The sequence below is a fragment of the Helianthus annuus genome, chromosome 4 (assembly GCF_002127325.2).
Source record: "Helianthus annuus cultivar XRQ/B chromosome 4, HanXRQr2.0-SUNRISE, whole genome shotgun sequence".
Classification (NCBI taxonomy): domain Eukaryota; kingdom Viridiplantae; phylum Streptophyta; class Magnoliopsida; order Asterales; family Asteraceae; genus Helianthus; species Helianthus annuus.
Window position 1 is genome coordinate 87,089,965 of NC_035436.2, and position 144,179 is coordinate 87,234,143.

At 38.0% G+C, this 144,179-nt stretch overlaps 8 protein-coding genes and 1 long non-coding RNA gene across 12 annotated transcripts; 1 reads left to right on the forward strand and 8 right to left on the reverse strand.

Moving 5' to 3' along the window:
- Nucleotides 1-13,516: 13,516 nt before the first annotated feature.
- On the reverse strand, nt 13,517-26,196 carry LOC110900198 (30S ribosomal protein S9, mitochondrial-like). Its single transcript, XM_022147104.1, has 2 exons — nt 25,659-26,196; nt 13,517-13,965 (listed from the first exon to the last, which is right to left on the reverse strand). The coding sequence occupies exons 1-2, from the start codon at nt 26,194-26,196 to the stop codon at nt 13,517-13,519; spliced, it is 987 nt and encodes a 328-aa protein (XP_022002796.1).
- A 2,438-nt stretch (nt 26,197-28,634) lies between these two features.
- Nucleotides 28,635-29,093, reverse strand: LOC110900189 (30S ribosomal protein S9, mitochondrial-like). Its single transcript, XM_022147098.2, has one exon. It carries the CDS (start codon nt 29,091-29,093, stop codon nt 28,635-28,637), a length of 459 nt encoding a protein of 152 aa, XP_022002790.2.
- A 1,745-nt stretch (nt 29,094-30,838) lies between these two features.
- Nucleotides 30,839-49,793, reverse strand: LOC118491340. The gene is made up of 2 exons (XR_004891317.1): nt 49,730-49,793; nt 30,839-30,923 (listed from the first exon to the last, which is right to left on the reverse strand). It is a non-coding gene; the product is annotated as an uncharacterized LOC118491340 (long non-coding RNA).
- A 1,568-nt stretch (nt 49,794-51,361) lies between these two features.
- Nucleotides 51,362-58,606, reverse strand: LOC110900179. Its single transcript, XM_022147092.1, has 2 exons — nt 57,760-58,606; nt 51,362-51,450 (listed from the first exon to the last, which is right to left on the reverse strand). Exons 1-2 carry the CDS (start codon nt 58,604-58,606, stop codon nt 51,362-51,364), a joined length of 936 nt encoding a protein of 311 aa, XP_022002784.1.
- A 1,412-nt stretch (nt 58,607-60,018) lies between these two features.
- Nucleotides 60,019-60,489, reverse strand: LOC118491525 (leucine-rich repeat extensin-like protein 2). Its single transcript, XM_035989370.1, has one exon. It carries the CDS (start codon nt 60,487-60,489, stop codon nt 60,019-60,021), a length of 471 nt encoding a protein of 156 aa, XP_035845263.1.
- A 10,376-nt stretch (nt 60,490-70,865) lies between these two features.
- LOC110927086 (30S ribosomal protein S9, mitochondrial) lies at nt 70,866-75,903 on the reverse strand. 4 transcript variants are annotated; one of them, XM_022170686.2, is made up of 5 exons: nt 75,602-75,903; nt 74,196-74,856; nt 72,386-72,826; nt 72,214-72,297; nt 70,866-71,161 (listed from the first exon to the last, which is right to left on the reverse strand). In XM_022170686.2, the coding sequence occupies exons 2-5, from the start codon at nt 74,707-74,709 to the stop codon at nt 71,070-71,072; spliced, it is 1,131 nt and encodes a 376-aa protein (XP_022026378.1). In that variant the 5' UTR covers nt 74,710-74,856; nt 75,602-75,903; the 3' UTR covers nt 70,866-71,069. The 4 variants fall into 4 exon arrangements, with proteins under 4 accessions (XP_022026378.1, XP_022026381.1, XP_022026380.1 ...); XM_022170689.2 differs by having other exon boundaries at nt 74,196-74,895; nt 75,602-75,872; XM_022170688.2 differs by having other exon boundaries at nt 74,196-74,898; nt 75,602-75,872.
- Nucleotides 75,904-86,199: 10,296 nt separating this feature from the next.
- LOC110907598 (UDP-glycosyltransferase 76H1) lies at nt 86,200-87,722 on the reverse strand. Its single transcript, XM_022152557.2, has 2 exons — nt 87,263-87,722; nt 86,200-87,168 (listed from the first exon to the last, which is right to left on the reverse strand). Exons 1-2 carry the CDS (start codon nt 87,720-87,722, stop codon nt 86,285-86,287), a joined length of 1,344 nt encoding a protein of 447 aa, XP_022008249.1. The 3' UTR covers nt 86,200-86,284.
- A 4,018-nt stretch (nt 87,723-91,740) lies between these two features.
- On the reverse strand, nt 91,741-96,960 carry LOC110900170. Its single transcript, XM_022147084.1, has 4 exons — nt 95,409-96,960; nt 95,142-95,302; nt 92,293-95,037; nt 91,741-92,076 (listed from the first exon to the last, which is right to left on the reverse strand). The coding sequence occupies exons 1-4, from the start codon at nt 96,958-96,960 to the stop codon at nt 91,741-91,743; spliced, it is 4,794 nt and encodes a 1,597-aa protein (XP_022002776.1).
- A 21,888-nt stretch (nt 96,961-118,848) lies between these two features.
- On the forward strand, nt 118,849-119,529 carry LOC110900166. The gene has a single exon (XM_022147073.1). The coding sequence runs from the start codon at nt 118,849-118,851 to the stop codon at nt 119,527-119,529; it is 681 nt and encodes a 226-aa protein (XP_022002765.1).
- The last annotated feature ends 24,650 nt before the right edge of the window (nt 119,530-144,179 follow it).

Genomic DNA, 144,179 nt, shown 5'->3' on the forward strand with positions numbered 1-144,179 from the left:
GAAATGGGAAAACATTACTATGGATCTCATTACTAAACTTCCGCGCACAAAGAAAGGTCACGATGCCATCTGGGTAGTTGTTGATCGTCTTACTAAGTCAGCGCATTTCTTGCCAATCCGTGAGGATTTTTCGGCTGACAAACTTGCTCAAATCTACGTGGATGAAATTGTAGCTCGACATGGTGTTCCTTTGAACATCATTTCTGACAGAGATGCTCATTTCGCTTCTCATTTTTGGAGAACCATGCAATCTGCTATGGGGTCCCAACTTAATCTGAGCACAGCTTATCATCCGCAAATGGATGGTCAATCTGAAAGAACAATCCAGACTCTGGAGGATATGCTTAGAGCTTGTGTGATCGATTTTGGTGGTAGTTGGGATTCACATCTTCCGTTGATTGAATTCTCCTACAACAACAGTTATCACTCCAGCATCAACATGGCTCCTTTCGAGGCTCTCTATGGTCGAAAATGTCGTTCACCAGTCTACTGGAATGAGATCGGCGAGGCTCAACTTACTGGACCTGCCCTCATTTTAGAGACAACAGATAAGGTTAACAAAGTTCGTGATAACCTTCAGACAGCTAGAAGCCGTCAAAAGAGTTACGCGGACCTAAAACGCAAGCCCTTGGATTTTCAAGTCGGTGATCGTGTATTACTTAAGGTCTCACCTTGGAAAGGTGTGATCCGATTCGGAAAGAAAGGAAAACTTGCACCTAGATACGTTGGACCATTCAAGATCGTCGAAAGAATCGGTAAGGTAGCCTACAGACTTGAGTTACCTCCTGAACTTGGAAATGTTCATCCAACCTTTCACGTGTCCAATCTCAAGAGGTGTTTAGCTGATGAGAACCTCCACATACCGCTTGATGAAATTCGTGTTGATAAAACACTGAAATTTGTTGAGAAACCAGTGGAAATCATGGAACGTGAAGTCAAGTGGCTTAAACGCAAGCGCATTCCCTTGGTCAAGGTTCGCTGGGAATCTAAACGTGGACCCAAGTTTACTTGGGAACGTGAAGATCAAATGAAGGCGAAGTATCCGCATCTTTTTCCGCGAGTTTCCTCTAAATAAATTTCGGGACGAAATTTCCACAAGTAGGGGAGACTGTAACATTTGTGCTTGAAATCATTATGAACAGTTCAATTATCAATAAAACAATGTTATTTGATCCTAATGTTTGTTTGGTTGTGTTTTACATTTTTCATGTTTTGACTTTTGTTCGATTTTAATCTCTACATCGCTTTCTGGAGAATTATACGCAAATTGGTGCGTAAACGTACTCAGTTTAATGCGACAAATACTTCGGAACATCAACATATACTCAACATACCTTAAATAACCTTTACATAACTTAGAAATAAGTTTTGAAGGCCTTGGTATGGCAAAAACAAGTTAATTCGCCTACAGGGACTAAATCCAACAAACTGCGAAAATATGACGATTCGCACTAAAACAAACATTCCGGAACATGACCATAAGTTAAACACACCTTAAATATCCTTTACATAGCTTAGAAATAGGCTTTGAGAGGTTCGGTGTGCTAAAATAAACTTTTGGGTCATTCAGGGACTAAAAGTGTCAAAAAGTGCACAAGTTTGCACTTTCGCGCATAACTTACGTTCTGAATACATCCAGACATCCAAAAATTCATGTCCACAATGTTTAGGCATCATTTTAGGGCCTTAAAGTTGGCTTTACGGGCCTTAGAAGTGTTGGAAATGGCTTAAATATGCAACAGGAACTAAAACTGTCATTTCTGAAAGTTTGTGCTGATCAGACAAGGCCAGGCGGCCCGCCTGAGTTTTGTGTGTATCCTGACGCGGGCCGCGTCAGCCCTGCAGATGCAGAAACTCGTTTTTTTGCTGTTTTTGGCCTTTCAATCACTCCAAAGGGCAATGCCCTTTCACAATCTCTGGAGTTAGGGTCATTATATGATACCACAACTTTCCAACAAGTGTACGCACGAGATTCGATCACGTTTTTCAAGAAACGATCCTAACGGTTTTGCTTTTCCTATAAATACCCCCCCCATTTGGTGTAAAACCCACAAAACTGATCAAAGAGCTCTAAGTTGATGCCCCTGCTTCATACCTGAGCTCCTGGATCAAGTTTAGCTTTCGGGGACCCTTCGTAAGTGTTCTTTCGTTCTTTTAATCGCTTTCTAGTGCTAAAGTCAAACTTTGTTTGACTTTCTGCGTTGACCAGCTTATGGTCAACACGAAGTTCGTTGGAACTTCATAACGTGAGCGTGATCACGATGGTTATAGTCCGTAGTGACTATACCTACTGATTACCACGTTATCTAGGCTCAGTGACGCGTCGTAGTTTCGGCCAAAATGCGCATTCTTGCGTATTTTGTAACCAAACTACTGGTGAGTATCAAAACCGTTTGTTTTGATACCAAACCTGTTTTCTAAACTTAGTTAAGCATGTTCTAACATGCTTAGCTCGTCACTTTTAGTTTAGTGCTTATATAGGGTCGTAAGGTAAGCGATCTAAACAATCGCTTACACTTTCGAACCCGACCCATTTGGTCGATCATTTGGATCCGACCAAACACATTAGGTGACCATAGTTGTAACCTTCTGAGGTTAAACCTTATGGTCACGATGTTAGGCGGTCCAAACGCGTTTTACGCGAACGACGCGTTAAAGTAGCATAAGCTACCTAAACGGGTCGTAATGCGTCGTAAGCACTTAGGTTAGGTTTCATTTTAGTATGTAGGCTTTGTTAAACCATATTACACGAGTCTCCGTACTCGTTTGGTTTACGAACCCGCATACTATCTGATCCTCCGATTTAGGTCCGGTATATTAACATAGTTACCTATATTAGGTGCCGTTTGATATCCGTGATCTCTAGCATTATTTGGTTGTTATACAAGAACTTCAAAGCAATCTCGGGTGAGTACATTGAACCCCATCTTTTACTGTTTTCTAAACTGTTTTGGGGTGAAACACATGTGCCTACTTGTTACTTTCATGCTTTTCATGCTTTCACATCATATACTTGCTATGTTCGTTAGTACACATATAGTACACGATTTCATTGTGTTTATGCTATGTATGCCTATTGTGTGCATATTTAGTACAATCGATTTACAATTCATTTTTCATGCTATGTATGCCCATTGTGTGCGTACTTAGTACAATTGTTTTACATTACATTTCATGCTATGTATGCCCATTGTGTGCGTACTTAGTACATTGTTTTACATTACATTTTATGCTATGTATGCCCATTGTGTGCGTACTTAGTACATTATTTTACATTACATTTTATGCTATGTATGCCCATTGTGTGCATACTTAGTACAATTATTCATCACATGCCTACATTTTGGTATGACATTTGGTTTGTTTAAATTATACAATGTACATTCATTAACACCGATCATGCCGCCCGTTAGTATGTAATGGTACCATAGGACTTGACAACTCCCATTCCTGAAATCTCGGGTTTGTTTGGATTGGAAGGAATGACCGAATACGATAAACATAACACATATAGTCCTTTAATTTGTTTAAAGGTCTATCACTACAGTCACAAAGGCTTGAATGTATGCATTTTCACAATACCACATAAATGTTTATATCAGTATAGCATGCATTTGTTCCACAAAACATAACTTTGACTTAAACTATGTTTAATTCAATACCTCGTTTTTTGTGCATTTTTACCTATGGCCTAGTTGATATATTTCACATGCCATACCTGATATTTTGGATACATATTATACGATTTACATTAAACATAAACAATTTGACATTTTTATTCACATTTGGTGGTTTACATTAGACATGAACATTTTGATATGGTTTACACAATAACACTCGACAATTGATTTATACACGAACAATTTACATGGTGGTTGGTTTGGGTAAATGGTTTGAGTAACGTGGCGTATGTAATATGATACAAACATGGTGGATACGCCGCTGGTACTTCCTATACATAAGTGTTTGTAAAATATTACCTATTGTAGCATTATTTATATCATTTCAGTATAGACATATTACATTTTATACAAATAACATATTCTTCACAAGACATTGTTTTACAAACAACTTATCTTATACAAACTCATTTTTCTAGGTTATTCATTTAACCTTACATTTATTTATACATATCATCTGATCTTATCGTTTTCCATATGATTTACAAAACAAAACAATTTACAAGGTTCATGACTGACTGTTATTAGAAGTTTTCTTTAAACTCAAGTCATGAATCCCATTTTCACAAAACCTATGTATCTCACAAGCATTTTTATGCTGACGTACCTACTTTCACATGTATTTTCAGGAGCTGTCGCTTAGGATGATGATTGTGATACTAGGGCGGACCTGTGCCTTAGAGACATAAAACGAAGATAGACTTAGTTTGAATATGTTCTGAACACTTTATTTCCTGTTTTGAAACGATGTAACACTCGTGTTTAATAAATAAAATATAACTTTGTATGCCATAGTTGTGAAACAATTAATTCTGTCCCAACACTCCCCGACGTTTCCGCCGCGGTTGCATGTTACACGCGGTCGGGGTGTCACACAAGGGAACTTGAAGGACCTCCATCATTAGCTTTTATCCACTTGATCTTCATCTAGTTTCTTCCCTAGCTTCAAGCTAGTAGTAAGATCATCTAAACCCTTCTTTACATCTATTTTGCTTGGTTAAAAGAAGTATTATGTTGAAAATCATAAGAACATCAAAAGACATGAACAAGAACCATGAAACATAAGCTTCCATATGATGAAACCTTGTGAAGTAATGTTGTTTAGTACATAAATGATATTGTTTAGTATGTGAATTATATTTTCTTGATGATGTCTTGAGTTGATGATGTTAATCACCACATGAATCTTGCTAGATGGTGATTTAACACATAATCTAGCAAGTAGGAAGATGGTTATATAACAACATCTTCACATATGGACATGAACTTGATAAACAAGATGATTTCTTGAAAAATAATCATTAAAGTGAGTTAATAAACTTGTTAACCCTAGATTTGTGAATGATTTTCTAAAAAGAACCAAGTTCAAAATATAATTTTTTTAGAAGATCATGATTTTGCATAAACCTATATTATTTTTGGTGGAAGAACAAGTATAAGAACACTAGAAAAACAAGAAGGTTTAACAAATAAACATTTTTGTAAATTATGTTTACAAGTTGTAAACACCAAATCTTTTCAAGAATGAGATTTTAAAAGAAGTAAACACACTTTGGAGGGTAACTAAACCCACTAAACACCTTACCAAGTTACTACGTGTTTTCGTGAAATATCAAGTTCATGTTATTAAGTAAAGTGTATAGTTTATACACTTGATAAGTGAAATATTGTTTAGAGGGTGATTATTAATTGTTTGAATGATTTTCGGAAAAGAAAATGATATGCTAAAAAGCATGGACACCTCCATTTACAAAGGAAACTATGGCGAAATTTTCTAAAAAAAAATTACAAACACTTAGAAAATATTTACTAAACAAGTGTTTACATGTATGCTTAAAACTTTGGTTTCCATAAAAACTTCGCCATAGGTTTTGTTACAGAAATACAAAGTATCGGAGGTTGGTTTTTGGTAAACAAGAACGGATAGATAAATATATATCTAGAATATATATATTTTTTTTATATTAAGACACATTGTGCGTGCCTATGTGTATACTTTGTGAAATAATTATGTTATTTTAGGGTAAAATAATATAACTTACAAATACCAAGAATTTACAACACCAAAATAATGCCAAAAATTACATGGAATGAAATAAATAAGTTACACACTTGATATTGAGAAACCAAACGCAATAACTTAACTTACGAAATATTCCGAGAAGTACCATTACAATATATTTTGCTAAATATTATTTTGGATACAAAAGAAACGAAAGTATGATTTTTTTTATTATTACAAAGTATGTCATATTTTCGTCAAAGAGGAAATATATTACTTTTGGAAGTAAAAGTATATTTTCTTAAGAATATTTAGAAGATATATGATTTTTGAAAAAAATATATATTTTCTTGACAATACATTATTTTTAGACAAAACAAGTCTACGTATATTTTCTAAGTGAAAATATATTATTTTGGAAACTACAAATACAAAAATACGAGAATACATGTATGAAATATTCCCATCCTTGGGAAGGAAACACGAAAACAAATACTCGAAAAGTATTATAACTCTGGATGATGTAAAGACATAAAGAAAACGTAACTCAAAACATGAATACTATGGCAAGGCACGACCCGCTCGTCTAATAGACCCTAGCACCTTGTAGGTAGTCGTATCTGCTGACGAGATTTGAGTTACGAGTACTGAAGACGCAAAACAGTGAGTTCATGCTCCCCCTTTTCTTTAACTGTTTTTGGTTTTATAACTCTCGGGGGTGAAATACATGTACAAATACTTAAACGGTATGAAATGCCTATGAAATACTAGATCATGTGAGCATAGACTAAATACTAAAAATGCCATAAAGTCTTGGTGAAAACTAGTACCAAGCCATCAAAAACATTCATTAATTAGGGACGAGGGTTAGATCTAACGGGTACGGCCGAACCCCACTCATGGTCAAAAATAGAACCTAGTAGTGCTTCAGAGTCCCAGTCGAGGTTAATCGACACAGTCGAGGGAAATCGACACATATAAGGAGTCATAACAAGTACTCCCCATACCTTAAAGGAGCCAATACTAATGCTCCCTATGTCCTCACATGCCTTAAAGTTCTTGTAAAGCATTCATGTTCATACACGTTTTTCATACCTGTTTACAAAAGAGTCTCTCAAAGATTTACAAGATTTACAGTACACAAACTAGACGCATGAACTCGCTCAACTTTTTGTTGATGTTTTCCAAAATTACATGTATTTCAGGTAACAGGATGGATCTTGGACGCAGGTGTCGTAACTAGAAGTTTAGATGTCATCCACTTTTATTGGTTTGTAACCTAGTCGAAGGTTGTGTTTTAAAAACCTGAATAAACAATGTTTGTAATACATAAATTTTATGAATGGATGAACATCGTTTTGATTATGTAGTTGTTTATTACGATTGAATGCAATGATATTAAACCAGCCACACATCACTCGCTTCCGCAAAAGACAGGGTGTGATAGTTTGGTATCAGAGCTTCGATTGTAGTGAACTAGGATTCTTTCTCGAGTCTAGACTACAATCACTAGAGTTCTCTCACGAAAATATTTTACAAAAAGGTTTTCATTGCATTCACGTAAGCGTCAAGATCCACGAGTCAAACACTTTTCAAAAAGAGACAAGGCAAGGACATTAGTAGGGAATACCTCAAGCTAGGGTGCCAACTAAGGCATAGTCTACACGAGTTAGACTTGCCACAGATAAAATACACTCTTGGTGAGAACGAGTACCACGTAGTGTTTCTGTCGTAAATAGACAACTAGAAAAATGACCCCCCAAAAAAAACGAGAGTTATACATGATATGATGCATCAAAATGCCTGTTTATGCTAAGTAACATATTTGTTTATCAATACATATATACGAATAAGTGTACGGAATAAATGTTGATGTGAATACATACAAATAAGTGTACGGAATAATTACTGACGTGAATAAGATATTTTCGACTCCGACCCCAGTACTGTACGAGACTCGCACGATGAAGCTATCGACCTCGCGTCCTTTGCAAAGCTCATGGCTGGAAGTGATTGCCAGACAAGATTCTGAGCTTGCTTCTGTAGGAGATGGTTGCTCTTCCCTCTCGATCGTGAAGGTGCCTAACTACGGTGATGATGACGAGGCAGAGGCGGCAACCTTGAACGAATTCTTAATCAATGGGACGAGATCCCTGCGGCTTATGTGAAGCAAGATTGACGACACACTGGACCAGGAAAGGAAGATGAAGCATTCATCTCGAAGGTGCCCCTCCAACTACTGGGAATCCCCTTTATTCCTACTTCATCTAATCATCGTGCCTATTCGCGCGTAACGACAACGAGTGTTAGCGCGTAGACCATCGCAATGGTCCTCTCCATGACAAGAGGTATAAGGACAGTAGTGTCCCCTCCTTGATTGATCATCTGCTTGGACGAGTGAAAACTGGGGTAACTGTGCAAGACAATTTATTATTACGGGGGCCCACATAATAACGACTTGTAGTGCATGGAAATCTCGGTGGACTCTGTGGGCCAAGCTAACGATCACAAAAATAAACTCTATGTGTTCACACCTTCATATGGTAGAGCAATACCTAGACAAGTGCCTTAGCACTTTATAAAGTAGGAAACCTGTCTTCCCTACTTCATGTATGAGACGTTTGAGAAAAGACATTTAAGCAAGTGGAGATGGATAACATTCGAAAAGATTTAGCGACGTTACACTCTCTATCACCTCTACACGAACAACCCCATCACTAGGAAAATATACACATCAATAAAGCTAATATAGCAGAAAATAACTGAAACCTAAATGACCGAGGCAATGTAATCTCGAGTTCATTTTATTACAAACAATAAGTCATGTAGGCAAGCCTATGTGAAGGCTTAGTAATTGTTTCCTCGCTCATACATCGATTATATATACATGTGATATCGGGTGATTATATGATGGCTTATGGTGCTATGTACCTCGTAGACAATTATGGAATGATTGTCTAACCTACTTCATAACCTTTGAACAGAAAAAGAATGCCGCCCAGACGAGACACAAACACCAGTACGTTACCAAGAACAGAAGCTGAACTTCAAGAACGCATCTCTCAGGCAATTGCACGACATGAAGCCCTCCGCTCTCAACACAGCGGTGGCACTACCGAAAATAACCCGTCAACTGGTTTCACCTATAAACAATTCCTGGACTGCAAGCCACTGAATTTTGATGGCACAGTAGGTGCCATAGCATTTGTCCGTTGGGCTGAAAAGACTGACTCTGTACTAAGAATGAGTAACTGTTCACCCCAGCAGAGGGTTACCTTTATCTCAGGGTTGTTTTTAGATGGCGCACTCTCCTGGTGGAACCTTCAGGTTCAGACCCTTGGTGCAGATGCTGCTTACGCACTGAGCTGGGACGAGCTTAAGGAAATGATGGAAAAGAAATACTGTTCTAGGGCTGAAATCCAGATGCTTGAGGTGGAGTTTTGGAATTTAAAAATGGACGGACCGAAGATCCCTAAATATGTCCAGCGATTTCACGACTTGTCTAGGGTCGTCCCCTACTTAGTCAAACCGGAATTCAAAAGGATTGAACGAATCATTTGGGGACTTGCACCTCAAATTAGGAGCTTGGTTACTACCTCAAGGCCTCCAACCATCGCAGAGGCTATCGATTTAAGCGTTACGCTTACTGAAGAAGCTCTACGTGCGGGAGAATTTTCGGAATCTGAGGATAACAAGAAAGAGACTCATGTGGAGTCATCAGGCAATAAGAAAAGGAAGTCTTCAAACCTAAAGATGGGCACCCAAGTCAGCTATGGAAGTTCTAAAGCAAACAAAAGAAAGAAAGTGAATCCGCCACATGGCAGGAAAACTGTTGGAGCCACTAATAAGGCCGGTGTTAAAGTTTACTCGGGGGCTAAGCCAAGGTGCGGAGAATGCAATTTTCATCATCAAGGTCGATGTCTGAGGCCTAAGTGTGGAAAGTGTGGAAAAGAAGGACACAGCAAGGATGTCTGTTGGGCGAAAGACCCAGATGGAAGAGATAAGAGAGTACCAGGTTGCTACAGATGTGGTGAAGCAGGACACTTTAGGAAAGATTGCCCTAGGAAGAAACAAGCAAGGAAGGGTTTTCATGATCGGAGCTCGTGAAGCACGCCAGGATCCAGATGCGGTTACGAGTATGTTCCCTATTAACCAACCCTATGCATCTATTTTTGACTAATACTGGCATCAACATTAACCTTGCATGCTTAGGACTTAAGAAACTGCTTGGCCTAGTTTCAAATAGAATAGACGACTCGTATTCTTTAGAAATGGGCATATAGAAGGCTAGTTTAAACAGACGAAGCAAGTAAGGATTATATTCTAGGAACTCAGAAGGCCGGAACCCTCTGTTACCACTAACTTGAGAAGTTATAATATGATAGTCAGCATGGATTGGATATCCAAGTATAAAGCCTGAGAACAACCCCGTTATGGAAGAAGTCCCAGAAGCCTTTTCTAAAAACTTGCCAGGAACGCCCCTCCGCAGCGACAAGAGGAGTTTAGGATGAACCTCGTGCCAGGAGCGGCACCAGTACCGAATGACGTCTTACCGACTAGCTTCGTCTGCGAAGCATGAACCTTCGATATAACTGCAAGAGCTGCTAGACAAAGGAGATTAAGGACATGACATCCTTAGTTAAGGACACAAGGAGGAAGTTCATAGACTCCACTCTGCATAAAATCCAGAGAATTGGTTATCAAGGATTGGTACCCTTTGCCAAGGATTGATAACATGGACAGACCGATCGTAAGGTTCTAGTTACCACCCAAAGATCGACTTGAGGACAGGATGTCCATAACTGTGGATACAAAAAGGAGGTATCCTAAAATGACCTTTAGGACTCGCTTCGAGCATTACGAGTTCCTTGTCGTACCATTTGGCCAAACACATGCATCAACAATATTCATGGACCTCATGAATCGAATGTGTAAGCCATACCTGGATAGATCATGATTATACTTACTGACTACATTCTTATATGGCCAACGACCAAGGAAGGTCATGAGCAAGAACTGCAATTTACCTTACAACTCTTAGAGAAAAGAACAATTATGTGCTCTGATGACGAAAAGATTTCGAACTCGCGAAATGAGAACTTTAAGATACATGGTGGATAAGAACGAAATTCATGCCAACCCTGCAACCAAGAGCTAAGGAGCTAGAGTTGCAATTATGTGACGCTTCTCGACAAAGTCTTGATTGTACGTCGATGCAACGAGACCACAACATTGCATTCGCGGCACGCTGATTAAGGAATCATGAGAAGAAACCTTGAGCTAGATACAGTAATTGCGCGCCGCAAAATTTGACGTCATTACCTGAAAGAAAACGTTGCACGATCTTTACTGACCACAAAGATTGCAGTACACTGTTGATCGCAAGAACTTAAATATTAACATAGATGGACTAAGCTACTGAACGATGCAGACTGTATCAACACGATGCATGCTTGTGTGATAAACTTTGATAAAAAGTTGGAACACTCACTTGCCCTTAGTAGAGTTTTCCTACAACAGTATTTATCACACCGCCGTTTAAACCGCTTCGTGTGGAGCTTTAGATAGAACATAATAAGACGATCCCCATCGTGTGAACGGAGACCAGGAATAAACAATCTACTGGCCCGAGTTGGTCCAGGAAAGACTAGAGGCAAGATCGTCCAGAGATGTGATCATATCAAGATAGCCCGCAGAATACAAAAGATTGCGCTGATGAGCGGCAGGAATCGTAACAATGTGAGACAAGAAGTATGACTTAAATGGGAGCCTTGCCTAGAGTAGGCATAGTGATCGCAACACATTCCATGTGTCTAGAGGAGTCTGACTCAAGAAACAGTCGTAGTTCCCACAAATAAGATTCACGTCAATGACAAACGACAAGAATTACTATAGAAACCTGTTAAGGTTACGGACCAAGAGTCCACAAGACACAGAAAAGACATAATTGATTTACTTGAGTACGATAGAATTCATAACATGACCCAGAGTACATGGGAACATGAAGACAAATATTGAACATAAGTGACCACATTTGATTCACAACTCCCCTACGACCGATGGCATCGCTTGAATTTCGGGACGAAATTCTTTTAACGGGGGGAGACTGTGACAACCGTCACTTTTCCGTACATTCCATACACTAATTGAATAGTAATATGTACTTAAATAATTGTGCATGATCTAGTTTACAAGACAAATGAATTTTGATTACTGTTATGTACATACAATGTCATTTCATATTCGTTGCTACATGCAACACGATATAGTGCTAATAATGCACAGAACAGAATTAGCACCATTATTAGACAAACAAAAAAAATACTGACGATGTTCAGTACATAGACAGACAATATTTTGAGGCCCAGTATGAGCCAGAGATGATGTATTTCACTAGTATGGTGTGTAGAGAAGTAAGGACCACAAAACTGCTTTTCTAGGTGATAGATAAAGTGCGGAAAGTGCCTAAAACACACTAAAAGTGCAGAATTCTGCAGAAAATAACCAAAATTCAGCTATTTTCAGCATTTAAACATCTAATTATAATGCAGAAAAATGGTTTAATGGTCCAGAATACTTTCCTAAGTGTCGAGAATCGAAACTATCATAAAATATAACCTAAAGCACACTAAACTGCGCTATTTAGCACTTTAACGAACCGGTAACCAAACGAACAACCGGACATTACCCGAAACATCAAATTTTTACTAGAAGCATTGTTTTTATGTTATGAAGCTAGTTATGAGCACTACTCATCATATTACTACTTAAAACACTAAAACACAATTAACCCCTAAATTTAACACTTAATAAGTAACTAGATTGTGTAACTAGAAATTGAAACCCAACTAGCACTACCCCTCCCCCCCAACCGGTTAGGGGACATGGGCCCCATTTGAAGACTTTATTTGATTATTGTAAGGCATTTGTAGAGCATATTCCAAGCATAATATCCATTGTGCTATATATTGTTGGATTCTTTATAAAAGACCATAAGTTAAACACTTCATTACACTCCATCATCTTCAAGCTCTCACCTTCCTCCTTCCCTTCAAAACTTACAGCCCAAACACCCCATACTACCATCATTTTTCTAGCTAATCCCTAAGTAATCCAAGGTGATTCTAAGGTGTCTCGAGCCTATTTAGGACGGTTGCAAGCAACGGAACTTGAAGGACCTCCATCATTAGCTTTTATCCACTTGATCTTCATCTAGTTTCTTCCCTAGCTTCAAGCTAGTAGTAAGATCATCTAAACCCTTCTTTACTTCTATTTTGCATGGTTAAAAGAAGTATTATGTTGAAAATCATAAGAACATCAAAAGACATGAACAAGAACCATGAAACATAAGCTTCCATATGATGAAACCTTGTGAAGTAATGTTGTTTAGTACATAAATGATATTGTTTAGTATGTGAATAATATTTTCTTGATGATGTCTTGAGTTGATGATGTTAATCACCACATGAATCTTGCTAGATGGTGATGTTCCAACTTTGGTTTTCCATGGAAAACCTATGGAAACATTCCTAGAGGTGTTCCAAGTGCTAAGAAGCAAGAAGAAGTGAAAAGGATGGAAGATAAATGAGTTTAAACTCACTTTTGCAACTTGAAATGATTCTGACTTTTGCTACTGATTTGCGACGGATTTGGAGTGTTTAGAGAGTGATAATGAAGTGTTTGTAAAGTGGGAGAAGTGTGGAAGTGAGTTGGGTTTTATAGAAAGTGATTAGGGTTAGTTAGGTGAACATTAAGTGCAAGAAATACACTTAACAAACACAAAATTGCCCAATGGATGAGCTGAATAAACTTTCTGGTGGATAGGGGGGGGGGGTTAATCACCTGAAATACCACCTCCTTTAACAGTACAATTAACATCAAGAAGACCCAATGTTTTAGTCTCTGATAGAGGGCGAAGAAGTGCAGCTCGTTGATCAAGCATTGGGAAATAGACATCAAACTGTTTGTCATTAATGACAAATTTACCCTCACCGGGTTCAATCCAAACACGTGCGATACTACATTTCCTTTTCCCAGTGCCATATGCCCTACCCTGACTATCAACTTGCCTAACCCGTGATTTGGCAATTTCCTCTTGTTTTTGTCTCTCAATGTCAGCCCTAGTTAACTTGTGTGTGTTCTTTTCATAACGCATCTCTTCAATCATGTTCAGTGGGGGCAATCCGGGAACTCCATCTAGGTCCTTTAGTGCCATCAAGCTATCCAGCATCTCATCTGTGATACCGGATGCACTAATTAAATCCCCAAATGCATGATCTCCACCTGTCGTCATAAAATATTTCACATGAGATACAAGTAAATATTAAATTACCCTTCACATAAGAATTGTGTTAGATTTCCAGTTACTTAAAAAATGGTAGATTAAGCCAATTGTTAATACTTCTTAGGAGTTCAAAGTACTATAAATTAATAAATATGATTGCAAAGTGATAGTTAACTGCACAAAATTTCTAGCTCCCAGCAAAAAGGGAGATGTTGTTTCAATAGATTTGTTATGTAGAACTAGCATACATTAATTCACTTTTCATTATCAAGAGTTGGGACAAAATGTGGTTTGTTTTTGACTTCCTAGAAACTCCATAAAAGACTGGCATTCTCTATTCAACATCTTACATATGTGAAGCAAGTTTAATCGGCACCATTGGTTTTAAAAAGCGTGAGGTGCACTGTGCACCACGGACACAACGTGAAAGATATTTATATAATACTTTTTTTTATTTATAATAGGTTTCTATCATCATGACATCACGTACCTAAATTGTGATACAAATAACCACTATGATGCAGGGGGTTAGCGTTTGAATGGAAGTTTATTTTTATTATTTAATATTTACATTTCTAAGTTTATATTTTTGTTTCCTAAATTGAATTATGTTTCCTATTCTATAAATTAAGGTCTAGGGTTTATTGTTTAGTTTTTGATTTGATTATTATAAAAAGAACTTTATTCTTGGCACCTTTGGTTCGATTTATCGTCTTTGATTATCAATAGTTTCTTGAGCAATTTTATCACACGCGAAACTGCATCACACTACATATGATTTAATATGTAAATAACCTTTGTGTGCAACCTCCACAAAAACTTCCACCTTGGTTTTAAATTGTGTGATGCACTCCGATGCGTTTGGTCCAAAAATCTGTTTGGCCCAAAAATCTGATGCGCGATGCGCTCTTATTAAAAATATACAAAAAAATATTTATACATAACTTATAAAAAATACTTAAACGAAAAAAATTGTCATAATAAGAGGATAAGAGTTGTGCTTTTTGGTTCAAATCAAGCATACTAAAATGTTTCTAGAACCACAAAAAGTGTTTAGGAACTATTACGGTTCAAATCAAGCATACTAAAATATTTATTAATTATTGAAAAACCCCAACCCATTTCATAAAATCTGGAAAGAAAACATAACAAACAATGTTGCGTGCATCAGAGCGCATTATGCGATGAGCACATTATGCGAAATCAGCGCAATATTCTCACATCACGTGAACGTCACGCATCAGCTGTGGCGATGCGCTCTCCTCAGCGTGTAACACCCTCAAAATTTCACCTGCGGAAACTCCGCGAGGCGTGTCACGCATCAGAGTTCGAGCCACCAATCACATTGAACCAATGATAAATATTAAAATAAGTCATGACACTATTTTACCAAAATAAGTTGCCAACATAATATTAATTCTCAAAAGTTGTGTAGCGGAAGCATGTAATAAGTTGTTTAGCAATTGTTTCGTAATAACGCTTAAAACCAATGTATTAAATGTATTTTAATCCAAGAGCCTCGATCCATGACCACTCCAGCACTCCCAGATAGCAAGCTTCCCAATTCCAAGATACCTAACGACCTGCGAGCATGTAACACGTGTATCAGACAAAGCTGGCGAGTTCACAGTTTTAGAAAATGTTTATTACCCGTTGTGTGTAAAACCGTTCAATAACCACTGCAAGTAATATTGTTAATATCTCAATTCCGAACAATGACGGCTCCTGAAATACACGACTGCCCTTCCCACGTACTCCTATCTAGTACTGGGCCAGACTGGGTCATTAGTTCACCTCCGTCCCCTACAAGCACGGGGTGAGGGTGCCAAACCTAAGTAGCGCTACTAACTAATACCCGATGAGGGACTTACAAAAGATGATAGGTGAGAATATTAACCAATATACCCGTTTTTACCCAAAGACTTATCCCCCCATGGGATACCCACTGACTGTCCCCAACCACTGGGACGCATGCTCGAATGTAGTGAACTCACCTTTGGTTTGCTCGGTAAGATCAAACGCACGTATTCCGAGTGGATCAATCAAATCCTAATGTGGTTATCATCAATCGTTAGAATCTCATCATTTTTAAACCACACATGTAACATAGAGCTTGTAGGATCGCACGTAACCACCAAATAAACATTACGTTACACATAGCATGCTCACGTTTCACTTACACACTTCACAACATTACACAAATCAACCAAACATGTTTCACGATCAAGGGGTTCACTCGCGGCCCAAAATTACACCAATCCACCCACCCCATTGGGTGATCTAAATTCATTACCGTGGGTCATCACTAAACATCTAACTCGACTCAACTCCCGGCCCACCACGTCGGCCCAGTTTAAAAAAACAATAATCCCGGCCGCAAGGGGTGCCCAATCAGACCGTGCGCATGGGCTTGCGGTATTCAGTTTGGGCTTGGTGTAATCACGTCAAAATGGGTGACCCAACTGAATTCCATTTAACAAATTCTCAGCCCATGTTTGTACAGGTCCCTTACAACCGTGGTGTAACTTGATCGGCCCAAGATTTAATCGAGATATAAGAAGATCGGCCCAAGTTAGGTTCTGTTATATATCTAGTGCAATTTCATCGGCCAATTATGCATGGTTTATATTCATATGTATAACTCATATTAATATTTTAATCTCAATTTTGGCAACATGTTAACTGTTACTCATTCTAAGCTTAATTCCTTGATTGTTGCAACAACCTCCACTAACAATATTTGTTCCTAATTAAATCGAACATTACGGCAGCTCCAATCAAAGTATCAATTCATTAACATGCTCCTATTAATAAAATTCGAATTCCATGTGCACAGCAATGACCGAAATGGTAATTAAATAATGTATTCAATGTTGACATATCAATTTATTCCACAACATAACACCAAGCATAACATGTATTCGATCACAGTTCTTTCTACGCAATTCATCCATGGAGGTTTTATTCAGTAATGTTAGAAGCAACGTTTTAAGGCAGTTTAGTCATGCGATTCAAGAACCGATCTAGTCATGTAATCATAAGTAACCTCGATATGGTTTTATATACGTGATTGAGGACCGCAACGACATTAGCAATCAAAACGGCCAACCCGTATATATATATATTCAACACAGTTTACTATCACAATTCATGCATGTCAACAAGCAGTCCTATCCCATTTATAATTCTATTTCATCATATTCTCAATATATAGCAAACACACAACATGAATGAATAGGTGAAGATTACTAACCGATAATCTAAACAACTAAGATGCAACCGAAACAGAAGGACCAAGATGTAATCGGGACAGGAGGGGGGGCCTTGTTACTGCCGTCACTTGGGTGAGAAGTAGGGTTTAGGGTTGTGGTGTTGCAACTGTGAGACAAAGGAATAAGTACGTGGAATAGTATTATAAGGCCAAGATCCTCCTAAGTGGGCTGGTGGTTTATTAAATCGATTGTGGTGTGGGCCGATTATTCCTACAAACTTAGAGAGGGTTTTGGGCCGATTGTGATTTCCAAATAAAACACTAATTTGGGCTGGTAACTCACAACAATACGCATCAGTATTTAAGTCAAGTCCAACCGTTTATTAATTGGCGTTACGCGTTATGTTTGGGTCGAATTCACTTAAGTAGATACATGTGACGTTTCGAAATCAAACCAATGAACACACAGTGCACAACTACCAAATATGATGGTACGTTTATTAGAGTCACGGTTCGAACAGATAAATTACAACAAGAATGGGGAAGTTACGAAACCGGAGATACTAACCTTGAAACGAGTTGTCACATCCTCCCCAACTTGTGAGAAATTTCGTCCCGAAATTTGACAAGCAACCTCAAGGGATGAGGCGAGAAATCAAGATTGTTGCGGAGTTTGCTCAGGTGTCACATCATCCCCAACTTGAAGAGGAATTTCGTCCCGAAATTCACCAGTGATAATCATGGTTGGTTCAACCTCTTGAACCATTGAAGATATTAAAGTTTCAACATATCCTTATATTCCTATGCAGACTCCAGTCCACGTATTGAGGTTTAACAAACCCACACAATTGTCATGCAACTTATGCTAGCGAACCTTGACTCCTTAGCTCGTGTTTTCGATAGGTTCCCTGATAAATACAACTGTTCTGATGACTTCAGATTCCGACAAGGGTATCATAAGGGTTTCATCAGACAACACGGTCTTACATCCATGGCGTACATACCATTACGACAGTTATCCCACTCCATCAATTAGTCCGAGTTTGTGAGCCATGTCACCGTTTCATCCCAGTAATTCGAATGTTCCCACGCGTCGAAAATTAAGATTACCATGTTTACTATAGCGTACCGCACCCTCCTAGGGTGATTCTTTCGATTATGACACGTTCGTCCACAACGAACTCCCAGAGTTTCTTAAGCTTATCAGTTTTCCTAGCAGTTACGCGTTGCCATCAAACAATTTCCGATCTAAACAATCTTCAAGAGTTTTGAGCTCAAATCCTGGACCTATGATTAGGTTATCACCCACCTTAATTCAACAAGGAGATTAGCGTTACTATCCAAGCGATGCCTCAAACAAGGCTATATGCATACTAATACGGTAACAGCTGCTGTAGAACTCACCCAAAGATAAGCGTCCTTCCAGTTCTACTACAGTTAACCATACACATGCTCACAGCATGTCCTCGTGTGCAAGGATGGTTCGTTTACTCTGATCGTTTGCCCCACGGTGATACGAAATGTCCATGCCTAGACGTAAGCCGAGGATATCGTGTATTGCCTGTCATAAATTAGGTATAGCTCCAATATCAGAAGTAACAGAAGTTGGCACCTCGTGCCTGAGACCGCCTCTCTCAGAAGAACATCCACAGCTTGTGAAGACCCGCTAGTTTTCTTGATTGCAAGAGAGTGTGCTGGTTTCGTGAGACAATTGACGATCACCAGGTGATATCGGTTCCGTTCTGAGTTTTAAGTAAACCAATGACAAATTCATGGTGTTTGTTCTCGATTCCAATGGGTGTTTCTGGTTACTGCCCAAACAAGTAGGTTTCCGGTGTTCCACCTTGACCTTCGCACATGTCCAACATCGTTCATATGTAGTGCTATGGGGCCTTCTTGCCCGGTTATCCATACGAGACTTAAAATCTTAATATCTCCTATCAAGTCCAAACTGCTGGAACATCGGAGTCGGTGTACTTCGCTCAGTATGAGTTCCATACGGTTGCTGTATAGTGGAGTCCACATTTGTTCCATGAGATAGCGAATAGCGTCCGCCTTGCCAATAGTTGCTCCTCCATGCCTTGCATGAACCCATCTTGTGAATTCTCTTCCAACAGGTCTTCACTTCGAACAAGGTGAGTCTGGTCAGGTGTATCAGAGTGGATAGCGAACTGCAAGGTCATGCACGTTCAGGTCTCACGGTCGCAATCATCCAAAAGTTCCATCCAACATTCTCATCAACTGACAAAGCTTCTTTCGTGGCCAGAGTACACGGGAGGCCCTTGTGATCGGTCTAAGTATACCGCCCAAGTAATGCCTCCAAGTGAATCCAAAGGTCACAATTTCTACCACCGGTTGTGTGTCGTGCTGTTCTTCTTCGTAACTCCATTACGTACGTCGTCACTTTCTTGTGTTGCGTCGGCGTGTAACTGGGACTCCGATTCAAACGTGATGATATACCACTGTATTACCCCCATGCTCGGGTAAAACGATGCTCAGCGCCTTGCAGAGTTATGATTCGAAAATTGGAAAGGCGTCCTCTTGTTCTGCCTTTCGCAATCACACCACTCGGTTGTACTAGAGAGGTCCAAGTTTTGTGACTTCCGGAATCCTTGCGATTAATCTGCGGTAATATCAAGCGGAACCAGGTAATCGCTGTAGCCTTGGGGAATTCTTCAGTGTCGATCAGTTTCCAACCGAAACGAGTCTTAGCGAGATCCATGTGCATCCCTGCTTCGTTGATTATATGACCCACCAAAGACACCTCTCGAATCCAGAAGTTACATTTATCGAGACTTCGTACGGTATGGCTCCTCCCTTAGGGCTCTTCTAATAAAATGCAAGAATGTTTGTGATATTCTTTTCTCTTGGGAAAGATTCGAAACGTCATCGAATAACATGGTTGGTTCACATGATACGTAAAGCTGCGGGTGTGATGACCACCCCAAAGATCATGGAATACAAAGTCGCATAGCTGAATTGCGTCGGATATGTCGCTTTAATAATCTTTTCCCCCTGGACTTTCATCTGATAAAGCTCGTTCCTTGCAACTAGTCGACGGGTCGTCAATACACGGTTATAGAAAACAGTTCCTTGACTGTCTCCTTGATGAGTTCCCGTTAATCAGTACACACACCAAAAAGGGCTCATCCTCCCGGATATATCTGGGGCTTTCCAAAGCGAAAGCTAGGTCTGACAACCTTCTTGCCGAACAGTTCTCATAGTGGCTTATACTACTCTTGCACCCCTTCTGATGCAAGACGGTAAGAGTACGAGTATTCGGAGCTTCCTCTGATCGTGAGATCAACGAGTTTCTGACTAATAGTTGTGGTGATATGCCTGAAAGTTCTTCGAGTTGCACATTGAGATTAGTCACAACAATTGGTAGATCCTCGTTCCTATCGTCCTTTATCTGATTATTAGAGTTAGTTGCTACTACAGTGAGATCATCCTTTCATAGACGCTTTCTGGGCTGTCATTACCGACATGATGCAAATCTTCTCACCACTCTGGTACTTCAATGTATAAGGTGACACTAAATTTCTTCTCACAGGGTGCGTCTGAGTGATTTGTCTAGTTAATGAACCATTACTGACTACTGTATCATAACCACCAAGGATAGTAGAAGTGAGACCGGTGTCGAATGCCTGCCTCCCGTAAGGTCAAGTTTGTGTCCCAACTAACATGTGTGGTCGCAGTTGACTTGCCATCAGCCGGTTCCATAACATGTTTGGTTTTGCGAATCATCAGGGTTAAACAAAATTAGGGCGAAGCGATTTGCTACCCATCCGAACCACCATGTTGTTATTGTCCTATCGTTGCCCACATCAATCCTAACTTCCTTTCCGTGAGCACCACTGCCGGTGCAATTGTTACAGTCACGCGGATTCCTCCCGTATTGTCATCGCTCTCGTGGTTGTGGTCGTTTTTGAATTATCAACGTCCAATACATGCCGAAAGCACCTTCATTTCCATACGGTAGGCTACTATTACAAGTACCTGGGTGTCACGAATACTGTTGCTCTAATGTTGGTGCTTGAAGCCGAACGCCACGTTCTTCCACCACAATGCCCCTCTCTTCACACTTCGTGTCGAGTTCCAAGATACTACTCGTTGTGTTGGAATTTACACATCCCACACTAAAATCGGTTGTCATTGCTAAAGTTCAGATTGGTTTGTAACAGTTGGCTCCCACGAGTCGCTGACCAGAGTTAAGTCTTAGATTGAAGTCAGTTCGCTGGTGTCCGTTGCTAGTAATCGGGGTCGTCCAAATACTGAAGTCGGTAGGATACTACACTCATCCTTTTGTCCATTCCAGCAAGTGATTCGAATTATTCCCAGTGTGTTTCAAGAGTGTTGCAAAAGTGTTCGCACTTCGAGGTTTAGGGTGTTAGTGTGTTGGGTCCAAACAAATGAAGATAAGTGAGGAAGGTAATAACCATTCATTCGACACTACCACATCCAACCCAGGGACGTTCGCACAAGCACCTAACATTCTACACGGTTTGCTAGGCGTTCTGATGAGTGTTCAGGCAATGTTTGTTAACATCGAGGTTCGTAAAGTTTGATGAGAAGTGAAAAGTTCGTGTTTCAAAAATTTGTGTTCATGTAAGAGTCACTCACTGCTATGCCTCCTATAGGCTGTTGTGTGTCACATTAATCAAGTAATAGAAGTGAAAAGCCGTGTACACATTATAAGTGAAAAGCCTCGCTGGGACTCGCATTATAGAAGTGAAAAGCCGTGTACACAATATGAGGGTAAGAATACTTGGTACATTCCGTACTATCTTGATAGGCTGCTAAAGTCTCAGCCACGCGGGTGTTGATTAGGTCGGTCAACTCAGCCTGAGTCATGGTGATGTTGCCACGTCCGTGTCCTCGTCCACTCATGTTTCTATAGTTGGGAAATAAACCGATTTAGAGGTCGAACGAGATGAGAGTCAAGTATCATACTGATATTTACGTACTACCAAGTTCACACATAGTAGGGCAGAACCCTCCTCACGCTCGATAAGTCTCACTGGGACTTGCATGCACCCCGCATTATTATTAAGTGTGCACCCATAATAATAAGGCAATTTGCATGCTTATCTCAGTGCTTCTTAGCTCGCGCTCAAAGTTTCCCCCGTTCAAACAACACAACAGATGATATCACAGGTCTATGGCTCGCATGAGTCGATGTGTGGGGTCACGCTATCAAGTCACTATGGTGCTAATTGTTTCAGTTCATATACGTTGTGAGTGTGTGACTGTTAAACAAGTAATGTATAAAGTGAGAGAGAAACGAACCTTGCAATCTGGAGCTGAGTGTCATGATCGATTTTCGAAGTTGTTCGGTTATAGTCTGGTTTTATAAAACGTTTTAAAACCTAGTTCACTATAACCAGTGGCTCTGATACCAACTGTAACACCCTCAAAATTTCACCTGCGGAAACTCCGCGAGGCGTGTCACGCATCAGAGTTCGAGCCACCAATCACATTGAACCAATGATAAATATTAAAATAAGTCATGACACTATTTTACCAAAATAAGTTGCCAACATAATATTAATTCTCAAAAGTTGTGTAGCGGAAGCATGTAATAAGTTGTTTAGCAATTGTTTCGTAATAACGCTTAAAACCAATGTATTAAATGTATTTTAATCCAAGAGCCTCGATCCATGACCACTCCAGCACTCCCAGATAGCAAGCTTCCCAATTCCAAGATACCTAACGACCTGCGAGCATGTAACACGTGTATCAGACAAAGCTGGCGAGTTCACAGTTTTAGAAAATGTTTATTACCCGTTGTGTGTAAAACCGTTCAATAACCACTGCAAGTAATATTGTTAATATCTCAATTCCGAACAATGACGGCTCCTGAAATACACGACTGCCCTTCCCACGTACTCCTATCTAGTACTGGGCCAGACTGGGTCATTAGTTCACCTCCGTCCCCTACAAGCACGGGGTGAGGGTGCCAAACCTAAGTAGCGCTACTAACTAATACCCGATGAGGGACTTACAAAAGATGATAGGTGAGAATATTAACCAATATACCCGTTTTTACCCAAAGACTTATCCCCCCATGGGATACCCACTGACTGTCCCCAACCACTGGGACGCATGCTCGAATGTAGTGAACTCACCTTTGGTTTGCTCGGTAAGATCAAACGCACGTATTCCGAGTGGATCAATCAAATCCTAATGTGGTTATCATCAATCGTTAGAATCTCATCATTTTTAAACCACACATGTAACATAGAGCTTGTAGGATCGCACGTAACCACCAAATAAACATTACGTTACACATAGCATGCTCACGTTTCACTTACACACTTCACAACATTACACAAATCAACCAAACATGTTTCACGATCCAGGGGTTCACTCGCGGCCCAAAATTACACCAATCCACCCACCCCATTGGGTGATCTAAATTCATTACCGTGGGTCATCACTAAACATCTAACTCGACTCAACTCCCGGCCCACCACGTCGGCCCAGTTTAAAAAAACAATAATCCCGGCCGCAAGGGGTGCCCAATCAGACCGTGCGCATGGGCTTGCGGTATTCAGTTTGGGCTTGGTGTAATCACGTCAAAATGGGTGACCCAACTGAATTCCATTTAACAAATTCTCAGCCCATGTTTGTACAGGTCCCTTACAACCGTGGTGTAACTTGATCGGCCCAAGATTTAATCGAGATATAAGAAGATCGGCCCAAGTTAGGTTCTGTTATATATCTAGTGCAATTTCATCGGCCAATTATGCATGGTTTATATTCATATGTATAACTCATATTAATATTTTAATCTCAATTTTGGCAACATGTTAACTGTTACTCATTCTAAGCTTAATTCCTTGATTGTTGCAACAACCTCCACTAACAATATTTGTTCCTAATTAAATCGAACATTACGGCAGCTCCAATCAAAGTATCAATTCATTAACATGCTCCTATTAATAAAATTCGAATTCCATGTGCACAGCAATGACCGAAATGGTAATTAAATAATGTATTCAATGTTGACATATCAATTTATTCCACAACATAACACCAAGCATAACATGTATTCGATCACAGTTCTTTCTACGCAATTCATCCATGGAGGTTTTATTCAGTAATGTTAGAAGCAACGTTTTAAGGCAGTTTAGTCATGCGATTCAAGAACCGATCTAGTCATGTAATCATAAGTAACCTCGATATGGTTTTATATACGTGATTGAGGACCGCAACGACATTAGCAATCAAAACGGCCAACCCGTATATATATATATTCAACACAGTTTACTATCACAATTCATGCATGTCAACAAGCAGTCCTATCCCATTTATAATTCTATTTCATCATATTCTCAATATATAGCAAACACACAACATGAATGAATAGGTGAAGATTACTAACCGATAATCTAAACAACTAAGATGCAACCGAAACAGAAGGACCAAGATGTAATCGGGACAGGAGGGGGGGCCTTGTTACTGCCGTCACTTGGGTGAGAAGTAGGGTTTAGGGTTGTGGTGTTGCAACTGTGAGACAAAGGAATAAGTACGTGGAATAGTATTATAAGGCCAAGATCCTCCTAAGTGGGCTGGTGGTTTATTAAATCGATTGTGGTGTGGGCCGATTATTCCTACAAACTTAGAGAGGGTTTTGGGCCGATTGTGATTTCCAAATAAAACACTAATTTGGGCTGGTAACTCACAACAATACGCATCAGTATTTAAGTCAAGTCCAACCGTTTATTAATTGGCGTTACGCGTTATGTTTGGGTCGAATTCACTTAAGTAGATACATGTGACGTTTCGAAATCAAACCAATGAACACACAGTGCACAACTACCAAATATGATGGTACGTTTATTAGAGTCACGGTTCGAACAGATAAATTACAACAAGAATGGGGAAGTTACGAAACCGGAGATACTAACCTTGAAACGAGTTGTCACATCCTCCCCAACTTGTGAGAAATTTCGTCCCGAAATTTGACAAGCAACCTCAAGGGATGAGGCGAGAAATCAAGATTGTTGCGGAGTTTGCTCAGGTGTCACACAGCGCCTCCCGCGCATCATGCATAATGCGCGCATTTTAAAACTAAGCCTGCCACACAAGAGACGCACCTCATGTGTGCACCTCAAGTACGCATGTCGCCTCACACGAGGCGATGCTTCTCTTGCCTGAGTACGCTCCATGCCTATGCGCACCTCATGTGCTTTTTTTTAAATGAAGTCTACACTGTGTTAAATTGTTGTGTCAATCAACAAACCATTTACACATGGTACATGAATTTTAATGTTTGTACAGTAAGTACCTAATGCCTAAATTGTCAATCTCATGATAAACTCAGCAGCACAAACATCAACTCTAGCAAAGTATATAATTTATATGCATTCGGATACTTTTTAATTTAGACAACTAAGTCTGAAACTAATCAATCTCAAATCATATTCTATGTTAAACAACAAGTAACAACAATCAATTAAAATGTGTAGCATATACCTTTAAGCACCTCTAACAGATCTTTCTCCTCAATCTCCAACTTTCTATCTTCTTCTTTCTTCAAAGTTTCTGCTTTTTCATCTAAAATGTGTAGGTTTCCATCAATCCCAGCTAATTCTGAAAGCCCTGCATCTCCACTATCAAAAATCTCATATCCATCTTTCTCATCTCCACCTACAATTTTCCACTCATTAAACCCTTCCACTCTGCCCTCACTCTCTGTCACTCCAAGAACATCATGTTCTTCATCGTTCTCCTTTGACTCGATACTGAAAAAAGACCTCTTGATGTCTTCTCCGTCGATGCTTTCCGACGAAATGTTCCAGGAATCGGAGGTTTTGGCACCGTTTTTGTGGTTGTTGTTGTTGTTGTTTCCATGATTGGTGGAGAAATAGCAGGTGTTGAGTGAGAATAAAGTGGAGAAGGAGGTAGGGTTTTGGATGAGTGGAGGATTGGGGTGTTTGTAGTGAGAATGAGAGGATGAAATTAGGGTTATGAAATGGAGAGTTGAGGGTTTAGAGAGTACACGAGAGAGCATTTTGTCGATGTGTGGTTGGTCTGAGTTAGGGTTTGATCGGAGGGTTGAAGATGAAGGGAGAAGAAGATGGAGGTCGAAGGGGAGAGGCGGATCAAGGGGGGAGGAGATGGAACTATGGAAGTCATGGTTTGAGGTGGGGTTTAGTAAAGGGCAATTACGTCATTTCATGTTCTTATGAAGAGTAGATTACGAGTTTCGTTTTTATGTATATAGCGAATTTTAGGCGACATACTGTATTAAAAATTGATGAATTTTATACTTTATTTTTTTGAAATGATACAAGTTATGTCTTTTAGTAGTAACCCAGATAGTTTTTTTTTTATTAAATTTAGTCACGTGACTTACACAAGAGGGCATTTTTGTCAATTCACAATTTCAGGGATTATAATGTAAATAACCTAAAAATCACACCATTTTATTAAAAAAAAAAAGTTATATATTATAAATTAAAAAAAAAAACCTTTTCTCTCTCTCATTCCACCACACCACACCACATGCTGCCACCATCACTACCCCTACTCTCTCTCTCTCCCCCTAACTTTTAAGTTAAAACCACATCTTTATGTGTCACACCCCAATCAATGACGGAATCATCGAAATGGGACGAAAAAGATTGCTCATCACACATAACGCTAATTATGATAATATTTAAATCAAATCGTTTTCATTGCATAACTCCAATTGTCAAATACATTACATGAAATTCAAATTACAACAACAAAAGACAATACAACGAGTTCGACATAACATAATAAATCAAATCTAGTAATTTCTTGAGTGTGTTTCTAGTCATCCCTACTAGATTCATACGATCAACATCATCAACCTGTAACATGTTTAAAATAAAGTGTCAATGCGAAAACATTGACGAGTACACAAGATTTGTATAAATATAGCATAAGTATAAAAGCATTTTCTTGAATCCACATGGAAATTTGTAAACAAGGTAACTAGCATGCATCACAATATGTCAAACCCAGGTGTCCACTAGTATTTAGCATCCTTCGCCACAAAAGTGACGAGACCGTTCAAGAATAAATAAAGACTTAACAAGACCCCGACGGGCGGCGTGCTACTCCTATAGCGCTATATATGTTAAGTTGAGGCTTAGCAAAGTTAATGACATAAAGCATGTATAATCTAGCATGAACCTAATTAAACAAGTAGCATGTATATAGGATTGAGAATATAAAGCATGTTTAAGTGTGTGATAGTGAAGTTTGTATATTAACATATTACAACCCAAAGTGTTTTAAAAGTAAAATGGGTTAAGTGTACTCACGGTTTTGCAAGCTTCCACTTGTTATTCCGTGACGAGTTGTTGGATGTTTGAGGATGGAATTTGGATGATAACGGAAGATTTAGATCTGGAATTTATAGTATAACAAAGTAAGTATACACGAAAATAATCATCTAGGCTTAGTACTCATTCTTGACACTATGAAAACCCATAGGGTTTAGAATGATTTCATGGGTGTAACACCCATTAGAATCGTAACGAGAAGACTAAGTTCTTGGATGATATAACCTAGTTCCATGACGAATAATCACTTGATTACCATCAAAGGTTCGGTTAGTATATTTTATATATGTTATATTTAGTATATAGTATGATTATAGTCCAACAAATATTACAAGTATTATCATAGAAGTCATGCATAGAGGTAGGAGGATAATCTTCCATTTTAAAACCTCTTTTGTATATTTACCAATGCACAAGTTGTCATAAGACAACAAGGATGGTCATGAATGAGTTAATACGGAAATGAACCATACATACTAACTAAGAAGAAAACACCAAGTGAGGTGTGGATTGTAAGTAAGATAGCCCAAACTTTCCAAATAATCACACATACACAAGTTCAAGTCTTGTTCAACACTTGTGGGTTAAAACCCTTTTAAAAACAGAAAGTTTAGAGGAGTAAAACCTCTGAATTTGTATATGACAACCTTATTTTTAAGCACACTTAATCATAGTCTTGATTAGTGGTATAAGGACATAGGAATGCATGGTTAAAACAGGAGTTTAAGTATGTTTAACAAAGTTTTTTGTTCAAAACAGAAAGTTCTTGCACTTCTAACCTCATTATAGTGATGTTCCAACTTTGGTTTTCAATGGAAAACCTATGGAACATTCCTAGAGGTGTTCCAAGTGCTAAGAAGCAAGAAGAACTGAAAAAGATGGAAGATAAATGAGTTTAAACTCACTTTTGCAACTTGAAATGATTCTGATTTTTGGTACTGATTTGCAACGGATTTGGAGTGTTTAGAGAGTGATAACGGAGTGTTTGTAAAGTGGGAGAAGTGTGAAAGTGAGTTGGGTTTTATAGAAAGTGATTAGGGTTAGTTAGGTGAACATTAAGTGCAAGAAATACACTTAACAAACACAAAATTGCCCAATGGATGAGCTGAATAAACTTTCTGGCGGATAGGGGGGGTTAATCACCTGAAATACCACCTCCTTTAACAGTACAATTAACATCAAGAAGACCCAATGTTTTAGTCTCTGATAAAGGGCGAAGAAGTGCAGCTCGTTGATCAAGCATTGGGAAATAGACATCAAACTGTTTGTCATTAATGACAAATTTACACTCACCGGGTTCAATCCAAACACGTGCGATACTACATTTCCTTTTCCCAGTGCCATACGCCCTACCCTGACTATCAACTTGCCTAACCCGTGATTTGGCTATTTCCTCTTGTTTTTGTCTCTCAATGTCAGCCCTAGTTAACTTGTGTGTGTTCTTTTCATAACGCATCTCTTCAATCATGTTCAGTGGGGGCAATCCTGGAACTCCATATAGGTCCTTTAGTGCCATCAAACTGTCCAGCATCTCATCTGTGATACCGGTTGCACTAATTAAATCCCCAAATGCATGATCTCCACCTGTCGTCATAAAATATTTCACATGAGATACAAGTAAAGATTAAATTACCCTTCACATAAGAATTTTGTTAGATTTCCAGTTACTTAAAAAATGGTAGATTAAGCCAATTGTCAATACTTCTTAGGAGTTCAAAGTACTATAAATTAATAAATATGATTGCAAAGTGATAGTTAACTGCACAAAATTTCTAGCTCCCAGCAAAAAGGGAGATGTTGTTTCAATAGATTTGTTATGTAGAACTAGCATACATTAATTCACTTTTCATTATCAAGAGTTGGGACAAAATGTGGTTTGTTTTTGACTTCCTAGAAACTCCGTAAAAGACTGGCATTCTCTATTCAACATCTTACATATGTGAAGCAAGTTTAATCGGCACCATTGGTTTTAAAAAGCGTGAGGTGCACTGTGCACCACGGACACAACGTGAAAGATATTTATATAATACTTTTTTTATTTATAATAGGTTTCTATCATCATGACATCACGTACCTAAATTGTGATACAAATAACCACTATGATGCAGGATGGTTATCGTTTGAATGGAAGTTTATTTTTATTATTTAATATTTACATTTCTAAGTTTATATTTTTGTTTCCTAAATTGAATTATGTTTCCTACTCTATAAATTAAGGTCTAGGGTTTATTGTTTAGTTTTTGATTTGATTATTATAAAAAGAACTTTATTCTTGAGCCATTTGATCGCACGCGAAACTGCATCACACTACATATGATTTAATATGTAAATAACCTTTGTGTGCAACCTCCACAAAAACTTCCACCTTGGTTTTAAATTGTGTGATGCACTCCGATGCGTTTGGTCCAAAAATCTGTTTGGTCCAAAAATCTGATGCGCGATGCGCTCTTATTAAAAATATACAAAGAAATATTTATACATAACTTATAAAAAATACTTAAACTAAAAAAATTGTCATAATAAGAGGATAAGAGTTGTGCTTTTTGTTCAAATCAAGCATACTAAAATGTTTCTAGAACCACAAAAAGTGTTTAGGAACTATAACGGTTCAAATCAAGCATACTAAAATATTAATTAATAATTGAAAAACCCCAACCCATTTCATAAAATCTGGAAAAAAAAACATAACAAACAATGTTGCGTGTATCAGAGCGCACCATGCGATGAGCATATTATGCGAAATCAGTGCACTATTCTCACATCACGTGAACGTCACGCATCAGCTGTGGCGATGCGCTCTCCTCAGCGCCTCCCGCGCATCACGCATAATGCGCGCATTTTAAAACCAAGCCTGCCACACAAGAGACGCACCTCATGTGTGCACCTCAAGTACGCATGTCGCCTCACTCGAGGCGATGCTTCTCTTGCCTGAGTGCGCTCCATGCCTATGCGCACCTCATGTGCTTTTTTTTATATGAAGTCTACACTGTGTTAAATTGTTGTGTCAATCAACAAACCATTTACACATGGTACATGAGTTTTAATGTTTGTACAGTAAGTACCTAATGCCTAAATTGTCAATCTCATGATAAACTCAGCAGCACAAACATCAACTCTAGCAAAGTATATAATTTATATGCATTCGGATACTTTTTAATTTAGACAACTAAGTCTGAAACTAATCAATCTCAAATCATATTCTATGTTAAACAACAAGTAACAACAATCAATTAAAATGTGTAGCATATACCTTTAAGCACCTCTAACAGATCTTTCTCCTCAATCTCCAACTTTCTATCTTCTTCTTTCTTCAAAGTTTCTGCTTTTTCATCTAAAATGTGTAGGTTTCCATCAATCCCAGCCAATTCTGAAAGCCCTGCATCTCCACTATCAAAAATCTCATATCCATCTTTCTCATCTCCACCTACAATTTTCCACTCATTAAACCCTTCCACTCTGCCCTCACTCTCTGTCACTCCAAGAACATCATGTTCTTCATCGTTCTCCTTTGACTCGACACTGAAAAAAGACCTCTCGATGTCTTGTCCGTCGATGCTTTCCGACGAAATGTTCCAGGAATCGGAGGTTTTGGCACCGTTTTTGTGGTTGTTGTTGTTGTTTCCATGATTGGTGGAGAAATAGCAGGTGTTGGGTGAGAATAAAGTGGAGAAGGAGGTAGGGTTTTGGATGAGTGGAGGATTGGGGTGTTTGTAGTGAGAATGAGAGGATGAAATTAGGGTTATGAAACGGAGAGTTGAGGGTTTAGAGAGTACACCAGAGAGCATTCTGTCGGTGTGTGGTTGGTCTGAGTTAGGGTTTGATCGGAGGGGTGAAGATGAACGGAGAAGAAGATGGAGGTCGAAGGGGAGAGGCAGATCAAGGGGGGAGGAGATGGAACTATGGAAGTCATGGTTTGAGTTGGGGTTTAGTAAAGGGCAGTTACGTCATTTCATGTTCTTATGAAGAGTAGATTACGAGTTTCGTTTTTATGTATATAGCGAATTTTAGGCGACATCAAGTATTTAAAATTGATGAATTTTATACTTTATTTTTTTAAATGATACAAGTTATGTCTTTTAGTAGTAACCCAGATATTTTTTTTTTATTAAATTTAGTCACGTGACTTACACAAGAGGGCATTTTTGTCAATTCACAATTTCAGGGATTATAATGTAAATAACCTAAAAATCACACCATTTTATTAAAAAAAAGTTATATATTATAAATTAAAAAAAAAACCTCTTCTCTCTCTCATTCCACCACACCACACCACAGGCTGCCACCATCACCACCCCTACTCCCTCTCTCTCTCTCCCCTAACTTTTAAGTTAAAACCACATCTTTATGTGTCACACCCCAATCAATGACGGAATCGTCGAAGTGGGACGAAAAAGATTGCTCATCACACATAACGCTAATTATGATAATATTTAAATCAAATCGTTTTCATTGCATAACTCCAATTGTCAAATACATTACATGAAATTCAAATTACAACAACAAAAGACAATACAACGAGTTCGACATAACATAATAAATCAAATCTAGTAATTTCTTGAGTGTGTTTCTAGTCATCCCTACTAGATTCATACGATCAACATCATGAACCTGTAACATGTTTAAAATAAAGTGTCAATGCGAAAACATTGACGAGTACACAAGATTTGTATAAATATAGCATAAGTATAAAAGCATTTTCTTGAATCCACATGGCAAATTGTAAACAAGGTAACTAGCATGCATCACAATATGTCAAACCCAGGTGTCCACTAGTATTTAGCATCCTTCGCCACAAAAGTGACGAGACCATTCAAGAATAAATAAAGACTTAACAAGACCCCGACGGGCGGCGTGCTACTCCTATAGCGCTATATATGTTAAGTTGGGGCTTAGCAAAGTTAATGACATAAAGCATGTATAATCTAGCATGAACCTAATTAAACAAGTAGCATGTATATAGGATTGAGAATATAAAGCATGTTTAAGTGTGTGATAGTGAAGTTTGTATATTAACATGTTACAACCCAAAGTGTTTTAAAAGTAAAATGGGTCAAGTGTACTCACGGTTTTGCAAGCTTCCACTTGTTATTCTGTGACGAGTTGTTGGATGCTTGAGGATGGAATTTGGATGATAACGGAAGATTTAGATCTAGAATTTAAAGTATAACAAAGTAAGTATACAAGAAAATAATCATCTAGGCTTAGTACTCATTCTTGACACTATGAAAACCCATAGGGTTTAGAATGATTTCATGGGTGTAACACCCATTAGAATCGTAACGAGAAGACTAAGTTATTGGATGATATAACCTAGTTCCATGACGAATAATCACTTGATTACCATCAAAGGTTCGGTTAGTATATTTTATATATGTTATATTTAGTATATAGTATGATTATAGTCCAACAAATATTACAAGTATTATCATAGAAGTCATGCATAGAGGTAGGAGGATAATCTTCCATTTTAAAACCTCTTTTGTATATTTACCAATGCACAAGTTGTCATAAGACAACAAGGATGGTCATGAATGAGTTAATACGGAAATGAAACATACATACTAACTAAGAAGAAAACATCAAGTGAGGTGTGGATTGTAAGTAAGATAGCCCAAACTTTCCAAATAATCACACATACACAAGTTCAAGTCTTGTGCAACACTTGTGGGTTAAAACCCTTTTAAAAAACGAAAGCTTAGAGGAGTAGAACCTCTGAATTTGTATATGACAACCTTATTTTTAAGCACACTTAATCATAGTCTTGATTAATGGTATAAGGACATAGGAATGCATGGTTAAAACATGAGTTTAAGTATGTTTAACAAAGTTTTTTGTTCAAAACAGAAAGTTCTTGCACTTCTAACCTCATTATGGTGATGTTCCAACTTTGGTTTTCCATGGAAAACCTATGGAAACATTCCTAGAGGTGTTCCAAGTGCTAAGAAGCAAGAAGAAGTGAAAAGGATGGAAGATAAATGAGTTTAAACTCACTTTTGCAACTTGAAATGATTCTGACTTTTGCTACTGATTTGCGACGGATTTGGAGTGTTTAGAGAGTGATAATGAAGTGTTTGTAAAGTGGGAGAAGTGTGGAAGTGAGTTGGGTTTTATAGAAAGTGATTAGGGTTAGTTAGGTGAACATTAAGTGCAAGAAATACACTTAACAAACACAAAATTGCCCAATGGATGAGCTGAATAAACTTTCTGGCGGATCAGGGAGGGTTAATCACCTGAGATACCACCTCCTTTAACAGTACAATTAACATCAAGAAGACCCAATGTTTTAGTCTCTGATAGAGGGTGAAGAAGTGCAGCTCGTTGATCAAGCATTGGGAAATAGACATCAAACTGTTTGTCATTAATGACAAATTTACCCTCACCGGGTTCAATCCAAACACGTGCGATACTACATTTCCTTTTCCCAGTGCCATACGCCCTACCCTGACTATCAACTTGCCTAACCCGTGATTTGGCAATTTCCTCTTGTTTTTGTCTCTCAATGTCAGCCCTAGTTAACTTGTGTGTGTTCTTTTCATAACGCATCTCTTCAATCATGTTCAGTGGGGGCAATCCTGGAACTCCATCTAGGTCCTTTAGTGCCATCAAACTGTCCAGCATCTCATCTGTGATACCGGATGCACTAATTAAATCCCCAAATGCATTATCTCCACTTGTCGTCATAAAATATTTCACATGAGATACAAGTAAAGATTAAATTACCCTTCACATAAGAATTTTGTTAGATTTCCAGTTACTTAAAAAATGGTAGATTAAACCAATTGTCAATACTTCTTAGGAGTTCAAAGTACTATAAATTAATAAATATGATTGCAAAGTGATAGTTAACTGCACAAAATTTCTAGCTCCCAGCAAAAAGGGAGATGTTGTTTCAATAGATTTGTTATGTAGAACTAGCATACATTAATTCACTTTTCATTATCAAGAGTTGGGACAAAATGTGGTTTGTTTTTGACTTCCTAGAAACTCCGTAAAAAGACTGGCATTCTCTATTCAACATCTTACATATGTGAAGCAAGTTTAATCGGCACCATTGGTTTTAAAAAGCGTGAGGTGCACTGTGCACCACGGACACAACGTGAAAGATATTTATATAATACTTTTTTATTTATAATAGGTTTCTATCATCATGACATCACGTACCTAAATTGTGATACAAATAACCACTATGATGCAGGGTGGTTATCGTTTGAATGGTAGTTTATTTATATTATTTAATATTTACATTTCTAAGTTTATATTTTTGTTTCCTAAATTGAATTATGTTTCCTACTCTATAAATTAAGGTCTAGGGTTTATTGTTTAGTTTTTGATTTGATTATTATAAAAAGAACTTTATTCTTGGAACCTTTGGTTCGATTTATCGTCTTTGATTATCAATAGTTTCTTGAGCCATTTGATCGCACGCAAAACTGCATCACACTACATATGATTTAATATGTAAATAACCTTTGTGTGCAACCTCCACAAAAACTTCCACCTTGGTTTTAAATTGTGTGATGCACTCCGATGCGTTTGGTCCAAAAATCTGTTTGGTCCAAAAATCTGTTTGGTCCAAAAATCTGATGCGGGATGCCTCTTATTAAAAATATACAAAAAAATATTTGTACATAACTTATAAAAAATACTTAAACTAAAAAAATTGTCATAATAAGAGGATAAGAGTTGTGCTTTTTGGTTCAAATCAAGCATACTAAAATGTTTCTAGAACCACAAAAAGTGTTTAGGAACTATAACGGTTCAAATCAAGCATACTAAAATATTAATTAATTATTGAAAAACCCCAACCCATTTCATAAAATCTGGAAAAAAAAACATAACAAACAATGTTGCGTGCATCAGAGCGCATTATGCGATGAGCACATTATGCGAAATCAGCGCAATATTCTCACATCACGTGAACGTCACGCATCAGCTGTGGCGATGCGCTCTCCTCAGCGCCTCTCGCGCATCACGCATAATGCGCGCATTTTAAAACCATGCCTGCCACACAAGAGACGCATCTCATGTGTGCACCTCAAGTATGCATGTCGCCTCACACGAGGCGATGCTTCTCTTGCCTGAGTGCGCTCCATGCCTATGCGCACCTCATGTGCTTTTTTTTTATATGAAGTCTACACTGTGTTAAATTGTTGTGTCAATCAACAAACCATTTACACATGGTACATGAATTTTAATGTTTGTACAGTAAGTACCTAATGCCTAAATTGTCAATCTCATGATAAACTCAGCAGCACAAACATCAACTCTAGCAAAGTATATAATTTATATGCATTCGGATACTTTTTAATTTAGACAACTAAGTCTTAAACTAATCAATCTCAAATCATATTCTATGTTAAACAACAAGTAACAACAATCAATTAAAATGTGTAGCATATACCTTTAAGCACCTCTAACAGATCTTTCTCCTCAATCTCCAACTTTCTATCTTCTTCTTTCTTCAAAGTTTCTGCTTTTTCATCTAAAATGTGTAGGTTTCCATCAATCCCAGCCAATTCTGAAAGCCCTGCATCTCCACTATCAAAAATCTCATATGTGACAACCCTCACTAAACCAGGTTTCCATACGACTTAATTAATAATAATTTACTGCTTGATTACTGTGCTTACCTGAAATTGTGGACAAACTGCTACTTGATTACTGATACTTGTACATACCTGCATCATACTCTGTTTACTGTCACTAGATTATTTACATGCTAAACCTTAGTGACAAACATGATGCACAAAAGCGCAGTAGCAATGAACGGATAACCTATGGAACGTGCTGTCATAACTAGCACCAGGCAGATACTGCCTCTAAGGCCTGTATGAGCCCGAGAAAGTTTACTACACTAATAGTGAGTGTGGAGATACAAGGGTTGTAGAACTGCGTCTCTAGGAATAAGTTACAATGACAGGATGTGCCTAAAACATACTCTAAGTACAAAATTCAGCACTTTAATTAACAACTCAGCTTTTAGCTAACTAATAAAGTGCCAAAACATGTGAAGAATATTACTAGACACTTTCCAAAGTGTCGGGAATAAGTTGTGTCACTAAAATTGATAATAACGACACTTTAAAGCTTTGTTAAACGCTTTAACGGATTACTATCCAACCGAACAACCAGACTTTACCCGGGACATGAAAATTTTGCCATTAACATTGTTTGTCTTTTTCTGAGCCAGTTAGGGTCCCTGAATACCCTAACACTCACTGTAAAGCATAACACACTAGTAAACAGGTTAATCCCTAAACTAACTAAACTTAACCTAACTATAAACTAACTAGATGGTTGGATATGAACCAAGACCCCCCCCCCCTCTAACCGAACCGTCCCCTTGGGGGACACCCTTGTACTTTTGTGATTAATTTAATCACCATTGCTTAATATCAAGGGAACATATGGATTCTTGGATAATGAACTTGTGAATTGTCTATAAGAACAAGAGTTTGCACAACATTTCTTCCATCACACAACTCTCACCAAAACTCTCTCCCTCCCCTTACATAGCTCTCGGCCGAACCCCCTTCAACATCCATCAATTTTTCGAGTTTTGTTCAAGTAATTCCAAGTTCATACAAGTGTTAAGGATCATATCCGAGGAGGCTTGGTGCATTCGTTACTCGAAGGACCTCATCTCGTTGCTTTTATCCACACATTTTGCGTCTAGAGTCTTCCCTAGCCTCGAGCTAGTAGTAAGTTGCTTGAATCACACCCTCGATCTATTTTAAGGTGGTTAAAATGATATGTAGCGGTTAAAACTTGTAATCTTACAAGATGATACATAAAAGTCTACTAAAAATGCTAGTAATGATGGTTAAAAGCTTGATTGTTGTGTAAATCTTGTAGTATTTGATTTGTGTAGTTATTTAGGCCCGATCTATGTTGTGGTAGCTCGGATCATCGTTTAACCCGGATTGGTCATGATCATGGATCATGACATAAAGCTTGTTTAAATGTAACAAGGGTTAAGTGATGAAACTCTACCACACGCGAAACTTGAACTTGTGTAAAAATGATTTTACTTACGAAATAGTGTTTAAAACTAGTAGATCTATGGATCTACAAGCGGTATTCTCAAAGAACCAAGTGTCAAAGAAATCATATTTTCTAAAGCCGGATCTTACATGAACAAGAATGATTTTTAAACACACAAGTGTGTAACCACTTGTGTAACACCAAGTTTCGACAAAGAACTAGTTTTGTCAAAATTTTACAATAAGTTGTAAAGATGGAATTTCTTTAAAAACGAGGTTTCTATGAAACCGGGTTGATTTATAAAGATCCACTAAAAGTAATGGGATTTACTTCATATTTTTGGTTAAACTACAAGTTCATGTAATCTTTTGCGATTTACATATTTATTGACTAGATTGTTGTTCTGAACATTGTTTGGTTGAATAAAGAAATTGTTGGGTTGATTTATAAAAGAAAATGACATGCTTGAAAGCGTGGCCACCTCCCGTTACAGAGGAAACTCTGGCGAAATTTTTCCAAAAACCTAACACTTAGAATTATTTTCACTACAAGTGTTAGAAATACTTTACGACTTGTTTTCAAATTATAGATTTCCCCACGACTTTATTTACAAAACATCGGAGGTGGGATTTCACAAAATAAAACTTGGTAAATATATATTTAGTATATATTTTTCATAACGTCACTTGTTATGGGTTTATGGTTATTTTGTGAAATATACAAATATTATTTTTAGGGTAAAAATAATATTATCGAATGTTAACGAATCCAAAATAATACGAACGCCTCTACGGTAAATATATAAGTTACACCGGTAATTATTATTACCACTCGATCGTTAAAACGTAACTTACGCATTTTAAGAAAATATTTATGAACGCGTATTTTTGTCAAGGTATTATTTTGGGAGAATTATGTGAAATAAAAATATAATATTTTTGAGAAAAATACTTATATTTTGGAGTTAGGAATAAAATATATTTTAAGTGAGACTTAGTAATATATTTCGAATTTCACAAACGCACATGTATTAAATCCCCCATCCTTGGGAAGGAAGATAATTACCAAGTATTTACTAAATGTAAACACGAAATAGTTGTCTAACTAATTCCCAAAAACTTAAACCATGAAGCTAAGGCACGGCCGTCCGTCTAATAGAGTTAGTACGTGTAGGTCGTCGCACAGCTGCTTGATCAGAAGATAAACTTGGTAGAGACGCACCACTGTGAGTTCATGTCCCCCTTTTCTCTTAACTGTTTTCAGTTTTCTAAACAGCGGGGGTGAAATACATGTTACTATGATTACAAGTACTTTATACATGGTATGGTTAGCGTAAGGAGGTTTACTACTTAGATCATGTGAGTGGGTAGGCGGAAACTTGAGGCCATTAATCCTCAGGGTAGGACCGAGGGACAGTAGCGGTAGATCTATCTGGGTGTAGCGAGCCCAACCCCTGAGCCCGCCTAATGGACCAGGTGGTGACTTTGTACCCATCGCAAAAATCTGCTAGGTTTGAGTCTTCCTACTTGCACTTCACACATATCGATGGCCTTGCAAACCATTGGTGATCTCTTTTTCCTTATTTGCTACATACCAGGAATTTTATACTCACAAAGGTTTTTACATACTCACTACGCATGAACTCGCTCAACTTTATGTTGACTTTTCAAACTACATATATTTCAGGAAACTAACGGATCTGGCACGGTATGCACATATTTCCAAGCTGCGTTTGAATAAAGAAGTCATCCAGGGTTTAGAAGGTGTAACCTCTTCCTGGACGGGTTACATATCCCTAAACCTAGTATTGTTTTAAAGTCTTTTGATAAGTTTTTATGAACTCATTTAAATCAAGTCAAGGTTTGTAACTTATTTTGTGAATGTTGAAAATGGGATTTTCTGAACCTTATTATTGGATGAATATCACATGTTTTTATCATATAGCATTGTTATGATTGTTGCTATGGTATTAAGAAGTCACACCAATTAACCCACGCTTCCGCAAAGCCAGGGTGTGACAGCTTGGTATCGGAGCCTCGATCATAGCGAACTAGGATTCTTTCTCGAGTCTAGACTATGATCATCAGGGCTCGCACGAAAACATTTTTACACTGCATACCACTTAAATCCAGATCTAAAACGTTTTTACAAACAAATGTTGAGCACATTTTATTTGTTAATTATAGGCTCAGTGTGGGAGGCTGAGGCTCGGTCTGAGAGGCCGAGGCTCGGTCTACGAGGTCGAGGTAGATGGCTAGTGAGACTAGGAAGAGCAGTCTGAGAGACTGGGAGAATTTGGCTAGTGAGACTAGGAAGAGCAGTCTGAGAGGCTGGGAGAATTTGGCTAGTGAGACTAGGAAGAGCAGTCTGAGAGGCTGGGAGAATTTGGCTAGTGATACTAGGAAGAGCAGTCTGAGAGGCTGGGAGAATTTGGCTAGTGGGACTAGGAATATCAGTCTAGGAGACTGGGAGGCTAGTGGGACTAGGAGAATTATTTGAATGCTTAATTGGTGATTAATGTGTTTATTTGACTATGTGATTGATTATTTGTGCATGTGTGTGTGTTTGTGTTACAAGACGGCATGGCCTCCTCTTCAGATAGTGAAGTGACGGACACCTTGGATCCTTTAGCAATCGTGTCAAACGATGAGATTATGACAGAAAGTGAGGTGCACACTTCGGATACCACCAGCACGGATGAGGATGATTTCCAGCTCTTCTCGCTACCCGATGCTGCCACCGAGCTCGCTGATGGCCCTTTGGCCGTGGACACACCACTCGTAGAAATCCCTGCCCCCATACCTTTGGCCGTTTATCCTGCTTACGATATACTTCTCGACGCCGACGCTGATGACGACGTCGATCTGTTTGATGACGAGCCCCTAAAGGATGATGTTCAGGGCGAGGCCCTTCTAGCTGCTGGTGATCTTTTGTTGCTCGCAGATGCTCCCGCTGAAGAGTCACCTGCTCACTCACCCGTCCCGGACTCTTTCGAGTCTGTGGCCTCTGTATCATCCCACACTCTGAGTGCGCAGCACTTTTCTCACGGTTCAGATCCTGATAGGGCATCCGCTGTAGCCCCTGTCCCTAGCTTTGCTTTCGATCACGATGTTGAGGAGATTCCGATCCTGTCTTTTCCCCAGGATTCGACCAGGAGATTGAGTTTATACCACTGGATCAGCTTACGGAGGACCCGGTTGGCCCAGACGGCCCAGTTAATCCCATTGACCATGCATTTGATTTAAAATGGCGTTCGATGACCCCGAGCCTGCCGTAGCCCCCGAGCCAGTAGTTGCTCCAGACCCCGTATTTGAGCATGACCCTATTCATGCTGACGTACCCGCTGCTGATCCTAGATTAATGATGTAACTATCGATGATCATCCTATTGTTGCTCCACTGTTGGAGGATGAGCATGCTGTTGATGCCCATGTTGATGCCCCTCACATTACTGATATGCCTACTGATCCTGTTATTGCCCCTTTTCCTGACCATGTGCCTGTACAGTTCAATCATGCGCCTCTTGCAACCCAAGTAGATCCTCGATACGCGCACACCCGAAGTGGGTGGATAGTCAATGACAATGGTTACCTTTCGAGTTTCCTGTGACTCCTGTTTCAGCCCCTGTTTCAGTTCCTATGGATGCACTTTTTGTTCCCACACTCACCACTGATGCTCGCCGCACCGTCACATAGCCCGGAGCCTGCACCCAAGCCAGCTACTACACCATTTGGGTCGTTGATGTTGCGCCCGCTGAACCTACACCTTTACGTGGTCACGATCCTATTTCTTTTTAGACTGCCAGACATTGCACCCCTTATAACTACCTGCATCAGGCAGCCCCCCCCCCTCATTTGTGAAGAGGTTCGTTTTCCCTTGTAAGGATCGACGCCCGTTGCGCCATCATGCCTAACACTTCCTGTCAGGATATACCCGCACCTCGTAGAGATGCTCCAGGCCGCACCGCTTGCTACATTCACCCTTACAACGCTTGATAAGCCAATTCGGTGTTCCCTATAAACGTACTATGCTAACTATAAACCCTTACCATTTCTCGCATTATGAAGAACACACACAGGATAAGTTGCTCCTGTAACATCAGCTATAGTTTAAGGATATGAGCCACAGAATATTGGAGCTTGAGCTGACACCACGATCGGCAACTTCAGATACAAAACATAACATAACCAAAAACAGGAGTTAAGCGTCTACATCACAAGACAGCATATTGTCTAAAAAGTTTCTGTGAAACACCACGTCCTCCACTCTGTCTTTCGCCAGCATGCATTGATCCGCCACATACCTCAAGATCCCCTTTTGCGCACTTGACCGTTACTAGTACATCGTTCCCAGGATGTTGATGCTCGTTTCCTTACTATCAAGCAACATATCAGCTAGTTACTTTAACGTATATCCTAGCTCGAGGAGGGATTCACGCATGTCGACAGTTTACTTTTCTTTCCTCCTCCACCTCAGTAACCAGTATAGTTGGTTTTTGGATTATGCAAATTGCATTACGCTTGAGTAAATACGCTAATGATAAGCCAGGATTTCGGAGGCTTTTGAGTACCACTTCTGACTACGTAATGTTGATGCAACAAAATACTTGTTGGACAAGGGTAGGGTGACCCTGTGTCCCTTCTGATGCGACGCGTTTTGTGAAACACCGTGATTGTGGCCGGAGGATAATGAAAGCCCAATCAGCTTTAAACACGCGACAATACTTACGACCACTGACTAACGGAAAACTCCGCCGCTATATCCCCACTAAGCACGCTGTTGATCTACGTATTTGTGCGATAACTATAATGCTACATGCTTACTTGCTACCTTCCTATTTACAAGAAGTGCAATACATGAGATAATATGTGACTGAATGTATAACGACTGCGTATATACGTATATGTAATACACCTAGGAGGTCTTATTCGTTGAATAGAGACTAATGTGCTCGCGTCCTTCACAAGACCTGACCTAACCGACCTTCTTCTAGGAAGATGTCGACTCAAGGGAACACCAATATCAACCACCCTCTACCTACAACAAAGGCGGAAATGTGAGAGCACCTCTTACAGGCCATCGCACGGTACGAGGCCCATCACTCCGATTGCAGCGGAGGTACCTCAAGAAATAACCCCCCCAACGGCTGCACCTACAAGCAGTTCTTGGACCACAAACCTCGAGAGTTCGACGGCACCGGGGGTGCCTTAGCCTTCGTACGCTGGGTTGAAAAGACAGATTCAGTTTTACGATTAAGCAAATGTGACCACGAACATCAAGTCAAGTACATAACTGGACTATTGTTGGATGAGGCTCTGTCATGGTGGAACCATCAAATTCGAACGATGGGCGAGACCGCTGCGTATGCTATGACGTGGGACGAACTGAAGAGTCTGATGCGTGAAAGATATTGCTCGAGGGCAGAAGTCCAGAGATTGGAGACAGAACTGTGGAACTTGAAAATGGAAGGACCAAAGATAGCGGAGTATGTGCAGAGATTTAACGAATTATCACAAGTTACCTTACTCCTGGGGACACCAGAGTTTAAGAGAATTGAACAGTACATAAGGGGATTGGCACCTCAGATTCTAAGCCGGGTAACAGCATCAAAACCGTCAACGATCACCGAGGCTATCAACATAAGCATAGCACTCACGGAAGAAGCAGTTAGACGAGGAGAGTTTTCCACTGCGGAGGAGAAAAAGGAGACTGCTATAAAGGCATCTAGGGATAACAAGAGGAAGCTCGCAAATTTCAAGATGGTTACTCGGGTAAGTAACAAGAAGAAGGCCAAAAAGGGAAAAGATTACAAGGGTATCCTACCTAAGTGCGACAATTGTTTACGTTATCATGTCGGGCAATGCAAATGTGGTAACTGTGGCAAGGTGGGACATGTCAAGGAAACTTGATGGCAAAATACTGAACATAGTAATGGGGGCCAAGACGGTAGTGAGGATCACGAAGAGGACAACGACAATAGCAATTGTCAAAGTAGAATGAGCGATAAACAGAAACGTACTCAAGGTTGTTTTAACTGTGGAAGCAAAAAGCATTTCAGAAAATATTGCCCTAAAAACAATCAGGCACACGGATGAAAGCTCCCCACTGAAGCTAGGGAGATACACCAGGGATTCAAGCATGGAAATCGGTACGTTCCATAGTACCCAACGATATGCGTCTCTACTACTTGATACTGTAACAAATTGTACGATCCACACCTCTAGAGTTCGAGAGTATAATTGGTTTACGTAGCGAGTGAGTAGTTATTCCAGTACCCATTAGAACTAGCTTAGGGGAAGCTAGTGGAAGCCAACGCAGTAACTAGAATCGGCACAATAGAACCCGGAGGGCGTAAGTTTACGCTAGATCTATTGCCAGTTGAGTTGGGAAGCTTCAACATGGTAATTGGATGTATTAGTTGGCAAGCGATCGAGTGGAGGTTGATATCCGCACCTCGATGACGGAAGAAGGAATGATTGTGACTCATGAAGCAGGATACACCACCACCGATCACGAATTACTTATGGCACGAAAGTTGTTGTGGGAAGGATGTGTTGCTTCCTGACTCATGTCGGGGAAAAAGGAGCCGAAGAACTAAAACTTAATGATACCCCCGTGATCGGGGTATACCCTGAAGTCTTCCTCGAAGACTTGCCAGAGTAATCTCCTCGACGACAAGTCGAATTTTTGCATCAATCTGATTCCAGGCCACGCGCCTGTAGCCAAAGCACCTCGAGCGACTTACACCTTCGGAGATGCAAGGATTGACAGTGCAACCTCAGTGGTTGATAGAGAAGGAAGATAACAGACCAAAACTTTTGTTTTGGATAACCTCAGTTCTGCTCGCCAAAAGAAAGGACGAATAACTTCCAAATGACCAGGAGCCGAACGGGCTAACATACAAGAGTCGGTGGCTTTTGCTGAGGACAAATGAACTTCTTACACAACTGACTATGATGATCCAACTACTACTACACGACTGATCAACGATCGAACATCGTCAGTGGAGGAATTCAGGGAATATACCAGGATGAAATTGTGGGACAATGATTGTGTTTAGACATAAACAAAATGCTGCTTCCTACACAATGTATAAGTCGGATCCACACGAGGTGCAGAATCCAGAGAAACTAGAGGCCTTACATCTAGGAACCATATCTGTCAACTCAATCAAACGTCATCAACTTGACAAACTTGTCATTTCAAAATTGAAAGTACTTAAATTTGCTTCCGTTAAAGTCTTCACCCTTACTTCTAACGAGTAGATATTGCATTTCTACTCCCCTCAAAGTAGTTGCATCACGTTGATTTCCTTCGCTGAGAGCGAACACATGTTTGTTTCGAATACTTGGTCGTTTCTTCAATATAGCAAACACACATTGCTCCATTTTCTTGGAAACTTATTTGCCACACATGCACCTTTTGCTACGCATGCGGTTCCATTTCGAATAGACGTTTCATTAAAGCTCCGATATTACGTTGCTAAATCTAAACACTGGTTTGTGATTCGAATGATCTACATTCTTGTCATTGTTGACTCTTTTGTTATCAAGTCAACACATGTTCTCGAAACCGTTTTCTTTCAAGTTACATGTTTACTACCCTGCCAAGATTCCCTTGTTGATACATACGTTTATTGTCGAGTTACGTTGAAACAAAGTTCAATTGCTTGAACTTATCCAGTTCACATATTTGATTTAAGGCGCCATATGATGTATTGAGAGCATCATATTCTAATACTCTGGCAAAGATTCTTTTGTTTCGAGTCGTAGTAGATTTGGTCGGTCTACGACTCCACTAAAACGTTTGATCTATTTCGATACCTTGCGATGATATTTTCGCAAAATTGAAGCTTGCCCTAATTTGGTTACTCACTTCGTATACGAATTCAATTCCCTATTTAGTTGTTAACAATCCATTTGCGATCTTCACAAACAACGCGGTCTCAACACAATTGTGTGTTAAGACAATGGTACATATATTCATTCCATAAGCACAATGTACCTCCTAACGATTCCTTCGTTGTCAATCAAATGCCTTGCGATGCTTATTACATTTCATCTTCGATTGGAAACAGTGGTTCTTTGATATTCCGTATTTAATTGGAAACTCTGTAACATGGCATAAGTCAAATCTTCATATTGTTTCCCCTTCATCTGATCTCAAACACGGTGAACTTGTTCAATCACCACTATTATGAAATTATGTCATTGCGACACCTGGTGGTGTCATTACAAACTTGTAGCTTGTGCTAATCATGGACAACCGTTCCACGCAAAATACATAAACTTTTGTTGACTTGTCATTTACATATTCCTGATGCAACTACAAATCAAAGCAAGAATACACCAGATTCGTTTGTATTCATTCGGTGTATTCTCGCCGATCAAAATATTCAACGCACTGAACCTTGCCACTCGTCTACTTGGGAGTTGACAGATCACTTTACCATTTCATTTGAGTTGAAAATTTCTGAATTTATACAGAGGGTGCTATGTTTCGTGAAAACTCGCTGGGATACTGCGACCGGACATTGAGGATCCTATTAGGCTATACGTAAAACACATTTTGTACTTCTAACATCAACTGCTATGAGCACCCACCTTCTTAACCCTAGGGCGCGGATTGTTAAATATTCTAGGAACCACCAAGTGTGAGTAAGCTTTGATGCAGTTTGATGACTATCTACCTCGATGTTATACTTGCATGACGTGACCAAGAGGAGTTAAGGTAGTACAAATTTCGAGGACGAAATTTCTTTAACGGGGGGAGAATGTGACAACCCTCACTAAACCAGGTTTCCGTACGACTTAATTAATAATAATTTACTGCTTGATTACTGTGCTTACCTGAAATTGTGGACAAACTGCTACTTGATTACTGATACTTGTACATACCTGCATCATACTCTGCTTACTATCACTACATTATTTACATGCTAAACCTTAGTGACAAACATGATGCACAAAAGCACAGTAGCAATGAACGGATAACCTATTGAACGTGCTGTCATAACTAGCACCAGGCAGATACTGCCTCTAAGGCCTGTATGAGCCCGAGAAAGTTTACTACACTAATAGTGAGTGTGGAGATACAAGGGTTGTAGAACTGCGTCTCTAGGAATAAGTTACAATGACAGGATATGCCTAAAACGTACTCTAAGTACAAAATTCAGCACTTTAATTAACAACTCAGCTTTTAGCTAACTAATAAAGTGCCAAAACATGTGAAGAATATTACTAGACACTTTCCAAAGTGTCGGGAATAAGTTGTGTCACTAAAATTGATAATAACGACACTTTAAAGCTTTGTTAAACGCTTTAACGGATTACTATCCAACCGAACAACCAGACTTTACCCGGGACATGAAAATTTTGCCATTAACATTGTTTGTCTTTTTCTGAGCCAGTTAGGGTCCCTGAATACCCTAACACCCACTGTAAAGCACAACACACTAGTAACCAGGTTAATCCCTAAACTAACTAAACTTAACCTAACTATAAACTAACTAGATGGTTGGATATGAACCAAGACCCCCCCCCCTCTAACCGAACCGTCCCCTTGGGGGACACCCTTGTACTTTTGTGATTAATTTAATCACCATTGCTTAATATCAAGGGAACATATGGACTCTTGGATAATGAACTTGTGAATTGTCTATAAGAACAAGAGTTTGCACAACATTTCTTCCATCACACAACTCTCACCAAAACTCTCTCCCTCCCCTTACATAGCTCTCGGCCGAACCCCCTTCAACATCCATCAATTTTTCGAGTTTTGTTCAAGTAATTCCAAGTTCATACAAGTGTTAAGGATCATATCCGAGGAGGCTTGGTGCATTCGTTACTCGAAGGACCTCATCTCGTTGCTTTTATCCACACATTTTGCGTCTAGAGTCTTCCCTAGCCTCGAGCTAGTAGTAAGTTGCTTGAATCACACCCTCGATCTATTTTAAGGTGGTTAAAATGATATGTAGCGGTTAAAACTTGTAATCTTACAAGATGATACATAAAAGTCTACTAAAAATGCTAGTAATGATGGTTAAAAGCTTGATTGTTGTGTAAATCTTGTAGTATTTGATTTGTGTAGTTATTTAGGCCCGATCTATGTTGTGGTAGCTCGGATCATCGCTTAACCCGGATTGGTCATGATCATGGATCATGACATAAAGCTTGTTTAAATGTAACAAGGGTTAAGTGATGAAACTCTACCACACGCGAAACTTGAACTTGTGTAAAAATGATTTTACTTACGAAATAGTGTTTAAAACTAGTAGATCTATGGATCTACAAGCGGTATTCTCAAAGAACCAAGTGTCAAAGAAATCATATTTTCTAAAGCCGGATCTTACATGAACAAGAATGATTTTTAAACACACAAGTGTGTAACCACTTGTGTAACACCAAGTTTCGACAAAGAACTAGTTTTGTCAAAATTTTACAATAAGTTGTAAAGATGGAATTTCTTTAAAAACGAGGTTTTTATGAAACTGGGTTGATTTATAAAGATCCACTAAAAGTAATGGGATTTACTTCATATTTTTGGTTAAACTACAAGTTCAGGTAATCTTTTGCGATTTACATATTTATTGACTAGATTGTTGTTCTGAACATTGTTTGGTTGAATAAATAAATTGTTGGGTTGATTTATAAAAGAAAATGATACGCTTGAAAGCGTGGCCACCTCCCGTTACAGAGGAAACTCTGGTGAAATTTTTCCAAAAACCTAACACTTAGAATTATTTTCACTAGAAGTGTTAGAAATACTTTACGACTTGTTTTCAAATTATAGATTTCGCCACGACTTTATTTACAAAACATCGGAGGTGGGATTTCACAAAATAAAACTTGGTAAATATATATATAGTATATATTTTTCTTAACGTCACTTGTTATGTGTTTATGATTATTTTGTGAAATATACAAATATTATTTTTAGGGTAAAAATAATATTATCGAATGTTAACGAATCCAAAATAATACGAACGCCTCTATGGTAAATATATAAGTTACACCGGTAATTATTATTACCACTCGATCGTTAAAACGTAACTTACGCATTTTAAGAAAATATTTATGAACGCGTATTTTTGTCAATATATTATTTTGGGAGAATTATGTGAAATAAAAATATAATATTTTTGAGAAAAATACTTATATTTTGGAGTTAGGAATAAAATATATTTTAAGTGAGACTTAGTAATATATTTCGAATTTCACAAACGCACATGTATTAGATCCCCCATCCTTGGGAAGGAAGATAATTACCAAGTATTTACTAAATGTAAACACGAAATAGTTGTCTAACTAATACCCAAAAACTTAAACCATGAATCTAAGGCACGGCCGTCCGTCTAATAGAGTTAGTACGTGTAGGTCGTTGCACAGCTGCTTGATCAGAAGATATACTTGGTAGAGACGCACCACTGTGAGTTCATGTCCCCCTTTTCTCTTAACTGTTTTCAGTTTTCTAAACTGCGGGGGTGAAATACATGTTACTATGATTACAAGTACTTTATACATGGTATGGTTAGCGTAAGGAGGTTTACTACTTAGATCATGTGAGTGGGTAGGCGGAAACTTGAGGCCATTAATCCTCAGGGTAGGACCGAGGGATAGTAGCGGTAGATCTATCTGGGTGTAACGAGCCCAACCCCTGAGCCCGCCTAATGGACCAGGTGGTGACTTTGTACCCATCGCAAAAATCTGCTAGGTTTGAGTCTTCCTACTTGCACTTCACACATATCGATGGCCTTGTAAACCATTGGTGATCTCTTTTTCCTTATTTGCTACATACCAGGAATTTTATACTCACAAAGGTTTTTACATACTCACTACACATGAACTCGCTCAACTTTATGTTGACTTTTCAAACTACATGTATTTCAGGAAACTAACGGATCTGGCACGGTATGCACATATTTCCAAGCTGCGTTTGAATAAAGAAGTCATCCAGCGTTTAGAAGGTGTAACCTCTTCCTGGACGGGTTACATATCCCTAAACCTAGTATTGTTTTAAAGTCTTTTGATAAGTTTTTATGAACTCATTTAAATCAAGTCAAGGTTTGTAACTTATTTTGTGAATGTTGAAAATGGGATTTTCTGAACCTTATTATTGGATGAATATCACATGTTTTTATCATATAGCATTGTTATGATTGTTGCTATGGTATTAAGAAGTCACACCAATTAACCCACGCTTCCGCAAAGCCAGGGTGTGACATCATATCCATCATTCTCATCTCCACCTACAATTTTCCACTCATTAAACCCTTCCACTCTGCCCTCACTCTCTGTCACTCCAAGAACATCACGTTCTTCATCGTTCTCCTTTGACTCGATACTGAAAAAAGACCTCTCGATGTCTTCTCCATCGATGCTTTCCGACGAAATGTTCCAGGATCGGAGCTTTTGGCACCGTTTTTGTGGTTGTTGTTGTTGTTTCCATGATTGGTGGAGAAATAGCAGGTGTTGAGTGAGAATAAAGTGGAGAAGGAGGTAGGGTTTTGGATAAGTGGAGGATTGGGGTGTTTGTAGTGAGAATGAGAGGATGAAATTAGGGTTATGAAACGGAGAGTTGAGGGTTTAGAGAGTACACGAGAGAGCATTCTGTCGGTGTGTGGTTGGTCTGAGTTAGGGTTTGATCGGAGGGGTGAAGATGAAGGGAGAAGAAGATGGAGGTCGAAGGGGAGAGGCGGATCAAGGGGGGAGGAGATGGAACTATGGAAGTCATGGTTTGAGGTGGGGTTTAGTAAAGGGCAATTACGTCATTTCATGTTCTTATAAAGAGTAGATTACGAGTTTCGTTTTTATGTACATAGCGAATTTTAGGCGACATCCTGTATTTAAAATTGATGAATTTTATACTTTATTTTTTTTGAAATGATACAAGTTATGTCTTTTAGTAGTAACCCAGATAGTTTTTTTTTATTAAATTTAGTCACGTGACTTACACAAGAGGGCATTTTTGTCAATTCACAATTTCAGGGATTATAATGTAAATAACCTAAAAATCACGCCATTTTATTAAAAAAAAGTTATATATTATAAATTAAAAAAAAACCTCTTCTCTCTCTCATTCCACCACACCACACCACATGCTGCCACCATCACCACCCCTACTCTCTCTCTCCCCCCTAACTTTTAAGTTAAAACCACATCTTTATGTGTCACACCCCAATCAATGACGGAATCATCGAAGTGGGACGAAAAAGATTGCTCATCACACATAACGCTAATTATGATAATATTTAAATCAAATCGTTTTCATTGCATAACTCCAATTGTCAAATACATTACATGAAATTCAAATTACAACAACAAAAGACAATACAACGAGTTCGACATAACATAATAAATCAAATCTAGTAATTTCTTGAGTGTGTTTCTAGTCATCCCTACTAGATTCATACGATCAACATCATCAACCTGTAACATGTTTAAAATAAAGTGTCAATGCGAAAACATTGACGAGTACACAAGATTTGTATAAATATAGCATAAGTATAAAAGCATTTTCTTGAATCCACATGGCAATTTGTAAACAAGGTAACTAGCATGCATCACAGTATGTTAAACCCAGGTGTCCACTAGTATTTAGCATCCTTCGCCACAAAAGTGACGAGACCGTTCAAGAATAAATAAAGACTTAACAAGACCCCGACGGGCGGCGTGCTACTCCTATAGCGCTATATATGTTAAGTTGGGGCTTAGCAAAGTTAATGACATAAAGCATGTATAATCTAGCACGAACCTAATTAAACAAGTAGCATGTATATAGGATTGAGAATATAAAGCATGTTTAAGTGTGTGATAGTGAAGTTTGTATATTAACATGTTACAACCCAAAGTGTTTTAAAAGTAAAATGGGTCAAGTGTACTCACAGTTTTGCAAGCTTCCACTTGTTATTCTGTGACGAGTTGTTGGATGCTTGAGGATGGAATTTGGATGATAACGGAAGATTTAGATCTGGAATTTAAAGTATAACAAAGTAAGTATACAAGAAAATAATCATCTAGGCTTAGTACTCATTCTTGACACTATGAAAACCCATAGGGTTTAGAATGATTTCATGGGTGTAACACCCATTAGAATCGTAACGAGAAGACTAAGTTCTTGGATGATATAACCTAGTTCCATGACGAATAATCACTTGATTACCATCAAAGGTTCAGTTAGTATATTTTATATATGTTATATTTAGTATATAGTATGATTATAGTCCAACAAATATTACAAGTATTATCATAGAAGTCATGCATAGAGGTAGGAGGATAATCTTCCATTTTAAAACCTCTTTTGTATATTTACCAATGCACAAGTTGTCATAAGACAACAAGGATGGTCATGAATGAGTTAATACGGAAATGAAACATACATACTAACTAAGAAGAAAACATCAAGTGAGGTGTGGATTGTAAGTAAGATAGCCCAAACTTTCCAAATAATCACACATACAGAAGTTCAAGTCTTGTTCAACACTTGTGGGTTAAAACCCTTTTAAAAACCAAAAGCTTAGAGGAGTAGAACCTCTGAATTTGTATATGACAACCTTATTTTTAAGCACACTTAATCATAGTCTTGATTAGTGGTATAAGGACATAGGAATGCATGGTTAAAACATGAGTTTAAGTATGTTTAACAAAGTTTTTTGTTCAAAACAGAAAGTTCTTGCACTTCTAACCTCATTATGGTGATGTTCCAACTTTGGTTTTCCATGGAAAACCTATGGAAACATTCCTAGAGGTGTTTCAAGTGCTAAGAAGCAAGAAGAAGTGAAAAAGATGGAAGATAAATGAGTTTAAACTCACTTTTGCAACTTGAAATGATTCTGACTTTTGCTACTGATTTGCAACGGATTTGGAGTGTTTAGAGTGTGATAATGAAGTGTTTGTAAAGTGGGAGAAGTGTGGAAGTGAGTTGGGTTTTATAGAAAGTGATTAGGGTTAGGTGAACATTAAGTGCAAGAAATACACTTAACAAACACAAAATTGCCCAATGGATGAGCTGAATAAACTTTCTGGCGGATCAGGGGTGTCGCGCTGCGCGACAACACACAACCCTCCCCGTCGCGCAATGCGACGGGCATATATTCCGGGTTTAATTTTTTATTTTGGCAACTTGAGTCCCTGAAGTTTATTTTAGATATGTTTTATTGTATTTTATGGTGTTGAATGAAATATAAGCATATTACAAGGGGTGTTTATGTATCAGTAACATAAAAACAAGTATGGGCATGTATGCTTAAGTATGTATGTCGTAAATAAGTATCGTATAAGTCCAATTTAAGCGTAGAAAGCGTATGATTCATATATGTCACGTATTTGCAAGTTTATCACACATTTTCAAGAATTACGAATAAAGTATCATTTGTTTTATGAATTCAAATGTATAGAGGTGTACGAATATGTAAAGCATTAATTGTAAGAAATACGAATTTTATTTACGATCCAAGTCTCAGATTTTACAACGATACAACAAAAAGACGAAATACAAGAATACAAGATTCCAAAAATAGAAATACAAGACGATCTTTCTAAATAAGGAAAGTACGAAAAAGCGGGGCGTTACAATCTCCCCTCCTATAGGAAATTTCGTCCTGAAATTTAGGAAGGTGTAACGAACAGTTGCGGATACTTAGTCTTCATATCACTTTAGAGTTCCCAAGTAAACTCAGCACCACGTTTTGCTTCCCATCGAACCTTGACGATAGGAATTTGACTGCGCCTCAATTGCTTGACTCCTCGGTCTATGATTTTGACAGTTTTCTCCACAAAGTGTAAGGTCTCTTTGATTTGAAGATCTTCGAGTGGAACTTGAAGTCCTTCTTCAGCTAGACACTTATTTAAGTTTGAGACGTGGAAGACAGGATGAACGTTGTTGAGTTCTTCAGGTAGGTCCAGTCGATACGCAACCTTGCCAATCCTTTCAAGGGGATACCTTGAGAAGTACAAAATCACCTATTTCGAATTCCAAGGGTTTACAATGCTTATCAGCGTAACTCTTTTGTCGGCTCCTGGCTTTCAGCAAATTGTCTCGAACCTGTAGAATCTTGTCCGTCGTCTCTTGTATAAGCTTGGGACCAGTGATTTGAGCTTCTCCGATCTCGTGCCAACAAATAGGCGAACGACACTTACGACCATACAATGCCTCGAAAGGTGCCATTTGAATACTCGCGTGATAATTGTTGTTGTACGAGAATTCGATCAAAGGCAAATGCATATCCCAGTTGCCACCAAAATCGATTACGCATGAACGAAGCATATCTTTTAAAGTTTGGATAGTACGCTCGGTTTGTCCGTCAGACTGAGGATGAAAAGCGGTGCTAAGGTTAAGAAGAGTACCCATAGCGGATTGAAAAGTTTGCCAAAGACGAGACGAAAGCGGCCATCACGGTCAGAAATGATGTCAATGGGGATATCATTGACATAAAATAAGAAAGCTTATTGCTTATAAGCCTTTAGTTTGTACCTAAGTCACAAATAAATAAGTTTTCAAAAGAAAACCGACATTTTGTTTGTTAGTTTAGCCAATTTATCATAAAAGGTAAAAGGGGGTAAAGGAACTATGTGTTGATTTTACGCCTTTAGCCACTTTTCAAATAAAACTACCCTACCTTTAACCAAAAACGTATCCTCTAAAGTCCTCCTGATATTTACAAGGATTATGTTAAAAAGGGGGATGTTTGATTACTTGTCAAGCATATGGTAGGAGTAAGTTCCATATTGGGATCGAGCGTTTTACTTAGACATCTTCGGCTGAGTGTTAAGTGATCACTTGTGAGGTGTGTGAGTTTGTATATAGCTAAATGAAATTTTAAAAGGCAGGTTATGCCCAGAAATATTTATTTTTCTTAAAAAAATTCTAAATAAATCATGTCGAATAGAATTGTAAATAAAATAAAAACAAGAATAAAAAAAAATTGGATTCCCAACACTCTACAAACAAGGCCCAAAAACTTCTTCTCTACCAATTCCATTTGGGTGTGTAAGCAATATAAAAGAGTTTTGCTTGAGTACAAGCAAAGATTCAAGTGTGGGGGTATTTGATATGCACCAAATGCAACATATAAATTGTATCAAATAAGGTATACAATCAACCCTTTTTAGTACTAATGTTGGAAAAAGTGCATGTCTTTGTATACTTTTGATTTTCAGGATTAAAAGAGCTTAAGTGTACAAAAGAAACAAATTAACGGCAAAAACTAACAGAAATACAAAAGAAGGAAAGATGATACACCATACCGACCCTCAGAGCTTCGCCCCTAGACCAAAAACAACAAATCAGAAGATAAGCATGGGCTGCGCCACCTTGGCATGGGTCATGCCCCATTCAAGATTCCAGTAAGATAAAGACAAACAGAAGCAGACAAGAGATCCGGGGCTGTGTCACATGGACACGGACCGTGGTCAACTCCCAGAAATGAAAATCTTGGAGGGTACAGCAAGTACAATGGCCACGGAGTCGTGCAAGCATCCGGATTGACAACTCTTTAAATGAAGACAGAGAATAAGGAAGATACGGGGCCGTGCCCACCAGGGACAGGGTCGTGTAAAGCTTCTGTTTCCACCTATAAATAGGGGTGCTTAGTTCAATTGCAATCCATCCCTTGGAAAACCACTTCTCTCACATCTACCACCACTCCACCACCGCAATACCACCATCATCCACCACATTCATCCATCATCCATCTCTAGAGCGTGTGTAGTAGTCTCGGGATCAAAGATTGATCGTAAGAGTTTTTGTCAAACAAAGGCCATGCTTAGCTAATCTCTTACATCACTTGGCGAAGACAAGTCATTTATGTATTACTTTTGATTTCCAAGCTTTGGTTAACTTTTTAATTGGGTATGTATTAATGACTTTAATAACTAGTTTTTTTATATTGAAAGTGAACTTTATTCTATCATCTCTTCATGTTTTGTTGATTCACTCATTCGTGTCTTTACGGTCTATATAAAACACATTAACTGCCTGGAAGGGGGTTAGAAGGGTAGTATGGGTAAAGTTCTTGCCTCGTTCAGTGTATAGATCCTGCGAGTACTTGATTCAAGTTTATTAGGACTTCCTTTGAGACAGATAGCATCAAATTGGGGGAACTAAGAACGGCCTTGCGGGACTGTATCCCTGCTAACTCAGACCAATATGGTTGAGGGCAGCGTTGACTCCAAAAGAGGGACATGCCACTATAACTAAGATAATCTTTTAAAAAACCCAAAGCGTGAAAATCATCAAAGGATACCTAAAAGATGAGTCTGAACCAAGTGATTTTATCTTGTCTATTTATTTCTTTTATTTATTCATTTAGTTTCTTTATTTTACTTACTAAAAACATTTTCTCAAAATTTGTTTAGATTAGACGTCAACGATATTCCGGTATTAAAAGCTCTTGTGTTCTTGGATGACCTCGGTATCTTACATCGCTATGTTACGCCAACGATGGGTGCACTTGCCATAGCGTGTTGTAGATAGTGTTATATCGTGTTTTATAAATATAAAGCTTGAATAACGAGTGAAAAGTACTTAAAAATTATAATAAAAATACACACACCCTCGCTCACGTCAATTATTATAGAATGGCATTCATTATGTATAAAGCAATCTTTTGTAGAATACCTTGTATTTTAGAGTACATTGCTTTATTAAGTTTTATTAGGTATTTAATATGTCCGCTGTGCAATGAATATACCAATTAGTTTACCTCGGGTTTTGGGGTTGTGACATAAGTACACGTAATCATATCACAAGGAAATGGTACTTGAAATCTTTCGTGTCTTTTGCTTAAGTGGATAAATAATATCAATAATCATCTTGGACTGTTTCTCAAAAAATAATTAAGAAAATTAATTATTAGTGTGAAACAGTTTACTAAGCTGATATGATCTTCTTACACATGATTCTCACAAAAAGATGCAATGTAAATATGTTTAAGTTTCTATAGTTCTCTTGAAAATATCAAAAATACCAAAATAATTTTTTGTTTAAAAAGGTCTCCCATATTGAACTATTAATCTGATGTTTTTGCATATACACTAGCATATTAAGATAAAATATTGGTTTATGTATAATGTGGAAAGGACTAATGGGTCTTTCGAGATGTTTTGTTTATAATTCTAGACAGATTGATGCCATTATCAAAATGAAGTGCAAAATCTAAGTGTAGTGGAGAATCTAAGTGAAGTGCGGAATTCAAAATATAGTGCTTGAATCTTCCTCCTACATTGCAGAGAATGATAAAAGATTACAGTCGTGCTGCTGAAGCAGAGATTGCTATTTTCTGTTGATCTTCAATGTATGAAAGATTTGGTAATTGGATGCATCAACTTAGGGAAAGTCGTATGTTGCTGACATGTAACACCTCGAAAATTCACGTCCTATAATGTGTAGACACGTTTCATATGTTTGAACGTGTGAAAGAATGTTATAAAAGGATTAAAGTTGACAATCATGGAAAGTATGTGAATATACGAGTTCTAAATGTCAACAGTGAATAAATATATTATATATTAACCCTACATGATGCTCATACCTTCAAACGAATAAATCATGGATCATACGAAGCTAAATATGAAGGAAAGTGAGAGATTACAAACCACAGGGGTTAAATGTGTCAACATGTTTAAGTTAGACCTCTGAGTGACCTTTTGACAAACCCGAAGCTTTGTAATGGTTAATTATGCTCACTAGAATGTACGATATAAATTTCGTAAAGTTTCGTTATCGTATGAGAAAGTTATGATCAAATTCGTGTGCGAGGGGTTAAAGCGTCAACGTTGAAAGTTAGGACTTTTCGGGTAACAATAAAGTTAATCGGGGACTTAACAAAGTGGGTAAATGTCTTAAAGCCCTTATATGTTAATTTAGAGGGCTCATTGTGCAAAACAAGACATGAAAGCGACCTTTAGAAGGACCAGGGACCAAAACTGCAATTAATGAAAATTTGGTTTGGCTAGATCACACATGCTCGCGAGTTCTACCTCATTATAATTTATTAAAGGCCTTGCGATAACCAATCCATGCCTAAAACTACATCAAACCCAGCCAATTTCATTGACAAAAGAGATAGCTGGATAAAATGATTCATAATGGATATAAAGCATCCATCAAGAAGAGTTCAAGCATTTTCTAAGGTACCATCTGCGAGTTCTACCTCATATTTAATGTCTAGAGTTTTAATAGGCAGATTTAGTAACTTACTAAACTTATGGTCTACAAAGGACTTATCGACACCTGAATCAAATAAAACTCTAGCATAAATATCATTAATGAGGAAGGTACCTGTTATAACCTTGTCATCATTCACCGCCTCCCTGGTGTTCATCTGAAAGACCCTAGCATTGGTTTTCTTTGCCTCATCAGGTTTCTTGGTATTCCTAGGGCAATTAGTCTTAATGTGCCCTTTTTCATTACAACCATAGCAGCTTGCATCCTTCAAGTTTCGGCACTCCAGAGTTTTGTGCCCTTTCTTTTTGTAAATTCCACAAGGCTTAGCTTGTGGATCCTGATTGCACTTCCCAAAGTGCCTCTTATCACAAACCTTGCACCTGGGTTTGTCACTAAACTGACTTTTCTTAAACCTAGAACTACCCTTCTTCTTTTTATTCGACGGATGGGATTGATCATCTTCTCGCTTTCTCTTCCCGTCCTCAGTGATCCTCCTTGACTTACTTCTTATTGCATCAAGGGTTAGAGACAGTGAAAGATCCACAACTGATCTATAAGAAGTAGGCTTAGAAGCCTTAACATTCCCCTTGATTTCAGGGGCTAAACCACCAATAAAACGCGCAATGCGTTTTGGCTCTGGAGTGACCAAATACGGGACGAGTCGAGACATCGAGTTAAAACTAGTAACATAAGATCTACAATCTAGATCTTTCATGACCAATGTGAGGAAATCAGTCTCTACCTTTTCCACTTCATGTTGTGGGCAGTAAGTGTCTTTTATAAGCTCAACAAATTCAGCCCAAGAAAGGTTATATAGGGGAATCTTCCCTGTGGATTGCACTAAGGCTTTCCACCATGCCAGGGCGTCGCCTTTGAAGGACTGTGACACAAACTTTACAATGTCCTCCTTGGCACACCCACTGATATCAACTACTGTCTCCATCTCATCCAACCATTTCATTTAATCAATAGCCCCATTTTCTCCCCTGAAATCTCTTGGTTTACAAGAGACAAAGTATTTCTAGGTACAAGTTGTACCTGGGGGTTTGATCAAGCACAATCTTTTGAGGTTCAGATCTTTGATTGGATGAATGTTGTGAATCATCCTTTCTTGTAGTTTGCTTCTTTGAAAGGGTCTTTAAATGAGTTTTAGATCGAACATTACTTGGTTCTTTAAACATCTCGTTCACAGCTTGAGCAACTGTTGTGTTTATCATGGCCTGAAGTTCGACGCCAGTAACATTTATTTTCGTATTATTATTGTCTCCTTCAACTGAGTGACTGTTAGCTTCATCGGAGCCAGCTATGATTTGAATACTAAAATCAAACAATAATGTTTTGTTTAGTTTGTATGATAAATCATCGAATTTGATGATTTGGTGATCGTGGTATTTGTAAACCATATAGACCATTTAGTTAGTAAATCAAAATTTATTTGATCATGATTTGCCTAGGTTGTAAAGGAACCATTATAGGTAATCGAATAGGATTTAATCCTTTATAATTATCAGACAGGGGACATAAGTCACAACTGTCAATGTCGTATAGACATTTTTCATATAGCACAAAGGCTCGTCTCAAGGACATTTAAAATGGCATATTAGGCCTTGTCACTCGAACAATTTAAAATGTGATCATGATCTTTTTAGATCGAAATGTAAGGGTCGAACATAGTTCATCGCCTTTTTGACAAGAAGTTTATAAAACTATCTTTGTCATGCATACATATTGGCCCGTAGGCAGAACACCACAAATGGATGTTTTGTAATGACATCATATTTGATGTTAATAGCCATGATTCACATTGATCATTTAGGCTTTTGAAAATGGCTTGGAAAGATCCAAGTACTTTTGGAAGCTAGTGTGGTCTCTCAAGTCACACTGCCAGGAGTGTTAACATGTTTTTAGATGTTAACAAGGAATTATTGTCTTAAAAAGGTTATACCATCGTAGCCATTAATATTTTTGCTAGGTTATACCTTCAAGAACTTCTTTTGAAATTTCTTTGGCAGATCAACTTAAAATTGAAATGATATTTGCATGATGTAATAAGGTACAAAATATCTCAAAAGAAATTTCATTAAAATACTAAACGATTACAAGAAATGCCCTAAATGGGTCTTGAAATAAACAAATTGTCCACGCAGGGACTAAAGAAAAGAAACAAGTCCACGCAGGGACTAGTACAGAAATAAAATGTCCACGCAGGGACTTAATTGAAATTATAATACAAAATAAAAATAAAAACTTCTACTTCTTTTTGCCCTTTATGAAGTTCGCGAGGCCTTTAAGAAATTTGTTGTGCTTGTTATCGCGTTCCTCTGCTTTTTGTTCAACCTGATCCAACCTCTGTAGGATTTGTTGCGTTTGCAATTATGGAGGTGGAGGTTGCTGCTGATATGGAGGGTATTGATACCCTTGCGCAGGATATCCAGTTGGGTATGTCGGAGGAAACGGTGAGGGGTAAAGGGCATTATATTGAGCTGCCTTAAGATATGGATCCTGGGCAGGAGCTTGATACTCAAAAGGGTTATACCCAGGCGAACCTGGGTAAGTAGGTATTGGGTTTTCATAACCCATTGGCGGTGATGGTGGAGCAAAGGTAACCGGCGGGGGATTATTTTCCAGCACCGCGTGAGAAGGTCCACCCATTTGTGGATCTTCATGGATTGGAGGGTAAGTGCTCGAAGCTTGTGGGGAACTGAATCTCGGCCCCCCTCGCACGGACATCCGTGCGTTCCTCCTTCGCCTTGGTGGCTCAGGAGGTGGTTGTGGTGGTTGTTGAGGTGGTTCCTCAACTGGCAATGGCGGTGGAGTTACCGCCTGGATGTATGGTTCATCCATTGAAGATGTGGTGGAGAGTTATGAAAAGAAGGGGTGTATTCCCACTTGTATGTGTTCCATCTCTCGGCCCATGAATCAGGGCCCTGGTATGGCGATCCCGCATAAGAAGAACCGCTGGAGATACTGATGGGATGCGTAGGCGTCCCAGTTGGTGGCATTACTGGATCTGGATCATCGTCCATATCCATGTCTTGTGAGAAGTGGTCCTTGGGTCCTAGTGGGTTATATGCTGGTGGTTCATTGATATAATCGTTGGGGTTAAATTGACCCGGTGAATGAGTGTAACAAGTGATGTGAATGATGTGAGTGGTGAGAATGGTAAGAATGGTATGAATGTTGGGGCTCGTCTTGTATAAGCGGCCCAAAGGAAGGGTGAAATGAGGGTGATGTACTTAGCAATACGGATCTCCTCGCGGGTTGTAAGGATTGCCTCCAATCGTCATTTGAATCGAAGGTACTAAAGGACGCGGATGGAGTGCGTCTGTGTGAGGTTCCAACGTTACTTGACGGTCCTCCACGCATAGGACCTTTTCCTTTTCCTCTGACACGTGGCGGCATTTTATAAAACCTGTCAAAACAAAAATAACATATAAACGAAAAATGGAAGGTTAAGAATAAATCCTAGGTCATTTGCCTAGACTCGGAAGTCTTAAGGAATGTGCTATTGTGTCATTGAGATTAAACACAAAAGGCTAGTGTTTAATTCACTCAATGTTGGCTCTGATACCAACCTGTCACACCCCGATATTTCCACATATTACCGGTGGGCCCGGTGGGGAGTATTGTGACGTAGTTGATATCATCATAGTCAAATAACACAATATTATAGCACTGCAAAAGGCTTGGTAGATTAATTACTATTACAAACCATAGTGTCCGAGTGTTTAAAATAAAGAACATACAGACTGATTGTAATAGAGATCCACAGGCGGATCATAAAACAAGTACAAGAAACTGAAATAAACAGACTTCAGGCATCTAAGGATTTGCAAGATCCTCTTATTTGACACCGAGTAGCTCCAGCCTAATTTCGAGAGGTACCTGTCACTTAGTCTTTGGAAAATACGTCAGTTTTCACTGGTAATTACAATTAACCGACTCATTTGAAAAGAGTTTATAAAAATTGATTTAAGTGCACAAGGCACAGAACCATTTATAACTTGGGACAATCTTTAATAAAATCTTGTATACCGTTTTACATGTTTGTCATACATGTGGGCCGGTTTGGAAGCCGGTCATGATTAACCGACTCACCACTATAAAACCCACAAAGGAGTTATCCCCAACATGTGGGTTATTTAGCATTTGCATCTGTCAGGTGTATGCCTACACCTCGTGCATAGGTCGTGGCCATTTTCAAATGAAATGAGCCGAGGATATCCAGGACATGGTCGTATTAACCCCCAATGCTTATGTTATCAAACAAAACAGATTAAAACGGGTTATGCAAATTTATTAATCACAATCCGATTAAATGATTTCATACCCGACCAAGCGGTATTACTATTATACCGTATCCCAAGCCCGTATAAGGGAAAATAAGTTAAAAGTATTTACCTGGGCTAGATTTGTAAGGATGTAACTCAGCCTTATGTCTCCTAAAGCCTTATGTAAATACCTTCTACCGAGGCTACTCAATCTGTATGGAAGGTTTATTAACCTATTAGGATACTAACGGGTCTTATTCATGTCAAAGACTTAGACAGGTTAGTTCAAAAGATAGTTTACGGTTCGGAACGCTAGATTAAGCGAAGACCGAAATGGAATGTGATTTAGACCCGAAAAGTTTGGATACTTGTATAATATGGGTAAACTAAACACATTCTGGATTTTTGAAGATTTAATGATAAGGTTAAACCCATTTCGGCTAATTCATGTAAACTAGTTACATAAACCGAACCGAACACATAAATGCATAACGGGTAACCGAATGAACCATATACAAGTCTCATATGTTATTATGCTTAAAATATGTTAATACATCAGTAGGATGTTAACATATATGCCAAAAAAAGTATTTAAAACCAAATTAAGTCCCGTAGGGGCATTTTGGTCGTTTTAATATTTATAAAAGAGGTTTTATATTAAACTGATATTCTGTTCTAAAACATTCAGTAAAAATATTTATTTTACGATGTTTAAACAGTAGGATATCATTCATATGTGTGGTTTACCATTTATGGCAAACTATGCCTCGAATGGGTATTTTGGTCATTTCACATATGATTTTAAGGACATATTTGGAAGTCTGAGTTCATGACTTATACTTACTATAAAAATATTACAATTTATTTATAAATGCAGTAGGTAACAAGTCTAATGTGCTAATTATGGTTTTAAACCATACTATGCACCTAATTTAGCGTAAAAGTCGATAATTAACGATATTTAAGACGTTTATGTGATTCTGAGATTTTGATCAGCCTTGAATGTTTAAAATATTTTATTTTTCATATCAAGTCAGTAGAAAAAGGTTTGGCATGCTAATCACATGTAAATCACATTTTATTAATCAAAAGGGTATTATCGTCAATTAAGGAATTTATACAAAAACTCAATGATATGTTCAGTTTATAATCTGACCCAATATTCCAAAAATCCCTAAAAATAATATTCTAACAGTAGGTAATGATTTTTGGGTCAAAATCTATGTTTAAACATGCATTATCCATAATAGTGTAGTTTAATTAATAAAAAGTTCAAATTTAGGGTATCTTGAATAACATCATTTTGAGACCAGAGAATCATGTCAAATTAATTTAGACATGCTTATATATCAGTACTTAACCTATTTTGTATGCTCACTTATTCAAAAATATCATTTTTGACTAAAAATGACAATATGGTCAATTATAAGCATAATAACGGAAACTAGCATAAAATTCAGAATATTAATGACCAGGTAATATAACTCCAGAGGGTTGTATTACAACATAAGATGGTCCTAATGGAAGCTTAAAACATAGAAGAATTAAGCTCAATCGGGTCAGAACTGAAAGTCAAAGCAAAAGTCAAGCTTTTTGCGACTTTCGGTTGCGAACCGGCCCTAAACTCAGAATTGTCGGGTTGAACATGCTTAGACGTGTTCTAATAATATTTACCAAGTTATTAAAGTGATAAAATATGGTTTATACCTTCTACATTATCAGATTATGTTTTTATTTAACAACTTGACCAGTTTGACTTTTTAATTAAATAGTTTGACCCGACAACTAACTAAGCAAACGAGAAAATTAGGAGGTGCCCTTTTAAGTGATTAACACCTACCTAATTATTGTCACATAGCCATATTCGCCTCGAACAATGGCTGGACCATTTGAGTTTAAACCGAGAGTCAAAGCCATTTTACGTAACTTTGACTTTTCAATTTTTAATTAACAAAACTGAACTAAATAGGAGACTAAGACACTTACAAAAGGTCCTAGCAATCTTTTCTACTAGAATGAGCTTCCTTTTTTGTCAGGAACCTCCATAATTGAGAGAAGAGATGACTTGAATGATTTGTGAAATGAACTAGTGCAACACAAGGGCCTATTTATACTTGAAGACCTTAATTCAAGATCATCACAAGTGTCATGGGGATGTTTAGGATCATCCCAGGTGTCCTAGTGGTATTCTAAAACCATCAATAAGCTCCTGGAATCAGATTTGGAGTGTTTAAGTTTGTGAAATGCTGAAACCTGCAGCTGGCATCTTTTTCGGAGCTGGGCACTCCCTCGCGGGCCGCGTAGGAGTTAAGGGAAGCCTACGCGCCCCGGGACAACCTTGACTTCAGGTGAAAATTGTTTCTAGTTTGGCAGTTTCAGTCCCTGGTCCTTTATAACTTTCATAACCTTCTTTTTAGGCATAATTGGCCCTTGTAGTTAGTTTGTAGAGGATCATGGGAGTGTAACCAAACTCCGTTAGGTCCGGTTTCATTAAATCTTTACCGAAAACACTAGTTTCTGCTCGCTGACACTTTTAACCCTTATTCTTGGAAATAACACATAACGATCTCGAAACCTCGTGAATTTGATATCACTTATTCTTGAGAGTATAATCGAATATTACGAAGCCTCGGGTTTGCTAAAAGGTCACTCAGAGGGAAGAATTAACATGTTGACACGTTTAACCCCTGTATCTTGCAAACTTTTGTTTACTTTCACAAACGGCTTCTTATTTCTGAATAATTACTCGTTTAAGAATATATTCATCGTGTGTGATCAATCAGAGGCACAAATTTGGCATGTTGACACTTTTAGTCCCTTCGCATACATATTTTTATCGTTTGTCAACTTTAGTCCTACAAACTCAAGCTTTCACATGTTTAGAGTTTAGGACGCGTGTCTTCACAATTGGACACGTTTTTACGAGGTGTTACAAAGACCTTAACTAAAACACAGAAAAAAAACTACGCAGTAATGAAATTGGCATTTTGTATTTACTTGGCGTTTTATGTATGAAATGATGTTTACCCTTTTTACCCTTAATGAAGCACGTTCTAGTAATAAAACTGATGTTATTTACGATAACGCCACCGTGCCAATCTAGTCCATAGATTGTTTTGATCTGACGATCCATAACCGTTCTCACACTTTTTACCGTTTTCCATAAATCCTGACCCTATATCTATATCTATATATATATAGGGTCAGGATTTAGGGAAAACGGTAAAAAGTGTGAGAACGATGAGAACGCTTATGGGTCGTCCGATCAAAACAATCCATGGACTAGATTGCGTGGTGGCGTTTTCGTAATAAAAACATCAATTTTATTATGTGGGACGCGCTTCATTAAGGGTAAAAGAATCTTTTACCGCTCATATTCAAAACGCCATCAAATGATAACACGCCATTCAAAAAAAATAAAACGCCATTAAAAACAAAACGCCAAAAATTAGTGATAAAACGCGTTGGATATTACAGGAAGAGGAAACAACACAGTAACTGAATTTCAGTTATTAACATTTATTAGAAGAAATTCCCTCCTAAATTACGTTCCAAAAACATCATTATATAAATGACGTAAAACATAGCTTCCATAATCACTTAAATCTATCCATTTCTGCAAAAACTTCTTTAACCAAAAACGCCAACTTAACCAAAACGCCAAAAAACGGCAACAATCGTTTCGTGGAGATACACTCTGGCAATCAGACGATTCGTCCTCCGTTTTGACAACAGAAGGAGGGTGTATGTTAAGATGGTCAGGGCAATTTTGAAGATGGAAGAAGAGGTACAGAGGGGTATCTTATCCCTTGGCATAGCTCTAGACAACGAATGCCATGAAACACATATGCTTATGAAAGCATTAACCAGGAAATTTGGACCAATCAAAGTAGATGTGAAGCCGGACCCTATCATGGCATCATGGCGTTTTGATGATGAAACAAACATGGTGACCGTTATATACGACAACGGAGAGCAGCAAGTCTACTGGCTTGAAAACATCATGACAAAGCAGGGTCTTGGTTTCATGGAAGAATTGCATAACGCCACTTGTACGAACACAGAAATGGACTCAAAATTGGAGTTAATGCAAGACATGTTCAAGTGGGGGCTTCAGAATCTTCAGGAACAAGAAGCCGATGAAGGTGAAGGTGATGACATGGATGAAGATCCAGATGACGACTCCGAGGAAGAAGATGACGCAAGTGATGGATACTTTTCGGATAAAGTACCTTCTGACGAAGGGTTTTAATTTTTTTTCTTTTTTTTCTTCTGTGTAATCTTCTTTTTTTTTAAGATAATTAAATGATACATTTCTCTCTTTATTTCCAAAACGCCAAAAAAATACTAAAAAAAGTTATTCCTTACAAAACGCCAAAAATAACAAAAAATATTTTTCCTGCTTGATATTTTATTTTCTCCGTTATTGTATTCTGTCATCTTAGTCTGCATAACGCCATTTAAAAAAACGTCAAACTTAGAAGATGAGACGTCTATCACCTATAAACTGATAAAGCTGATCAAAACAGTAACTGAAAAGACGGTTACTTTATTACTATCATTTATTACAATAAAAAAATACCGCCTAAACTACGCGTCAAAAAACTCCTATAAGAGAGGGGTCTATAAACAATGAAATTGATCACACCCAGAAAAAACAAACGTCATATCCTCTAGAAACCACTCACTTTAAAACGCCAAATAATGTTAGTTAAAATAACCACAGATGGCAAAGCTTTCACTGAATGGATTCTTCCCCTGAGGGGGTTATCTCAATAATATTTTGCAGAATGAGATCGACAAATATTCAAGAAAAAGAGACTGATGACAGTGATATGCCATCATGTGAGCTTTGTTCTTGATGAATATCGGCATGGAATAAAGGGATCAACACAACTTTAGCTATTTTGGACTCCATTATTACAAAAAGCATCAAGCAAGAGTTGATCTTCAATGACATGCCACCAAACAAGAATATCACACCAAAAACCAGGATGCCACTAAGCAGTTTCGTCTGAAAAAGACGGGGTTTATGTAGGAAAGTTGGCATCTAGCTAAGGTATTCAAAAGGTTCAAAACGCCAAAACAAATTCAAGAAGAAGGAGCTGATGACAGTGAAGATTCGGAAGAGAAATTCGATTACCATTTTTAATTTTTTTTTCTTTTTAATTTTATATTGTTTTGTTATCAAGTTATCTGTTGTTTTTTTATCTAATTCTCTACAAATAAAATATATTATTATATGAAACGCCAAAAACTACAAACATCAAAACGCTAGTAGTGTGAAAACTGTGAGAACGGGTGCTGGCAAAGCAACTTGTCAAATGTATTAAACGCCAAAAAATTCACTAAATGTCAAAAAAAACATTTGGTCTTATTGTTAACTTATGAAAATATTAATGACTCGTAGTGAATTATTATACAAAACGCCACAAAAACGCCAAAAAGTTGACCAGAAAACGCTTTAACGCCAAAAACTTATCTATGTGACACAAAAACAATTAATTCAACGGCAAAAAGTTTAATAAATACAATTAACGACAAAAAAATCTTAGACGCCAGAAAATATTATAGCGCGTTGGGAAAATAAAAGAAGATTGAAAAGACAAAAAAACCCCTCGGACCCTGATCATGTCCCGCGCCACATGTTGGGCCAGGATGCGTTCTCACCGTTCTCACACTTTTGGGCGTTTTCTCCTCATCCCTATATATATATATATATATATATATATATATATATATATATATATATATATATATATATATATATATATATATATATATATATATATATACAGGGGAAGGATGTATAGAAAACTCACTTGTGGTTAAAAAACCCGGGAAACTCAAAGCTTCCGATTTTTTTTTAAATTTACACATGTTATATACATGTTTTTAAGGGTTTTGGGCAAAAAAAAAAAAACAAAAAACCGCCGAGTAGATATTTAAAAAAAATAAAAATAAACAAGTTTTGGTGTAACATATGTTACATTCGTCTTACATATGTTACCCCATAAATTTGTTTATTTAATTTTTAAATATCCACTTGGCGCTTTTTTGATTTTTTTTTTTACCAAAACCCTTAAATACATGTATATAACATGTGTAAATTTTTTTTTAAAAAAAATCGGGAGGTTAGAGTTTCTCAAGTTTTCTAAATTATAAGGGTTTTCTATAGATACTTCCATTATATATATATATATATATATATATATATATGGTAGGGTTCATGCGAGAACCACTTTTATTGCGAGAACCGCGAGAACCAATGTGAACACAACAAAATAAACCCAATACACCACCAAAACCTAAAAAAAACCTAACCCCCCACCCCCCCCCACCCAAGCTAAATGCTTGCGATTTTTTGATAAAAAAATATTTAAAAAAAATTATGTGTTTTTTAGATTTTTTTTTAGGTATTTTTGGTTGTGTTCACATTGGTTCTCGCGGTTCTTGCAATAAAGGTTGGTTCCTTATATATATAATACTGGTAGGAAGGCTCGCACGTTGCAACGGGTACGTTTGTTTTGTCGCCTTTTGTTGTTGTTGGGGTTTGTGGTGTTTGTATGACGTTTGTGGGCTATTCGTTACGATGACAACATTTTTATGGAAATAAAAAGTGAACTACAATATTAATCTTCTATCACCATCAAGCACTAATAAATCCATTGCCATGTTATAGTATCAAATTTAGTAAAAGGCTTAACCCATGTGTAGACAATCAAACATATAATTGTTGAGCTTGTTCTTAAATTTTTTCAACAATTTTTTTTCAAAATAGCTATATACCTACATTTCTGCCATCCAAACACATATTTGATACAATAAAGAAAGATTTATTATTTAGTGGTAATTAATGATGCAATGATGCTTTTGTTTTGGTGTTTCTTTGGTGTCATGTAGTTTGCCATCTTAAATATAGATAAATACTTAAAATATAATTTTAATCTTCATCTATAATTTACATGCAACATTACAAAAACATATATACATTCTTCCCAAATGAAAGTACCTAATGCAAAATATAAAATAAGATTCTAAATCCTTAAATACAATTAATGGATATTACAGATTTCTATATGCTCATCTGATGACTAACTGCTAGGTAACTTTTTGACACAAAACAAAGACATATTGTTTGGAGATTACCTCCATACGTGAATTTTAGAGAGCAGATGGTAGAAATGGAAGAACATAACAAAAATATGTGAATTTGATGTAGATTTGTTCTTGACCTTTGGTATGACATCTTACAAATTTGTGCAAATTACCATAATGGTAGAAAACCTAGTTTCTTTAATAAGGTAACATAGATTAACAAAATAGTAGAGATATATCAATAATTAATAATTAATATTATTATTTATAAATTAAATGAGAGAATGACATGTGCCATTACTTGAAATTCTTTATTATAAGTTAGATTAGATTAGATTATAATACAGTTGTAAATGTATATAAATTAATTCTTAATTAATAGATAATAAAGTAGGTCAGCTCGAGTTCACGCATGCTCGGCTTATTTACACCCCTAGATTACAAATAGGGGTAGCAATAGGACGGGTTTGAGACAGTTATAGTTATCGGTAATCCCTGTCCATACTTGATTGCAAAACCATGTTCTATATCCGCTCAATATCCATCAGACATTGAGTTTACCTTCGGCATCCGGTATACCCGTTAGTTTGTTAGAAAGAAATACTCATTAGAATTTTCAAATGTATATGTTATCATTTTTTATATGGTATATTATCCAAAAAAATTACAAATGTCAAAAACTAAAAATTAGTGACTTAGAAGATTATTGTATTACCCAAGGATAGAAAAATGAATAAAATATTTATAACTAAGGTTCGGATAAAACGGATGTACATGTTACTTCAATCCACAACACTAGTCGATTACGATACCAGTAACCGAGCTATTGTTAAATCAAAAAAAGTGATGCCAGAAGACTAGAATGTGAAATTTTAATAATGATATCTAACCGTTGTTCGCTGCTTCTTCTAAGGTGATGTTTGTTTTTTCGGAGGTAAAATGTCTGTAGTCTGCGGACCACATGTGCAGACATCTGTAACAGAAGAGGTGGACCAAACCTCTGCAGTCTGCAAGAAAAAGACTATTTGCTTTCTAACTTCTGCGCTTGAGGAGGAAGTCTACGGCGGCAACGATGGGGGAGGAAGCTGACGACGGCGGGGCTGGGGGAGGATGCTGACGGGGGCGGCGCTGGGGGAGGAGGTTGACGGCGGCGAGGTTGGGGAACGGGCTAACGATGGCTCGGTGGGGGAAGAGAGGTGGAGGAGATGTGCTAGGGTTTTGGATGAAATGTGTGTTTTTTTGTTTTGTGAGATATTAAGGCAAGAAGAACAATGAAGAAGAGGTTAGAAGAGGCTATGCCACTGCATCAAAAAAAGAGAACATGTAGACATAAGAGGACAAGAAGTGTTTTTCAGAAAAAACAAACACCTAATTCAGACAAGAAGTGCTTTTCAGAAAAAGAAAAAAAAACATCACCTAATTCATGTTTAAATTAGAGGATATGAGGCTCAGCATTATCTTTGGCTAATTTTACACAGAATCGTGGTGCTTGACTGTCGAATCAATTTCATAAACAGATTAATTAGAGAAAGAAATGATGATAAACATCGCCATGAACGACAAATCTCATTGTTGACATGGCTCAATTCAACATCTCTCACCATATGTTCAATTCCGGGCTTCAGATAAATTTTAGTTAGAGCTCAGGAGGTCATTTAGGAAACCAACCGGCACTCCCAGGCATTTTGGCCCATATAAGGTGTTAAGAGCAGACTTAAATCACCTGAATAAGCAAAATATACATGCGCACTTACGACTATAAATCATACTTCCAGAATGAATAATTTCTACACTAAAATGAGCAAACTTATAACCAAAAAACCTATATAAAACGTTTGTAACGCCACTAACAGTCTAAAATACTCCACAACAGATTAATTATTATTGTGTTTGAATGCGAATTGCAATGTAACTACAAAAATCCAGTAACTACTATATCAGTTTTGTTTTAATGCCAGAATTACCTCAAAAAAACAAACAAAACTTTTCCAAGTCCAAAAAGATGATGGTATGAAATAAGAAGTGTCGACGTGAAACAACAAAGTATCTGGTTGGTTAACGCTTGACCCATTGGTAGCTCTTTCTTGCTTTCGCCTTACCAGGTTTCTTCCTTTCCACAATTCTTGAGTCTCTTGTCAAAAAACCAGCTGCCAAACACACACAAATTACATCACTCAAATAATAATAAAACTCTTTAATAACAGTAAAGACAATATTGCCAACACCTTTACTTATTCTGGTGGTCATCGGTCTACATAGATAGGATTTTAGGTTTCCGTTCGAACCGGGCCAGCCAGATTAATTAATTGTAAACCTAATAAAATGTGTTTAATTTGAGCTCATTAAACAGTTAAACATTGGTTTCTTTGGTAATCTTCTGATATTTACATTACTTAATAATTTTTCTACTCAGACCAGCAGCAATTTGCAGCCCTTGTTGCTTAAGAACAAAGTCTTGAGGTAGTTTCAAGGTTTGTTCTGTAAAAACCTCTTTTAATGTAAATGGTCTATCAAGTAACGCCTTTAAGAATCTCCGTATCATTCCAATCCGAAAACCGATCAATCAGAATCAGGGATGACGAAACCGGGCGGGCAAACAGGTCCAGTTTTCTACCCCGTGTGCAACCCAAACAGGGAAGGCAGACAGATGAAAGATCTATGATTCCTAATTTCTTCAAAACTAGCCCTCACTCGTAGTATATCATTAAATAAGTTTGACTAGCAAGTAGAATGGGTACGAACATTCTCTTCAATCAAAAGCTAAGCTGCTTCCACATTTAAAAAGTAAACAGCTAACTAACTAATTTATCTGAGTTGACAAAAAGCAAAAAAGACAGAATAAAGGAATCCTCTGAACTCAAATCAATTAATCAAAAACTTTGAAATTTTGCAAAAATGAAAATAACGGCCGTTACTTCATTTATAAACGCAACATTAATTAATTAATTATTACACAAAATATATTAAGTTTACAGGCCTAATTTACTTTTTTCTCAGCTAGAAAATAATAAACTTTACTGCAATTTAGTAACACTGCCTTCTGTCTACAAGTTTTCTTTATTTGTTGATCCTTATTTTTTACACATTTCATTATAGGCTAAAATATTTAATTGAATCATGTGTCGGATCAAAATATATAAACCAGACATATAACTACAAAAAAAAAAAAAAAAAAAAAAAAAAACAGGATCGTATTTACCTTCTTTCAACGGAGGACGGAACTGATCTGGAGCCCAGTTTTGCAAGGCCCTGCTCATACCAAGACGAATTGCACCAATTTGACCTGATTAATGCATATATTATTATTTATTATAAAAAACTGAAAATTTACACAAATGGTAGCAGGAAGGAACTGAGAGGGGGGTAATCACCTGAAATACCACCTCCTTTAACAGTACAATTAACGTCAAGAAGGCCCAATGTTTTAGTCTCAGATAGAGGGCGAAGAAGTGCAGCCCGTTGATCAAGCATTGGGAAATAGACATCAAACTGTTTGTCATTAATGACAAATTTACCCTCACCGGGTTCAATCCAAACACGTGCGATACTACATTTCCTTTTCCCGGTGCCATACGCCCTACCCTGACTATCAACTTGCCTAACCCGTGATTTGGCTATTTCCTCTTGTTTCTGTCTCTCAATGTCAGCCCTAGTTAACTTGTGTGTGTTCTTTTCATAACGCATATCTTCAATCATGTTCAGTGGGGGCAATCCAGGAACTCCATCTAGGTCCTTTAGTGCCATCAAACTGTCTAGCATCTCATCTGTGATACCGGATGCACTAATTAAATCCCCAAATGCATGATCTCCACCTGTCGTCATAAAATATTTCACATGAGATACACAAGAATTTATTAGATTTCCAGTTACTTAAGAAAATGGTAGATTAAGCAAATTGTCAATACTTCTTAGGAGGAGTTCAAAGTAGTGTAAATCAATAAATAAATACGATTGCAAAGTGATAGTAACTGCACAAAATTTACAGCTCCCAGCAAAAAAAAGGGAGATGTTGTTTCTATAGATTTGTTATGTAGAACTAGCATACATTAATTCACTTTTCATTATCAAGAGTTGGGACCAAAAAGTGGTTTGTTTTTGACTTCCGTAAAAGATTGGCATTCTCTATTCAACATCTTACATATGTGAAGCAAGTTTAATCGGCACCCTTGGTTTTTTAAAAGCGTGAGGTGCACACATCGCGGACACAACATGCAAGATATGTATATAATAATTTTATTTATTTATAATAGGTTTCTATCATCATGACATCACGTACCTAAATTATGATACAAATAACCACTACATATGATTTAATAACCTCTGTGTGCAACCTCCACAAAATCTGCCACCTTGGTTTTGAATTGCGTGATGCGCTCCGATGTGTTTGGTCCAAAAATCTGATGCGCGACGCGCTCTTATTAAAAATATACTAAAAAATTATTTATACATAACAACTTATAAAAACATACTTAAACTAAAACAATTGTCGTAATAGAAGATAAGAATTGTGCTTTTTGGTTCAAATCAAGCACACTAAAATGTTTCTAGAACCACAAAAAGTGTTTAGGAACCATAACGGTTCAAATCAAGCATACTAAAATATTAATTATTGAAAAAACCCAACCCATTTCATAAAATCTGGAGAGAAAAAAAAAACATAACAAACAATGTTGCGTGCATCAAAGCGCATTATGCGACGAGCGCATTATGTGAAATCGGCGCATCATGTAAACGCCACGCATCAGCTGTGGCGATGCGCTCTCATCGGGCACATTATGCGCGCATTTTGAAACCAAGCCTGCCACACAACACAAGAGACGCACCTCATTTGTGCGCCTCAAGTTCGCATGTCGCCTCACACGAGGCGATGCTTCTCTTGCCTTAGTGCGCTTCATGCCTATGCGTACCTCAAGTGCCTTAAGTCTAGACTATTAAATTGTTGTGTCAATTAATCAACAAACCATTTAAAAGTGGTACATGAATTTTAACGGGAAGTAGCTAATGCCTAAATTGTCAATCTCATCATGATAAACTTGGCAGCACAAACATCAACTCTAGCAAAGTTTATAATTTATATGCATTCGGATTTAGACAACTAAGTCTGAAACTAATCAATCTCAAATCATATTCTATGTTAATAACAAGTAACAACAATCAATTAAAATGTGTAGAATATAATACCTTTGAGCACCTCTAACAGATCTTTCTCCTCAATCTCCAACTTTCTATCTTCTTCTTTCTTCAAAGTTTCTGCTTTTTCATCTAACATGTGTAGGTTTCCATCAAGCCCAGCCAATTCTGAAAGCGCTGCATCTCCACTATCAAAAATCTCATATCCATCTTTCTCATCTCCACCTACAATTTTCCACTCATTAAACCCTTCCACTCTGCCCTCACTCTCTGTCACTCCAAGAACATCATCGTTCTCCTTTGACTCGATACTGAAAAAAGACCTCTCGATGTCTTCTCCGTCCGTCGAAATGTTCCAGGAATCGGAGGTTTTGACACCGTTTTTGTGGTTGTTGTTGTTTCCATGATTGGTGGAGAAATAGCAGGTGTTGAGTGAGAATAAAGTGGAGAAGGAGGTAGGGTTTTGGATGAGTGGAGGATTGGGGTGTTTGTAGTGAGAATGAGAGGATGAAATTTGGGTTATGAGACGGAGAGTTGAGGGTTTAGAGAGTACACGAGAGAGCATTCTGTCGGTGTGTGAGTTAGGGTTTGATCGGAGGGGTGAAGATGAACGGAGAAGAAGATGGAGGTCGAAGGGGATCAAGGGGGGAGGAGATGGAAAGTCACCCCTAGTCTTGTGCTCTACTGAAGAGGTGGACCAAACCTCTGCGGTCTGCAAGAAGAAGACTGTTTGTTTTTTAACTTCTACAAGCTGCTGAAATATAAATAAACTTATATTTGATTTAATGATCAAAAACAAAGTTACATCATATATTTGATCAGAAACAACAAAATTACACTATATAATTGATCAGAAACAACAAATTATAGCATATACTTGATTAGAAGCAAAATAATTGATCAAGAAACAACAAAGTTACAACATATAAATGATCAGAAACAAAGTTACAGCATATATTTGATTAGAAACAACAAAATTACACTATATAATTGATCAGAAACAACAAATTACAGCATATACTTGATTAGAAGCGAAATTACACCATATAATTTATCAAGTACAACAAAATTACGACATATAAATGACCAAAAACAACAAAATTACATCATATAATTGATCATAAACCACAAAATTACACCATATGAATGGTCAGTAACAAAATCACATCATAAACAACAAAATTACAGCATATAACTGATCAAAAACAAGCAATCAACATCCAGAAACACTCCGATTCAATGTTAAACCATACTAGATACAAAGTCTTAACCAAAACGCGATTAAAAGTGTAGAAACCCTAAACTCGAATTCTATGCATCTTTGACATTTCCTCTGCTACTTCTGCTCATCAATGACGGTTTTTTCAGACATTTTTCGTTTTTGTGTAGATTTCTTGCACAAAAAGTCAAACTTTATTTAAGAACAAATACCCACTAAGCATAAAAGGATCACATACCTGAATAATCAGCGATTTTATGTGGAGTGGAATAAACTGGCTGTGTGGAGGGAATAATCAGCGGCGGCTGTGTGAAGGAGCTAGGGTTTTGGAGTAGAGGTGCTCGGCGGAGGTGCTCGGCTGTGGAAGGTTTCAGATCGGCGGGAGGGGTGGAGGGCGGCGTGGCAGCGGCTGGAGGTGGAGGAGCAGGGGAGGTCGGCTGAAGAATGGAGAAGGGAACTAGGGTTTTGATTTAATCTCTATGTTGACAGGTTTATTCATATGTTGGTTTTCATAACATATTATCATTATATTATAGTTATAACATATAGATGTCATCATTTACTTATATATATACTAGGTTATAACCCCGTGGTTAAGTAAATAAAAAATCAAATAGTTAATAACGAAGATTTAACAATTATAAAATGATATTTTTAAGACGTTTTTCTGATATCCAAACAAAATTTTGTGTCATGTATGATCAAAACTTGTGATGTTTGTCAAGTTTATAAATATGAAAACATTTGAACCATCGATTAGAAGACATACTGTCTCATCGACTTTCTCACGAGTTTTAACAGTCTTGTGAACATACATTTAATAGCCCAATTTTTATTTAAATAATAGTCTTAATTTATAGCCTTAATTTAGTAGTTCTAAAGATAAACTTATATCAAAATAATAATGTTTCAATTTAAATTAATTAGATAAGTATAAATTATCGGTATCTATTAAATTATATAACTTTAAAATTTAAATTTCTAGACGTGAGCTGCATCTTTAAATGATGGTTGTTTTTTGTTAAATTTATTAGTATGATAAATGTAATTATTATTTTTCTTGCATTTTAAACATATATTAAATTTAAGAGTAAAATGCACAGATAGTCTCTGTGGTTTTGTAAATAACACATATAGTTCCCTGTAAAATGCACGAAGAAGGTGTGTATCGATGAGGGAGTTGCAGGTGGTGAGGGTGGGGGTAGGGTGGGGCCACTTGAGTTAACTTTATCTTTTAATATTTTTTTTATTATAGTAAGTGTATTAAGGTCATTTCACACCTATTTAACTCAGAAAACTAACCCCTATCCACTCCAGTGACTATTCGAGTAACAAACTGTCAAACCACAGGGAGCACTGATGTAATTTCCAAAAGTCTGGGACTATAAGTGTTATTTTACAAAACCAGAGGAACTATCCGTGCATTTTACTCTAAATTTAATAATTTAAATTAAATAATAATTATCTACAATTAGGGAATTAAGATCTAATTTCTAACCTAGCAATTAATATAAATAAATAATAAGATATTTTATGGAATTTTATCCGTAATTTCTTAAATGTTTGAAACATATTAAATTTAATAATTTAAATTAAATAATAATTATATATAATTAATGATGGTCTAGAATAATGACAAGTGTCTCTATATTGGTTTCTTTTATTATATAGTATAGATGTTTAATATAAAAATAAAAATATAGTTAATAGTAAACAAGTTTATTAGGTTGTTACCGGAGAAGACGAGTTGTATGTTTTGCTTTGGTGGTCGGTATATTGCAGGAAGTGTAAAGTTCAAGAAAACAGGGTGTAAAAGCGTCAGCATAGGTAAAGCACAGGGTGTACAATTGAAGTTTAATCAATATATATGGGTAAGATTACGAAAATACCCTTGGGTAAGATTGCAGAAGGGTGAACGTTAATTCAATAAGGCGAACGTAGGGTGTAAAATTGATTGATTTTCAAATTAGGGGTTAAAGCTGATACCGTCAGTAAACCTTAGAGTGTAAAATTGTAGTTTATTCTTCTTCTTGATATTTTGAAACCATCTCATCAATTTAACATAGATAGATTGAAGGGAAAATACATTTAAAACAGTACGAAAGTACGATTAAAATTTATAATGGATGTGAAGGGTGGAGATACAATAGGGAGTTTATTTGGCTAAGAAGACTAGGAAGTGGTCTTGACCATCCATTTAGTTAATCAAGGACTAAGATGATATGATGGAAATTGAAGGGAAGAAAAGAGGCGCGTGAGTTTATTTAGGGGTATTCTAGTCAATGCAGGGCAATAGTTTCTCTCTCCTCCAATTCCCCCCCATTTTTTAAACGTTAATAACTCTTTCATACGACATTATTTTTTTATAAAAATTGCACCAAAAAAAACGAGCGTTTTTTATCTTTAAAACGAGTATACTATTGCTATATTTTCAAAAAAAAAATTTAAAAACCCAGTTGAGTAAAACGCAATAGAAAAACCCCCAGTTACGTAAAACGCAATGAAAAAAAAAACCAAAAAAATAACATTTTTCTAAAACACAATGCACCAAAAACACAAAGAAATGTCTTATTTGTAAAACGCAATGGCCAGAAAACACAAAGAAATGTCTTATTTCTAAAACGCAATAGCCTAAAAACTCAAAAGAAAATGTACTTTCTAAAACGCAATGGACTAAAAACACATAAAAATGTGTTTTACCTAAAACGCAATGCACCAAAAACACATACAAATGTCTTATTTCTAAAACGCAATGGCCAGAAAACACTTAAAATGTCTGTTTTCTAAAACGCAATAGACTGAAAACACATAAAAAAGTGTTTTACCTAAAACGCAATGCACCAAAAACACAAAAAAATGTCTTATTTGTAAAACGCAATGGCCAGAAAACACTTAAAAATGACTCATTCTAAAACGCAATTGCCTAAAAAACAAAAGAAAGTGTTCTCTGTAAAACGTAATGGACTGAAAACACCTAAAAAAGTGTTTTACCTAAAACGCAATGCACCAAAAACACTTCAAGAATGGGTTTTTCTAAAACGCAATGGCCAGAAAACACATAAAAATGTTTTAGTTCTAAAACGCAATTGCCTAAAAACATCAAAGAAAGTGTTCTCTCTAAAACGCATTGAACCATGACAATAGTTTTGTCTGTGCTGTGAATTGTCTGTGCTGTGAACTGTCTGAACCAATGCAGTTTACGAATGCGGTTTCCAGAGGCAATTTACAGAATATTAATTTTTCTGATGCATTTTTATTACAGCAATTTAATCGAAGGGGCTCTGCCCCTTGAACCCCGCCAGGGGCTGCCGCCCCTAGGACCCCGCTACCAGGGGCGCTAGGAATTTCCAATAAGAGGTGTCAAAACTGAATTGATTAAAAAGGTTTTCGTACTCACAGAAATTAATATTTCTGAAATAAAAGGCTTATGTCTTAATGAAAAACCAAAATTTTACACCTCAAGAGTACAACAGAGATTAAACAAGAAAAAGAGTTACGGTTCTGGTTCAGATTTCCAAAAGAGATCAAACCATAACGGTAATTTCAAAAAGAAAGGATTAGGTTTTACTCCTACAGAAAAACAGAAAAATGAAAAATTTGTTCGTGATTTTAAATCCAAAATGTCATTTGTTTCAGGTACATCAACTGATGAAGAAGAAAAGACAAGTTTCTGGAGGGAAACAAACAGTGAGTTTCTGAAAAAGAAACAAGCTGAGTTGAAGAAGGTAGCTGAACAAAAGAAGGACTCGAGAACCTGTTTCAAGTGCAACAACGTTGGACATATCGCCAAAGATTGTTCTCAGGCGATACAATCAAAACAGGGAGTTTTTCGCAAAATCTCAGAAAAAGTGTTTGCGTTTGAATCACCACTTGATAGAACAAAACTGTTTAAAGATTCTATTTTTGAAATTGGTGAGAGTTCGAACAAGTTTTACAAAAAGAGAGCCAAATCTGACAACCAGAAATGGGTTGTTAAGAAGGTTGGTGAAAGCTCTAGCGATGATTCTGATGGATCAAAATCAGAGGAGCTATCTTCGGGCGATGAAACTGATTCCACAAAGTCAGTTGAGCCACAAGTTGTCTCAAAGTGTGAAGCTGATGTAAAAGATGAGAATTCAGTTCCGAGTGTGAATGATGAGGAGTTTCCATTACTTCGGGCTGAGAATTATAAAAAGAAAATTGGTAAAGTTGAAATTTCTAACCAATTTTATCATGATGAACAGGAATTTGATGCTGAGAAGGTCTTTAACTCCAAAGTAAAGAATATCTTTGGAAAAATGATTGATCGAAAAGTCAACGGAGTTAAAGAATTTTACGAGAAGAAAACAAAGAAAGAAAAGGTTGAACCATCCCTGGTTTGTGACTGGGATGGTACATATTATGAACAGTAAGTCTCAGGACTTGCCGGAGCTCCCAGGTTGGTAAGCGTGGAGCATGAATCGGCATCTTTCTCAAAATTCTATTCGGTAATGTCAATTATGCAAACGGTAAAGAGGTTTGTTTATGGTTGTTGATGTTTTACAATTGGTACAGAGGTTTCTGAACTGAAAATGGTAAATCAAGGACATTAAGTTGCACTTGTATTTTCCTACATTGGTCGATAGACAAGATGATGAACCACACCCTCGAACATTTGTTTGATAAATCTACAAGTGGTAAAATCAATCAATTATTTTCCGGAAAAACCATTTTGATTAAAACAAACTTAAGTGTTTTGAAATCTAAATGGGAAAATAGTTTGTTGATAGGGGGAGTTCTGATTGTTTATGCCTAGTGAATGGCGATTTGAGGTGATTTGATATCGGTTGTCATATTCTGTATAGTTTGTTTTCATTTTTCATTAGATGTATTTGAATTTTAGGGGGAGTAAGAATTTTTAGAAAATCCAAAAACATCAGAAAATTTGAAAAAGACAAAAACATGATAAAATTGAAAAATGAGTTCTTGTTGCATAAAAGAGGAAATGATAGTACATCAGTGGACTATCACAACATGCTAAAGAATTGGAAAGATAAAATGTGATAAACAATCTTACTGCGGATATGTCAGTAGATTTTCGCACATTTAGTAAATTGAAACGAGATATAAACCTAATTCAAACTTACTTAATTCGTGGGTAACTATTCTTGAATATATGGGTAACCCCCGAAATCTTGTTTGAAAGGTCCTGTATTCTGAGATACTAGGTCTTTATACTCAGTGATATCTGGGGTATTATCCCGGGACTTCTGCTGTATGGAAGTACTGACCTAGTCCCCGGATAATACTTTCTGCAAATGCTTGAAAAAGCGCCGCCCTCAGCAATCTGATTAAACAATAAAATTGATAGTCATTGCTGTTGTAAAAAAGATCCTCTAAAGGGGACCCACCAAAAGTCGAGCCGTCATCTCTCTGCTGAACGGAAGTTCTGACCTGAGCTCTCACGGTTTCGCATTTACCCCTTTACAGATATCATCTGTGGTATACTCACCTGTAAGACTGAATATTTGGGATCTGGATACAGGAGTATATTCAAGTGGAGTGATACACAATTAACTTTAAGTCTCTAAAACATTAATATCGTATCTCGAATCAATTGAAGTCTGTGTGAAAATTTAAGTGGACAAACATACTGACAATCTAGGTAAATTGTTTATTACTGAGTATGTTTAAAGCTTAACGGTGTTGGTGATTTGTCTCAAATCTGATATGATCCTCTTGCACGAGCTCACAAAAATATTGTCTGTAAATATTTCATTTTCTGCATTTTATTTTTTTCAGAAAAATCCAAAAAGATTTTTGGTGTGTTTTAGCATAAATTTTTGAAAAAGTCAAAAAGATTTTCGACAACTGATGTTGAATAGCTGATTTTCAAAATTCCGAGTGCTAAACATGATGAGCAATACTTGAGGGGGAGTGTGTGTGTGAAATTAAATGTTTTCATAATCTAACCTTTCAAGTGGTTCATCAAAATTTGTGTTTGTTTTAAATGAGAATCTGAATTGGTGCAGTGTTATATGTTTGAAGTATATGTAAAAGAAATTTACTTTGAGGTAGAGTTTATGCAGGAAAACCAGACAACGATCCTGAAGATTTTACTGAAGAACAAAGGAATACCAGTAAATCGAGAGGGGGAGTCTGAAGATAGAGAGAGAGAGAAGCCCAAAGACTGATCAAGACTGAAGATGTGAAGACACAGCATTGTTGTGACTCGATAGTCGACTCCATCAACATCTGAGGGGGAGTTTGTTGGTGCACTACATCTGCTGATTACGTCTTGTATCGAGTCATTGTCTTAAGATATTAGATCTGGGCTAGTAATACAAGAAAATTGTGAGATTGTATAGATTTAGGGTTATTGGATCGCTCAAAGGGTCATTAGAATTTAGGGTCGCTCGAACGTCAAAAGTTGGACCGCTCGAATGGTCAAGATTTGGACCGCTCATGTGTCAAGTCTGGATCGCTTATTGGGCCTGTCCAATAAGCGATCCCAGTTGCCTATAAATACCTGATGAGCGATCTCAGTTGTAACAGTTGTTGAATCTCGTACCGAAGTGCTGCCGGATCGAGAACTGGTTGTAATCGCTGTCAAATTAATACAGAAAGAGTTTAAAGTGAATCGCAAGCTATTCCTATGTTGATTACTTGTTTTCCGCACCTGTAATTGACGAAAACGCCTCTGATCGACTCATTCGGGTCGCGATACGATCCTACATTTATGTTATCTTTAGTGGCACAATAAATTACCAACACTTTGGAAAGTGTCTAGAATTATTTTACCAAGTTTTTGCACTTTACTAGTTATGTTAAAAGCTGAATTTTTGTATGTAGTGCTGAATTTTGTAATTAAAGTATGTTTTAGGCACTTCCGGTCACTATAACTATCACCTAGTGACGCAGTTTCATGATCCTCACCTCCCTACACTCCCTACTAGTGTAGTAATCTATTCCCGGCTCATACTGGCCTCAGAAACAATGTCTGTCTAGTGCTGGCAATGTCAGCATGTTTACTGGGTTATCCGCTCACTGTGCTAACTGTGCTTTTGTGCATCAACTTTGTCACTAATGTTCTGTGTGTAATAAATGAAGTGACAGTAATAAAGTATGATGCATGAATATGTATGTATCAGAAAACAGATAGCAGTTTATTCGTAATTGTAATCAAGCACAGTAATTAAGCACTAATTAAATATTAATTAATTTGTACGGATACCTGGTTTTGTGAGGGTTGTCACAATATATATATATATATATAATGCATATATATATATATATATATATATATATATATATATATATATATATATATAATGCATAAGGGTACAATCAACGCTAAACAATCAAAGAATATCAATTTGTCACTCTGACATGACTGTGGCGACCGGTCAGTTACGGGGTTGCCAACCCGAGGGATCTATCAACAATTCTACGCACATCGGTGCTAATAATTAAGTAGTTAGTTCATGAAAAAAGCCTCTATTGGGCCACTTATGGTGCCTGCCTTAGGATTAAGCAAATTCGTCACAACCCAGATTTAAACATTTTTAAATCTATATAGTCGTTTCATCCTAACCGCTATAAATCCCATCCATCCATGTTTCTCCCCGAAACTTTCATCCTTTTCAAAACCATGTTTTCCACGAAGACATAAATATTCCATTGTAGGCATGTTTTTCCCTAAAAACGTTATTGTACAATAGTAAATAGTGGGGAAGTGAAACTCCCTTTTGAGAGCGTTTAACTTATAGCAAACAATTCCACAAACAAATTGATCGACATGTCCTAATTCAAATAAGAATGATTTATTGACCAAATCATCTGCAAATTTCTAAGTTTCTTCAAACTTATGATTTTTCACATGACTTTATGGTTTCTCAAAACGTCTTTATTTTTTGTTATGTTAGTGTATATATACATTTCTTTAAGATTATGTGAACTCGTACAATTTTATTGGTGACCCTCGTTATGTTATATCCATATCCATCCATTTGTGTACAATGTATCTAAAATTTGTGCTTTGCAACATATCTACACAAACACTTATCACATAGCACATAAATTGGTAATTATATCATTACCATTTTAGAGCATTTATTCATGTAATAACTTCACTTGTTAACCTCTGTATAATTCTATGGTTGACAAATAAGTCCAACCAAAATGCGTGTTTATAACGAAAATATCATTTAATCACATTAGTAGGCATGCATAGTATTACATCCTACTATCATGTTTGTACTTAATATTCCACATAACACATACAAATATCCATCTAACACATTCCATCATGCAATAATAGATTCGAAAAATCCGTTTCGTGTGCATTAAATTATGCGTATTTTTAACGTTTCATTAGTGTTTTTAATCATCGAATACCATCTATGACTGGCCAAACACCAGTGATCATAATCATTCTAGGACAGATTTCATGTAAACCACATAAATCATGCATATTTTTAAACCATATTACTACATTTCAAGCTTCATGTACAACATGCCAGACCACCAACACATGACATACTTTTGTATCATCATAACACATCATTATTTATCAATATTTCAATTTAATACCTGATCTAAATTATCTTTCACAAACTCATCATATTAGCATCAAACTCTTATGCATAAGTTCTTAATGCATGTCACATAAGTCTTCATCATTTTATTCCAAATAAATGTATCCAACATGTATCTATTAGTGTTCTAAATAATCCAAGATACACTTTTTATTCCAATCATAAGTTCATTTATTTTCAAATTATTGCAGGCAAGAATCCATTGCATTTATGAACAACTAGTTAAAAACCCACATATTTGTACATATGCATACAAACATCCACTTTTCATGTTATTCAACTTAAATCATCATCATCTTCATAAAAATCCACTTTTATTTTACATACAATCACCTTTCAAGCTTTAACATGAACATGCTTCATCATCAACTCTAAACACACACACACACACACACACACACACACACACCCACACACACTAACACTTCCATTTGTGTTTAATTAAACCCATTTTGTTGTTTAGATTTCAAGTGTGTGAAGAGCCTAAGTATTGTGAAACACTCATCATCCTTATTGTCATCAAGAATAAGAACAAGAATTTAGATAGGGTTATACCTCCCTAAGAACAAAAATGGGTTTTGATGATGGATTTTGTGATAATGAACTTGCACCTTCTTGAGAATCACCTTGAATTGAGCTTTGAATCACCAAACACACTTGATGGTACCTTGGAATGAGCTTGAATATTCAAGAAATGACCAAGAAACAAATATGCTGGAGTGGGGTGGGTGTTCGGCTGAGAGGGAGAAGAGGGATAAGGGAGAAAGTTGTGTAGTCTTGAAAGTGGTGTGTAGATGAGTTTATAATGATTGCAACACATCTGTACGCTCAACACTTATAATTTTTAGGCTTTGATGGGCACCCCGTGGGGCCGCCACGTACCCAACACACACATATATATATATATATTTATTTATTTTTTATTAAATATATGTAGGTTGATTTCTTGCATTATACAGGTATTTTACCGATAATCGGGCGCAATACTTCGCATTTTATTCGCGTTTTAAGGCATTTATTATTATTTGTACTAATTTAATTATCTCGCCACAATATGTTAAACATTAAATTATACGCCTCAGATAACAAGGTCATTTAATTTTGTAAGATATACGTGGTATCGGAAGTACGCGTTCAAAACAATAAAATTGTGTTTTTAGGCGATTTATTTAAATTTTCCACTTGGATATGATTGAAAAGATCATTTCAATCATGCTGGAATATTTTTTTGGGTTTTAATATTAACCATGTTGTCACAAACGTTTGTTCTGCATGTTTGTTCATTAAGCAATAAGCTTTATCCTGTATTTACCAACATTACTCTATATAAAAATTTAAACTTGCTAGAATAACAAAGGACATTAATTGTTATCTAATCAATCCAAATAACACATGTATTCACATAAACATGTGTTCACTAGTACGGTGTAGCCTCTAAAATAGTTTGGTGTCGCAATAATGTTGTGTGTGACTTTCGCTTTCCGAGATATTTATTCAAAACGGAAAAATGAAACTATCTAACATATGGTTATGTGTATTAGTGGTGGAAATATGATCGGAAGAAGAGCATGATGGTTAGGGGAAGTTTAACTCTTGTACCGTCTCTTTGACGAGGAACTCCTTTGTAAAAAATATTTGGTGTTTGTTTTTAAAATAAAAACAATGTGTTAATGTGAGATATCATTATAAAAAGTTAAATGCTCCAATAATTAGTTTTACAAAACAAATACGGACCACTGAAAAAATGGCGTTTTGTTGGTAAGGCGCCTTCTTAAAAATGCAACCGGTAATCTCATTTGCGACAAATTACTAACGATCTTTACAGAGAGGTCACTGATGTAATCATTTGCGACGATAAACCTAAGGACAGGCTCTTAAAGGTCTGACGGGCTCATCTTTCAAGAATTTGATCCCATACTTTTCGATCGATTACCCACGATATATTCGTTTGCCCCAAAAGCAATGGAATTAGAAGATTTCTAACTAGATATCTATTTATCCGTTAACATTTGTGGGTCTAACCCATGACATAGATATCCATCAGTAATCTGTAATCAATTGATAGTTATTGACGGAATACATGTTGTTTAATGTACAATTTTTCTTTCTTCTTTTTGATTTTGTTGTCGGTACTACCAGTTTAGCTAGCGATGGATATGGTTGGTATTTGAAACAGTCCGTCGATAATACCCAATTGTGTCGTAGTATAAAATAAACTTCTTATGGAATTCTCTATGCTACTATGTATGTTTAATATCTTAAACTTAATCACACAAAACGGTAAAGAACATGCATAAATTACCAAGAAAATTTTCTGATACATATATCTCTTCTAGCTTAGAGTTTCTAAAAATCGAGTTTGATTACTAGTTGCAGTTATAATCTGCCAAGATAAATTCTACTAAGTTATTCAACGAATTGAACGAAGATCCTCCATTGCATAAAGAATTTTTAGCCTTTTCTTTCATATCATTTGCTCTTTTCCTCATCTCTTTTCCTTCATCATCCACCATGAGTCTTCTAATTGCAGTCGCAATCACCCTTCTCTCCAAGTGTTCCAATTCCAGGCCCACCAGCCAAACGTAAGTTAAATACCTTGAATTTACGTATTGGTCCCCCAAAAATGGCCAGCATATCATAGGAACCCCTTGAGAAATACTCTCCAAACTTGAGTTCCAGCCACAATGACTCCAAAAGCCTCCCACAGCAAAATGTGCCAAAACTTGTTTTTGTGGCACCCATTTTAGCACAAGACCTCTTCCCTCAACTTCTTCAGCAAAACCATCTGGCAAAAACTCAATCCACTCAGACCCATTGACCGAACCCGGCCGGACCACCCATAGGAACGGTTGTTTACTGTTGGCTAACCCCCATGCAGCCTCAGTTAGCTCCTTTTTGTCCATGGTCGCTAAACTCCCTAAACTCACATAAACTACTGATCTCGGCGCTTGCTTATCGAGCCATGAAATGCAACTGGTGTCTTCATTAAGAAAGCTCGTAGTTGGACATCGAGCCGTTTCGTTCAGTGGGCCGATGGCAAAGATTGGAATCTTGTAATACTGCTGGAGTTTTGTTAGTGCTGAATTCTCAAGAAACTCCATGGTGTTCCAAATAATGGCTGATGGGTTTCTAATAGGATTTGTAAGTGCAAGCATTTCTGTAATTTCTTGTGTAGATGTATTGTTGAATGGTAGATCTTTGTACCTAAGAGGATAGAGATCCGGTATAAGAAGCTTCTGCAGCATAGAATCTGTGATGGTGATTGTACAAAAAAGTAAAACCATATTGCTCAAACTACGATTAAATGTTTATTATCTATTATTATTATTTAATTTATCATTTACCTTGTATAGGAAGTTGTCCTTCTGAATGAAGTTTAGGAAGAGCAAGGAAAGCCGGCATATACGAAGCACTACAACTTCGTAAAACGATGCTCGGAACATTCAAATTCCTAGCAACTTCTTCTCCAGAATACATGGTATTATCATAAATAATTGTAATCTTCTTATGGTTAGCTTCCTGAATCCTTTGTTGTAGCTGCAATTTGCAGTTCTCGTTAAGAACTTCAACAAACTTTGTGAAGTTGGTAGATGCATCAATGGCTACAAAGTTGTCAAAAAGAGGAAGAAACTCGAATTCCGGATGGTTTGAAGGATCAGGTGAGTTTAATTTGGTGTGAACTATGGTGATTGAGAAGCCTTTGGCATGAAGAACACTGCCTAGTTGAAGCATAGGAGTCATATGACCTTGAAATGGACTTGCTACAAGTACCAAATGCTTACATCGGTATCTCTCATCTCCCATGTTGCTTGATGATTATGAAATTTGCAAACTACACGATTAATGTAGTATATATACCTTTTTGAGATGGATTATGACATTATATTTATGTCATTTTATTTCTGAATCTTTTTAGTTTAGAAAAATAAATATTTGCTTTGGGTAGGAAGGATTTTAAGCCAATAGATCCACATAACTTTGTTATATCATAACTTTTCACCCACGAAAGTGTTAAGGGAATCTATTATGGGGATTTTTTTTAATTCGAGTAAAATTGGGCATTGAGCAAATTATTCTTGTTTAGTGTCGTCGTTCTATTCCTTTCTTCAACTTTTTAAAAGTTGATAACGTGTGTAACATCATTAGGAGTGGGAGGCGTTGTGGTGATATAGATTGCTCCACCACGTCAAGGCACATGGTGGTGGCGTGGTGATAGGTGCGGGAGAAATCTCACAGGCGTGGAGAGGAAAGGCTTGATGAGGTGGAGATGGATAGGTGTTGTTTGGATTTGTTTTAATTGGCTGATGTTTATTTTTTAATTATAATTTTTTTAAACGTCACTTTCACACTCCTCCAACTCCTTGTTTATTTTAGAGGAAAACTATTTGCACACTTGGTGTGTAGATAGTCAGCCCAAAAGAGGCTTTTTATCCTATATGCACACCCTGCAGTGTCGAGCTGTGGCCAACGCGCGACGTTTTGGTCCGGTCAACCAGACAAAGACTGACGGGTGTCTGACGGGTCTGTTGACCGTACCAAAATGCCGAGCTTTGGCCGCGTTTTGGTCCTGTCAACCAGACATCCGGTCAGTCTTTTGTCTGGTTGACAGGACCAAAACGCGGCCAAAGCTTGACATTTTGGTCCGGTCAACAGACCCGTCAGACACCCGTCAGTCTTTTGTCTGGTTGACCGGACCAAAACGCCGCGCTTTAGCCACAACTCGACACTGCAGGATGTGCATATAAGACAAAAAAACCCTTTTTAGTGTGCATATAGGCATTTGGGTGTGCCAATAGGAACACCCTTTTTTTACCATGCCTCTTTGCTAATGTGACGCTTAATGCCCCATGTTCACCTCCCACTCCGTGTAGTTTACAGATTGTATAATTATTATATAAGTTATGTAATTATTTTTACAAGTTACGTAATTTTAAACGTGCATAATTATAAACTTATGTTGCGTAGATTATAACAGAAGTTTGCATAATTATAAAATTTTGAGTAAAATTTTAAAATGGTCCCTGAGTTTAGGCCACTTTTGTTACCTTAGTCCAAAAATGAAACGTTTCATATATGGGTTTCTAAGTTTTCATCTTTATTGTCATTTTCATTCAATTGTCAAACTGTGTTAGAATTTTCCGTTAGTTACTACTCTTTTTTGCGGTTTCCTTATTTAAATGAAGCGTATAATCGCCATTTTAGGCCATAATATATTTTAATTAATTTAGAAAAACTAAAAAAGAGAGAATTAACAGAAAATTATAACACATTTTATTAATTATATGAAAATGAAAACAAAAATAAACAACTTAGATACAAACAAATAATTTTAGATTAAGGTGGTAAAAATGACTTAAAGTAGTGCAGTACCATTTTGCCATTTTACTCTACAATTTTTGTGTGTAATTATGGTGTGTACGAATTCATCACTCTCGTAAGAACACATGTCACGTCACAGTGACATTTTTTTTTTAACGGCCAATAAATCAATACCAAGCATTTTTTGGGGTACATACTGGACAAAAGGAGTACTCCTAGAGTAAATCAAGTCGTCCACCACCAATTCCGTGGAAAACCCTGTAATCCACCCACCCGTAGGCACGGCGGTAAATTACCGGTAAAACCGGTTTATCTCAACGATCAAACCTAGGTTTCCTTGGGTCTCCTATCACTGTCCACCAATGCGTTACAACTTGTTTACACCAAATAAGAATTAAACTTGAATCTTTAAAAAGGAAAACAATTCCTTCTACTACACTTGAGCTAGAGGTGATTGACAGTGACATTATATATATATATATATATATATATATATATATATATATATATTTTAATGGGCTTTATATGTTAACACACACAGTCACTCTATATAATATTTAACAAACTAGCAATAACACCAGCGCGTGTTGCGGCGCTGGTACATCGCAAACATCAAATAAATTAGTCCAAACGTTATGTGATGCGTTAACCATATGAAAACACGTGTTTCGACATAATCGATTTAACTCAATGTAACCTATATAAACAATGTGATTGGATGAAAACATAAAGTAATCAAATTTATAGTGTACAGTCATAATGTTTTACATGTGACCCTAGTTATACATACAAAATGTAATGGGTATAACGAAAAAGTTGACACGTATAATGAAAAGAGATTAATTAGAGCGTTTAAAAAAAGGGAAAAAAAGAAACCACAATTTGACTCCACTCGATCGAAACAAAATTTACAAAACATTCATAAAATAATTACGAAAACATATTATATTTGACCTGACTCGTTCTCCAAAAAAGTTTACATCGAAACATACACCAACTCGAATTTATACTGAAATGTACATAAAAATGTGCACGAAAAAAATAGTTTTTTTAAATGAAAACGCATTACATTTAACCTGAATCGTTTCCAGGAAAAGTTTACGTCGAAATATAGAGCAAATTGAATTTATATTGACACGTACACAAAAATATGCCCGTAAAAAAGTTAGTTTTTTCTTAACTAAAGGGGGTATAGTGGTAAACTCAAAACAAATTATTAGTAATAACTTAATAGGTTAAATACGTTCTTAAAATCGTGACAAGTAGCACTAATGCCACACCACTGACAACGACCACCAACATCAGAAGAGCTCGTAAAAATAAAATAAAAACAGTAAAAAAAATAACACCGAACGAAAAACAAACGTAAAATCGTTCAACCACGCTCGCCCGTTGCGACGTATTAATGCGAAAAAATTAGCCATAAACGTTGAAATTAATAACTAAGTCGATGTAGGACCCGCGCGTTATGACGAACTTGTTAAATGAAGAAAAATAGACGCGTTGTGACTGGTTTGTCAAACGGGAAAAAACAGACGAAAAACGGTTGAACCTCACGCGCACGTTGTGGCGTGTTGACTCGCAAAATTTAAAACGAAACGTAAACGAAAAACTTGCGAAACATGAAAAATATGGGGGGACGAAAGTTAAAAATAAAAAATGTGGGGGTTGAATTGTAAAAAATGAGTTAAAGTGGTTAAATGCAAAAGATAAGAACCTTTGGGTTCAAAATGAAAAATACAAAACTTTTTTGAAAAACACCCAATACATAACTTACAATAATGCATAGGAACAAAATCTTGCTAATTTATACTTTGTAAATTTGTAAATGTGTTCAAGATAAAGATTCTATGTCTCAATCAGATAGATGAGATTACGTCATTGATTTAGTTAGCAAGTAGAAAATGAATGTGGGAGGACATTATCAAAAGGAAAGAATGCGTATTTAAACTTTGCTAATGCAAAAAAAGAAAATTACAAATTACACAGATACGATAGATGTTACCTGTAGAATTGGTAGAACTAGTTGGAGAATTCAATACACACCGCATTTACTAATCAACTCCTTACAGATTAAATTTTCTAGTAAATTATTTAAAAACTGTTTTGTTGAATTATGTTTCTCATGTATTTATTTTTACATTAATAATGATATTAAATTTTTACTTTTATTTCGTACCTTTTATCATATTTTTTTATGTCACTAGCATCGTGGACACGAGATTTGTAGCGGACCCCTAATCATATACGTATTTAGGTAAACCATATGGACCATCCGAATACGACATGTTTGGAAAACTTTTTTTTTTTTTTGGGTAAAGGGTTACCCCGGTGATTCTATATATTCACAATCAAAAAAGCACAAGTAGTGTAGAGAACCTACACTAGTTCAAACATGGGACATGCCCCATGAAAGTAAAACAAAAGGAAAACACATAAACACCACCAAACTGGAAAAACAACTAGACTAAACTCTAGCACAAAACAATCAAAAACGACTCAATCAGCCACCATCTTCTCGAAGGTTAACTCCAATGATTCCCCATTCGCCAAGAAGCCTTCGGACATTTTCACAGTTCTTTAGCTTCGCTCCCATCAATTTATATCGGACCTGTTGGAAAATAAGATCAATAATAGCTTCTGGAGGTCTCAACTCATTCTTGAATAATCTCGCATTACGCTCCTGCCAAATGAGATAAGCAGTGGCCGCTACTAATAATCTTGCAACATAGCTTCCAGCTGATTTCGACCTGGACCGAGTTACAAGCCAATTAACAATTTCATCCCACTTAGAAGCAACCGACTCCATACCCGCTTTATGTCTGACTTTGTGCCAAACCTGATCCGAGAATTTACACTCGAAGAACAGATGGTTATGAGAATCATGATTTGCGTAACAAAGCAAACAACACATCATGTTCATGTTTTTTCTCCGCGAGATATCCCAGCTTAAAATCTTATCTTGAGTGAGTAACTTACGTCTCATAATAAGCCACATTAAGAACGCATGGCGAGGGATGCATTGACTGAACTAAACAATACGGCACCACTCTACCTCCACCTCTCGATGTCTAAAAGAATCCCAAGCCCGAGCCGTTGAAAACTCGTGAAGGTGATCCCCTTGACGCCAAAAAAACTTGTCTTCCTTAGCCGGCTGAATAGATCGAGTATCAATCTGATTAAGAGCCGGGAGACGGTGTCTCCACTCAATCGGCCAACCCCACGAAGACTCTAACCATAAATCAGCCACCTTGGCATCCAAACTGAAACCTGCATTTGCAATTTGTCTCGGTGTAAAAAATTGAAACAACGGACCTATATTGCTCCACGAGTCGAACCAAGCTGAAGTCGATAAACCATTCCCAATCTCAGCCCAAACAAAACTCCTCATTTTCGGCCGAAGCTGAATAATTTTCCTCCACGACCAGCAACAAGAAGAAGGGGTATTACAAGCCCAGAAACTTTTACCTCGTAACCTGTACGAATGAACCCAATCAACCCATAAAGATTCACGTTTAGATAAAATGCTCCATATGTGCGCAGAAATAAGGGCCTTACTAACATCACCAATACGCCGAATCCCCAACCCACCCTCATACTTAGGAACACAAACAGTTTTCCAAGAAACCTTTGCCCTGCCCCTCTGGAACGAACTGTCATGAGACCATAGAAAATTACGCATCAAAGCTTCCAGGCTAGAGACGACTCGAGCAGGCAGGATAAACACTGAAGACCAGTAAACATGCAGAGAAGACAATACCGAGGTAATAAGTTGTAGTCTACCTGCAAACGAAAGAAATTTATTCCTCCAATGCATAATACGTTTTTCAAGCTTCTCCACCAACACCTGGCAGTCTTTGTACAATAACTTAGACGATATAAGAGGAACTCCCAAGTATCTCACTGGCAACGACCCCTCAATAAACGACATTATATTCAGAGTAGCAGTTTTAACAAACGATGGAACGTTAGAGAAAAAAACTGTACTTTTCTGGACATTAGGCGCCAAACCCGACATCTTAGAAAAAGAATTGAGCGCTTTCATAATACATCTAGCCGACACAATCTCGCCCCTAGCGAAAATAAACAAGTCATCCGCAAAACACAGATTTATAATCTGCTGACGTTCGCACTTGTTATGGAACTTAAACGAAGAGTCTATCCTTACCGTCTGCTGAAGAATAGCCGTGAGGATCTCCATCACAAGGGTAAAAAGATACGGAGAGATAGGATCTCCCTGACGCAACCCCCTCTTGCCCTTGAAAAAACCATGAACATCACCATTAATACAAACCGAAAACGTGGTCGTGGAAACACAAACCATGATCCAATGAACCATGCTGCTATGAAACCCAAAACCCACCAAAATGTTCTTTAGAAACGCCCAATCAACAGTATCGTAAGCTTTCTGGATGTCCACTTTAAACGCACATTTAGGGGGGCCGATGTTTCTATGATAATTATGCATCAACTCTTGAGTTAACAGAATGTTATCGGAGATTTTTCTACCTGGAACGAAAGCCGACTGGTTGACACTAACAATGTCATTAAGCACTCCTTTGATCCTGTCAGCAACAATCTTGCTAATACACTTGTATAGCACATTACAGCAAGCAATCGGACGATAGTCCGTAACCACAGATGGCGAGGGGGTCTTGGGAATAAGAACAATAAGCGTGTGGTTTAATTCCCTTAGAAGTTTCCCTGTAGCAAAGAAATCTATAACAGCTTTTGATACCTCATCACCAACAATAGGCCATGCATTCTTAAAAAAACCCGCTGTAAACCCGTCAGGACCAGGAGCTTTATCCGAACCCATGGAGAACATTGCCCTTTTAACCTCATCAGGAGTAACCGGACGGACCATATGGCGAGCAACATCCCTCTCTAACTTTTTAGAAAACAAATCAGGAGTCGGACTAATAGCCGGATTACCCGGGCAGCCTAAAAAGTGCTCATAGTGATCAACAAAAGCTCCCGAAACCATCTCATCCGTATAAACATTCCCTCGAACATCACGAATCACCTCAATACGGCTATAGTGAACTCTATTCTTGAGCGTCGAGTGGAAGAAGGCCGTATTCATATCCCCGGCCGCTAACCAATCCACTTTAGACTTTTGCTTCAAAAACCTCTCTTCGTCTAACAACGCGGTTTGAAAATCACTTCTAGTAGTAGCTTCCTCATCTCGCAGCGTAAGACTAGACGGATCTTTATCCATATCACACTGAATACGGTCAAGCTTAACTCTAAGCTCTTCAACTTTTTTATGCAAGTTTCCTTGGTGATAAAGCAGCGCACGTAACGGAGATTTCAATAGACGAAGTTTTTTAACAACCGAAAATTGATACACTCCATCAATGGAAATACCCCACCCCTTCTCCACAATCGGCAAAAAATCAGGTTTATACGCCAGAAAATTAGCAAATTTAAAAGGCCGGTGTTTTCTTTTTTCCATATCCGGGACGCTAACCACACACGAGCAGTGATCCGATAACCGAGAAGGATGAAATTCTGCAAAAGTACTCGGATACTTTTCTATAAAATGAGGATTTCCCATAACTCTGTCTATCTTTTTCATTAACCCAATCCCTTTTTTTGGTTTCTGATTCCACGTGAAATGGATACCAGTGCATTTTATATCTACCATCTCAATTTCATCCACACACTCTTGAAACTCTTTCATGCTCAGGGACACCGAGGAACAACCCATAGATTTATCCTCAAGGTTCAACGCCGAATTAAAATCACCTAGGATGACCCAAGGTTCATTACAAACAAAATTCTTATGCAAAGAAAGCTGTTTCCACAAATCCCTCCGACTAATATAGTAGTTTGCTGCATAAATTATCGAACAAAAAAACATTTTTTTGACTGTTTAAGTATTAGTTGGAGATGCATAACCTGATCAGTCTCCGAAAGCACCATAACATCAAGAATAGCCGGATTCCAACCAACAATAATACGCGTTCCTTTCACACAATGGCCCCCATTCGACGTCCAGTTCCACCACCGAAAAACAGCCTTACACACTTTAGGCAGATTACTCACCTCCACATGAGATTCTAGAATTGCACATAAACTTAACTTTAACTCCTTAATAGCATGGCGAACCTCCGTTTGCTTTATGGGGTGGTTCAAACCCCTTATGTTCCAAGAAGCGAGACTAACCATTGAGCACCGATGAAGAAGGAGTGCTTGCCCCTTTTTTAGTTTTAATAGTTCCTTGCCTCAAAAAATCATCCATTTCATAGCCATCCGCTTCGTAAAAATCATCAACAAGCTCATCATCATCCAGATTTACTTGGGCCGAATCTGGCCTACCCCCATCCGGTTCCTCATTAGCACTCGGATCATTAAGAGCATCAAAAGGATTAGAAGACTGAAAGTTTGGCGAAGCTTTAACCGGCTCTTCTTTCTTTTTAGACACCACAGGTCTATACTCGAACTTTTGCTTAGGCTTATTTACCGGGAAACCAGATTTTCTAGCTATCTTTTTACTATGCACCCCCGTATACCCTTCCTCATCAACAACCGGACTTTTATTCGACCGGTTAGAATGATTTTGCTGCTTACTACCCGTCTCCCTGATACGAGCATTAGTTTGTTTCACTTGATGTGGGCAATTATCGTCCGAATGACAAAAAACACAACAATGAGCACAACGAAGAGGGTACCATTCATATTCAACAGACATAGATTCTTTAATAAACCCATCCCCCTCCAGAACCGGGATTGCCATTGTTATTTCTTCTCTAAGATTCTTCTCGGCCGACACCTCAATTAAAGCTCTTGCATAACTACTCCGTCCCCACATATCCATGCACATCGACGTGGTATAAGAATCCAAAAGTTTCGGTTCCCCTATTGTCGTTGCTAACATGCTAAGACCATCCTCCGTATATGCAGCAATCGGAACATCATGAATTTTAACCCAAATTTGAACTTTCTTAACCTCTTTTTTCTCTAGTTTAGTCGTTGGGCTCCAAATATTAAGAAAAAGTGGTTGAGAACGGATAATCCACGGACCATCCTCCAATACCCGCATCATACCTGCCTCCTCCGCAAATTTGAAGAAAAAATATCCATTAGCGTTCATCATAGACTTCATAATGCCATACTTTTTCCAATTATTTCGAACAAAATAATCAACTACCGGGTACGCCACACGATCCCCAAGGAAGTATCCAAACAAGGTGTTCGCCATCTTATCTTGGACCATACGCACAGACTCCCTCGGGAGCACAACATCACAGCCCTCATGCATGGTATCACTAGCTAGAGTACGAAATTTCAGTTTAACAGGGTTGTTTGCTATCAACGAATCAGCATAAGTTTTGGGTTTCGGCATACTAGAATCCCCTTTAGTTCCCGAACTCGAACCCTCACAACCTGATTTCATCATATCCGGCTTCATCACGTTACCTGTTACCTGATCGCTACTTTCCTCATTATTCGGCTTCCCATGATTCTGACCAGATTGCATGTTCTCAAACATAACAGGTTCCGTAACCTTCATCAACTCATCAATTACGTTTATTACCCTCGGCTCCGATTGCCCATTCAGAACAGTACCCCTACGAGGGAGACGAGAATTACCATCAATCTTCAAGGGTTTATTCGAAAAACCCTTTCCCAAGATAGGCGTTTTCCCACGATCATGCACCTCCCTACCGTCCAAAATTGGACGATCAGATGTTCCAGAGTCAACTTCTCTCTCCATTAACCAGAAAACCGATCAACCATGCACATGAAATCAAGAAAGCCACGTCGCAACACAGAACCCCAAAGCCGCAGAAACAAAACCCTAATCCTTATACCCTAGATTCAATCCTCAACCCTTAATCGATTAATCCAGCGTATCAATCTAGCTAAGTTAATCTCAGTTAACCGCAATCAATAACAACCAGATTAATAAATCAGAGAATCGAACAGAATATCTAAGACGGCGATTTGAAAGAAAAACAGAAAGAAAACCCTAATTTTGGATTGATCCCTAATGCTAACGAGTTCGTTATAAAGATTTGATAAACAAACCTCTAATCACAGACTGTTATGCATAAGATCACAAAGAAAAATCAGGATTTCATGATGAACAAGGGAAAATCGCCAAAGGAGAGAGAGCTAGGGAAAATCGCCAAAGGAGAGAGAGCTAGGGTTTTTTCCGTCTCTCATGTTTGGAAAACTTGAAAATTAAATTACCATTAGTTTAAAATTAGTATGTAGCTGGACCAGTTAAAATGTATATTTTATTAAAAATGATATTATAAAATTTAATTAGAGGAATGTCTGTTTTTATTATGTATAATCTTGAGTGGTATGTTCGAAAATAGTATAATTTGACATACGATAAATATTTAAATTACTTTTAAATTATATTTTTAGCAAAACCACTTTAAAAACTGTTGTACATGTTGTGTTTTGACTTTTTGTTATTTTTATGATTTACTAGCTTTTTTTTTTAAAGTCGCGCATTGCGGCGAAATCGAGCAAATAATAATGTAAAACAAACATGATTTGAAAATAAAGCATGTTGTTTAGAAATTCAAACCATTAGAACGGTTTATTTTATCACTGTACCATTTTATGATTACAAAAATGTCACACTCTTCTAGTAGCGGAAGCGTATTGGGTGTGACGTAAGAAAGGTAATCATTGAATCCAAATGTGTAAACATATAAACTAACAACGATGTCATAGATATATTGATTTCAACAAAAGATTACAAGTTTTCCAACATAGTTTCAAGTTCACCAACGTTCACAACGTTAAACACGACATAGTTTAAGTTGTGTTACACAACACAAAAGTTTATTTTTAACATAAACATAGTGAGGTTTTGTCCCCTATATACCCATACGAAGTTGGGATATAAAAGACAAACCATCCAAAAGCGGCTATCGTTGTCATTGACTTTCCCGTTTCTCGTAGTGTATCACCGGCTCAAGACTTGTTTCCTGAAATACATGTAGTTTTTAAAAAGTCAACAAAAATTGAGCGAGTTCATGCAGTTATTGTTATCATATGTGTCACACCCCCAAAATCCACCTGCGGATAACACCCGCTTTGAGGGCGTGACTGACCAGGATCCAGCCACCAGTTATACTAAGCATTGGTTAATAGTAAAGTAATTGCTATCTAAAGTAGTTTAGCAACAACTTAGTTTAAGTTCGATAGTAAGTTTAAACAAAACAGCGGAAGCATAAACCAAATAGTTTTAAAAGACAGTTCATGGTTCAAGATAAATAAAACCCAACACACGGGTTTTGACGATCACTACACGTTCCCAAGCAGCAGCTCCTCAGTCACTGGTTACCTGCAAAGCATGCAGTAAGGGGGGTCAACAATAATGCTGAGTGAGTTCACTAGTTGTCCAGTTTTAATTACCAAAAACTCGTTTCACCAGTTAATTTATCCGTTTATACATGCCATGGGGAGCTACCCCAAAAGTTAGCGACTAAACTGTTTTTCCAATACCGAACACTAGGTAACCGTTTGCGTTTCTGCAGGATGCCCCGATGTCAATGTTCTATCATCATTGACGGATGCCTGAGTACATTAGTTCACGACCGATCCCATACCATGGCACGGTGTGAGGTTGGTAAAACCTAAATAGCGCTATCAACTAATAACCCGTTCGCCTGGCCCCGGCGACTAATCGGTATTATGTAGTAGGGACTTGAGTGATAGAGTTGCGTTTAGTGCCGTTTGGTTGCATTCCGTATAAACAGTAATTAACTAAAAGGTTTCCCAATGACAAGGGAAGGAAAAGTAAGTTTGTTCCCAGTAACTAGGGAAGGAATGTAAATGGTATCCCCTTTACAAGGGGATAGGGTTGTTTTAGTCTCGTGTCCCAAACCACCGGGACGCATGCTTTTAAGTTGTGAACTCACCTTGGGTTGCTCGGTAGATTATTTTACCCGGTCAAGTATGTTGGTCACCACGTCCTAGCATGGTTACCAAGTATGGGTCAAGTTGGGTACAAATAAACACATAGCGAACACGTATGGCAAGCACATATAGCAAACACGTATAACATGCGTAACAACAAACAGTTGGGTTATTGGGTCAGCCCTAAACACACAATCAGCAGCAACAACACGTAGCCCAGTCAACAGAAAGCCCAACAGTCAAAGTCCAATAACACCAAAATAGTCCAGTCGAGACAAGGGTGGTTGCGACTCGCAACCGAGGTTACGACTCGCAACCGAGGTCTCGGTTTATCACGTTTTGGTTACGAGTCGCAACCAGAGGCTACGACTCGCAACTAGCGGTTCCGACTTAGCAGCAGTGGTTACGACTCGCAACCGGATTCGATACGCGTTGATTGCGACTCGCAACCGGGAGATCTCGACAAGACTTGATGTGGTCTCGAGTCGCAACCAAAGGTTACGACTCGCAACCGCGATTACGTGCAGCAAATCTTCTAGAACCTGCAATGTACTGACCAATAGAATTGCATTTTCATGTAACAGTGTACTATGCCCACTAAACATGTTTTCTTGTCTAAAATATGCACAAAACAGATCAAACAAAGCATATTTGAAATATTTAAGCAACCTTCAAGGTGTTCTTCATTTATCATCAACCACATTCAAACACATTCATCATACATATGCACCCTCGAAATAGATCCGAATCAAATTAGGCAACATATAAAACAGTGCATCCTTATTAACAAAGGTTATAATACCGAATCTAACATAAATCATTTCCATTATACCTACAAACCTAAGAATCATGCAATTTTCTCTAACCAACCCTTATTACAAACCGGAACAAGAATCAACAACCATCATTATATGTCACACAACAATGATATCTATCCGAAATGTACACATGTTAGCCGATTACTCACTTTACACATATTGAATTCACATAATGTAACATCAACTTGCATACAATAACAACAACCAACATTTATCATCTAGCAACCAAATTTATAGCAACAAACATCAACAATCAAGCACTATCAAGCATTTTAGTAACAAGACAAACAAGCAAAACAACTATGAAGATATTCATGCTAACCGGTTGGAAGTAGGGGTACAAGGAATCAATGAACCAAGCTCCAAATGATGATCTCGAGCTAGAATCCGAGAGTGATCTTGTTACCGGTTGATCCGAGGAAGAAGGAAAGGAGAGGAAATGAGGGTGTTGTGCTAGGGTTTTGGAGTTAGAGAATGAGGGTGAGTGAGAGGAGTGTTTGCAAAAATGGTAAAATGCAAAGGTTGGCCGGTTATATTGAATGGGTCAAGGGTTGTTTCCGGGTGGGCTAAGGGGTGTCAAGGCCCAAACGGCCCATCACTACTGTTCACTCGAGACCGAGCATGTCTCGAGTCGGGTTGAGGTTTCGGCTCTAATATAACACACACATATATATCTATATACACATATACATAAATACACATAACATGTAACACAATAGTTCAAATTTTCATTTTAATAGATTACGTACACACATGCTACATCGAAAGGTTGTCCGGGAAAACCCGAGGTGTCACATTATCCCCAAGTTTTAGGAACTTTCGTCCCGAAAGTTAAGGCATCCACTGTCAAGCTAGCGTAAGTGAAAGCGTTTCAACGGGGTGTCACATCATCCCCCCGTTAGTTTGGAATTTCGTCCCGAAATTCGGCTGTAGCTTCAGTGCTGGGGTTTTCGTTTGGGAACAGCTGGGGATACTTGTGCTTCATCTGGTCTTCCCGCTCCCAGGTATACTCTAGGCCACGTCGCGAGTTCCAACGGACTCGTACAAGAGGTATTTGGCTACGTTTGAGGATTTTGATCTCTCGATCAGTGATTTCAATCGGTTCCTCAGTAAAGTGTAGCTGTTCGTCAATGGTTAGTTCCTTGAAAGGAATTACGAGCGTTTCATCTGACAGACACTTCTTCAGATTGGATACGTGGAAAACGTTGTGTACCGCACTCAGTTCTTCAGGCAGGTTCAATCTATAAGCAACCTTACCGATTTTCTCGGTAATTTCGAATGGTCCGATATATCGCGGATTTAGCTTGCCCCGTTTACCAAAGCGAACCACACCCTTCCAGGGTGAGACTTTAAGTAGAACCCGGTCACCGACCTGGAATTCCAATGGTTTCCTACGCTTATCAGCGTAACTCTTCTGACGGTCACGAGCTGCCGCCATGCGTTGTCTGATCTGGGCAATCTTTTCCGTTGTGTCTACCACCATCTCTGGGCCCGTGATTTGACTATCACCGATTTCTGCCCAGCAAAGAGGTGACCGGCATTTACGACCGTACAATGCCTCAAAAGGTGCTGCCTGAATACTAGTGTGGTAGCTGTTGTTGTAGGAGAACTCTACTAGCGGCGGATGCTTCTCCCAATTCTTGCCAAAATCGATCACACACGCTCTAAGCATGTCTTCTAGAGTCTGGATGGTGCGTTCGGACTGTCCATCCGTTTGCGGGTGATAAGCGGTGCTCATGTCCAAGCGTGAGCCAAAGGATTTGTGCATAGCTTGCCACAATTCCGAAGTAAAACGAGCGTCTCGATCGGAAATAATTGAGGTTGGCACCCCGTGCCTCAAAACTACTTCCTTTAAGTAAATCTCCGCCAAGGTAGAAAACTTGTCTGTTTCTTTAATAGCCAGAAAGTGCGCGGACTTGGTCAATCGATCTAATATTACCCAAATAGTATCATTTCCACGTTGGGACCTAGGTAGCCCTGTAACAAAATCCATGGAAATTTGCTCCCATTTCCATTTCTGGATTTCTGGTTGTTGGAGTAGGCCTGCTGGCTTCTGGTATTCTGTCTTGACTCTTGCGCAAGTCAAACATTTGCTGACGTATGTTGCTATGTGGGCCTTCATACCAGGCCACCAATACGTAGTCTTCAAGTCGTGGTACATCTTGTCCGAACCAGGATGTACGGAGTAGCGGGATTTGTGGGCTTCGTCCATCACGAGTTCACGCAAATCTCCATAGAGAGGGACCCAAATGCGCCCTGTTACATAGTAAGCGCCATCTTCCTTCTGTTCTAGTCGCTGCCTCGACCCTCGCAGAGACTCAGCCCTGATGTTTTCCGGTTTCAATGCTTCAACTTGAGCATTTCGGATCTGGGTAGGGAGGTTAGACTGGATGGTAAGCTGCAATGCTCGCACGCGCTTCGGTACAGTGTCCTTTCGGCTGAGGGCGTCTGCCACGACATTGGCCTTGCCCGGATGATACTTGATGGCGCATTTGTAGTCATTCAAGAGTTCGACCCAGCGGCGCTGTCGCATGTTTAATTCCTTTTGCCTAAAGATATGCTCGAGACTCCTGTGATCGGTGTAAATAGTGCACTTGGTACCGTACAGGTAATGTCTCCATATCTTAAGAGCAAAAACCACTGCCCCCAGTTCCAAGTCATGTGTTGTGTAGTTCCTTTCGTGTGTCTTGAGTTGTCGTGAGGCGTAGGCAATAACTTTCTCGTGTTGCATTAACACACAACCGAGCCCATGAATAGATGCATCGCAGTAAACTACGAAGTCGTCAGTGCCTTCAGGCAACGAGAGAATAGGGGCGCTACAGAGGTTATCCTTAAGCCTCTGAAAAGCAGATTCCTGTGCTTCATTCCACTTGTAGGCGACGCCTTTCTGAGTGAGTATAGTGAGGGGTTGTGCAATCTTTGAGAATCCCTGAATGAATCTGCGGTAGTAGCCTGCCAAACCCAAGAATTGGCGAACTTCAGTGGGAGTCTTAGGCGTAGGCCAGTTCTTTATTGATTCGATCTTAGCGGGGTCGTCGTGAATTCCGTTCTTATTAACTACATGGCCGAGGAAATGGACTTCTCGAAGCCAGAAGTCACATTTAGAGAATTTGGCGTACCGCTGCTCGTTGCGAAGGAGTTCCAGAATGAGGCGTAGGTGTTGTTCATGCTCCTCTTGACTTTTCGAATAAATCAGGATGTCATCGATAAACACAATCACGAATTTGTCGAGGTAAGGCTTGCACACTCGGTTCATGAGATCCATGAAAACCGCAGGTGCGTTGGTCATTCCGAAAGGCATAACGAGGAACTCGTAATGACCATAACGAGTCCTGAATGTAGTCTTAGAGATGTCTTCATCACGAACTCTCAGCTGATGATAGCCTGATCGCAGGTCAATCTTAGAATAGTAACTCGATCCTTGCAGTTGATCAAACAAATCGTCGATGCGCGGGAGAGGGTAACGATTCTTGATGGTAACCTTGTTCAACTCACGATAGTCAATGCACATTCGGAATGTGCCATCCTTCTTCTTGACAAAGAGTACTGGTGCTCCCCAGGGTGAAGAACTAGGACGGATAAATCCTTTATCCAATAGTTCTTGTAGTTGCGTCGAGAGTTCCTTCAGTTCTGCAGGGGCTAGACGGTAAGGTGCACGAGCTATGGGTGCTGCTCCGGGAGCTAGCTCGATTTGGAATTCGACCTGACGGTGGGGAGGGAGTCCAGGTAGTTCCTCAGGAAATACCTCGGGATAGTCGCGTACTACAGGAAAATCTTCAATCCTCTTTTCCTTTTCGTGGGTGTCGGTGACGAGTGCTAGGATAGCGGTGTGCCCTTTTTGTAAACACTTCTGGGCTTTTAAAAGCGAGATAATGCCTGTGACTTCTCCACCTTTGTTGCCTTGAACAATGAGGGGTTGGCCAGAACGACGAGGAATGCGAACCGCTTTCTCTTGACAGAGGATCTCAGCGCGATGTTTGGATAACCAATCCATACCAATGACGACATCGAAGCTTCCAAGTTTGACGGGGAAAAGATCGATACTAAACGTGTGGCCAGACAATTCTAGTGTGCAGTCGTGGATCATGTGCGTGGCCTCGATGTTCTTACCATTAGCTATCTCGACGATGTGCTTAGAACTTAATAATGCAGGCGAGTGCTTAAGTTTCTTACTAATGCGAAGGGATACATAGCTGGCATCGGCACCGGAATCAAATAACACAGAAACATAACGATCATCAAGTAGGAACTTACCCGCCACGACGTTGGGATCGTTCCTTGCTTCACCAGCTCCAATCACGAAAGCTCTTCCCCTTGCACCATTCCCAGCATTGTTGTTTTGCTCATTGTTCCTAGCTCCCTGATTGTTGTTGCGATTCTGATTCAGTTCAGGGCAATCCTTTCGCATGTGCCCTGTTGCCCCGCATTTAAAACATGCTCGGTTGTTTCCCTGCTGCTGTTGTTGTTGAGGTTGTTGCTGATTCTGCCTTGCTGGGAACTGACTTCTACAATCCTTGGCTTCGTGCCCCATCTTGTGGCATCGCTGACACTGACCCTTGTTGCATGCCCCATTGTGGTGCCTGTTACACTTGTTGCACTTAGGGTAGCTTCCCCGGTAGCCACCCTGTTGCTGAGTGCCTTTGTTGTTGTCAGTTTTCCTTTGCTGAGCTGGGGCCTGAGTAGAGTTAGCATCCTTGCCCTGATTTCCATCCCACTTTCGTTTACCATCACTAGAAGTTCCTTCCGCAGCACTGATCCTTTTGGGCAACCTGCCCTCCTCCACAGCCTGGTTGGTGAGTTTGTGGGCAAGACGAACCACGGGCTGTATGGCAGTGAGGTTGGCCGAGGTTACGTGGCTCCTGATTTCTGGGACTAAGCCCTTGATGTACAATTCGATCCTTCGGTACATGGGTCGGGACATGTTTGGGCAAAGAGCAGCATAGTCGTTGGACAGCTTGGTGTAGGTCTCAATCTCTGACCCAACCATCTTGAGTTCATAGTACTCGTCCTCGAGTTTGTGGATGTCATCCCTGTGACAGTACTCTTCCTTGATCATATCCTTGAAATCTTCCCATGCAGTAGCGTTAGCAGTCTCCAAACCAAGCATTTGAATTTGCGCCTTCCACCATGAAAGTGCGCTTCCCTCAAGAGTACCAGTAGCAAATTTCACCCAATTAGCAGGGGGACACTCGCAGACAGCGATGACAGCTTCGACCTTCTCGATCCAGTGCAGGAGACCTATGGCACCCTCAGTGCCACTGAATGGAAGAGGCTTGCAATCCATGAAGGTCTTGAAGGTACAGACACGTGGTTGCACAGGCGCAGGCTGACCTATAGGGTGAGCTGCGAAAGCTGCAGCCACCGTGTTGAGCAGGTTAGTGAACTGAGCCTGAGTCATGTTGACGTTTCCTCGTCCGCGTCCACTCATTGTCTTCATAACTAGAAAACATAGTATGAGTGTGGTGTCGTAACATAGCAAGAATGAGATAGAAGAGGGGAGGCGTATCTATCTAATCAGGCAAACTAGTACGTATAGTAAAGCAGAAAGCATAAGACAAATAAGCAAATAAATATGGGTCCGAGCTAGGAGGTCAGATAAGTCGAGCCTTGCGCTTGGAGTGTAGTGTCGTCACGAGTCACGGGTTATAGTCTGGTTTTTCTCAAAAAGATTTTCCCCTTTTTAAAACCAAGTTCACTATAACCAATGGCTCTGATACCAATCTGTCACACCCCCAAAATCCACCTGCGGATAACACCCGCTTTGAGGGCGTGACTGACCAGGATCCAGCCACCAATTATACTAAGCATTGGTTAATAGTAAAGTAATTGCTATCTAAAGTAGTTTAGCAACAACTTAGTTTAAGTTCGATAGTAAGTTTAAACAAAACAGCGGAAGCATAAACCAAATAGTTTTAAAAGACAGTTCATGGTTCAAGATAAATAAAACCCAACACACGGGTTTTGACGATCACTACACGTTCCCAAGCAGCAACTCCTCAGTCACTGGTTACCTGCAAAGCATGCAGTAAGGGGGGTCAACAATAATGCTGAGTGAGTTCACTAGTTGTCCAGTTTTAATTACCAAAAACTCGTTTCACCAGTTAATTTATCCGTTTATACATGCCATGGGGAGCTACCCCAAAAGTTAGCGACTAAACTGTTTTTCCAATACCGAACACTAGGTAACCGTTTGCGTTTCCGCAGGATGCCCCGATGTCAATGTTCTATCATCATTGACGGATGCCTGAGTACATTAGTTCACGACCGATCCCATACCATGGCACGGTGTGAGGTTGGTAAAACCTAAATAGCGCTATCAACTAATAACCCGTTCGCCTGGCCCCGGCGACTAATCGGTATTATGTAGTAGGGACTTGAGTGATAGAGTTGCGTTTAGTGCCGTTTGGTTGCATTCCGTATAAACAGTAATTAACTAAAAGGTTTCCCAATGACAAGGGAAGGAAAAGTAAGTTTGTTCCCAGTAACTAGGGAAGGAATGTAAATGGTATCCCCTTTACAAGGGGATAGGGTTGTTTTAGTCTCGTGTCCCAAACCACCGGGACGCATGCTTTTAAGTTGTGAACTCACCTTGGGTTGCTCGGTAGATTATTTTACCCGGTCAAGTATGTTGGTCACCACGTCCTAGCATGGTTACCAAGTATGGGTCAAGTTGGGTACAAATAAACACATAGCGAACACGTATGGCAAGCACATATAGCAAACACGTATAACATGCGTAACAACAAACAGTTGGGTTATTGGGTCAGCCCTAAACACACAATCAGCAGCAACAACACGTAGCCCAGTCAACAGAAAGCCCAACAGTCAAAGTCCAATAACACCAAAATAGTCCAGTCGAGACAAGGGTGGTTGCGACTCGCAACCGAGGTTACGACTCGCAACCGAGGTCTCGGTTTATCACGTTTTGGTTACGAGTCGCAACCAGAGGCTACGACTCGCAACTAGCGGTTCCGACTTAGCAGCAGTGGTTACGACTCGCAACCGGATTCGATACGCGTTGATTGCGACTCGCAACCGGGAGATCTCGACAAGACTTGATGTGGTCTCGAGTCGCAACCAAAGGTTACGACTCGCAACCGCGATTACGTGCAGCAAATCTTCTAGAACCTGCAATGTACTGACCAATAGAATTGCATTTTCATGTAACAGTGTACTATGCCCACTAAACATGTTTTCTTGTCTAAAATGTGCACAAAACAGATCAAACAAAGCATATTTGAAATATTTAAGCAACCTTCAAGGTGTTCTTCATTTATCATCAACCACATTCAAACACATTCATCATACATATGCACCCTCGAAATAGATCCGAATCAAATTAGGCAACATATAAAACAGTGCATCCTTATTAACAAAGGTTATAATACCGAATCTAACATAAATCATTTCCATTATACCTACAAACCTAAGAATCATGCAATTTTCTCTAACCAACCCTTATTACAAACCGGAACAAGAATCAACAACCATCATTATATGTCACACAACAATGATATCTATCCGAAATGTACACATGTTAGCCGATTACTCACTTTACACATATTGAATTCACATAATGTAACATCAACTTGCATACAATAACAACAACCAACATTTATCATCTAGCAACCAAATTTATAGCAACAAACATCAACAATCAAGCACTATCAAGCATTTTAGTAACAAGACAAACAAGCAAAACAACTATGAAGATATTCATGCTAACCGGTTGGAAGTAGGGGTACAAGGAATCAATGAACCAAGCTCCAAATGATGATCTCGAGCTAGAATCCGAGAGTGATCTTGTTACCGGTTGATCCGAGGAAGAAGGAAAGGAGAGGAAATGAGGGTGTTGTGCTAGGGTTTTGGAGTTAGAGAATGAGGGTGAGTGAGAGGAGTGTTTGCAAAAATGGTAAAATGCAAAGGTTGGCCGGTTATATTGAATGGGTCAAGGGTTGTTTCCGGGTGGGCTAAGGGGTGTCAAGGCCCAAACGGCCCATCACTACTGTTCACTCGAGACCGAGCATGTCTCGAGTCGGGTTGAGGTTTCGGCTCTAATATAACACACACATATATATCTATATACACATATACATAAATACACATAACATGTAACACAATAGTTCAAATTTTCATTTTAATAGATTACGTACACACATGCTACATCGAAAGGTTGTCCGGGAAAACCCGAGGTGTCACAATATGAAATCTTTGTATTCTTGTAATGAAATCATAGTATGTTATTAGCATTCATGGAGTTTAAGGATCTATCAGTGAGTAGCGAGTCCCTTGACATTATGTACCATAAGTACGTAACCAAACCGAGACAACTTTGACATTTCTGGGATCACAAAAGCACTCCTATGGCACCAACCAGGAGTGGAACGTGTCTCAAGCTCTATAGATCTACACCTTTTGCACCTTGGTCACTAAGTGATTAGTGGTTACTATGTCATCATCCTACTTACGTACATTGATCGTTTTATCATCTAAACCCATAGCTAACATACCCATAGTTTTAACATGTATTTCCCCTCGATTGTTTTAAAAACAAAACATTGAAATCATTGAAAGGAGGGACATGAACTCACAAGTTTGCGTTCCTTGTATGTAATACCGTAAGTGAGCGTCCGTACGCGTGATTAACCTACATGTGTACTAACTTTATTAGACACTAGGTCTAATCGGACCTCGTACAAGTTGTTCATCTTGAATTCTCATTATGTTTTCACTTGTCATTTTGGAACAACTTTGTAATTTAGAGTGTTGATAGTTTCTTCGTTCGCCTGTTATGTATATTGTTTCATAAATGTATACATATATTTTATATGTATTGAATTATGTGTGAACGGGCTTCGCCCTTCACATATCCTCGTGCTTCGCACGTGTGTCATTGGGCTGAACCCGTGTCATTGGGCCTAAACCCTGTCTTTGGGCTTATCCCACGTTTCTATGTCATTGGGCTTAACCCACGTTTCTATGTCATTGGGCCTTGGCCCATGTATTTTGTCATTGGGCTCTAGCCCATGCATTTTAGTAATTTGGGCCTAGCCCAACTTGATTTTTAGGAGTCCATATATTTAACAATCTTGTATTTTGTAAAAATTACTAAGTATGTAATTTTTATAATGTTCATTCTTCTATTAAAGAATAGTTAGATATTTTTGTATTTTTCTTTCAACTTTCTGGAATTGTTATCGGTGATATATATATATATATATATAATTCGTCTGGTTGTCTAAAAATATATTGTTAGACACGTCGTTGTGATCGCTTAATATATATTTCTTGTGAGCTCGCCCGTTGTCCGTTTTGTTTATTCGTCTGTTTATTCGCGTATGGATATAATATGTTTAGGATTTATTTATATCCTTTTTCATTGCATTACTTTGGGAACATGTTGGAAACATGTATATGTATGTTTGTGTCTTTTTATACTTGTTTCATACAAGTATTTCTTGGTATCATGAGTGTGTTATTTTGATCACTCTAAATGTATCTAAGTACATACACAGAGCACATAATACATATACTTGATGAGTTTCCAAAATATATAGTTTTTTTTTTTTGCCAAAAGTTATACTTATATGTGGTTATTATTTTCACCCATTTATTTTTGTTAAAATATATATTCAAGTTCATAAGAACTCTTGAATATTTGTGACTTAACCTTTTTCATCAAAGCTTCTATAATGACGTTTAAGACCACTATTCGCGTTTAACTTTGTTAATCACCCTTTAACCCCATTTTTAATCGCGATTAGATTTTTACAAAATTCACGATGGTTTCCGTTAAAACTATGGCGTTTTCCACGTTATAAAAACATATTTAAACCATAATCAATTTTCCAAATAACCATAATTCATCAAGTTTCACTAAAATCATATTTACCACATGTAATCACCTATTCCTTCAAAGATTTTTCATGAACATTATTTAAGTTAACTTTTAAGGCTTTAAATTAACCACTTTTCAAGTTTATTATCAATTTTTCAAGACTTTTAAACCACACTTTTTATGGATGTTTTCATATAAACTTGTTTTAAATAAAACCAAGTTATTAGTGTTTTAACAAGTCTTGAATCATGATCATTTCATGTCTTATCTTTCAAAAATCACTAATCCAAGTTCATACACATAATACTCATGATCTTTGAAGTTGATGATCTTGTATGGTTTAAACATATAAATGTTTAAATCACATTTTTAAGTGTATCATGGCTAGATTAATACTAATCTAAAATACTACATAAAAAAAATCACAAGATCATCATAATTATAAACTTTAAACCACTAATCTTAACAAAATCAATATAATAAACATGATTTCATTAACTAGATACACTAACCTACTCAAATAACCACATAATAAGTTTAGGTTAGTAGATTATTAGCTTTGAGATTAGGGTTTTTGATTTGATTTTTATTGATTTTCAAGATAATAAACTTGTACATCTAGTAAATACTGTTAGAAATAACCCGTTCATGTGGCCTAACGGATCATTTGAGTAACGTTGCCAATATGACACAATTACAACTTCCTAACATTTACTTGATGGAAGTAATTGTTATAAGTTAAAGGGACTTTACGATTTCCCTTTAGATGCCTTTAATAGAGAGAATACCAAGAGTTTATAACCAACCATGATTCATGATCATAATTATAGATCATTAGTGATAGTAGTCATGATTTATAAATAGTTATATAAAGAACTCTTTTAAGAACACCAGAACTACACTTTCTCTCATCATCCCGTCAAGACTAAGGCATCATAACGGGAATCATGGCTTCATCATCATCGTCTACGAAGATAATCATTCCCACAAGTAAGTGCCTATAATTTCATGTTCATAATTATGTAAGGTAAGGCTTGAATAAACATGATTAGGGTTTTATGTTTTAACCCATGTTTAAAGATATAATCAACATGTGGTATCAGAGCAGTGTTGATTATATCAATCTGATCATGTTAATTGATCTATTGTCTTGTTTTCCTTATATTGATTTTCTGTTTTGCGTTTTACGTTAGCTACAAAACATATCAATCAATATTATGGAATTAAAGTTTTGAATTATTAAAATTGATTTATTCAAGTCGATGAACCATTTCCTTTTTTCGGAAAACAATCAGACTTCTCAAATTAATTAAATTTTAGGAGGTGTAATGCTAGAATGTTTCATTTAATTTGAATTACACCTCATGAATTAATTAATTATATATTCATGACTTATGTTACTGGAAAAGAATTTTGCACATGAATTAAATACTCATAAAATTTAGTTTTGAATCGCATTTACTAAAATATAATTGGTAATTAAATCATGTACCTATGATTCTTTTATACCCGTATATATATGAACTATGTGTGTTGAACCTTAATTGATGCGTTTAGATTGCTATGATGTGTTTTATATGCGGTTAATTGATCAGTCATTCTATTTAAAATTTAGTGCCTTACCTTATGTCGATGGCTATCAAAACTAACTTTTATATATTTGTTGGTGTGAATCCTATCTCCAATTTCGCATGGCTCATTTAATTTATGAAATTAATTAATTGATGATTTCGTATGATCCACATAAATTATATATTAAGCTTTCGCATGTGATATTTTGTATAAATTATTTATGCATAAATTTTCGCATAACGTTTATACGAATTCGCATGCCTTATGTTAACTTTTAGAAGCCTTATTTTATTTGGTTTCGTATGACCATAACTTGTGAATGGCCCAACTTTAATTTATGTCATTTTATGTTATTATGTGTATTGTTGGATAGTGAACCCAGCAACTAATTGTTTAATGACACACATAATAAATTATTAGCCTAATTTACATAAATATTTCATTTCTGGCCCAAAGGTGTTATGTTATATTTATGTGTTTTACCTTATTGTGTATGTATGTTCATCATGATACATGAATTTTGGTCAAAGCCAAAGCGAAGCTAGAGTTCATGTAGAACATTGAGACAGTTTATATTTTTGTGTGTTCATAATATGTGAATTTTGGTCAAAGACAAAGCGAATCCAGAGTTCATGTAGAACACTAAAGACGGTCTATTATTTATATCGTTCATAATGCTGAATTTTGGTCAAAGCCAAAGCGAAGCCAAAATTTAGGTAGAATATTAAGCCGAGGTTTATTATTTTATATCGTTCATAATGCGTGAATTTTGGTCAAAGCCAAAGCGAAGCCAAAATTCTGGCAGAACATTAAGTTGGTTTTATTTATTTATGTTCATAATACATGAAATTTGGTCAAAGCCAAAGCGAAGCCAAAGTTCATGTAAAACAATAAGTCAGTCTATTATGTATGTTCATAATGCATAAATTTTGGTCAAAGCCAAAGCGAAACCAAATTTATTTAGAACATCAAGACAATTTGTTATTTATGTACATTCATAGTGTCTGAATTTTGGTCAAAGCCAAAGCGAAGCCAAAATTCAGGTAGAACCTTAAATTAGTCTGTTATTTTGGTGTTATAGTAAACTATATCTTCAATATAATAATTTGTGTATGCCTTACTTGATTACCCCATAATGTAAATCACTCGAAGTTTCTTCTTAAGTTTGTATCTCATCTATTTTATCCACTCTAATTTCAAAACCTAAAATGTTTTGCTTACTAAAGAGTTTCTACAAAATTTTCTCTTGTTGGATTGTTGATTATTTCTTAAGATATGATAATCTTACTGCTCTTTTCTGATAAAAGTATTATAGAAGAAAACTAGAGCATGACTAGTGGGATAAGTCAACCATTATATCTCTTATGATAATCAAGAACTCTGTTCATTATTGCCATCATGGGAGCTATTCCGGATTCTAAATTTCCCAAGACTAATCTGTTTTCTTTGGAAGAATCAAAATAGCTCCTTAAACACGTGCATTACTCTAGTTTCTTACTATAAAGTTAGTGGTATATGTGAATACATCATGATGTACAATACCATGAACCATTACTTAAAGGTTTACACATGGAAATCAGTACACTTTTCTGATGCATTACATATAACTTTTCCACCAATACCATAAGTTGCCTTAAGAATCAACTATACCACTCAAGAGTACAAAAGGAAAATGAGTGTGTTGATTATCAACATATGTACAGGAAAATGAATGCATGAAACTGGAAATTAGATGTTGTTCATCTCACCGCCACTAAACCTAAAAGGAGGATACTTTTAAGATTCAAAGATAGTGTACAAGTACTACTTCCAGCTATAAGTTTCTTCAAAGGAAAGTCTCACTTCAAATTTTTGCCATTAACTAGGCATGAGCATGGACTGTCCATAATTCAATGAGGCAGCTGGCTAAGATAAGTAGTTAGACATTTATGATATTTGACTCTGCTAATGATAATATTCCAATTAACACATGACGGGTTGAGTCTAGTTCTATACGTTTACTTACCAGAAATCAACAAATAATTAATATGAGAATTAGTGGCAAAATTTTATGTTAAGACATAAGAACCATAATAAACTGTTTTATAATTGGGCTTTATGATACCTTATATATTCTGTAGATTATTCAGAATTTAGAATCAATATAAAAGCTACATTATGACAGTTGTGAGGTTTGCATGGTTAAAACAAAGTCACTCTTACCTTAAACTCTCATATTATTTGTCTTTTCAATCTAGATAGAAACCTTATAAGATAGAACTAGATGATGCTACATTTTTCACAACCTTTTTGTTATCATGAAAATGAAAATTTAACAAAAGAAAAATGAGATCTACAAACTTTATCCATTAAGACCAGATTGCAAGCGAAATTTGGATCAGTTAATGAAGAATGAAATATTATCAAATCTCATATTTAGTGACTTACGAGCATGTGTTAAAAGCCTTAATAATTAAATGGCTAAGGGAATAAATCAAGTTCTATCAAAAATTATATTTCATTGGAACTTATTCCAAAATGAAATATTCAGACATAAGTCATTTATCATTTCAAATAATATTTACTTGTATCTAATATGTCTCATATGGATCAATTTATTAAAGAAATTAATTCATATATACTATGATTCATTCTAAATATGTCCCTCAAAATTTTTATAACATCTGGACATTAATGAAATCGAGTCTAACATATATGACATGTTCCCATAGCACGTACATCATTAAAACTTATCTTGTAGCATTCCTAGAGATCTAAAAGGTTAGTGGGAGCATTAAATGTCTTAATCTTAATTTGCGAGAGTTGCAAGAGGTGGGGGAGTGAAAACTTGTTGTTACCTCAATTTGTACCTCCTGTACAAGACACTGCTCCTTCACAACGTTTCTCTTTAAGAATATGCTGCTACTTTAACAAAAGTTTCATTGTTGCTTAGACATGGGCATACTCAGATTTCTTGCCAAACTTGTAATCCTCAAATAGAGAAATTACAAGAAGTAAATTCATTAATTTGTTTCTTTATTAGAATTTATTGGTCTTTTAATGTTGACCATAAACATGCTAAATTGTTAAAGATTTCTAAGTCAGTGGGAGCAGTAAAAGTCCTTATCAGGACTTGCTAGAAGTGCAAGAGGCGAGAGGAAGAGACCTATTAAATTTTACTCCGATTACACCTCGTGCACACCATACTGCACCAACTCTTACACACTTAGAATCTTGAAAGTGATAGCAACTTAATCAAGAGTTAATCCATAAAACTGAAACTCATAATACAACCCAATAATCAACTACGGAGGTCATCTAGGTTTAACTTTGATGATTATGTATCCTCCTTGACTTAAGTTGAAATGGATATTGGAAAGTTTACTGCTCCTACTTCCTCTAACTAAGCCATTAGCATCAATCAATTTTCTAAATGGAATAAGAATTGTTATTAGCAAATTTGATTTTAACCTTTAGGATTTGGTTGAATTACCTAAGGGTGTTCATCACTAAACAAAATCTGAATGCAAACGTTAAGACGCTAAAAGTATGATTGATTGTTAAAGGTTATGCTTAGAAGATAATTATTAATCAAAGAATCATCTTACCTTTCTTACAAAATGTTTCTTTGAGGATCATTGTTGTTTTAGTGGCTTATAATCATTTAGAGCTACATTATATGAACATTAAAACAACTTTCCTTAGACAAAGACTTACATGTTCATAAAACAAACTGAAAGTTCTAAACTGAAGGTCATGAACACTTACTTTGTATGTCAATTAATTCCATGTATGGGTTTAAGGCAAACATCAAAATGTGATGAAATCTTAATGCATTTTTTTCATCAAGAATTAAGTGGATTTATGTACCTACCTCAAGATGAGTGGGAGCAACTAATGTAAACTTGTCCTTATATAGATAACACTTTTTGGATAAGTATATGTTACACAAGTCAAAAATTTCTCACACATATTTTGATATAATGAATCTCGGAGATATCACTTACGCGAGAGATATCAAAATATACCGAGATAGACTCAATAGGACATTAGTTTCGTCCCATAAGCTTTACTCTAAAGCGGGCTCTTACATGTGTAACAAACAATATAGCTCTCCTTCAGAAGATAAAATGATAAATGATATTACTTCCTTATGCTTCGTTAATTAGAAGCCTTATGAAGGTTCAAGTCTATACTCGTTTAGATATTCCTCACATTGATGAACATTAGACCACTCAAGATTATTGTGAAGCATCTTACGATATCTTTAAGAAACAAGAAAGACTATAAAGAAGAGGCTGATTATTCTTACCTTGATTTTGTAATATTCAAAAGAACCTAAAAGTCAATTTGGGGTAATCCTTATGTTTGCAGACAAATTTATCTCATGGAGGAGTCATAAGAAACTGCTAACAACAACCTAAATTATAATCACATAATATGTTGTTAATTAACAACGCAATTGTCACTAAATGTTGTTAAAATTTTATCAGTAGACTCATAAACTTATTAACTCCATATAAATAATATATTGAAGACTTATTGTGAAAAGTCAGCTACCATATTTCCTCGAACAGTAACAGTTCGAGAGGTGCTGCATTAAACTTCGATACAAAATTATTGTTCGTTTATGAACAAGAAGAGGAAACTAATTATTTGTATCGAATACATTTACATTCATGATATGCTTGCGGATCCGATAACTAAGGTCTACACCCAAAGTCCTTTTAAGAGCTCATAATAAAGATGGGTTTTCACTAAAGGCCTTACAAAATAGCATATCGTACATATGAATGATTAGTTATTTTTTCCTCAATTATACAATTTGTTTGTCTATAAATACGTATGTGCACCTAATGACGTATAGACAAGACTTATACAAATTAATTTCAAAGGGCTTAACTCAGTCATTTTGGTCTTAAATTTACGTATGTTTTGATTTGGGGTTGTAACATGATTAATGGGGGTCTTGAGTTGAAAATAAATCAATGACTGTATTTTTCTGTTACAGTTTCAATTTGAAACATTAATTAATGTTATAACTTGGCCAAACTTACTTATGCTTATAACAAATGATCACTCAGCCAAGTGGGAGAATGTTAGAAATAACCCGTTCATGTGGCCTAACGGATCATTTGAGTAACGTTGCCAATATGACACAATTACAAGTTCCTAACATTTACTTGATGGAAGTAATTGTTATAAGTTAAAGGGACTCTACGATTTCCCTTTAGATGCCTTTAATAGAGAGAATACCAAGAGTTTATAACCAACCATGATTTATGATCATAATTATAGATCATTAGTGATAGTAGTCATGATTTATAAATAGTTATATAAAGAACTCTTTTAAGAACACCAGAACTACACTTTCTCTCATCATCCCATCAAGACTAAGGCACCATAACGGGAATCATGGCTTCATCATCATCGTCTACGAAGATAATCATTCCCACAAGTAAGTGCCTATAATTTCATGATCATAATTATGTAAGGTAAGGCTTGAATAAACATGATTAGGGTTCTATGTTTTAACCCATGTTTAAAGATATAATCAACAAATACTAGCAATAAGAAGCTTATGTATGGTTAGAAAAAGCTTACAACTTTGTACAAGGTGATTAAGAAGATTAAGAGGAGATTAGGCCTCCAAGAACTCCCTTAAGTGCTCCTTATGCTTAACCCATGTGTATATACCCTTGTAATGGCTAGATTATGTGAAAAATGAGGTGTTTATGGAAATTTTATGGTGGCTCTTGGGTGTTCTTTGTTTGGCCAAAACCAAAGAAGAAGGAGATGGGATTTTTTGTCTTTGAATGTGGTGTAAAAATAAGTGAAGGATGGTGTTAGATCATGTTATAAATTTTCAAGATATTATAACTTTAAAGACCATACTTCCCATTTCTTATACCATACATACAATCTCTTATTTTAAACATGAAATCTAGTGGGTGGGACCCACTTTGACTGATTTCATAAAGGGGGGGGGGGTAAAGTGTAACATTTTTATAAAATATTTAAATTTATTAGATATTTTAGTGATTAAATAAAGTTTGGTGATTAGGTATTTAATTGCACCATTAAGGTGTTATTAAGGATTCAGATTGTTAATCGACCTTAACTAATTCACTAAACTAGTAGAAATTGCATTTCGACGCTTTAAATGTCTTCCGTTTGGTCGTCGCCGAGTTTACGGCACTTTTGCGTTGTACCGACGAAATTTGTCGCAAGTTGTTATTCCACCGTCAAGCGATGTATGAAGTGATTCCGAGTCCCAAAATAGGCTTAACTAGTTCACCATGTCTTTCGTTTAGTTGTTTTGACTTCGAAAATATTATTTTCTAGCTTGTCGGTTCAAAAACGGACAAGTTGTGGGGGTTGCGACGCAGCACCGAAAGCTTATGTTTCGGGCACCCCATTAGTATCCTCATGTTGTTTTCATAAGTTTGTTAACATATGTCATAGTTCTGGAGTCTCGGAAATGCTAAATTATAGATTCGGACGAGTTAAAATTGTCATATTTTTAGCGAATCCTAGTCAATACAGGTGAAAGAATTGATTCGGAATTCAATCTGACTTAGAAAGAGCAAAATATTAAGGTTTGGGTTGAAGAAAGCTCCGGGCATTGGCATCTGGCGTTCCTGGATGAGGAGGTTTCGGAGCTGGGTTCTCCCGGAAGGTCGTCAGAGTATGGTGATTCTATCTCCGGTGAGCAGAATTCCAATAGTTGCATGGATGGTGTGCCAACTCCGTGCATGGGAAACCCAAAGGACTTTACGTCCTCAAATGTTGAGGAGGAAGTGCAGGTGTATGGGTTGCATGGGGACCTGAATACGCATGCCTACGTAATCAATGAGGATAGAGATAAAATGGGACCGGATATGCCAAAAGGTGACGTTATTGAAGATCACAACATGTCGGAAGTCGGAGAGGTGTTGAGGAGTAACGGGAAGAATGTGAACGGGTTTGTTTTGGAAACTCTACTGACGTGCATGGGGAAACAAACGTCTCTTCATTCTCCTAAAGTGTTGGTAGGTGCGCATGGGGAAGCATCTAATGGGGATCAGGAAAAGGAGTCTGACGTTGACAGTGAGGTGAGAGAAAATAACGAGGCTGTTGAACTAGGGGGTGGGCCGGGTAATCTACTTTTGGGGTCTGGAGCGAAGCCCATTAGACCTAGTTTTATTACATCTAGGCCCAAAAATAAGAAAACGAAAAATAAGCAGGCCCAAACCTTTGTGACACCTTACCTAAACAATTCAACAGTAGATGTGGATGTTTCAGATCCTTTCAACATTGAGGAGATCATTAGGATGGAGACTGAGGAAGATAGGGGGCCGGAGGTAAATCCAAGAGATTTATCGCAAATAGAGTCGGTTCCGGATCAAGGCCTCGGAATTGAAAATGAAGTCGCTAGTACACTCCTAGGTGCTCGGCTTAGTATAGAGGTCAGTGGGTTCGAGAATCATGTGAAGAAGATTGTTAGTGGGGAAATGGAGGCTAATGTTCGTCAATGAATTTCTTATTTATCAATTTAAACGGGGTGGCAGCGGCAAATAAGGGTTATTGGATGCGGAATTTGAAGAGAAAGCTGAAAGTGGATGTCATAGGTCTGCAGGAGACTCGCCAGATGGGGTTGTCGGATATTGATCTTCGTCGCTTCTGGGATAGCTCGAGTATGCAGTCGTGTGTGGTGGATTCAGTGGGTAGATCAGGGGGGCTCGCTCTGATGTGGAATCCGACTGTTTTTTCTGATGCTTCGACTCTCAAGAATCAGAGGTTTCTGTTGGTTTCTAGTAAAATCAGAGGTATTGAAGGCAGTCTTAACATGATAAATCTTCATGCCCCCAATGATGCCAGTCAAAGAAGACTGTTTTGGAATAAAATTGCTGAGTTAATTAGTCAACGAAGTGGTTTGTGGATTTTGTTCAGTGACTTTAATGATGTTCGGGAAGAGAATGAACACGTTAACTCCAGATTTGATCGAGGTGCGATAGATGCGTTTAATGAGTTTATCAACACGGCTGGCCTTCTGGAATATCCGTTGACAGGGGGTAAGTTCACCTACGTTTTGGGTCATGCTGATGTTAAAATGAGCAAACTAGATAGATTTTTAGTGAATGATGAGTTCCTAACCAGTGGCCGCTGGCTAAAGTGGAAGTCTAGGACAGAGGTGCCTCTGATCATTGTCTGATTTCCCTGTCTTGCAATCTGGTAGATTTTGGACCTATCCCGTTTAAGTTCTTTAACTCTTGGTTGGGGGACAAGAATGTGACATCTATGCTTGTGTAATCATTGTATAACTCTGAACAGTTCAATTATCAATAAAACAATGTGATTTGATCCCAATATTTGTTTATTTATGTTTTACATTTTGCACATTTTGATTTTGTTTGATTTTAAACTTTAAATCGCTTTCTAGAAAGTTATACGCAAATTGATGTGTAAACGTAATCAGTTTAACACGAATACACTCTGGAATAGCAACATAAGCTTAACATACCTTAAATAACCTTTACATAACTTAGAAATAAGTTTTAAAGGGTTTGGTATGGCAAAAACAAGTTTATTCGATCACAGGGACTATTTGCGACAAACTTCAAAAGTCTGCCGATTCGTATAGTAACGTACACTCCGGAACATGATCATAAGTTAAACATACCATAAATATCCTTTACATAGCTTAGAAATAAGCTTTGAGGGGTTCGGTGTGCAAAAATAAACTTATTTGATCAGTAGGGACTAAAAGCGTCAAAAAGTGCATAAGTTTGCATTTACGCGCATGTCTTACGTTCTGAACATATTCGGACATCCAAAAAATTTTGTAATCATTAAAATCTTTTATTTTAGTGATAGGAATGTAAAAATACCATTCGTCGCGCAATTTGGATCGTTTTTTGCGTCCATTCGAGTTTCGTCGTAATTAACCGAACAACGCAACCATACAGCCAAACGAGCCGACATCCGTGACATTTTTTAGCATAATTCAAGTTGAATATACTTTAACTTCATCATGGAGCTTGAAAATGGGTTTGACGGGTGTTAGAAGTGCCAAAACGCGTCAAAACACACAAAGGGACCAAAACTGCCAAGTTTCAAAACTAGCTGGTCTGCAGGTCCTATATGGACCGTATGCACTCCCTTACGGTCCGTAAGGAGACCCTAGATCAGCATAAACCAGTTTCTCTTAATCCCAACTGTGCAACCTATTTTTGATCCTTGTTTTAGCATTCTATGGGCTGGTATGTGTGCTCATCAAGTTACCAAATCAGAGAATGACAACTGTAGGGTCTAGATCATGCCTTGATCCACTCAATTACACTTGCAATGATCCTAATGGTGCTTGAATTACTATAAATAGCAAACATTTTTGCTCATTCCTTTGCTCATTCATCTTCTTCATCACACCTGCTCTTGAGAGGCTCTCACAACTTGTTGAAGGTCTCCTACTTCAGTTTTCTTTGTTCTTTTTCCAAGCTTGGACCTCTTGTAAGTTTCTTTCATGCTTGGTTATGTATTTCAAACATGAAAGTCAAACATTGTTTGACTTTATGCTTTGACCATGAATTGGTCAAGACAAAGTTCGTTTGAACTTTGCAACATGAGCGTAATCACGATGGTTATAGTCTCTTGTGACTATAACTACTGATTACCACGTTGATTAGTCGAAGTGACGAGTCAAATTTTCGGTCAAAATGCGTATTTATGTGCATTTTGCGACGAAGCTATTTTCGGGTATCAAAACACTTTGTTTTGATATCAAATTAGTTTTCTAACTTAGTTAAACATGTTTAACACGTCACTTTTAGTTTAGTGCATATTTAGGGTCGTAAGTTAAGCGGTCTAAACAACCGCTTAGAATTTCGAACCCAACCCATTTGGTCGATCATTAGGATCCGACCAAACATGTTTTGTGAACATAGTTGTATAGGGAATAACCTTCTGAGGTTATATCTTATGGTCACTTCGTTTAGTTAGTTGTATAATAGGTAGTTTATATGCCTTAGGAAAATGACCAAAATGCCTTTTTTACGAATAATTTTATTTTAAGCATATGTAACCTAAATTTGATATCTAAACTGATTATGCAATGTTATTAAACATGTTAAGGCATATAATACTTGTTATAGGGCTAGTTAGACCGTCCGAACGCGCTTTTGCGCGAACGACACGTTAAAGTAGCGTAAACTACCTTAACGATTTGTAACGGGTCATAAGCACTTAGGATAGGTTCCAACTTAGAATGTAGGCTTTGTTAAACCATATCATATGAGTTCCAATACTCATTTGGTTTACTAGACCTCATTCTATCCGATCTTCCGATTTAGGTCTGGTTTATTAACATAGTTACCTATATTAGGTGACGTTTGATTCCGTGATCCTTCGAGCGTTACTTGGTTGTTATTCCAAGACTATTAAGCAATATCAAGTGAGTACATAGTCCCCTATTTTACCGCTTTCAAATATTTTGGGGTGATACACATATGCCTACTTGTTAGTTTTGTGTTTTTCATGCTTTTCATGACATATACTTGCTATGTTCATTTAGTACACATATAGTACATGATTTCAATAATGCTTTGCTATGTATGTTGACTAAGCATGCTAGCACATTGATTTCATAGACACTTTTGCTTCATATGTTTACTCAGCATATGAGCACATTGATTTGTATTACATTACTGCTATGTATGTTTACTGAGCATGCTAGCACATTGATTTCATGAACATTTATACTTTGTATGTTTACTTAGCATACTTAGTACATGGTTTTTACATAACATGCTTACATTTGGTATGACATTTGGTATGTTTAACGGGACAAAAATACGTTCATTAACATTGATCACGCCGCTCGGTAGTATGTACTGGTACCATAGGACTTGACAAATCCCGTTCCTGGCTTCCTAGGTTTGTTTGGAAGTAAGGAATGATAGAATCTGATATACATAATTGATAAACCTTTAACTTGTTAAGGGTTTATCCGACAGTCGCAAGGCTTGAATGTATGCGATAAACATTACTGCATAAATGTTTGTATCCATAAAGTAGTGGTTTTGCAAAACATAACTTTTGATTTAAACTACGGTTCATTCAAAGATATTGTTTTGTACATGACATTTGGTTTCACATGACATTTGATTATACATTGACATATACATATGGTTTGAGTAAATACTTTTTATTCACCATACAAGACATGGTTGTTACTTGACATTTGCTATACATGACATGATTTACACATGATATTGAGACATTAAACATTGTTATACATGAACATTTGACATTTGGTTAACAAGACATATTTGGTGGTTATTTAGTAAGTGATTTAAATAACGAGGCATATGTAATATGATAAAAGCATGGTGGATACGCCGTTGGTACTTCCTATATATAAGTGCTTTTATGATATTACATATCGTAGCGTTATCTAAACCATTTCGACAAAAGACATGATACATTTTATACAAATGACATATTTTCACAAGTCACTGATTTACAAACAACATATTTTATACAAATTCATTATTACTTGGTTATTCACTTAACCATGCAACTTTCTTTTATATCATCTGATTTTCTTATCGATTTTCGTATGATTTACAAAAGAAAACATTTTTATAAAGTTCATGACTACTTTTTGTTAAACACTTCTTTTAACTTACAAGTCATGAATCCCTCATTAACAAAACCTATGTATCTTACAGGCATTTTTATGCTGACGTACCTATTTTCACATGTGTTTCAGGAGCTAATGTTTGATAAGCATCGTGACACACTTAGGCGGACTCGGGCCTTAGTGACTTAAAGAAACAAGAATAGTTTAACTTATGTTATGTTTTCTTTGTTTTAAGACAATGTAATCACTTTAATTCTAAATAAAACTAAACTTTAAATGCCATGGTTGTGAAACAATAATTCTGTCGCTCCACTCCCCGATGTTTCCGCCGCGGTTTATTGTTTTACGCGGTCGGGGTGTGAAAGAAGAGTTGGTATCAGAGCTCATGGTTATAGGGAATTAGGTTATAGTAATGCTTTGACCTAGACTATAACCTTTCTAGGACCCTAACACAAGTTATCTTGTGTTTAGATATTAAAACATACACGTCACCTATCTTTAGGTGATTACCAAAATAAGAGCACAAATTTCCAAAACGATTTTGAAAATAATCACCCACCCTCGGATGATTCATTTTTGGCTTAGTGCCTTCCAAATTTTCAAAATCTCGTCAAAGTTTGGGTCTAGATAATGTGAACACGTGCAATCTAGAAGGATGGATGCCTGTACCTCGAGTTTTCTGTCTAGGCTAGAGTGTTCGTACAAATCCACATAATCGGACTAGTTACTCTTACCTGGGAACTCTTGGGGTGAGTGTCCACTTATAGGCTAAAGCATGTCTTCGCGATACATGTAACGAGCGAATGACCACCATCCTTACTTTCTGTCGATATTTGTAACATCTCATTTCTATTCAATGACATCTCATTTCCATCATATCATCTCACTCATTTTCTCTCATGTTTCCTCTTTTAGAATGCCTCCTCGACGAGACGCACAACAGCCTAACGCCGAACTGGCAACTATCATAGCGCAGCAAATGGCTGCTGCACTCCCAAATATCATCACTCAAATTAACCAAGCCAACAACAACAATGTTAATGCACCTTCTCCGTGAAACTTTAAACAATTTAATTCGGCTAAACCGCTCAAGTTTAGTAGTTCTGAAGGAGCAACTGGGCCCCTACAGTGGTTTGAGAGTATTGAGAGTACTTTTCACCATGTTCAGTAACCTGATAATCGAAAAGTCGAGTTCGCTTCCAGTGTATTTCAAAAGAGGGCTCTTACATGGTGGAATGGAGTAATGAGAGATCGTGGTGCTGATGTTGCTTAGGGCTCTAATTATGAGGGAATTCTATCCTCGTCACGAACTCAGGGCTCTGGAAAGGGAATTTGATGATTTGAAACAAGACAGTGGTGAACACCGTGCTTATACCGACAGATATGAGGAGTTGAGTTTACTGTATCCCACAATGGTTACCCCGCTGGATAAAGCCATTGAAAGGTATGTCGATGGTTTGCCTGACCCTGTGCAAGATATCGTTACTGGTAGCAACCCTACCACTGTTCGTCAGGCCATCGAGTTGGCTGCAACCTTGACTGAGTCACAGATCAGGAAAGGTAAACTTCACAAAAAGGGTGACAATAAACCGACTGACAAGAATGAGAAATAGAAGGGTAAGAAAGCTGAGTCTTCGAGGAAGTCTAGGAAGCGCAAGGCTTCCAAGAGTTTCACTGTTACAGCACAGGAAAACCAAGCTGCTCCTAATCAGCCCGCACAACCACCAGCAAAGAAATAGTATGTCGGCAATGCACCCTTATGCAACAAATACAACAGTCACCACCAACAGCAGGTTCAGTGCCGTTTTTGTACCAACTGTGGAAAATCGGGTCATCTCGCCAACACATGTCGTTTTGCTACGACACAAAATCAAGCAGCTCAAAATCCAGCTCAACAGCCTGCTCAACAACCAGCACAAGCTGCACGACCTCACTACCCGCCTGGTTCTTGCTACAATTGTGGGGATCTGACCCACTACAGAAATCAATGTCCGAGGTTGGCTAATGCAAATCAGGCGCAGGCTCGTGGACGAGTCTTCAACATGAATGCTAACGAGGCGCGTGCAGACAACGAGGTGGTGAACGCTACGTTCTTTGTTAACAATCAGCCTGCTTCTATTCTTTTTGATTCGGGTGCCGATAAGAGTTTTGTGTCATTTTCTTTTGAGCCTTTTCTTTCCATGACTAGAACAAAACTAGGAAGCCTTTGACAGTAGAAGTAGCTAGTGGAGAACCCATTTTACTCGATTCTGTTCTTCGAAATTGCCAGTTGAACCTTAATAACCATCTTTTTCCTATCGACCTCACGCCGATGCAACTTGGAAGCTTTGATGTTATAGTTGGAATGGATTGGTTTGCTAAATACCATGCAAAAGTGATTTGTTTTGAGAAGATTGTTCGTCTACCGCTTTCGACTGGTGAAATCTTAGAGGTTCGTGGTGAGAAACCTGCTAGTAGTGTTAAACTCATGACGTGTACTCAAGCTCAAAAGTACCTACGAAAGAACTATGTGGCCTTTTTGGTGTATGTCGTAGAGGAGAAAGGCAAAGGTATGACTATTCAAGACATTCCAATTGTGCCAGATTTCCCTGAGGTATTTCCTGAAGAATTACCTGGTTTACCCCCAGTACGCCAAGTTGAGTTCCGTATTGATCTTGCACCTGGTGCTAATCCTATTACTAAATCTCCGTATCGTCTTGCACCTTCTGAGATGCAAGAGTTACCTAAGCAGCTTCAGGAGCTTTCTGACAATGAATTCATCCGTCCTAGCTTTTCACCTTGGGGTGCTCCCGTTCTTTTTGTTAAAAAGAAAGATGGATCTTTGAGGATGTGTATCGATTATCGTCAGCTCAACAAACTCACCATCAAGAATCGATATCCCCTACCTCGCATTGATTATCTCTTTGATCAGTTACAGGGTGCTACTTGCTTTTCAAAGATTGATCTATGTTCTGGGTATCATCAGCTTCGTGTACTTGAGGAAGATATTCCCAAGGCAGCTTTTCGCACAAGATATGGTCACTATGATTTTACTGTTATGCCCTTCGGTTTGACTAATGCTCCTGCTATTTTCATGGACTCGATGAATAGGGTTTGTAAGCCTTATTTGGACAAGTTCATCATTGTTTTCATTGATGACATTTTGATTTACTCTAAGACACGAGCCGATCTTGAACAACATCTCCGTCTTACTATGGAACTCTTGAAGAAAGAACAACTTTTCGCCAAATTCTCCAAGTGTGAATTTTGGCATAAGGAAGTTCAATTATTGGGACATATCGTTAACGAACAAGGTATTTATGTAGATCACGCTAAAATCAGTGCGATTAAGGATTGGGATACACCTACTACTCCCACCGAGGTTCGTTCATTTCTTGGTCTCGTAGGTTATTATTGTCGCTTTATTGAGAACTTCTCCAAGATTGCGGTTCCTCTCACTGCTTTAACTCAGAAGAATAAACCTTTTGAGTGGGGATCCAAATAGGACGAAGCTCTTCAGACCATGAAACAGAAACTCTGTGATGCACCTATTCTATCTTTACTGAGGGCAACAATGATTTTGTCGTGTATTGTGATGCATCCAACTTAGGCCTTGTTGGATCGTTCCGGTGACCCTAAACAGTCAAGTTGAGCAGTTCATCATCATTTGCTAAGGCGGAATCAAAGCAAACAATGTCAAACAGCTTGTTTTCTTTCAATTTCTTTTCTATTACTGATTTCTGAGTCTTTACAATGATTTCTGATGAAAATCCGGCAGCACCTCGACTCAATACACAAGACCTAATTCTCGAACTTTTTTTAAATGACTCAACACTTCACCTATTTATACTTGACCTGATTCCACTTGAAATGTCCAAGCGGAACCTGATTCCGCTCCAACGTGTTCAAGCGGAACCCCTATGTTGGTTCGAGCGGAATAACAATAAATCAGATTTCGCTTGAAATGACAAGATGTCATTTCAAGTGGAATTACATGAATTATCCCACTTTCTTGTATTCCAACCCTAACCTATCCTATCTTGACCTAAGACTCAATTAAGACGTAGTTAACAGACATTCAATGCACCAACAGACTCCCCCTTGGATGTTGACGAAGTCTTCAGCGTCGAGTCTTCTGTTGTTGTCTCTTTCCAACTTGTCTTCACATTGTAAACACTTCCTCTTCACAGGTTCAGGATCTCATCCTGGCTCTATCTTTAATCTACAAACTCCCCTTTGACTGTTGATCCAGAATTCCGACTCGCCCTTTCACAGACTCCCCCTCTCGGTATGTTGGGTCTTGAATTTCTGGTTCAAACTTTGTCATTTTGTTGCCGTGGGGATTTTGAAATCCACAACCTGTTTCTCAAACATATAGCATTACAATCTATTGATTTTCAACAATAAATCTCATTATCTATCAGTTTTAGAAATCCACTCAAGTATTCAGGTTCAAGTTAATGACCCTGATTACTCAATTTTATCTACCAAGTCCAACTTAATGACCTTGGTTAATTTCAATCAAGATGAAAACTGATTAAGTACAACAATTTTCAAACAATCTTAGAAAATAACAAGTTTCAAATTAATGAACTTGTTTTGACTTTTCAACAATCTGATTTTAACAAGATAAGCTCTCCTCATCTTCTAGTCTAGAAACTTCCTGCATTTGCTTCAACTTTGAGAATCTAACGATTAACTTTCCACTTTGGTTTGTCGGAAAATAAAGCAGAAATGAAAAATCTTTTTGGATTTTTCAATAACGTTTCTAAACTAGAAATGAAATACAGAAACTTAAATGCAGTAAAAATAAACTATTTACAGACATATTTTTGGTGAGCGTGTTAGGGAATCATATCAGTTATCAGACAAGTCACTAGCAGCGTTAAGCTTTAATTTCATACTCAGAATTAAACAATTCACGTAGATTGTCGATACACTGATCCACTTAAATTTTCACACAATTTTCAATCTGTTCAGGATACGAATTAGGTGAATTAAGAACTTAAACTCATTCATGTGTCCCACCTCTTGAATATACTCCCGTATTCAGATCCCAATATTCAGTCTTACAGGTGAGTATACCACAGATGATATCTGTAAGGGGTTAGATGCGAAACCGTGAGAGCTCAGGTCAGAACTTCCGTTCAACAGAGAGATGACGGTTCGACTTTCGGTGTGTCCCCTTTAGAGGATCTTTTTTACAACAGCAATGATTATCAATTTTATTGTTTCATCAGTTTTGCTGAGGGCGGCGCTATGTTTCAAGCAATGCGGAAAGTATTATTCGGGGACTAGGTCAGAACTTCCATTCAGCAGAAGTCCCAGAAAAATACCCCAGATATCACTGAGTATAAAGACCTAGTATTTCAGAAAGAGGGACCTTTTAAACGAGATTTCAGGGGTTACCTATATATCCAAGTAGTGTTCCCCATAAAATAAGCAAGTTTGAATTTTTATGTTTATATCCCGAACAAATCTACTAAATATGTAAAAACCTATCGACACATTATCCGCGAGACTGTTTAACGCTTTAAAACTTTACAAATCTTTAGCGTACAGTAACTGTCAAACCAATGTACTATCATTTTCCCTTTTCTACACAAGCTCTTTTTCAGTTTTCTATTGTTTTTAAATTTTTGAAATTTTCTCATGTTTTTGGATTTTTGAATTTTTTTACTGTTTTTGTATTTTCGAATTATTTAATGTTTTTGTATTTTCTGAAAATGAAAAAATATATCTACTCCCCCTAAATACCAAAACAAGTAAAAAATCGACAAACCATTGCAGATTGTTTCTCATCGTCATCTACAATAGCACCTTTATCAACGCCAATAATGCCATCCGACACCGAGAAAAGCATCATACCATTCAGTTTTAAAAGATATTTAAAACGTGTTTTGTCAAAAGCTTTGGTATGTAAATCAGCTTTCTGATTGTCAGTGTGGATTTTCTCAATTCGTATCAACTTCTTCTCGAAGCAATCTCGGATGAAGTGATGTCGAATTTCTATGTGTTTAGTTTTAGCGTGATGTACTGGATTTTTCGTAATGTTAATTGCAGCCTCATTATCAACAAATATAGGGGTGTTTAGAAATTGCAAACCGTAGTTGCGCATCTGTTGCTGGATCCACAAGATCTGAGAGCAGCAACTACTAACAGATACATACTCCGCTTCACATGTGGATAAAGCCACAGAGGTTTGCTTCTTGCACTGCCAGGTGACCAAACGAGGTCCAAAGAACTGTCAACCCGCTGTTGTTGATTTAGCATTGACTTTGCAGCATCCGAAATCGGAATCAGAATACCCTTCGAGCGTGAAATCGCCTTTTCTTGGATACCACAACCCCAATGTTGGAGTTCCCTTCAAGTAGCGTAATATCCTTTTCACAATCACCATATGCGAAGCTCTCGGGTTAGATTGAAATCTTGCTGCGAGGCACGTTGGATACATGATATCGGGTCTTGAAGCAGTTAAGTACATCAATGAACTGATCATGGAACGATAAAGCGTCTCATCTACCCTGTCACCGGTGAGATCTGGGTGTATCCCATGATTCGTTGCTAACGGGGTTGACGCTGGAGTAGAACCTGACTTTCCAAATTTCTCTAGAATATCATGAACGTACTTCGTCTGGTGAATGAAAATTCCCTCAGGTAGTTGATCAACTTGTAGTCCCAAAAAGAATTTCATCTCCCCCATCGATGACATTTCGAATTTCTGCTTCATCACTGATTCAAAATCTTTGCACAGTTTCTCATTTATAGACCCAAATATAATGTTGTCCACGTATATCTGAACTATCAGAAGATGTCCGTCGACCTCTTTGGTGAAGAGAGTGGCATCCACTTTCCCTCGGATGAAGCTGTTGGCTAGTAGGTGTTGAGACAAAGTCTCGTACCAAGCTCTCGGGGCCTGGTGTAAACCATACAGCGCTTTTTCTAACAAGTAGACCTTGTTTTTGTGGATTGGTGTCACACCCCGGTCGTGGTAAAACAACGAAAGCCGCGGCGGAAACGCCGGGGAGGTGAGTAGCGACAGAATTATTGTTTCAACAACCATGGCAAATAAAGTTTTGTATTATTAAAATTAAAGTTACATTGTCTTGAGTTCAAATAAACTACATAATAACTGTCTTTTAAGTCACTAAGGCCCAAGTCCGCCTAAGTGAAGCACAAACACCCTTATGCATTAGCACCTGAAACACATGTAAAAATAGGTACGTCAGCATAAAAATGCCTGTGAGATACATAGGTTTTGTTTATGCAGATTCATGACTTGTATTTGAAAGAAGTGTTTGATAAAATGTAGTCATGAATCTTGTAAAATGTTTTCCTTTGTAAAACCATGTGAAAATCAATGAAAATCGAATGATGATGAAATGATAATGCATGGTTAAATGAATAACCAAGTGAAAATGAATTTGGATAAAATATGTAATTTGTAAAACAATGTCATGTTTATGTATGAAATGTTCATGTCTTGCCCAAGTGGTTTATATAACGCAATGATGTATAATACGATAATAGGACTTATATATAGGAAGTACCAGCGGCGTATCCACCATGCTTTTATCATATAACACATAGCCCCGTTACATAAGTCACTTATCAATAACCAACCGAAAAGTCATGTTCAAAGTCAAAATGTTCATGTATAAACCATGTATAATGTCATGTCATGTGTAATATGTATCATGTATAATTAATGAAATGCATAGCAAGTAGGAAATCATCTACTTAACTATGTAATGATGTCTAATGTGAAAACAAATGTCATGTATGGTGAATAACTAGAAGTTACTCAACCCCATAGAAAATGTACAAAACAATGTTTATGAATAAACCTAAGTTTAAATCAAATATTATGTTTTAAAGAAAATCAATGCTTTATGATTACAAACATTTATGCAGTAATATTAATCGCATACATTCAAGCCTTGAGACTGTGGCGACAAACCCTTAAACGAATTAAAGGTTCATCTAAAGTTATGTAGTCGGATTCTGTCATCCCCAACTTCCAAACAAACCCAGGAAGTCGGAAACGGGAGTTGTCAATTCCTATGGTACCATTACATAAGTCCGAGCGGCGTGATCAATGTTAATGAATGTATTATTGTCCCGATTGAACATACCAAATGTCATAACCAATGTAGCATGTGAAAACCATGTACTAGGAATGCTAAGTAAACATGCCTAGTTGAAATGTTCATGTAAAAACAATGTGCTAGCATGCTCAGTAAACATACATAGCAGAAACGTCATGTAAAACAATGTGTTACATATGCTAAGTAAACATATGCAACAAATGTGTAACAAATCAATGTGCTAGCATGCTTTACATAAATAGCAAAACACAATGGAAAGCATGTACTATATGTGTACTAGGTGAAAGTAGCATGTTTATGTCATAAAATCATGAAATGTACGAAAGTAACATGTATGTACATGTGTATCACCCCAAAATATTTGAAAACGGTAAAAGAGGGGAACTATGTACTCACTTGGGATTGCTAATTAGTCTTGAGAATAAGACCAATTTAAGCTCCAAGGGTCACGGAATCAACCGGCACCTAGTATAGGTAACTATGTTAATAAACGGCCCTAAATCGGGAGATAGGATAGAATGAGGTTCTATAAATCAAATGAGTAATTGAACTCATATGGTATGATTTAATAGTCCCAACATTCTGATTAGAAAGCCTACCTAAGTGCTTTTGACCCGTTTCGACCCATTACGGTAACATAAGTCACTATAATGCGTCATTAGCGTAAAACTATGTTCGGATGGTAATCTATGTGCTATGTCAAGTCTTACATGCCCAATAATCCCTAAACATGTTACTAAATCAGATTATATGTCAAAATTATGTTCACATAGTCAAAATATGGATTTATGCTTAAAAAGGGCATTTTGGTCATTTCCTATGGGCATACAAGCTAACAAGCATATGACTAACCAATCCTATGTGATCATAAGGTATAACCTCAGTGGTTATTCCCTATGAAACTATGATCACTAACTAAGCTTGGTCGGATCCTAAAGATCGACCAAACGGGTCGAGTTCGGAAGTATAAGCGGTTGTTTAGACCGCTTACCTTACGACCCTAAACAAGCACAAACTAATAGTGTCGAGTTAAACATGTCAAAACATGTTTAACCTACTGATTTGGTATCAAAACAAGGTGTTTTGATACCCTAAAGTAGTTCCGAGGCAAAATGCGTGCTAAAACGCATTTTGACCGAAACTTTAACTCGACACTACAACTAGCTAACGTGGTAATCAGCGGTTATAATCACGAAGGATTATAACTATCGTGATTACAATCACGTTTCAAAGTTCAATTGAACTTTGACTTGACCAATTGATGGTCAAAACCGAAAGTCAAACTGTTGGCCAAACGTTTGACTTTCTGCACTACATAAGGAAAAAGCCATAAAAGAAATGAAAGAATGCTCACTAAGGGTCCTTGCTATCTTTTCTAGAAGAAGACAAAGTCTCAAATGCTTGAGAGAGAGCTCCAAAGCAGATGTGAAGAGAGAAAAGAAGGAATGAGCAAAGAATGAAGGAGTTTGGATGGCTATTTATAGTTGTAGTGAGGCTCTAGGATCATTCCAAGTGGTTTGCTTGGTCATTAAGCATTAAATCCTAGCCATACATGTGTTACAAGCTGATTAGAAGCCTTGGTGAACACACAAACTTGCCCACCACACAAAGAATTAACCATAACAGCCCCTGAATTATCAAACAGTTAGCAAAATATGATTTCTGGTCGCTGGGCATCCTTTACGGTCCGCAAGGGAACCCTTACGGTCCGTAAGGACCCTGCATCTGATTAGCAACTTTCACATTTTGACAGCTTTGGCCCCTGCACTTGTTTAAGTCCATTTCAGGCACTTTTGACACCCGTTAAGCCATTTTCAAGGCTCCACAAGGTCAATAAAGTTTAGGGGACTCAAAATATGCTTGGAAAACTCACGGATGTCGGTTCGTTTAGTCGTACGGTTGCGTTGTTCGGCTAATTACGACAGAAATCACAACGAGCGCGAAAACGATCCAAATTGCGAAACGAATGAAATTTTTGCATGCCGATCACTAAAATAAGTATATTTTAGTGTGTACAAAAATTTTGGATGTCCAGAAGTGGTCAGAACGTAAGATATGCGCAAAAATGCAAACTTACGCCGTTTTTGGCACTTTTAGTCCCTGTAAGATCATATAAGCATGTTTTCGCACCCCGAACCTATCAAAGCTTATTTCTAAGCCATGTTTAGGTTATATATGGTATGTTTAACTTATGATCAAGTTCCGGACTGTACGTTGCCTTACGAAACGGCAAACTTTTGCAAGTTGACGCAAATAGTCCCTGAGAGCGAATAAACTTGTTTTTGCCACACCAAAGCCTTTAAAACTTATTTCTAAGTTATGTAAAGGTTATTTAAGGTATGTTAAGTTTATGTTGATGTTCCGGAGTGTTTGTCACATTTTACTGATCGTGTTAACGCATCAGTTCGCGTATAACTTTTCTAGAAAGCGATATAGAGTTCAAAATCGATCAAAAATCAACATGGGCACAAAACCAAACATAAATGACAAACATTGGGATCAAAACACACTGTTTTATTAATATTGTATTGTTCAGAGTTTGTAAAATGATATCACAAGCACAGATGTCACAGTCTCCCCTACTTCAGGAAATTTCGTCCCGAAATTTATTTAGAGGAAACTTGTGAGAATAAATGCGGATATTTCGCTTTCATCTGATCTTCACGTTCCCAAGTAAACTCTGGGCCACGTTTAGATTCCCAGCGAACTTTGACCAATTTAATCCGTCTGCCCTTTAACTGCTTAAATGAACGGTCCACTATCTCCACAGGTTTCTCAACAAAGTGCATTGTGTTATCAACACGAATTTCATCAAGTGGTATGTGGAGGTTCTCATCAGCTAAACACTTTCTGAGATTGGACACGTGGAATGCTGGATGAACATTTCCAGGTTCAGGAGGTAGCTCAAGTCTGTAGGCTACTTTTCCGACTCTTTCAACGATCTTAAATGGTCCAACATAACGAGGTGCAAGTTTTCCTTTCTTCCCAAATCTAATCACACCTTTCCAAGGGGATACCTTAAGTAGGACGTGATCGCCAACTTGGAATTCTAAGGGCTTGCGTCGTCGATCCGCGTAACACTTCTGACGGCTTCTAGCTGTCTGAAGGTTATCACGAATCTTCTTGAGCTTATCTGTAGTCTCTAGAATGAGTTCAGGCCCAGTAAGCTGAGCTTCACCTATCTCATTCCAGAAGACCGGTGAACGACATTTTCGACCGCATAAAGCTTCGAAAGGAGCCATATTGATGCTAGAGTGATAACTGTTGTTGTAGGTGAATTCGATCAATGGAAGATGCGAATCCCAACTACCACCAAAATCAATCACACAAGCTCTAAGCATATCCTCCAGTGTCTGGATTGTTCTCTCAGATTGACCATCTGTCTACGGATGGTACGCTGAGCTCAAATGAAGTTGAGTACCCATGGCAAATTGCATGGTTCTCCAAAAGCGAGACGAGAATCGAGCATCTCTGTCAGATATAATGTTCAAAGGAACACCATGTCGAGATACAATCTCATCAACATAGATTTTGGCAAGCTTGTCAGCAGATAGATCCTCACGGATCAGCAAGAAATGTGCTGACTTTGTAAGACGATCAACAACAACCCAAATGGCGTCATGACCTTTCTTAGTGCGCGGTAACTTGGTAATGAGATCCATAGAAATGTTTTCCCATTTCCAAACCGGAATCTCTGGTTGCTCCAATAATCCAGAGGGATGTTGATATTCTGCCTTAACCTTAAGACAAGTAAGGCATTTTGAAACATATAAGGCAATGTCTTTCTTCATACCCGGCTACCAGTACTGGGTTCGAAGATCCTTATACATTTTGTCTGCACCAGGATGAATAGAATAACGAGACTTGTGAGCTTCATCCATTAGCAAGGTGCGAAGATTGTCTATACTTGGGACCCACAAACGGCCCATGTAATAGAAAATCCCAAAATTTCTCAGTTCAAGCTCAGGGTTAGTATGACACGGTAACTCTTTACCCATCAAGTCTTGTGTAACACAAGTATGTTGAGCCTGAATTATGCGAGATTGAAGGTCAGATCGAACTTGAACACAGTGAAGCTTGACACGTTCCTTACGACTCAATGCATCAGCCACGACATTTGCCTTACCAGGATGGTAGCGAATTTCGCAATCGTAGTCGTTTAGGAGTTCAACCCAACGTCGTTGCCTCATGTTTAGTTCTTTCTGATTGAAGATGTGCTGGAGACTCTTATGGTCAGTATACAATACACACTTTGTACCGTAAAGGTAGTGTCTCCAGATTTTGAGAGCAAAGACTACTGCACCTAACTCAAGATCATGAGTGGTGTAGTTCTTCTCGTGCACTTTCAGCTGTCTTGATGCATAGGCTATAACTTTGTTTCTTTGCATAAGAACGCAGCCAAGGCCTAAGTTGGATGAATCACAGTACACGACAAAATCGTTATTACCCTCGGGCAAAGATAGAATAGGTGCATCACAGAGTTTCTGTTTCAAGGTCTGGAAAGCTTCTTCCTGTTTGGATCCCCACTCAAAAGGTTTGCTTTTCTGAGTTAAAGCAGTGAGAGGAACCGCAATCTTGGAGAAGTTTTCAATGAAACGGCGATAATAACCCGCTAGACCAAGAAATGAACGAACCTCGGTAGGAGTAGTAGGAGTATCCCAATCCTTAATCGCACTGATTTTGGCGGGATCTACATGTATACCTTTTTCGTTGACTATGCGCCCCAAAAATTGAACTTCCTTAAGCCAGAATTCGCACTTGGAGAACTTGGCGAAAAGTTGTTCTTTCTTTAGGAGCTCCATTGTAAGACGAAGATGTTGCTCATGATCAGCTCGAGTCTTAGAATAAATCAGAATATCATCAATGAAGACGATGATGAACTTGTCCAAATAAGGCTTACAAACCCTATTCATTAAGTCCATGAAAACAGCTGGAGCATTTGTTAAACCGAAAGGCATAACAGTAAACTCATAATGACCATATCGAGTACGAAAAGCTGTCTTGGGAATATCTTCTTTGAGAACTCGAAGTTGATGATACCCAGAACGTAGATCAATCTTTGAAAAGCAAGTAGCACCCTGTAGCTGGTCAAAGAGATCAACAATGCGAGGTAGGGGATATCGATTCTTGATGGTAAGCTTGTTCAGCTCACGATAATCGATACACATCCTAAAAGATCCATCTTTCTTTTTCACGAATAGGACAGGAGCGCCCCAAGGGGAAAAGCTTGGACGGATGAATCCTTTGTCAGATAGCTCCCGAAGCTGCTTAGATAACTCTTGCATCTCAGACGGTGCAAGACGATAAGGTGACTTAGCAATGGGATTTGCGCCAGGTACAAGATCAATGCGAAACTCAACTTGGCGTACAGGGGGTAAACCAGGTAATTCTTCAGGAAATACCTCTGGATAATCCCGAACAACAGGGATATCTTGGATAGTCTTACCCTTGCCTTTATCCTCTACGACATGTGCTAGGAAAGCAACATACTTCTTGCGTAGATACTTGCGGGCTTGGGTACAAGACATAAGCTTAAGACCACTGACGGTTTTCTCCCCATGAACTTCTAAGATCTCACCAGTCGATAGCGGTATACGGACTAACTTCTCAAAATATACCACCTCAGCATGGTACTTCGATAACCAATCAATTCCTACTATAACATCGAAGCTCCCGAGTTGCATCGGTGTGAGATCAATAGGGAAAAGATGGTTATTGAGATTCAACTGGCAATTTCAAAGAACTGAATCGAGTACAACGGGTTCACCACTAGCTACTTCTACTGTCAAGGGCTTTCCTAGTTTTGTTCTAGTCACCGCAAGCAAAGGCTCAAATGCTAAGGACACAAAACTCTTATCGGCACCCGAATCAAATAGAATAGAAGCAGGATGGTTGTTAACAAGGAATGTACCGTTCACCACTTCGTTATCCGCACGCGCCTCATTGGCATTCAGATTGAAAGCTCTACCACGAGCTGGTGCTTGGTTCGCATTTGCCAACCTCGGGCAGTTGTTCCTGTAGTGGGTCAGATCCCCACAGTTGAAACATGAACCAGGCGGAAAGTGAGGTCGTGCAGGATTCTGGGCAGGATTCTGTGCAGCTGGGTTCTGATTAAAACGGCAGGTGTTTGCAAGATGTGTGACAACCCTCACTAAATCAGGTATCCGTACGGTTTAATTAATAATTAATTACTGCTAAATTACTGTGCTTGCTTGAAATTACAGATGAACTGCTACTTGATTTCTGATACTTGTACATACCTGCATCATACTTTACATACCGTCACTACATTATTTACATACTGAAGTCTAGTGACAAACATGATGCACAAAAGCACAGTAGCACTATGAACGGATAATCTATTGAACATGCTGATAAAGCCAGCATCAGGCAGATATTGCCTCTAAGGCCTGTATGAGCCAGAAATATTTCACTACACCCATAGTGAGTGTAGGGACACAAGGGTTGTCGAACTGCGTCTCTAGGAATAAGATACAATGACAGGATGTGCCTAGGACATACACTAAGCACAAAACTCAGCACTTTAATAAACAATTCAGCTTTTAGCTAACTAATAAAGTGCCAAAACATGAGAAAAATATTACTATAGACTTTCCAAGGTGTCGGGAATAGTTGTGTCACTAAAAAGGGTATTAACGACACTTAAAAGCTTTGTTAAGCACTTTAACGGATTACTATCCAACCGAACAACCGGACTTTACCCGGAACATGAAAATATTGCCATTAACATTATTGGTCTTTTTCTGAGCCAGTTAGGGTCCCTGAATACCCTAACACCCGCTATAAAGCACAACGCACAACTAGTCGAGTTAAGCACTTAACTAACTTATTTAACCTAACTAATAACCAACTAATAGTTGAAAATGGACTAGCTACCCCCCCCCTTAGAAACCGTCCCCATCTAGGGGACATACTTTGTACAAAGTTGATTATTTTAATATAATGTGTTTAATATCTTTAAGACATAAGAACCATTGGACCATAATCAAGTTTTTGTCTATAATATCACCATTTACACCAAGATTACTTACATTCCACAACACCACAAGCACTCTCTCTCCCCCTCTAGAGACTCTCGGCCGAACCACAACACCACCAACCCACCATCATTCGACTTCCATCATCACATTCCAAGCTCATTCTAGTGTCAAGGATCAAGTATAAGGAGTCTTGGTGCACTCGGAGCTCGAAGGACCTCATTCTCTTGCTTTTATCCTCTCATTTTGCGCTTAGATTCTTCCCTAGCCTCGAGCTAGTGGTATGTTGCTTAAATCACCTACTCGAACTATTTTGAAATGGTTAATATGATGTGTAACGGTTAAAACTCGAAATCTTACAAGTTGATGCATTAAAGTCTACTAAAAACACAAATAATGATGGTTAAAAGCTCATATGTTGTGTAAATGATGTAGTATTTGTTTTGAGTGGTTATTTGGACCCGATCTATGTTGTGGTAGCTCGGATCATCATTTAACCCGGTTTAGTCATGAACATAGATCATGACATAAGGTTGTTTTGAATGAAACAAGGGTTAAAAGGTGAAACTCTACCACACACGAATCATGAACTTGTGTAAAAGCGTTTTTACTTGTAAAATATTGTTTAAAACTAGCAGATCTACGTATCTACAAGTGGTATTTTCAAAGGACCGAGTGTCAAGAAAATCATGTTTTCTAAAGATGGATCTCACACTAACAAGAATGATTTTTTTTAACACACAAGTGTGTAAACACTTGTGTAACACAAAGATCCGACAAAATAACTATTTTTGTAAAATTTACAAGAAGATGTAAAGACGGACTTTCTATAAAAACGGGGTTTTTACGAAATCAGATTGATTTGTATAAAGGTCCGCTAAAAGTAATGAGGTTACTACATAGTTTTGGAAAAACTACAAGTTCATGAAACTTTTGCGAATTATATGTTTCTTAACTAGTTTGTTGATATATTGAATATTGTTTTGATCAAATAAGAAAATTGTTGGATTGATTTGTAAAAGAAAATGATACGCTTGAAAGCGTGGCCACCTCCAGTTACAGAGGAAACTCTGGCGAAATTTTTCCAAAAACCTAACACTTAGAATTATTTTCAGTACAAGTGTTAGAAATACTTTTCGACATGTTTTCAAAATATAAGTTTCGCCACGATTTTATTTACAAAATATCGGAGGTGGGGTTTTCATAAAATTAAACGTGATAAATATATATTTAGTAAATTTATTTTTCACAACGTCACTTGTTAACTATTTTGTGAAGATACATAAATATTATTTTTAGAGTAAATATAATATTATCGAACGTTAACGAATCCAAAATAATACGAACGCTTTCACGATAAACATATAAGTTACACCGGTAATTATTATTACCACTCGATCGTTAAAACGTAACTTACGCATTTTACGGAAATAATTATGAACGCGTATTTTTGTTAAAGTATTATTTTGGGAAAATTATGTGAAATAAAAATATAATATTTTTGAGAAAAATATTTATATTTTGGAGTTAGAAATAAGATATATTTTAAGTGGGACTTAATAATATACTTCGAACACACATGTATTAAATCTCCCATCCTTGGAAAGGAAAATAATTACCAAGTATGCGCAGAATGTAAACACGAAATAGTTGTCTAACTATTTCCCACAACTTAAACCATAAAGCTAAGGCACGGCTGTCCTTCTAATAGAATTAGCACATGTAGGTCGTTGCACAGCTGCTTGACTTGGAGTATTACTTGGTAGAGACGCACCGCTGTGAGTTCATGTCACCCTTTTCTCTTAACTGTTTTCAGTTTTCTAAACTGCGGGGGTGAAATACATGTTACTATGATTATGAATACTTTATACATGGTATGGTTAGCATAAGGAGGTTTGTTACTTAGATCATGTGAATGGGTAGGCAGAAACTTGAGGTCATTAATCCTCAGGGTAGGACCGAGGGGCAGGAGCGATAGATCTATTTGGGTGTAGCGAGCCCAGTCCCAGGCCCAACATAACGGACCTCAGGATGACTTTGTACCCGGCGCATAAATCTGCTAGGTTTGAGCCTTCCTACTTGCATTTCACACATATCAATGGCCTTGCAAACCATTGGTGATCTCTTTTTCCTTATTTGCGACATACCAGGATTTTTATACAAACAAAGGTTTATTTGCTCACTTACACATGAACTCGCTCAACATTATTGTTGATTTTTCAACTTATATGTATTTCAGGGAATTAAAGGATCTGGCACGGTATGGCACGTTTTCCCGCTGCACTAGTACGAGGTCATCCGGGTTTAGGGAATGTGACTCTTTCCTGGACAAGTCACAGTCCTTAAACTGTGTTTGTGTTATGATGATATTTGTGTTTGTTGGACAATGTTTATGTTGTTAGGGTATGTTCCATTAAAACAATGTTGTTGTTTTTGGATTTTAAAACTTAATTAAATGGATGATCTTGCATGCTTTTATTCATATAGCTTTGTTATGGTTAAGCTATGGTATTAAGAAGTCACACCAAATTAACCACGCTTCTGCAAAGCCAGGGTGTGACAGCTTGGTATCAGAGCTCTGATCATAGCGAACTAGGATTCCTTCTCGAGTCTAGACTATGATCACTAGGGCTCTCACGAAAACATTTTTACTGCATACCACTTAAGTTCAGATCCAAAACCTTTTTATAAACAAATGTTGAGCACATTTTATTTATTTTTAGGCTCAGTCTTGGAGGCTGAGGCTCGGTCTTGGAGACCGAGGCTCGATCTAAGAGATCGAGGTAGATGGTTAGTGAGACTAGGATGAGTAGGCTCAGTCTTGGAGGCTGAGGCTCGGTCTTGGAGACCGTGGCTCGATCTAAGAGATCGAGGTAGATGGCTAGTGAGACTAGGAGAACTATTTGATTGTTTATTGTTGACTTACATGTTTATATGAATATATGATTGATTATTATACGTATATGTGTTTGTGTTACAAACGTCATGCTTTCATCATGTACTAGAAAGATGGACACTACGAATCCCATGGCCATAGTATCAGACGACATAGTTTCATTGGAGCACGAGGTGTACATTTCCGATACTACCGGCACAGACGATGACGACTTTCAGCCCCTTTGCGCTGCCTGATGTCGTAGCAGAGCCTACTGATGGCCATCTTGTTGGGAATTTGCCACTCACGGTGATCCCTGCTCCTGTGCCCCTTGCCGCTTATCCCATTGTTGATATGCCCCCCCCCGACGTGGCCTCTGATGACGATAACGATCTACTAGAGGAGGACCCATTCGAGGGCGAGGCCCTATTGCTGCTGGTATTAGCCTACTGCTTGCGGACGCTCCTGCAGGGGAAACTCATGCCCATTCCCCTGTCCCAGACTCATTTGAGTTCCTGACATCCGCATTTTCGCATATACAGGGAGTGCAGCACCATTCACACGACGCGGACCCTGATACGGCATCATCAGCTGCACCGGTTCCCGCACACAGCTTTGAGTTTGATCACAGTATTGAGGGTGATCTCGTTCTTCCACCCGGTTTTGATCCAGACCATGACCTTGAGTTCATACACTTAGACCAGCCCTTGGAGGATCCTGTAACCCTCTGTGATGGTTGATCCAGCTGATTTTGAGATGGAGTTTGTTGATCCGGAGCCAGCCATGGCCCCTAAGCCAGGCGTTGCTCCTAACACCGCATTGGAGCATGACCCTGTTCATGCCGATGCACCTGCTGTTGCTCCTTGATTGATCATCTGCTTGGACGAGAGAAAATTTGAGGTAACTGTGCAAGACAATTTATTATTACGGGGGCCCACGTAATAACGACTTGTAGTGCACAGAAATCCTGATGGACTCTGCGGGTCAAGCTAATGAAAACCAATGTAGTAGGAAGTAACTCGAACACGAATGACCAAGGCAATGAAGCCTCGAGTTCATTCTATTTCAAGCAATAAGCCAAATTGGCAAGCCTATGTGAAGGCTCAGAAAATTTATTTCCCCACCCATACATTGAGTATATTTATGTGTAAAATTGGGTGAGTACATGATGGCTTATGGTGCTATGTATCTCATAGACAATTGGAAAGTTGTCTAACCCACTTCATGCCATTTCGGCAGAAGAGAATGCCACCCAGGCGTGACGCAAACACCAGTATGTTGCCAAGGATAGAAGCCGAGCTGCAAAAACGCAACTCACAGGCAATTGCACGACATGAAGCTCTCCATTTTTAGCACAGCAATGGCACTACTGGAAATAACCCCCCTAGCTGACCGCACCTATAAGCAGTTCCTGAACTGCAAGCCTTTGAACTTCGACGAAACAGGAAGCGCCATTGCATTTGTTCGTTGGTCCGAAAAGATTGACTCCATTCTAAAAAAAAGACTAACTGTTCGCCCCAACAGAGTGATACCTTTACCTCGGGGTCATTTCTAGACGGTACACTCTCATGGTGGGACCATCAGGTTCAGGCCCTTGACACAGATGCTGCTTATGCACTGAGCTGGGATGAGCTCAAGGAAATGATGGAGGAGAAATGTGGTTCTAAGACTGGAATTCAGAAGCTTGAGATAGAGTCCTGGAATTTGAAAATGGACGAACCAGAGATTCCTGAACATGTCCAGCGATCGCACGACTTGCCTAGGGTCGTCCCCTAATAAGTCATTAATGTTGTATGATACAGTTGGGTACCTGTAAACCTTACATTCTGGTCTCGATTTGTGGCAATGCAATCGCAGTGATCTATTGTTTATGTTCTATGACATGGGATGTTATGTGGCTGATTTATTTATAACATGAGATGTTAAGTGCTGATATTGTTGAATACATACGTATGTTTCACTTTCTATGACCTAACCTACGTGAAACATCTTTTAGAAAATGCCACCAAGACGCGAAATGCGCATGCCCACCTCAGAGGCGGAACTTCAAAAGATAATTGCTGAAGCTATCGCACAACATGAGGCCCTACGCTCTGGACCTAGCAGAGGCACCTCAGAAAATAACGGTTGTTCCTACCGGCACTTCCTCAATTACAAGCCTCCGAAGTTCGACGGCACTAGGGGTGCTATAGCTTTTGTGAAATGGATTGAAAGTATGGAATCCATCTTTCGAATGAGTGGTTGTACGCCAGAACAACAAGTCCCATACGTTACTGAGTTGTTTCAAGATGGAGCTCGATTATGGTGGAATCTTCAGGTTCGAATAATGGGCTTAACTACAGCATACGCGTTGACTTGGGATAAGTTGAAAGGAATAATGCGAAAGAAGTATTGCGCCCAAACAGAAACCCAGAGGTTGGAAGGTGAATTCCAAAGCCTGATAATGGAAGGTCCGAAAATGTTGGAATTCATGCAAAGACTTCATGATTTGGCACGAGTCGTTCCGTACTTGGTAGAACCAGAATTGAGGAAATTAGGACATTTCATTTGGGAACTGGCACCTCAAGTCCTGAGCTTAATGACAGCATCTACGCCACCAACATCTATGGCTGCAAGTAAGATGGGCTTGGCACTCGTTACGGAAGTCATTAGACTAGAAAAACTTGCAAACCCTGGCAAAGAGACTCATGTGGAGTCATCAGGAGGTAACAAGCGGAAGTTTTCAAACTTCATGCAAGGCACCAGTGGTGTTGTCAAGAAAGGAGAAGCAAGCATGCCAGCTCAGGTTACAGCTAGTAGCGGAAAGAAAGGAAAGGGATACATGGGCACCCAGCCCAAGTGTAATACCTGCCAGCGCCACCATTCTGGCCGTCGTGGTTTGAAAGTTTGTGAAGCTTGTGGAAAGACTGGCCACTTGAAGGATTCTTGTTGGGCCATGGCTGGCCAGAGAGGCCAAGGAGGGTTTGGAAACAGAAACAATAACAGGGGTGGTAATGGAAATCGCCCACAAGGAAACGTTGGAGGAAATAGGAATCGAGGCAACAATGCGAATCAAGCAGGCGTTGTGAATCGTAACCAAAGGAATAATCAAGCTGGGAATGGAGGTGGAAACGGGCAAAGACCTGGATGCTTTAACTGTGGTGATCTTGGGCACTACAAGAGGAACTGTCCAAAATTGAACCAAGCCCGGGGAAGAGTTTTCAACATCGAAGCGAGGGAAGCGCGCCAGGACCCCAATGTCGTTACTGGTACGTTCCCTGTAAA

Bases quoted from the DNA above. Each gene is read 5' to 3' on its own strand.
- LOC110900198 (XM_022147104.1), bottom strand. From the start codon at position 26,196: ATGCTCTCTCGTGTACTCTCTAAACCCTCAACTCTCCATTTCATAACC. The intron at 13,966-25,658 runs GTATATGCTACA...TTATGACGACAG, and splicing joins TCTGTTAGAGGTGCTTAAAG to GTGGAGATCATGCATTTGGG.
- LOC110900189 (XM_022147098.2), bottom strand. From the start codon at position 29,093: ATGACGACAGGTGGAGATCATGCATTTGGGGATTTAATTAGTGCAACC.
- LOC110900179 (XM_022147092.1), bottom strand. From the start codon at position 58,606: ATGAAATGGTTGGATGAGATGGAGACAGTAGTTGATATCAGTGGGTGT. The intron at 51,451-57,759 runs GTACCTTCCTCA...TTTAAATTCCAG, and splicing joins TGATGACAAGGTTATAACAG to ATCTAAATCTTCCGTTATCA.
- LOC118491525 (XM_035989370.1), bottom strand. From the start codon at position 60,489: ATGGATGAACCATACATCCAGGCGGTAACTCCACCGCCATTGCCAGTT.
- LOC110927086 (XM_022170686.2), bottom strand. From the start codon at position 74,709: ATGCTCTCTCGTGTACTCTCTAAACCCTCAACTCTCCGTCTCATAACC. The intron at 72,827-74,195 runs GTATTATATTCT...TTATGACGACAG, and splicing joins TCTGTTAGAGGTGCTCAAAG to GTGGAGATCATGCATTTGGG. The intron at 72,298-72,385 runs GTGATTACCCCC...TGCATTAATCAG, and splicing joins TAAAGGAGGTGGTATTTCAG to GTCAAATTGGTGCAATTCGT.
- LOC110907598 (XM_022152557.2), bottom strand. From the start codon at position 87,722: ATGGGAGATGAGAGATACCGATGTAAGCATTTGGTACTTGTAGCAAGT. The intron at 87,169-87,262 runs GTAAATGATAAA...TCACCATCACAG, and splicing joins AGGACAACTTCCTATACAAG to ATTCTATGCTGCAGAAGCTT.
- LOC110900170 (XM_022147084.1), bottom strand. From the start codon at position 96,960: ATGGAGAGAGAAGTTGACTCTGGAACATCTGATCGTCCAATTTTGGAC. The intron at 95,303-95,408 runs GTTAGTCTCGCT...GTGCAATTCTAG, and splicing joins TTCTTCATCGGTGCTCAATG to AATCTCATGTGGAGGTGAGT. The intron at 95,038-95,141 runs GTTATGCATCTC...TTGTGGAAACAG, and splicing joins TGCTTTCGGAGACTGATCAG to CTTTCTTTGCATAAGAATTT.
- LOC110900166 (XM_022147073.1), top strand. From the start codon at position 118,849: ATGAATTTCTTATTTATCAATTTAAACGGGGTGGCAGCGGCAAATAAG.